General features: G+C 41.3%; 1 long non-coding RNA gene and 1 pseudogene across 2 annotated transcripts; both read right to left on the bottom strand.

The window, feature by feature from the left end:
- Nucleotides 1-26,611: 26,611 nt before the first annotated feature.
- LOC134299044 (U2 spliceosomal RNA) lies at nt 26,612-26,729 on the bottom strand (annotated as a pseudogene).
- Nucleotides 26,730-62,650: 35,921 nt separating this feature from the next.
- On the bottom strand, nt 62,651-136,400 carry LOC134298289 (uncharacterized). 2 transcript variants are annotated; one of them, XR_010005292.1, is made up of 3 exons: nt 136,075-136,400; nt 81,414-81,549; nt 62,651-62,980 (listed from the first exon to the last, which is right to left on the bottom strand). It is a non-coding gene; the product is annotated as an uncharacterized LOC134298289 (long non-coding RNA). The 2 variants fall into 2 exon arrangements; XR_010005294.1 differs by lacking the exon at nt 62,651-62,980 and adding an exon at nt 73,095-73,204.
- Between the last annotated feature and the right edge of the window lie 7,779 nt (nt 136,401-144,179).

The following is a 144,179-nucleotide window of genomic DNA, read 5'->3' as shown; positions in this document are numbered from 1 at the left end:
TCTACACTTGTTTTTATTAACTTTATATACTCTTACAATAAAGATATTAGATAGATTCTGGCCTCTGTGAATGGTTATTGGTGCTCTGCAGCCTGGGTCTTGACAGTATGTTTCATTCTGCCTGAAATTTGACAGACTTACTCCCTTGGACTGGAATGGCTGGAAAAGACTAGATTTAGAGTCAGAAGCAGGAGAATGAGTCTAAATTAGAAATTGCTCATAGGGTAAAGAATTAGAGAAACCACTATTGGGCAGTGGATTATAACACCCACATTTATTAATCCCTCCCAGTTAAACAGTAATTTAAGGCTGCTGAAATGGAAATTATGTTCATTTTTGAATTGTGTAGAGATATCTTTAATTGATAAACATGAATTATTCTTCTCTATATTGGTAATATCACTCAAAGCAAATAAACATGAATTATTCTTCTCTATATTGGCAATACCACTCAAAGCTTCTTTGCATTAGTAGTCTCGACACAGCAGTCTCCCTACCTGAGCTAGCAGAGGTGGTCTCCAGCGTGGTGTTGGGCTCCCAGCGCCTTTTGGTATTGGGTGACTTCAACATCCATGCTGAGGCCACCTTGACAGGTGCAGCTCAGGAATTCATGGCCGCCATGATGACCATGGGGCTGTCCCAAGTAATATCGGGTCCCACCCATCAAGCTGGTCATACACTCGACCTGGTTTTTGTTGTGGGCAACGGTTTGGTCAGAGTGGAAGAGCAAACTATTCTTCCATTGTCATGGTCTGACCATTATCTGATCAAGTTAGGCCCCATGTAAGCCGCCCCGAGTCCCTTCGGGGAGATGGGGCGGGGTATAAAAATAAAGTTGTTGTTGTTGTTATTATTATTATTATTATTATTATTATTATTATTATTATTATTGTAATACAACTCAAAGCACATCTCCACAGATGATTGAGATGAATTGCCCAGTTAAATACCTTCTTTCATATGAAGATATCATTTAGTTCTGCAGTCTGTTGTTCTGTTTGGACACATTGTTTTTTGAATTGATTTCTATCACCATGTAGATTAGATTAGGAGGGTGCCATTACAGTAGGGTGGTGGCATTAGTTTAAGAACAGATGTGCCTTCAGTTTCAGGACAGTGACTCTACTTTCAATCTTAGGGTAATCTTATTGAATATCTCCTTCAAATATGAGAAGATATTCTGTGTTTCATGGGATTACTATAATAACCTCATCACATTGAGAGGGGAGCAGGGAGGGTATAAAAAGAAGGGCTGAAATGCTATGGCAAGAGAGATGGTGCGTGTGGGGGGTGGGGTGGGGGGGGGAGAGAAGGAATCTGTGTTGTTAATTGCAGCTATAAGATGTTTCATGTTTATGTCTATGTTTGATGTTTTTATAGTTTAATGGTTTGAATCTACAGTTGTGTGTTATTAATTTAAATGTGATATATTTTTATACATATGTGAGGCATTGAATTTTACCATTTATTATGTTGTAAACCGCTTTGAGTTCCCCCAGAGGTGAGAAAAGCAGTATAGAAATACAGTTTAATAATAATAATAATAATAATAATAATAATAATAATAATAATAATAATGATGATGATGATGACCGTCCCTTTAAGATGATAGCCCCCTTTCAAGTTCTGCCTCCCCATCACACTCAACACACACACACACACACACACACACACACGGAAACTTAAAAGCTGGCAATACATTCATAAAGTCAGTATTATATTTTTTTAATAACCAGGCATTTTAGTCTGAAAACCTCTGAAGAGGTAGAAAAAACATGCAGAGAACTAGAGCTCCAGTGGTGCCACCAAAATGAGGAACCCCAAGCAATGACAGTACATTGGCTTTTATATTTTGCTGTGCTTTGACACCCTTTTGGTAGAGTCTTAGGTGTCACTCAATCAGGCAATTTCACATTATGGTTCATGACCGCACCCTGAGACCTCCCTCTGTCCAGTTCTTATCAACACCACATACATAGCAAGTGCTGACGTCAATAGGCAGGGTAGGGTCTAGCAAACCTCCAGCTTATCAAGGCCATTTGTGTCCAGCAGACTGGGTTATGGGATACACAAATGGGCACTACAAAAACAAATGCATCACTAACTAGAATAGGCATGACCTTTTTCAGAGGTTGGAGACTTCCTTGGTCTCCCTTATGAACACCTGAAAAAAAGGCTTCTTCTGTAACTAAAACATCCAGGAGTTTGATGCAAAGACATGGGGAAAATGCTCTCATGTATCCTAGACAGCATGGGGGCACTTATACAAAAGATTACACATATCATTAAGATACTGGAGTGCTGCGGAGCTTCTAGTCACCATAAAAACATTCATGGGAATGTATTTTCATCACACCTTCATAGAAAACCAACAGAAGCGTAATAATACAAAAAGTACCCTGGGTTTACATCTTTGTGTTTGACATTGTGTGTATGTGTGTGTGTGTGTGTGTGTGTGTGTGTTGCATATGGCTTGATTCTTGTCATTCTTTGCTTGTTTCGGGATTTTTTAAATGAAAATGCACACCATTGAAACAAACTCAAAGAAAATTTCAGATACTCTATTATATGACAAGCAAAAATGTGTTGTCCTGTGTCAGGTCAAGACTGGCTAGGAACAAATTCATTCAGATGAGGTAGTGCTCCCTAGTGAGAACCATAAATTGTTAGCAGATGCATCAAGATAGGTAACTGTGAACTTCTACCCTTGAGAAGTAGCAGACAGTGTCACGGGTAGAATAAAGTTGTTGGTGGCCTAATATGTTTCAAGCCATTTGTCACCTACAGCATTGCATTCTTTAAGGATATCTAACAAAAAAAAAGGAAAGAAAAAACCCACGCCATACCCCTCTCTCAAGTGAATTTATTGACTAAAACCAGTTCCACAGAACCAATTAGTATCTTACACAGGCTGCCCTGCAAGGCTTATGAGGCCATCCATCACCTGTCCATTTAACTATTTAGCATTTGTTCCAGCAATTTGTCACACTGTCAGAATGCGAGCATTTCAGAAGAGGAGTTTTGGGTTGAAAGAAATCTAACCTAGATACTGCAGATATTTATCCTTTAATAAGACTTACCCAAGATCTATGTTTCTATTCTATTTAACCTCTTGAGCACTTAGCAGGAGATGGGGGAGGGCCAAAAGGAGGGGGAGAGGCATACAAGGCTTTGTATTTCAGAGAGGTCCACATTTAAAGCGATCAGCTTTTGTATGAGGATTTAAGAAACCAAACAAAGAGAAAAGTGAGGGTTATTTCAGGCTTCATTCATAGATTGAATGTCGCAGTGAAACATCTTACTATTGTACAGGTTACAGATTTTTAAAATTAATCTCTCAAAAGATGTGTTATTAATTTTTATTACTGTCCAGATATTTACGTAGGTTGAACATTTCAATGAAGCTAGAAATCAAAGAATATGGCTTTCTACTGGCTGGAATGCTGCCTACACAAACTGCTTCTTCTTCAGGCCTTCTCTGTCCCATTTCTATCTTTACTTGTATGTCGGAGAGGGAAAAATCAGCAAAAACAATTGCATGCATTTTACAGAAAATAATGTATTTAAATTTAGTACAATTCAGTATGTCTTTTAATGTCTGAAAGGACAAAAATATATTCTTCCACATATTGTGACCCTCCTCCTCCCTCCTTCTTTTCCACACTTTTATTTATACCCCCCTCCCCAAAAATGGGATTCAAGGTGACTTACAATATAAGATGAATACAATATAGTTAAAAGCATAAAACATACTTTGCAGAATTCAAAAACGCACAAAATTCAAAAGATAATTGCAGTCTCATCCTTATGTCTCTTTGGAAAGTTCAAAGAATGTCTTTTCACTTCAAGTGCGGACATGAATTCAGTGACCTTAATATAAATGTCTGAAAGTGTAGTCCTACTAACCTTATTTACTTACTTATTTAAATATTTCAGCAACAAGATTTTAGAAGAGGCCAGTTACCTTTGAAATAGATCTCAGGAGTATATTTACTCTGTTTCTCACCCTACCCCATTCCCAAAACCCTATTGAATTACAAGAGGGAAGAGGAGAAGGAAGATGAGAAATTGTTGCTGCTATTGGCTTTGAAATGTATTAAATGTAAATGCATTATATACTACAAAATGCTTATACGAGACTACATTTGCAATCCTTGTGCTGATTGTTTCTGCCTTATCAACAGATAAATGCAGTAATGGGATACTCTAGGAACTCATATGATGATTCCTCTTCACTTTTTCCACGCAGCCTGTCAGCTCCCACCCCACAATGTACATCTACTTCTGGCAGGGCTCCATGGCAAGAGTGAAGAAAAACCAGCATACGCCACCACTGCAACAACACGGGAGGCTTCCCATGTTGCATTGCCAACAATGGGGGGAAGCTGAGCAGCGGACACATCCTTCTCTTGGATGGGGTAAGGGGGAAGCTGAGCAATGTGTGGCATGGCAAATCCTTTACTTAACATGATAATGTCTTTAATCTCCCACAACATTGATTTCCACCTGCATACCTTTCCGAGCCATATGAATTCATATTTGGAGGGATTTTTTGGCCAGGCCATTTATTCTCATACAGTCCAAGACTGCACACACCACAACTACCACGAAAAGGGCCCTTATCCATATTTACACCAATATGCTAACCCCTATTTTACACCAATATGCTAAAATCACACTACCAGTTTGCAACACATGCATTCTATTAATGCTTTCCAGAGTACCATTCTATCAATAATATTAAGTCTGCTTCTATGCTTAATTTAGCTCAGAAATGAGAATCAGTTTCAAGATCAGCCAGTAAGTATTATGGCCAATCTGTCAACTTCAAGCCCAACACTGGGACTTTGCACTACACTGATTTTGATAGTTGATTCTTAGAATATTTTGAAATTTTGAAGCTATATGATGAGCACTGAGTCAAACTTTCAATTTATAGTTTTTCCAATGGACTAGAGCAGGCCTGCACAACCTGTGCTCCTCCAGGTGTTTTGGACTTCAGTTTCCAGAATTCCTAACCATTGGATGAGCTGGCTACAGCTTCTGAAAATTGGAGTCCCAAACACCTGGAGGGCTATGAATTGTGCAGGCCTGGATTAGAGCAAAACTGTTGGGGAAAACAACAGCAGAACAGGAAAGATTATTGATGGAGGCTGCTTTTTCCATAAACAATGCTGGGGGGCAGGTAGGACTGTTCCAGAAGAGACAAAGAAGATGTGCAAAGCTTGGGGAAAATGGGGAAATCCGTTTTTGAGTTGAAAGTATAATGGCTGAAATGCTAAAAAGATTTTTTTGCTTTCTTTTATATCTATTGCAATTGTACAATATATACTGTTTTATGTGATTCTAATGTGCACCTTTTTTGGCTAAATGGCCCTGCCATTAGATTCATGTAACATTCCTTGGGTGCCAGTAAAGCAGCTGTCAAAGAGAAGCAACCAATGAAGCGTGAAGATGATCACAGAGAAGGAATTGTGGAAGGGAGAGAGAAAGAAGGAAAGGGGCTCTGCATGTGTGAAGCCGATGCTGGTCCCACTGAAAGGGAGGCTCTGGCAAGCCAGGGTGAAGGAGGCCACCTTCACCGCCTCCTCCTCCTCCATTTTGGGGCCTGTGGCTTGTGAGGCAGAGGCCCTGGCAAGCCTAGGAGGAAGATGTGAAGGCAGCCATGGTGCCTTCACTAGTCATTTGCTGCAGCCCCCAGGAGGAGACCACTCCTCTGCTACCATTACAGCCACCTTTGCCTCTTCGTCCTTGGCTCCTGGAGCCACTCATTGCCTCACCCGCTTCCTGGCCACTTTACCTTCTCGCCCTTGCTCCTCACCTGCCGTTTTGCCGGCTCACCATTGCCGGCCGCTTTGCTGGCTCAGCCTCATCCTTTGGAAGGATAGGATAGACTGCATTTGTATCATATGGATTATACAAAAGAGCCTTTCCCATTGGTAAAATCCTTGAATTAACTGTGAATATACCCAAAAATATATAAGCCAGTATTTTTCACCAACGACTTAGTTAAATGCATTTAACTAAGCAAACTTTCCTGGCCCACCCCCACCACCTAATTAGATGTCATTCATCCATACTCTGGTCACTGGAAAAAAATGATCTTTTTCTCTTCTGTGATGGATGTTTATGCAACTAGTGCCCAATAGAGTGGTTGGAATATGCTCATGGTAATAATGTCTTAATCAGGACTATATGTAGCAGTTGTGAATTTGGAACAGTTACAGATAAATAAATTTAGACAACTGTCCTATATTCGCTATCACTACTTAATTAATATTGTCTACCTTCCATTAGGTTTGAGGGGCAACTGGATTTTGAGACATTACTTGGTTAAGTAAACTAAGAACCTAGCTAAGTAACTAGTACATAACTTTGCTTAGTATACTTAAGGAGCTGATGAAGAATATTGACCAATAACTTCTACAAATACCTGTTGTTGGGTAGGCAAATGTGCAGGGGGGAAAGAATTTTTACACACTGTAATTGCCTATCTAACCATGCCACTGCATTGTGATACACCTGAAGTGACAGGACACTCTTTGGGCTGCTATAGTGGTTGGTTTTAACTGATTTTTAATTCCCCCCTTGTGTTTTTGAGAGGTTTGGGTAGGTTGCACGGAGAAAACTGTTGTGGTTTAGGTATATTTTGACTGGTTTGAGGAACAAAATATTATCCCCAAATCTGCCCCTCAAATTAATTTGAGGAAAAGTAGAGATTTGGGAGCGGCCATAGGCTGCACGTTGCCCACCCTAGCTATAGATTTTGTGAACAAGTGACACAGAAGTATTTGGTGGATTTGTTATCATGAGGACAGTGAATTGTTCTGAAATTTTACCTGCTATTTCCACAGTGGCTCCAAGTAGTATTTCAGCCATCTAAAGCCCTGGGCCCTATTTCTAACAGAGATTTGCCAGGAGAGTGCTCCCATTCAAATTGAAACTTCTTTAGGAATGTTAACAGTAAAAGCAAGAGTGGATATACTGTACCTATGGTAACAGTTCCAACAGCCAGTCCTAAAAAGGGTGTTTGTCCCAGGATTCATCTTCTCTTCTTGCCTTTATGCTGCCAATCCCTTGTCGACACACTATTCTGTAAACTGAATAAGTGGGGATATTTCTCCGTATTTCCAATATGATTGTGAGTGTATGTAAGAACAGGAAGATACATCAGATTGTATCTGAATCCAGCAGTAAAACCTCATTGGTTTTGTGGCCCAAACCTTAGGCAACAAGGAAATTTCCAACCTGGCTTTCTTAGGACCTATGTAACACAATTTGCTGTTGCCCTTCAACTACTACCTACAGAAACTTTTCTAATTGCACTCTGTTACAAAGCCTTAAAATCTTCAAATGTATGTATTTACAACAGAAGAAGAATGTTTGTCAGGTGTATAAACTTTAAATGGGTTTACTTTTTCTTCCCTTTATTGTATAATGGCTGAAATATGCTGGTCCTAAATTTCCATTTTAGTATCCTGTTGGTTCAAAACCCCATCCCTTTCCCAATCCTGATTTAGATTTCTTATAAAGTGGCTTCAACAGAGATGCCTGGGAATCAAATGCCATCTCTGCATCTGAATGCTGTTAAGTAGCTCCCATGGCATTTCAAGCAGACTTTCAGTGTGTGCCTGTCACTAAGCTCACTCCCAGAGATAAAACAGAAAATGTGAACTCCTGCGGGAGGGAGTGTCGAGTAAAAAAACAAAACCCTTTTTTGAAGCCTTTCAGAATGTTACATCTCAGTCAATCATCAGGCCTTCAAATCTGGGGGCACATCTCAACTGATATACCAAAGGTTTGCAGTATAGTGTATTCGGTAGAGATGACTGAGTATTTAAAACATGCAAGGGGAAACATATAGCACTTCTTATCATATTTGGTCTTGCTGTTGGTTTTTAAATCTTCCTAGTTTTATTCTCATATGCCACAATGATGTTTTTTGTAGTTTGCAGAAATCACATTCTGCAAATCTCAAAGTTCAAAACTGATATTAGTTATTACTTCAATCATTCAAATAATTAATTTGAAAGTGTTATACTCTTTGCATGATAATTTCCTGGATGGCTGAAAGTATAAATAAATAGTCTTTTTTCAGTCATCTAGTAGGACAAGGTTGGGTAACATATTTTGTTGAATTTTGATTAGAATTTAGAAAAATTGCATGAACATTGAAAAAAGAGAGAGATTGGGGAAAAGATAGTGATTTGTAAAAATGTAAATGCAGGTACATGATAATGTGAGGGGTAACAATATCATGTATTTCTATTTTTGCTAAATATATTAATTCATACACAGAGGCACATCTTTAGACATAATGGCTGGCATTCTGAATTCTCCCAGAAACCCTTTCCTTTATCAAAGTAGCCTCAGTTACAGCAAGTCATACTGTTCTTTATTATTGCTTCTTGAGAAGTTGCTTGGCATATAAAGAAGCAAGAATTGCAATTTCAGGTCAAGCACTCTAATGAAAAATCTATTTAAAGTACTCTTTCTCCTTAGAAAGCTACCACCAAGTAGATTTAGGGCCTGTCTACAACTGAAACTTTGGAAAATGGACATACATGTGCACAAAACACAACTGAACTGCCCAATTCAAAAGTGTCAAATGAACATCACACATGCCCGACAGGCATCGAAGTGCCCAAGGTACATCTTTGCAATTTACTAACAGGATTTCATTGTGTTTCCAGAACATAGCTGCAAATTTGTAAATTTAACAAAACATAGTGTGAAGTAGGATATTGATGAATATTTATGTACAGAGATATTTAGAAAATGTTCAGAAACACTCAGGACTTCATTTATTTATTTATTTTTCAAACTTATATGCCGCCACTCCCCTAGGGCTCGGGGCGGCTTACAAGAACCGGCTAAAATCAACAGTTTAAAAACATCTTAAAAACATCTTTTAAAAAACATCTTAAAAACATCCTAAAAGCATCTTTTAAAACTTCATCACATGGAGGTCCCTAATGCGGGCGATAGTGGGGGTATTCACCGGGCAACATGTCAAATCCATGCTGCAGCAAAGGCAACCATTACCCCTGCAATTGCCTGCATTGTCACTTTCCCCATCCCACGAAGGAAAGCGTTGCCACTCATCTTCCCTGTGCACTGTCCCTCCACACTATCTATGTAATGAGTGTACTTCCAGGATGGAACCAAGATGGAGCCCTACTGGAAGTAGTTCTGCATCATGTGATGGGCTCCGGCGGGCTCCATTCCTGAAACATCCTAGGATGGAGCTGGAGTCCAATGTGATGAGGTCCTTAGAAAAAGTTGAATCCATTTAGATCGAGCTACAGTAGCACTCAATATAGATTGTGATGAGATGTGTTTCTGCTATTTGTTGTGTGCTTGCCAAGTCATTTTGACTCATGGCAAACCTACCAAAGAGTTTTCTTGCCTGAATTTGTTTAGAAGGAGATCGTCTTCCTTGCCACACTGCACAGTCATAGCAGATTGATAGCATAATAATTGCCAAGCTTTCATCCAATACACAAGGAATTTTCCAATCAGCTGGCTTGAACTACAACATTTTAGGAGTCCCTATACTAAAGCTATGGTTGTTAAACTGAGATGAAGTGCTATAAATGTGCAATCTACATATGCCTTGGGTGATGTTTGTGCCTTCTTCACCTGTGATTTAAGTGGTCAATATTGATAAACAATAAGGAATATCTATATATATATAATAAAAGTGAATGTTTGTATGCGAGTATGTATCAGCGTTTTGATTGGCCTGGCGGAATATGTATCAGCGTTTTGATTGGCCGGCCGGAATATTGGCCAGCTTTCTGATTGGCCTCCACTTTCACAGGCCACTGGGACTGCTGAGGCAAAAACTACTACCAACTGGCTTCGTTCGGCCTACTTATCTCCTCAGAACGAAGCTAGCTTTGGTACTGTTAACAGCTTTTGGCCCACTCACACATTCACAGCATTCTGAATCCAACTAATGATGGAAAATAATTATGTTTTAATGCTTCCTTTGTTTATGAAAACTTCTACCTCCTCACCTCACCCCCCCCCCCCTTCAGCGCTTCTACTGACAGGCCAAGGCCTTTGCAGGCTGCTAGGCCCTGCTAGGCCGCAAAGGAGGGGGCCATCTTCCCCCCTCAATACTGTTCCAAAGACAGGTTTCCCTGGCTCATTGGGACACAGTACTATTCACAGCCGACTAAAGAGAAAATAATGACTTTCTTTTTATTCTTTCCTTTTAAGGATTGTTTACCCCCCCCCCCCCCCCAGTTTTTACTGAGGCAAAACACTACCACAGAGCAGGCTTGGGCCTACTAACTCTAACAGGCCAGACACATACAGTTCCCATGACCTACTATACACCCGGGCACTGTTTGGAGTGGGATGGGCCATGGATGATGGACTTGCATATGGGAGTTGTAGTTCACCTGCCCCCACTGAACCCTGCTATGTCTTATTTATACTACTATTGCTTGACATTACTTTTATGTTTTATTTATATGGTGGATGTTAGCACGTGGCTTAATGACCTTGCAAGCCAAATATCAGAATTACCTAAATAAATAAATAAATAAATGTCTCAATGGTATGTATGGTTGGAATGACCTTCGGTCGGGAGGGCTTGAATGGTCTCTTCCTTTGTGGCAGATGGGGCTGGACTGGATGACCTTCAGAGACCCCTTTCAAATCTAGGACTCTATCTATCTCCCAATCGTATTTGTGACTGGATGGCCATCTGTCAGGAGGGCTTGGATGGTGTCTTCCTCTATGGCAGAAGGGGGTTCAACTAGGTGGGCACCCCTTCTAACTCTAGGATTGTATGGAAGCCTTTAAACCAGGCACAGGCCAACTTGGGCCCTCCAGGTGTTTTGGACTCCAACTCCCACAATTCCAGAGAGCCTACCCTATGATGCGCTTTATGTCCTCGTGCCGTTTGCGGGATGATGGACCATGGGTGATGGGATATGTAGTACTTTCAATCGCTACGATTCCCACAGACCACTGCGATGCCCACCAGTGACGGAACTGGACCAAACTTGGCACACAGATGGGACATGCAGTACCTTCACTCGCTTCTTGAGACCACAGCAACTGCTACATATGACAGAACTGAACCAAATCTGGTATATATATCCCAAATGACACACTTTATATGTTGCAGCAGTTTGGGGGAGGATGGACCAAGGACGATGGGATTTGCAGTACCTTCATCCAATTCACCTCCCACAGGCCACTGTGATTCCCATGAATGACAAAACTGTACCAAACTTGATACAAAGGTGCAATGTGGCCCCCTTTACGTCCTGATCTGGTTTGGTGCAGGATGGACCTTGGATGATGGGATTTGCAGTACCCTTATCCGATTCACCTCCCACGGACCACTGTGATACCCATGAAAGACGAAACTGTACCTTACTTGGCAACAGGTGCAATGTCACACAATTTATGTCCTGGTGTGGTTTGCAGGAGAATGCACCAAGGATGATGGGATTTCCAGTACCTTCATCCAATTCAACACCCACAGCCACTGTGATGCCCGTGAATGATGAAACTGTACCAAACTTGACATATAGGTGCAACGTGGCCCACTTTACATCCTCCTATCATTTGAGGGAGCAACAGACCATGGATGATAGGATTGACAGTACCTTTACTCACTTCCCCAGACCACTGCGACCCTCACCAATGTCTGATCAAGACCAAACTTGACACATCAAGTCCCCATGACCTGCTTTACATCCTGGAGCTGTTTGGAGGGGGATCGACCATGGACTTGCATATGGGAGTTGTAGTTCACCCGTACCAACTAAAGCCAACTGACACTGGATCGAGACTAAACTTGGAACAAAGGCAAACAATTCAGTTCTCAAATAACCCGGGCACCGCCGGGTCCCCAAGCTAGTATTTTTATAAATTTTGTTTTCATTGGCAATAATCAATATTTAATCTTTTTTTCTATTCATTGTGAGGAAGCTCTTGAAAACAGTGTAGATTTTGAGGTTTGCTTTTTTGTAATTTCAGATTTATTCCAAAATAAATCTCAAGTTGTGTTTTTACACTGAACACAACAGTTTCCCTTCAGAAATGTTGTTTTCTTGCACAAACTTGTGTTTGATGCAGAAAATAACATTTCTGTGAAGAAAATCCTGTTTTCTGTACAATCCCCACGTATCAATGTACATTTTCACATAGAAAGCACATATAGATTCTTGTCCATGAATGATTCTCCTTTTCAAAGTTTCCCTACAATCAGGATATCCCAATTTGTGCCTGATCTGAATACTTACATATATTGATTGACATGAATGTGAATATTCTTTCCATTCCTAATGAACAACTTCCTATTCTCTTTATCTTTAAATCAAAGTCTAAAAAGAGTACTATGAAATGGAATCCTTGAAAAATACAACACATTGCTACCTTAGTCCCAGATCCAGGAAAGTTTATGTTCTGAATTTCATTTATCCTCAAAGAAGTCTGCTGTATCAGTAGCATCACTCAATGGTTTTATTGCTCCAGTGTCTTATGTTTAACAAGAAAAAATGCATGTATATTTGAGCATATAAATGTAAGATCCACATTTCTGAATTGTAAGGACTCTCGTGTATTTGCTTGCATCTACACACAAAATGTCCCTCTGGTGTATAGCTCACCAGGGAGCTCTCTGCTCTTAGTGATTTTTACATTTTTTTCTCACTCCCCCTGAGATCTATATAATGCCTAAAAGCATCACAGCTGTTAGGGAACTAGCATCTAGCATAGTGTGCCTTTCAGTAAAATGATGCACAAATCACATCTGTCCATAATATTAATATTATTCATGAAACAAGAACATTCTGACTAGAAGTTCAGTAGGGCACAAAAACAACTTTTTAAAAATACTGTATGTACAACAAAATACGAAAACCTGCAAATGTTGGCTTTAATTCTGGGGTTTAGTGCCAACTTTAGCAGTCTTGTTTGAATGGTGAATCAACACATGGTATTAATTCAATTGATTCACTCTGATTGGAATTACCAATAGGCTTCATTATGTTATACTGCAACTTGGTACTAAGTATTTATCATCTAATTCTAGTCTTTATGCATTATATTTTTAAGGTAGGATTCGACACAAAAGTTGAATACAAGGCTATGAAATGCTGCTTTGTCTTGTTATCGTACCATCTCCAACTGGCTAACAATAGAATGGTATATTTTGATTCTATTTTCCAAAATTTAAGACAATTAAGCCTCTATGTTGAAAGATGAAAAACAAAGAAGCATAGAGGGTAAGTGATGGGAACCTCATGGGAATATGAGCTATTGACGAGTAGCAGAGGATGGGTTAATCACAGATACGAGGCAGGCTAGCATCATATGATAGAGACTTTCACCAACAGTCATAAGCCAGCTTCAATGCTGGTTTGTGTGTCTAATTCAATAAAGTCCACCATGGCTGTCAAAGTGGAATAATGGGGTATAATTGTGTAGTGTGAAGGGCCTTAGTAAAATCCATAGGGGGTTAAATCTAGACCCTGGATTGCAGTGATTGTACACCTCTCCTCTAGATACTCTTTGACAGACAAATGCTTTCATTTTATTTTCTGTGCTGCTTCCAGTTCACTTACTCAATGCCTGTCTTATGTTATAAGTCCCTTACAAGCAGCTTTAATTTTTGAAATATTCATAGCCCTTGTCTAAACAATATTAATAATGTATATATCCATCAAGTATACAATTATTAACTCACAACCTTCCATGACACTTGCATTGTGATTTGAATGCAAATGCTTTAATATTACTCTTGTGTGGTGAGTTTTCCAAAGGAACACAATAAAGGCAGGGCTGCTACCAAAATTTTAATAAATGAGAAATCTGAGACACTTCTGACAGTTCCTACTGAGCAAAACATTTATTTGGGGGAACTTAAAAGGGTCTCATCAAGACTGGCATGTAATTATTATAATGAAGGTTGAGATAGTATATACTTGTATCCAGAACCAAGTGATTTTGCTGCCCAGCTTGTATTGTTTTTTTTCCCCCAGAGCTTGTACAGCATTCTTATTAAAATGGACTGGCCTAACCATTAGTGAAAGAAATGTTTATGAATTTAGGAGGGATCTGCAAACAACTGTGTCCTTCTCTAGCCAATCCCACTAATGCACCATCTCCAATCCATAGTGGTGCACCATTGAGTCTTTGCTTCACTAAGCACTCCGCAGTCCTAAGGATCACAGGAAAAGGTAGGTTTTGCTGGGTATCCAAATCTTGACTTGCCCTACTTCTGCTACTGAAAGTTGACTTGTGATACAATAAATGGATAACATGTTTAGTAGACATCGTTTTCCATATAGAAAGCAGTCATTTCTCAAAATGTGCCTATGCCTTTGGTTTGGGGTACTTTTAGACTGAACCCCACAAGTAGTTAAGGAAACAATCTGATTTATTAAGACCACATGCCAGATATAGCATTGCAATGAATTCAAATATAAGAACAGTTGTTCTACCTATTATAAATGTGCTGAAGTCTGCTATAGTCAGTAGCAGCTGACTAATATAAGCAAGTAATATCTCCAGCAGACCGCAAGAATAGTAGAAATCTGGAATCAGTGTTCTTCCTGCTTGTCAGGGAATTGGACACCATGGACTTTACTGAGCTTTCTCAGCTAACTGTAAATGAAGACCCCTTTTAGAGGAACAGACAGATTTGCCTCATTTTCATTATAATATAATCAGGGGCATATCAAAAGTGAAAGGGCTAAAAACATCAGCATGGAGTTCACAAATGATTATAGGATGCAGACTGCCTACCCACCAGAGTAGATCATGATTTGATCCAGAAAGGCACCCTCAGGTTCATTTAGTTATATTGGAAGTGAAAAGAGATACACACATTTGCATTTGTAAACGTAGAAAAGAATAATGGGCATAATTTTCAAAGGAAATAGTAACGACTCCACTAGACCAATATCAGCTCACCTCTGTCCTATACATATATGACACATACAAAGCATCACACATACACATACATGCATTTTTCCTATGTCTTTGTCTGAAACGTGAAGTGATATTGAATATATGAATAAGAGTAATGAAATAATACAAAAAGGGACTATTTCAGAGCTCCTAATGACAATGTGTTTAGCAAAAGACTTCAACTGTATTCTGCTTCATTTTTTTGTTAGAAAGCCTGGAAAGCCTGGAAGGGATTATTGTCTGGGAACAGGATTGTTCCCATTCATGCTACAAGGACAAAATTGATATCGTTCTGTCATCCTGTGGAGACATGGATGGATGGTCTCATAAACATAGTGCCAGAGGCTATGTAGCTATTTTCATCCTTCCCCTTTTTCATCTCTTTGTCTACCTCCGAAACACTCTTTTTACATTTGGACTATCTCTGTGACTTTCTTATGACATCAGAGATGGCCCAAAAGTTTGTTTGTTTTTGAAATCCGCCATCATGACTTGCAGCTCCACTCTTTAAAAACCTACATTCCAGGCTTAAAACTGACATCAACTTGTTTTGCTTGTACTTGTATCGATCATTTTTGAAAGCAGTAATTTTAGAAACTGCAAATGCACAAACATAAGGCAACATCTATCCCAGAAATTGACAGGAGAACCTTTTCCTTCACAGCGTTTGCCTTTTAGCAGATAATAATAAGCTTCTAGTCCTCCTCATTTTAGAATTAAGCCAAAGTAGTATATATGTACTATTGCCATCACATCCTGCTTGGGATGTTCTTTAAAACATATGGTATGTCACTGTAGAAATAAGATGCTGGACTAGACTGGTCTGATCTGGCAGTTCTCTTATGCTCATTTTCTATTTAATCTGCTTTCTATAGGAATAGAAAAATCAGGTGCTGTAGACTACATTTCAGAGGAAGGAACTAGAAAAACTACCTCTGAGCAGTCCTTGACTAAGAAAACCTACCAAAATTATGGCAATAAACAAACAAACAAACAGGGAAACAGTAGGAAAAAAATCATTTTCATGTTTCAACTTAGTTACATAGGTAAAGGTAAAGGTTTTCCCTGACGTTAAGTCCAGTCATGTCTGACTCTGGGGATCTCCATTTCTAAGCCGAAGAGCCGGCATTGTCCGTAAACACCTCCAAGGTTATGTGGCTGGCATGGAGTGCCGTTACCTTCCTGCCAGAGCGGTACCTATTGATCTACTCACATTTGCATGTTTTCAAACTGCTAGGTTGGCAGGAGCTGAGGCTAACAGCGGGCACTCATTCCACTCCCGGGATTTGAACCTGAGACCTTTTGGTCCACAAGTTCAGCAGCTCAGTGCTTTAACACACTTCGCCACCGGGGCTTTCAAGTATTAGTTACGTACTTGAGCTATAATTTTGTACCGTGTTTCCCCGAAAATAAGACCTCCCCAAAGAATAAGACCTAGCAGGGGTTTGGGGGGATTGCCAATTATAAGGCCTCCCCTGAAAGTAAGACCTAGCAACTAAGGCTGCAGCAGAGTTCCATTGGGAAGCATGGCTGCAGGGCTAAAGCAGCACTCATTCATACACACCGGAGGGAGGCTTGCTTTCTGTGCCTCCCTCCCTGGCTGGCCTTGCCTTGCCTGTCCCCCAGCCGCGGCTTGAAAAACCTTCCGTGGCTGCTGCTGCGCTGCCGTTTCTTCCTTCAGAGACAAAGCCATGCTGGCTATGCTGCCTTCTTCCCAGAGGCTTCTGATTGGCTCCTGGAGCCCGGGCAAGGGAGGGTGGGAGGGAAGGAAGAGGGCTTTCCACTCGTCCCCAAGGCTTCTGTTTCTTAAAGGTACAGGACGCATAGGGATTCTCCTCTCATCCTTATTCCTATCGTATGCCATGAAACTGATTATTTTATACTATTATTCTATTACCATATTATTATCATCATATTCTGTTACTATTATTATATCCCATTATTATATTATCCTATTAATATATTTTAAATCATTATATTATATTTTTCTATTGTTATTATTATATCATTATATTATTATTCTATTATTATTCTATTATATTTTCATATTATTATATTATTATTCTGTTATTATTAAATTCCATTTTATATTACCCTATTAATATATTTTATATCATTATATTCTATACTATTATTCTATTATATTATCATATTATTATTTTATTATTATTAGCATATTCTGTTATTATTATTATATTCCATTTTATATTATCCTATTAATATATTTTATATCATTCTATTCCATTCTATTATTCTATTCTATTATCCTATTATTATTACATTATTATGCTATTCTGTTATTATATCCCATTATTATATTATCCTATTAATACCATATTATTATCATATTCTGTTATTATTATATCCTATATTATATTATCTCATTAATATATTGTATATCATTATATTATTATTATCATATTATCATATTATTATTATAGTATATTATATTATTCATCATTCATGACTACATTGAAACTAGAATAGAGAGAAATCAGCGTGGAAACCTTGTGAAACCTAAATTGCAAGAGGTACCATAGATTGTTGTACATGTAAATAATGGTAGTAACAAGAAATTCTTGATAGGATTCATAGGTTGTCTGGTTATGCTGGTTTGTGATAACAACTACTTTACAGTATATAATAAATGTTCGTTTTGTTGTTCAACAATAAATGTGAGCTCTTCTTCATGGAAAAATAAGACATCCCCTGAAAATAAGACCTAGTGCATCTTTGGGAGCAAAAATTGATATAAGACCCTGTCTTATTTTCGGGGAAACAGGGTATACATTTACTTGGCTGTAAAAAGTCATGCATATAGTGTTTGCATTTTCTAATATTATTTTTACTCATGTACCTCATTTTTGCAATCAATTTCCCTTACACAATGCATTTTTGTAGGCCATTTCCAGGAATGTTTTGGTTTCACTTTTGCCCAAAGTATAAAATAGGAATGGATTTTTGAATGGAGATGGAAATCACAAAGATATAAGCATTTAGATTTCATGTTGTGAGTTCACTTCAGTTGGAAAATTATTTTGGAAGTTCTTAATAAAAATGTTGACATAAATATTCAGATTAAACAAATGCCTCCCCCTCTCCTTTTTCGAATAGACAAGCACAGCACCATGGTATTGTTAATAGCTAGAAAACAACCATGTGTATCTCACATAATTTGAATTTTTGTGTTACTAGATGTTGCCTTGGAAAACTCATCCCCCTCCCTCAAAATATGCATGCTAATCCACAAATAATGGAAACATTTGAGATGATATATCTCTGTTTCCCTTGTCCTCCTTTTATCTTCTTCATCCCTACCTACTCTCTTTTATTTGTTCAGAGCACATTTGTGGGCTCAAACAGGGAATCTGCATATATGTTTTCACAATTTTTTCTCTTAATCTTGCCATGTTTCTCCATCATTTCTTCCCCCCTTCCCTTCTCTTTTCTATTTCAGTTTCTTCTTCCCTTCTTTCTATCCCTCCTTTTCTTACTTTCTGCCTCTTAGTTTTCCTTCCTTGATTATTCCTTTTCTCTCTTCTTTATTGTTCTTTATTCTTATTCTCAGTCTCTCTACATCTATATCTTCTGCCTCCCTCCTCTCTCTCTCTGATTTCTCTTTCTTTTTCTTCTGTCTGGGGAGAAGGCACCAAGAAAGAAAAAAACACAAGGATGCTATAAAAGTCAGCAACCTGTTACACTCCAAGAGTTTATTATTGTCTCTATAAGGTAAAGGTAAAGGTTTTTCCCTGACATTACGTCTAATCGTGTCTGTCTCTGGAGGTTGGTGCTCATCTCCATTTCTAAGCCAAAGAGCTGGTGTTGTCTGTAAACACCTCCAAGGTCATGTGGCCAGCATGACTGCATGGAACGCTGTTACCTTTCTGCCGGAGTGGTATCTATTGATCTACTCACATTGACATGTTTTCAAACTGCTAGGTTGGCAGAAGCTGGGGCTAATAGCGGGAGCTCACTTCGCTCCTCGGATTTGAACCGTCAACCTTTCAGTCAGCAAGTTCAGCAGCTCAGCAGTTTAACCCACTGCGTCACCAGTCTTTACAGGACTTTAAAAATACATCCATTTCTTTTTGCTGTAGAACATTTATATCCGAACTCTTCAGCAAGGCATAAATACGTTTGATTGACTTTGCAACACATGTGGACAAAGACTGGATATGTTTACAGTTGGGCATGCACATCAGGAGTATTCTGCTATTAGAAAATTCTCTTTCTATTCCTTTTCATTTATTTATTATTCTATTGTGTATGTCATCCATTAATAATGTTATTAAATTTCCCTCAAGGCAGACAACAGAAGAAGCAGAATATGGCGAAGAAATAAAATTACCAAATGAGAAGTGTTCTCCACCCACTCTTCTTTCTTTCTTTCTTTCTTTCTTTCTTTCTTTCTTTCTTTCTTTCTTTCTTTCTTTCTTTTGCATGGGCTGTAATTAAGTTCAGCAAAAAGCTGGTGAGCCCTGCAAATCTAAGGACGTAGCTTATTCAGGTGGCATGCTGAAAGCTCTTATGGTTCTTGTTTAAGAGGCTTTGATTTAATGATTTTCTTTTAGAAGCTGCTGGCTAAAGGCGCTCTCCTCAAAGTGACTGATTTAGTGGTAGCCTCAAAATATTCCCCTTTGGGTCTCACTCAAAGCTCATGATTAATTGATATAAGTATCAGGCATAAATGGTCTCAGAGGGCTGTGGAGGTATATGTGGTGTGTGTTTTAAACTTTCTTATTTTACTATTAACCTCATCTTACAGTTGTTATGCAGATATTTCATATTTATTAAAAATGCAAACATTCCATTTACAAGCTAGGACCAGTGCCTCTTATTGGCTTCCATGCTAGTGGAGTGGTGAAACTATAAAGAAATGTTCCAATGTGCTGAATTCTATACTTCAAAGAGAGAGCTCATCTAAAGTTCATACTAAATTCTAAAGTGGGTCCATTGCCCTACTGATATGAAAGCCACCACTAGTAGGGTCTGAAAACTTCACATTTCTATCCCAGTGTACCTGGACCAGTGCCTTCTTTCTGAAATGACATGATTTGAAGAAATGTTCTATTAATGGGAAAACTCTGATTCATATCCTGCCATGTTAGAACTAAAGAGTTAGAGTATACAAGGATATAACAAGTGCTGTTCTGAATGAAGCATGGAGCAATCTAACAGCATCATCCATTTCTAGCTGAATTTCCTTGGAAGATATTTTACTGAGTTAAACTGAACAAAAAAATTGAGATTCTCTGAGTACCCTTCAGGGGAGATAAAGCGGGGTATAAATAAATACAATAGTAATAATAACAATTAAATACTTTTTTCTTTTACTCTCTTCTTTCTACAAGAACTGGCCACATTCCAGGGTTTTATCAGGATATTTTTCACTCTTTTTAAACTGTTAAACAAAACAGTGCTAAGTCCAGGAGACAAAATCAAAAGTGTCTGCCAAACAGCAAGCACAAATGCTGTCCCTATCAACCAGGGCCAGCCCTAGGTAATTTTCAAGTGTACTTGAACAGAATTTTGGCGCCCCCCCAACCAATCACTGGATAAGCGAAAATGTTGGATAATAAGGAGGGATTAAGGAAAAGGCTATTAAACATCCCATTATATTATGATTTTACAAATTAAGCACCAAAACATCATGTTTTACAACAAACTAGCTGTGCCCGACCATGCATTGCTGTGGCGTATGTAGAGGGTGGATGGCCATCTGTCAAGAGTGCTTGGATTGTGTCCTGCATGGTAGAAGGGTTGGACTGGATGGCCCTAGTGGTCTCTCCAAACTCTTGGATTGTATGGTTGTATTATGATTATTATTGTTTTTATTATCGGTATGATTATTATCATTATTATGTAGAGGTTGGATGGCCATGTGTTAGGAGTGTTTGGATTGGTAGAAGGAAGTTAAACTGGATGATCCTTAGGGGTCTCTCCTAACTTTAGGATTCCATGATATTGTTATTATTATTATGGTTATTGTTATTATTTACAGGCTGGATGTCCAGATTGTGTCCTCTATTGCAGAAATTGTTTGGGCTAGATGGGGTTTAGGGGTCTGTCCTAACTGTCTGTTGGGTTTATTGTTATTATTGTGGAGGTATTCTATGGGCATCTACAAGGAGTGTTTGGATTGTGTCCTCCATGGGAGAAATGGGTTGGACTGGATGGTCTTTAGAGGTCTGTTGTAACTGTTTGATTCTGTGATGCGATGATATTATTATTGTTATCATTATTATTATGGAGAGGCTGGATGGACATCTGTCAAGAGTGTTTGGATTGTGTCCTCTTGTATGGTTGAAGGAAGTTGAACTGGATGTTTCTGAGGGGTGTCTCCAAACCTTAGGATGTTATGATATTACAGAGGTTGGATGGCCATCTGTGAGGATTGTTTGGATTGTGTCCTGTTTTATGGTAGAAGGAAGTTGAAGTGGTTGTTGCTGAGGGGTCTCTGTGAACCCTCAGATTTTATGCTATTACAGCGGTTGGATGGCCATCTGTCTGGACTGTTTGAATTGTGTCCTGTTTTATGATAGGAAGAACTTAAGCGGGAAAAGAAGTGGGTGGGTGTTCTGGCGGTAGCAACACAGTGTTTTAAAATCTCTGGCATTCCCCTTTGGGAGCGAGCTCTGCTGCCGCAGTAAGGCCATCTTTCCTCCCTCCCCCCTCCCCCCTCCAGGGTCAATAGGTGTCCGAAGTCAAGGAGAGAGAAAAGTGGCAGTTTCACCATCCTCCTTCCTTCCTTCCTGATACCTCCTCAGACGGGAAACCCACCTAGCTCTTGGCCGTTTGTGTGAAGAGAAGGAGAGAAGAAACCGCCGCTTTTGTCCTCCTCCTTCCCTCCTTGTCGGTAGCTCTGCAGGTGAGGAAGGCACCTCACTCATGCCCATTTGCCGGATCTGTAGGATAGTGAAAACCACCGATTTCACCATTCTCTTTCCCTGCCACTTAGGAGCATGCAGGGAAGTGAGATGGTGAGAGGCGGTGTGCCAGGGCTGGTCGCCAAGATGGCGGCGGTCACAATAGCCAGCGAGTGAGGGAAGGAGCGTGGAGGAGGGGGGTGGGGTGGGTGAGTTTCGCTTGCTGGGAAGATGCACATGGTTTTTGTGGTTTTTTGGGTTTGTGTTGGCCACGGATGTTGATGTGAATTGCGGCTTAGTCATTTAAACCCAGCTGCAAGGGCGTTGTGTTATGTTGTTATGTTTCGTGGTTCTGGGTGTTGTAGTTTCTTTGTTTAGATTAAAGTAAAAACGGACAGGCCATTTTTATATAGAGAGAGATCAATAGAAAAAGCAGTTCAATGCATGGTAATGTTATGTAGGAATTTCTATACAGTAGAGTCTTATTTATCCAACATTCATTTATCCAACATTCTGGGTTATCCAACACATTTTTGTAGTTGATGTTTTCAATACATCGTGATATTTTGGTGCTAAATTCATAAATACAGTAATTACTATGTAGCATTACTGCATACTGATCTACTTTTATAACATGATGTTTTCGTGCTTAATTTGTAAAATCATAACCTAATTTGATGTTTAATAGGCTCCTTAATCTCTCCTTATTATCCAACATATTTGCTTATTCAACGTCCTGCCGGCCCATTTATGTTGGATAAGTGAGACTCTACTGTATTTGCGAATTTAGCACCAAACATTGAACTGGGATGTAGGGCAGTGTGGACTCAGATAACCCAGTTCAAAGCAGATATTGTGGGTTATTCTGCCTTGATATTCTGGGTTATATCGTAGCGTGGAAGAGTCCTGAGAGTCCTTAGGAATCCATATGAATTAAAAGGCCACCGAAAGGGAATCTGGCCCCTGGTATTAAAAAAAAATCCTCTAAAATCAGGACAGTAAATAAAGGACAACACTCTGAAAACAGGGGAAACAGACAGGAAACAATCAGGGCCAGCTAACACCTCCCAACCAAGGATGCCCCTAGGGAGGAAGCAGCCAGGCTTTGAATCTGCAAGGCCATTAAATAATAATAAAATAATAATAAAACTTTATTTATACCACGCCACCATCTCCCCAACGGGGACTTGGGGCGGCTAACATGGGGCCATGCCCAGAGCAATACAATATAACAAAATATAAAACAACATAACATAGCACCATTAAAAATATAATAAATGCATCAACATCAAAAAATAAAAAAAACAGTAAAACAAGGGCAGGCCACGTGAACACAAAGATAAAACCTGGGGTGAGAGGGACATAGGGGTACTCCACTGCGGGCAGGGACATATGGAAGTGGGGTAATCTAGAGGATAGATGTTCGGGGTGGGAGTAACACAGAAATAACAGAAGTTACTCACCAAAGGCACAGTGGAAGAGCCATGTTTTCAAGTCTTTCCTAAAAGCTAACAGCGTGGGAGCTTGCCTAATTTCAGTAGGTAGTGAGTTCCACAATAGGGAGGCCACAGCAGAAAAGGCCCTCTCCCTTGTACTCACAAGGCGGGCCTGGGATAAAGACAGTGGTGCTAAAAGGGCCTCCCCGGATGATCGTAAAGATCGGGCAGGTTTATGAAAGGAAATACGGTCATGGAGGTAGGTGGGTCCCAAACCATTTAGGGCTTTATAGATGATAGTCTGCACCTTGAATTGGGACCGGAAAATGAACGGCAGCCAGTGGAGCTCCATAAACAGGGGAGTGGATCTCTCCCTGTAACTCGCCCCCGTTATTAATCTGGCTGCCGAGCGTTGGACCAATTGTAATTTCCGGGCCGTCTTCAAGGGAAGCCCCACGTAGAGCGCATTACAGTAGTCCAGTCTAGAGGTAACTAAGGCATGGACCACCGTGATCAAATCAGACTTCACGAGGTATGGTCGCAGTTGGCGCACAAGTTTGAGTTGTGCGAAGGCCCTCCCGGCCACCGCCGACACCTGTGCTTCAAGCGTCAACGCTGAATCCAGGAGGACCCCCAAACTGCGGACCTGTGGTTTCAGGGGGAGTGCAACCCCGTCCAGCACAGGTTGCCACCCAATACCCCGATCCGACGCACGATTGACCAGGAGGGCCTCTGTCTTGTCAGGATTGATCCTCAGCTTGTTCCTCCTCATCCAGTCCACCACAGCGGCCAGGCACTGGTTCAGCACCCGAGGGGCTTCCTTGGAGTCAGGTGGAAAGGAATAGTGGATTTGCGTGTCATCTGCGTAGAGATGGCAACGCCCTCCAAAACTCCGGATGACCTCTCCCAGCGGTTTCATGTAGATGTTAAATAGCATGGGGGATAAAATAGACCCCTGCGGAACCCCACAGGTCAATGGCCAGGGGTCCGAGCAGGTGTCCCTCAGCTTCACCATCTGGGAACGACCCTCCAGGAAGGACTGGAGCCACAGCAGAACCGTGCCACCAAGCCACATCCCGGAGAGCCTCCCCAGAAGGATACCATGGTCGATGGTATCGAAAGCCGCTGAGATATCCAGGAGAACCAGCAGGGTCACACTCCCCCTGTCCAGCTCCCTGCGGAGGTCATCCACCAAGGCGACCAAAGCCGTCTCAGTACTGTGCCCAGGCCTGAAGCCAGACTGCGAGCGGTCCAGAAAATCAGTGTCATTGAGGAACCCCTGGAGCTGCGTGGCAACCACCCGCTCCAGAACCTTGCCCAAAAATGGGAGGTTGGAGATTGGTCTGTAATTGTCACAAACCGATGGGTCTAGCGAGGTCTTTTTTAGTAACCGTTTTACCACCGCTTGCTTAAAACAGGATGGAAATGACCCTTGACCCAAGGAGGCATTTATTATAGCCACAAACCACTCCAACAACCCATCTTTGGCCAGTTTAACCAGCCAAGTGGGACAAGGATCCAGAGCACAAGCGGTCGCCCTCACAGACCCAAGAATCCCCTCCACGTCATCAGGAAGAACAAGCCGGAAAGAATCCCATAAGATCGAACCGACAGGTGCCTCGGTTACCTCCGCTGAAACCACAGTCAAGCTGGAGTCCAACTCATGACGTATCTGAGCAACTTTGCCTGCGAAGTGGTGTGCGAAATCGCTACACCGAGTCGCCAAGTCATCGGGAAGCTCCTGGGCCTCAGGAGGCCGCAGGAGCTCCCCAACAACTCGGAACAACTCCGATGGCCTATTGGCTGCAGACGCTATGCGGGCAGTCGTGAAAGCTTTCCTGGCTGCTCGCAGAGCCACGGAGTAAGCCTTAATAGCGGCTTTAGCCCGTGCTTGGTCGGACACATCCTGAGATTTTCTCCAGATGCACTCTAGTCCCCTCCTCGTACGCTTCATCACGGCCAGCTCCTCAGTGAACCAAGGGGTTGACGTGACTCTACACAGCGAGAGGGGACGTTCGGGAGCAATCGTGTCAAGTGCCCTAGCCAGCTCACTATTATAGCGATCAGCCAGGACATCGACAGGATCGCCAGTCTCCAGAACAGGAAGATCCCCAAGAGACCTCAGGAGTCCATCTGGATCCATCAGCCTCCTGGGGCGGACCATCTTAATGGGTCCACCACCCCTGCGGAGGTTAGAAGACACGGCGAAACTTAAACAGATCAGATGATGGTCAGACCATGACAATGGAAGGATGTTTTGTTCTTCCACTCTGACTGTCCCACCGTCCACAATGAAGACAAGGTCCAACGTGTGTCCCGCCTGATGTGTGGGCCTAGATATAACTTGAGTCAGCCCCATGGTCGTCATGGCAACCATGAAATCCTGAGCTGCACCTGTTAATGTGGTCTCGGCATGGATGTTAAAGTCTCCCAAAACTATGAGTTGTTGGGAGACCAAGGCCGCATTAGAGACCACTTCTGCTAGCTCAGACAGGGAGACTGCTGGGTCGCGGGGTGGACGGTACACCAACAGAATCCCCAAGCTGTCTCGGGCTCCCACCTTCAGCAGGACACATTCAAACCTCATAGATTGTGGAACGGTGCATCTGATCAGGGCGATGGACTGCCGGAAGATCACCGCAACTCCTCCTCCCTGCCCCTCAACCCTGGCCTGCTGATGGACCCCGAAACCCGGTGGACACAGCTGGGTGAGATTCACCCCACCCGGTTCATCCAACCATGTCTCGGTAATACATGCCAGATCCGCCCCCTCATCCAGGATCAAATCCTGGATGATAGCTGTCTTACCATTGACGGATCTGGCATTCAGAAGCAGGACCTTAAGGTTGAGGGGTCTGTCCTGAAGACTACTACACCTATTCCTCTCCAGGGTCGCAATAACTCATAAATGCTAATCAAGCTGGCTAATTGCAACATTCACACTAGCCTCAAAGAGACAAGAGCTCTTTCTCCCACCCTGGACTTTCCTCAGATATATAAACCACACTTACCTAGCTTCCAACAGACCTCACAACCTCTGAGGATGCCTGCCATAGGTGTGGGTTTACTGTCAGGAGAGAAAGCTTCTGGAACATGGCCAGGCAGCCTGGAGACTTGGCCTCGAGGACGAAGGCCAGGCTGCGGAGTTAGATAGGACTCGGGGAGGCTTACAACAAAATTAAATCATAACACATACATAAGCAAAAGCAAAAAGACAGGACATAATATATAACCAACAATCATAAGCAGGTTAAATTAACATAACAGTATCACAATAATAAAATGTTTAAAATTTGTACTGGGTTCAAAAACATATTGTACTCCAGAGGCAAAACCAGTTAAAAACCAATAGATATTTGACTGAGCTAAAAGACCACTATCAAAACTCATTTAATATATTGTTCTCCAATAGAGAACATATCAGATATTAAACTGATAAGAATAGATACTACATTTGATCTTGGCCAACAGGCTGAGAAGCGATTGGTACACAGAGACAGTTGAGAAAAACAATTCAGAATTGGTCACAAATGGAAGTCAATTGTATAGAAGATGCAATCTGCACAAATCCATTTCTGATTTCCTTTAATCCAATATATCAAATCAATGTTGGCCTCAGTTTTCAGTGTTCATCTCTTTTTAACTCCTTCGTTTCCCTACAGTGGGGAATTTGGTTGAGTAAGGGAAGCAAATGTAGTAGCAAGAAACACAACAATATGGGCACAATAGGAATAAGACCCCAGGAGTCTCATTCTCTAAATGATTGGCATGCACAGCACAAAATGCAAGTAATCGCCAGTATTAGTAGGTGACTCATCAGGTAACAAAGCACTTTCCCAACTTTTTTCTTAATTTTGCTACAATTATCGATGTGGAAAGCCTAAGCTTTCAGTATTCACAAGGTTAACAAATCAAGCTTCCGAATAAATATATGGCGTATGCTTTTTGAAGCAGATTCCCCATATGAGCAAAATCAAGAAACAAATGGAATATTTTGGCATTGCCTGTCAATAATATCAGATTAAAGGGACTGCATTTGGAACAGCATGAAAGCTTTCCTAACAGTGAAATTAGATAAATCCACTAGTTAGGATTCAAACTCATGTTTGTATTTAAACTTAGCATACCTTGCAAGGTGACGTGAGTTACCAAATAAGCTTAGGTCAACCTGAATGAGAAAGTACTGAATTTTATTTTTAAAGATATATTTACACCGACTGTATTTTTGTCAGGAAAAAATTACAATAAAAATCATTCTGCACACAGATTAATTTGGAACATTTAAAAAAACATTTAAAAAAATTAAATGAAGAAATATCTTCTTTAGATAAATGGTTGTCCATGGAGACAAATGTTTGGCTGCCTCATCTTTGATAGCCTTTTTTTTAAAAAAAAATTGATAGCTGTGAGAATTTAATTGAAACACGTTTATGTGAGGATAATCAATCAATTAATCATTTGGTTTTTTTTATCCTGCCTTCTTTAGTGAGATTCAGACTGAAGACTCTTCAACTTGATCTTAATATATATATATTATTATTTGATGAAGTTCCAAAAATTGATCTTGACATTTTGAAGGCATTTCAAACTTTTTTAAAATCTAGAGCCTCCAAATCTAGATTTAGAAAAACTGAATTGAGCCAAATTTTCTCAGAACAATTTATCAATTTAATTAAAAAAAACAGACTCCATATGGGAATACCAGTTATCAAAACTGATGAATAATAACTCAAGATAAGGTTCCAGCACTGGACTACAACTCTGGAGACCAGTGTTCAAATTCCCACTCAGCCATAAAACTCACTGGGCAATCTTGGGCAAGTCATATCATCTCAGCCTCAGAGGAAGACAATGACAAACCTCTTTTGAACAAATCTAGCCAGGAAAATCTTTTGATAGGTTTGCCTTAGGATAATCATAGGTAGGTATAGGTAACACTTGAAGGCATACAACAAGAGCAAATGGTAAGTTTTAATTTTTGTAATGTGTTGTATCTACATCATTTATAGAGTCCTGATTGACATTTCAAAATGACAGAAAACCTATAGTAAAAAGTACTTATTGATCAAGACAAATCTTACTGTACAACTCTGAAGTTATTTCATCTTTTTCAACTTGACCTACCAAGAAAGGAAGACACATTAATATTTAGACAATGATAACAGATTCTAATAAGACCCAGTTTTAAGGTAACCAGCACAATAAATGAAGACATTTTGAGAATGCTTCCCACTACAAATAAAATAAATGTTCAGAGAGGTATTGTCACTATACTTTAGATAGAAGAAATGCTCAAGTGAATTTGAAAGTATGACCTCAGGGAAAGAATATCTGAAAATCTTTTAAAGGGAATTCAAAGGCATTCATCATTTCATTACAATGAATCCCAAATCACAGGGCTAGTAAAAAACAGTTTGTTGTTTAAAGTGACATACAAGAGAGCAACCCCATTCTAGTTTACATATAGACGGTAACTGGACTGCTGCTGCTCAGTCGTTTAGTCGATTCCGACTCTTCATGACCTAATGGACCAGTCCACGCCAGAGCTCCCTGTCGGCTGTCGCTGCCCCCAATTCCTTCAAGGTCAAGCTAGTCACTTCAAGGATACCGTCCATCCATCTCGCCCTTGGTCGGCCTCTCTTCCTTTTTCCTTCCACTTTCCCCAGCATCATTATCTTTTCCAAGCTTTCCTGTCTTCTCATGATGTGGCAAAAATACTTCAACTTTGCCTCCAATATCCTTCCCTCCAGTGAGCAGCTGGGCATTATTTCCTGGAGGATGGACTGGTTGGATCTTCTTGTGGTCCAAGGCACTCTCAGGATTTTCCTCCAGCACCAGAGTTCAAAAGCATCTATCTTCCTTCGCTCAGCCTTCCTTATGGTCCAGCTTTCGCATCCATAGGTTACTACAGGGAATACCATTGCTTTCACTATGCGGACCTTCGTGGCCAGTGTGATGTCTCTGCTTTTCACTATTTTGTCAAGGTTGGCCATTACTCTCCTTCCAAGAAGTAGACATCTTCTGATTTCCTGGCTGCAGTCTGCACTAACATGGTGGATAAAGTATATACTAACATTAAACAGGGCTACAGGTTCATAAAATTACCACACTTGGGACAGTAGATCATGTGTCATTGTTCTTAGCACCAGCATATATTTCTCTCAGGAAACAGGCTTAGCCTAAAACAAAGACTATAAAATCCTGACCTAAAAATAGTTCCCAACAACTTCAGGATTGCTTTGAGAGGACAAACTGAGACATTTTTATCATCTAGACCTGGAAGAACATAATGTCATTATTCTCAGCTACATCAAATACTCCACAGATAATATCACTGTGGACAAACACATCTGGATTTAACCTAACAAGAATCCCTGGATGACCAAGGAAATTCAGTGACTTTTTTGTGACAGAAACAATGCTTTCAGGAATGGCGATGAGGTGAAATACAGTGCTCAGAGAGCAAGTCTCAAAAAAGGCATCTGGCAAGCCAAGATAGAGTAGAAGAAGAATGTCGAGAATCATTTCCACAGTAACAACATGAGGTAGGTGTGGTGGAGATTTAACAAATTACTAACTGTAAACCAAACATTGCCATTCCTGCTGAGGGGGACACCTCATTGGTAAAAGAGTTGAATCACTTTTTTACCCGCTTTGAAGTAAGTCTGCCAGAGGTAGCTGTAATTCAGCCACGGGGCAGCAGCAACTCCAACCTCACCATGGAAGGCGTGTTTTGAGGGCTGGCGTGTTTTGGTAAGGCGTCTTTTGAGGGCTGTACATGAGGTAAGGCATGTTTTGAGGGCTGTGAATCCTAAGAAGGCCACTGGACCGGATGGCATTTCTGGTCAGGTGCTTAAAGATTGTGCTGACCAATTGGCTGGTGTTTTTACTGTCCCAGTCTATTACTCCATCTTGTTTGAAAGCCTCCATCATTGTTCCAGTACCAAAGAAGTTCCCTACCAGAAATTTTCCGGACTACAGACCAGTGGCACTAGCTTCCATCATCATGAAGTGCCTTGAAAAACTGGTCTGTGGGCATATCATTTCTTGCCTTCCACATGCACTGAATAAACATTAGTTTTCATATAAGCCAACAAATCAACAAAGGATGCTATAGCCATCACACTCTACACTGCTCTGACCAACCTAGAGCAATGGGAAAACTATGTGAGGATTTTTTTGCATACCTTAATTCCACATTCAACACAATCCTTCCACATAGGCAGGTGTTTAAACTCATGGATCTTGGATTGTCATATTCAATCTGTTCCTGGATTATGGACTTTTTGTCTGGACATTCCCAGAGGGCTAGATTAGGTCACCATACCTCATCATGTGTTACTCTCAACACCAGAATGCCACAGTGTTGTGTGTTGAGTCTTCTGCTTTCCACTTTGTACACATATGCTTTTTACTTTGTACCCCCATCCACCATAGCAATATCATGATTACCAAATTTGCAGATGATACAACCATGGTGGAGCTTATCTCTGAAGGCGATGAGTCTGCCTATCTGGATGATGCGTATCGGCTGCTCTCATGGTGCAGGGAAACAATCTGGTTCTGAACATCAACAATACCATGGAGTTCATAGTGGATTATAGGAAGAACAGACCAGAAATTCAGCCCTTGATCATGAATGGAGATCAAGTGGAGCAGGTGGCCAGTTTTAAGTTCCTAGGTTCCCTAGTTCCCCAGGGAGATTAGGCAAGCCCCCACCCTGGTAGCATTTAGGAAGAACTTAAAAACCTGGCTCTTCGAGTATGCTTTTGGAGAATGAATTTCTCATCCCCATGACAGATTCCGTACCAGTGACAATTTCCTTATCTGTTGCACTTTACTTTGCTCTATCAGCTGGATATAGCCACAAGGTCAACCCCATCCCAAGTTGCTCTCTCAATGACTGTAGCACTTTAACCAATTACCTTATCCGTTGTGTTTACAAAACTCACTCGGTGCACTTTGCCCAGTTCACTTTTATGACTTTTTCCCCTGGTGTCTAAACCATGTTTTACTATGGTCACCATTTTAATTTTATTATGTTAATTGTGTAAAATTTTATATTTGCATTGTATTTCTTTTTTGATGTGTTTTATTCTGTTTATTGTAATTACCCCGGCTTGGCCCCATGTAAGCCACCCCGAGTCCCTTCTGGGAGATGGTGGCAGGGTACAAAAATAAAGTTGTTGTTGTTGTTGTTGTTGTTGTTGTTGTTGTTGTTGTTGTTGTTATAGGTGTCACTGTGAAGGAGGATATGATCTGGGGCATCCATACAGCAGCATTGGTTAAGAGGGCCCAGTAGAGACTGTACTATCTGAGACTCCTAAGGAACCACCAACTGAATGAAAGACTGCTGGTGACTTTCTATCGCTGTGCTATAGAGAATGTCCTAACCTATTGAATATGTGCATGGTTTGGTATCTGTACTATGGCAGATAGGAAGGCACTCCAAAGGGTCACCACCTCTGCACAGCGCATCATTGGTCTCCCTCTACCCTCTGTGGAAGAACATTGTAATCCCTGCTGCCTTAAGAAAGCTCAGAGCATTCTTGGGGATCCATCTCACCTGGCATTTTTTAAAATTTATTTTAATGTTTACCATCTGGCAGACAGTACAAGGTGAGAAAGACAAGGACAACAGACTGAAGGGTAGTTTTTATCCTAGAGCTGTGGCTATGTTATACTCTGTAGTTTTACATTGATGTGGCATTGGGGGCTGTGTTGTGGTCATGGGATGGATTTGTTGTCTTTTGGTGTGTGTAGGGGGGGGCATGTAATTTCATTGTGAAATAGCACAATGACAAATAAAGCTCTTCTATTCTTTCTATTCTATTATGTTCTATTCTTACTCGTCTCTTTCATAACACATGAACTGTGTCAATAGGGTGAGAATTGGGGTTGACAAATCATCCAAATATTATTAGAATTTGATACAGCTTTTATTTCCCAACTCTTGTAGGAAGTGTGGCTGTTACTTTAGTGCTGTCTAACGATATGTTTTTAGAATTAGATCTCAGGCTATGGACAGTTCATGGCCAAGAACTAGCAAAACTATAACTCCACAGACCACTATCACCCCAATTACCTGATAATCATAGATTTATCTAAGCACATATAGTATTGAAAATTATTATTGAATGTGAAAATGTGGTAGATGAGATATTTCCCATGAAGAGCAGATTGAGGAAGCTTCTTAAACAGTGAGACCTTTAAGGTGATGGATTTTATTTGCTAACACAGTCTTTCCCCTTTGAGGGCCCGCATGACAAGGCATCGCAGGAGACATTATTGCTTGAAAATAGCTTAATGTAATAATATTGGCAGAGCTCCTGTTTTAAATTCAATTTTCTCTCATCAGAGCCATGCAATATAATTGTATGTGGCATGTGAATGTGCATTCTCAGCTGTAGACAATGCAGCCAGAAACTTGTCTAGCTCACTTAATTGTCTCTGTAGATGGGTGGGAATTTTGTGGGGTCCTCACAGAAATAAACACTAAATGCTTTTGCCATTGTGAGCAAATGGAATACTGCTTTCTGTTGTGAAATCATCTTCTTGGATTTTACCACACTCACAATGCTCCTGGGTATGCTGAAAATGTGGATGAGTTAAACTGAAGCTTGGAAATTCTTCATTCATATCCCCACAGATGGACAATCATAGGAAAGAATTGGAAATGACACAAAAAACTCAAAAATGCAATAATGCCTTCTGCGCACACGCGAAGCAGCCCCCCAAACATAAATGTCACTCCAAGGCTGACGCAACACTGCCTGGACCCCAAGGGAGCTATTAAAACCGTTACTGTCCTGGTCTTGAGCGTGGATTATGAGAGGCCACAACGTCCCAGGCGCCTTACCCCTCAAGAAAAAGCATCCACTGAGAGAGAAGACAGTACATGGCAGGTGGGCACGGCATGGCCATCCTTCCTCCTGTCCGTCCTTCCCTCTGTGGCCTCCATGACTCTCTGGCGAGGGGGGGGGGGCGGAGACAAAAGCCCTTTCTTCCCCTTCTCTTCCTCTCCGCCCTCAGAGCCCAACAGGCAAAATGAGGCTTGCACAGGCTTCCAAATCAGGGCAGGCAAGGAGAGACCCTGCCTTCAAAAATGCCCACCAAAACCCCTCACACAAACTTCGGCCCTCAAGGAGTTTCGGAGTTCAACTCCCACAATTCCAAACTGCCTACCAGCTGCTCTCTCTGCCTCAAAACCCAGTGAGAACAAGAAGGCTTGAACAGACTCCCAAATGAGGGCAGGCAAAGAGAGACCCTGCCTTCAAAAATGCCCACCAAAATCCCTCACACAAACTTCAGCCCTCAAGGAGTTTTGGACTTCAACTCCCACAATCACAAACTGCCTACCAACTATTAGGAATTGTGGGAATTGAAGTCCCAAACACCTAGTGCACCCAACAAGATGAGGGAAACCCCTACCATGTCACAAATAACATTATAATATATATCAGGCATGGGCAGACTTAGGCCCACTTTGTGTTTTGGACTTCAACTCCCACAATTCCTAACAGCCAGAATGGTAGGAGATGAGGTTCAAAATACCTAGAGGGCCCAAGTTAACCCATGCCTGGTAATTACAGATAAAATATACACAAATATATCCAAAAAAACATGGGCTGCAAAAGACTAACCAACATGAATAGCAATAACTAGCCTTGCATCATCAAACCCTACCAATTCCTCTGTTCAATGAGGGCAACAGTGTGAATGCCACTACATACGGGCACTTCCAGAAATATTCGCTCATGACATTCCACCCACATCTACGGCAGAAAATCCCCAAGCTCTGAAGCCATGAGGCTACTCTGTCCCATACAACCAAGCCTAGAAAGGATGCCCAATGTAGACAGCGGCCAGGCTTTTAAGCTGCAAGACTATTCAGTGCAGTTCAAGCTGGCAAAACAAGGAAGTAGGCAGGCTTCAAAGCGGTTCTTTGATTGAGGGTGCTACTCCAGCTACTCCAGAAAACAGCCAGGCTTTGAGGCTGCAAGGCTATTCACTGCTATTCCACCTGGCTAACAAATGATTCCCATAAGCCACAGCAACTCGTGGCTGGGCAAAGCTAGTAGGTGGCTGTGTTGTGTGATTTCAGTTCTGTGGGTTCAGGGCCCAGAGTGTCAGGCTCCCAAATGATGGAATGAGGCACAGACAGGTTAAAGGAAAAATCAGACATTTTTCGGCCTTGGCCAAAGAGGAGGTCAGTGGAGTTTGTACTCCAATGGCTGGCATACCCCAATGCAAAAAGTACAGAAATATTTATAGCACTTTGGCAACCCTTCAAAACAAAGGCATGTTGCTGTGCTAGCTCCTGATTGGTCCAAAATGTGTCTAGCTAGGATCTGCTTTCTGGTTGGTCTAAGACATCTCTGTTGGCCCCAGTCATGGCAGGAAATTTAATCAACTATCACTGGATTATTTTGAAGATGCCTCTCCTCCCAGGGGAGTTGTGGGAGTTGAAAGAGTCAGCCCTCTCTGGACTGGAAGGTAAAGAGAGAGGAAGGCTGGAAGATCTACAAATAGCACATCCAGTCAGAGCTGTATGAGCTGTATTCAAGTTCAGTCAGAGTTAAATATTGAGACCATCTTAGAGACAGTTGAACACCACACAAGAAAGAGATAATAAGAAGAAATAGATTCAAGAGCATCAGTTCAGCCAGAACTTTGTCTATCTCTCAGACTTTACCTCTCCTCATAAAGACTTTGTAGTGAGACTCAGGAGGAGAGAAAGTCTAAAATTCTTTTCAGTCAATAAATTATTGTTTGATTAAACTATATAATCTCTTATCTGTTTCCTGCATAGCCAGTTCACCTTCCAAGTAGTTAAGATAGTGTGGAAACACAACACTGGTGTTGGAGTTCAGTGTACTTTGTTTTGAGGGAACAGGTTCTGTTTGTCCCTTTGCCTTGGTATCAAGATATCTTGTTTCACCCAGTGAATCTTGTTTCACTGCAAACAGAGAGCAATTCTACACTGACAAAATAATGTTGTTCAAAGCCGACTCATGGCTGTGGTGGCCACAAAATGCATGGTGTAGCTCTCCTCTAAGTGTATACCATGAATTTTTAAAAAATCTCATGAAAGTCAAAGTTTAGCCAAAAAATGTGCTGCAGCAGATACCAATGTATCCCAGATCCAGGGCGAAAACAATTCTGCAAAATATGGAGTGTATAGCAAATCCCTACCTCTGCTGAAGTACTGCAAAGAATCCAGAAGGATATGGCTGAGAGAAGGAGGCTAATCGACTTCTTGAGAGGGGTAGGTAATTAATAGGCTTGATCGATCCATGAAAAATTTGATTCTAAACTCGTTTCAAAACTAGAGGGGGCATTTTTTCGTTTTTGTTGCTAATAACGAATTTGGCCCCCCAAATTTTTCGAAATTAACGAAAATTCGTTATTTTCGAAATTAATTCGTTAATGGCGGACGCACATGCGCGGTGGCCCAAAAACAGCCCGAAGGGGGGGGGACTTAGGGGGCTCTCCCGCCCTCATTTTTTGAGTGATCTTCTTCAAACTTGGTACAGTGGTAGAACACATTTAACACTGATAGCTCACCAAAATGTGGAACGTTTCCCTTATCCTCTGATTTTTGGCAAATTTTCATAGCTTTTACAATAAACCATTTTTTAATAATTGCAGAAATCTGTTCCTGGTTTGAAAGTCTTATTTCCTGTTAAATTGGGTTGTCTTTACTGTGAAAGTCATTGCTCTACTTCAGAAACTTTGTTTTTGTGGCTGAAACTTTGTTAAATTGGTGTAGTCCCCGGCTGAGACCCAAGCAGCCCCGCTTGTGTTTGAGAGCGGTGAAGGGACAAAGGCACCCCCTTCTTTCCCCAAAAGGAGTTGTATTTTGTACAGGGAAGTATGGGATATGCAACTCTTTCCCAAACTTGGCTTAGGATTATCAGAAAGCGTCCCCGGCTGAGACACAAGCAGCCCCGCTTGTGTTTGAGAGCGGTGAAGGGACAAAGGCACCCCCCTTCTTTCCCCAAAAGGAGTTGTATTTTGTACAGGGAAGTATGGGATATGCAACTCTTTCCCAAACTTGGCTTAGGATTATCAGGAAGCGTCCCTGGCTCGGATCCCTTGTTTCCAAAAACACTTTTGCGTGGAAAAAAGAAAGGAGAAAGCCCACCCCGCCCGCAAGAAGAAAAATGGCATAGCAGAAAAATTGCTGCGCCAGGAAAAAAACACCCACAGGACAGCCCTTTGCAAAAACAAAAGAAAAAGAAAGACCCAACTAACACACACCACCCAAACTCAGACAGCCACCCCACCTTTTCTCCCGGTCTTCACACAGCCATGCTGTGACGCAGCAATCTTTCCTGCCTGCCAGTGCCTGCACCAAAATCTCCCTTCCACCCTCTCCAAAATTCCCAGTGCGACTGAGCCACGAGGCGTGTGCACGCTCAGGACGTCCTACCAGCCCCTCCCCCTGGTTAAACGTGCTCTCTGATTGGCTACAAGGTGCAAACAACACGCTAGATTGCCCCAGTGGACTTAAACAAGTTTGGATGATTTGCCAAAGCATTTTTTAAAAGCGAAAAAAAAGGCGCCATAACGGAAAACGGCCAATCGCGGTTCGAAACCGCGATATCCAGGCGTGTGGACAACCAAGGTTCGATATTGCTTCAAAACAAACGAAAATAACGAATCAATAACGGTAAACGGGGAAAACGAATTATTTGAGCAAGCCTAGTAATTAATTACCTCTGCCATCAATGGACAGTTTCCCTTTTCCCCCCACCCCTTATGTCTTTGGTGCACTGATGCACATCTCTCCCAGAAACCCTGCATAATGGTTTGAGGCCATGTTCCATGTAATCGCCCACCTAGCCTCAAACCATTATTCCTACGATCCTGGTAATTTTAGTTGTATTGTAACTAACTACAACTATATTACACTAACTACTGTATTGTAAGCATTTTAGGAGCTGCCTTGGGTTCTACCCCAGGTAGTAAATAAATAAATAAAAAATAGCTAACAATTTGCTTGTTCATTTAATTTAAATATCAACTATTCATTTTTGAAATTCTCTCTACTTGGTTATTTAATTTTCTTTAAAAAAACATATTGGTAATTGAAGTTGATTTGATTCTCTGTATATGGCTAGAGATTTGGTCATACCTTTGTGCCAGAATGCTCGGTGGCAATATGACAATATTAAAGAATAAGAGGAAAGCTATGAGAAAAGTGAGAGTACTCTTTCATATAAACCCGATTTCATGATCATTGAGGACACAACCTGGGGTGGAAAATGTGGGATGATAGTCTATCCCCTTGGAATATATTGTATTTATTTATTACGGTTGATGACCAGCAACCCTTTTGGAATATAGACAATCTGCCCTGGTTTATGAAGTGGATGACACTGATATGTCATTTTGTCACCTCTTATCATTGGAAATGTTGTTGTTGTTGCATGCATTCAAGTCATTTCCAATTTATTTCAACCCTAAAACAAACCTACAACAAGGTTTCTGGTGCTGAGAATGTGTGACTCACTCAATGTCATCCAGGAGATTTCTATAGTCAAGCAAGGACTCAAATCCCGGTATCTAGAGTAGTAATTCAAAGCTAATTAATTACTACCATATTTTCTCTGCTGCCTCCTCTCACAGTCTTGTCTTTCAGAATATAACATTGTGACCGATCTGAGGCCATTATGAATAAATATGGAAGTTTCCAACCAATTAAAATGTCTTCAGTGTTCTAGGAGGAGAATGTTGGAATAAAATGAGGGAAGCAAAATATATTGAAATCCGTACTGTTTCAGAATTCAAACAAAACTCTGGAGGGAGAAACAAAAGCAATGGTGCAGTATTTCAAGAAGGACAAATATAATTTATTTCATATTGACTTAAACAAAGTGGAAAGCCCTCCTGCATATTTTTACATTGGAAAAAAGTTATATAAACTCAGGAGTATTTTACTCCTGTGGCAATGGCAGAATGAAAATGAGTCTGAGCATTGAGGAGATCTTTTTTAAAATGATTACAAAAAATGCTAAAACTACATAATCTGTCCCATGAAGCTGTGGCAAGAACAAAGAGTGGGAATAACTACCTCCACTTTGCAAAATTTCCTGTTCACCGTGGGATGAGTGCGAAAATGAACATCGTTTTTGATTCCCCTCAGCAAGAGAAAGGAGGTACTGGGGTAAGACAGGAACATGAAGAAATGGAGGAGAAACTGGATCTGCTGGGTGACTGATGTTGTGGGTGTTCATAGAGCTGGTATCTCCTCTTCATTCTGTTTGCTGTGTGTTTGTGTTCCACCTGGTCAGCTGTTCTGTTCTTTTGCCTAGACAAAATAGATACTCACAGCATGCAGGTAATAAAATGAGCTGGACTTGTGCACCATTCTACTTATCAATCCAGGCCCTCTTCCTCTCCCTGTGTTCCATGAATTCCATTTCCCCCTGGCAAAAGAGGGGATGTTAAATGATGTTTGGATATGTATGAGGCTGGCTCCTCTAAAAGTTTATCCTTTAAAAACCTATGAAATTGTAAAGAAAGTCTTTAAAAACTCATAATACTGCCTCCTTCAAGCCTTGGTGAACTAGGGAGGGTAGCAAATTCCTACTGAACTTTGAATTAATTATATTGAGGTCTTATTTTTCACACAAATTATTTCTGGTCTATGTCATAGCAGTATTTTTCCTTTCTCTTTGATTCCCCCCAAGTCCAAAAAAAATGTTAAATATCTCTGACCACCAATTTTTAAAGCAAATACATTAGGAACATATATCCCAAGGTTTCAATATAACCCTGCTGTCAACATGAGCATGGAGGAAGGCTGCCAGATTCTTAGATGAGATCCCCAAAGTCTGAACATTCTTGGCATCAGCTCAATTTTCAGAGTTCTATCTTCTGTTTATTTATTACACACTTCCTAATTAAATCAAACTTTAAAAAATCATGTCAGTCTCTGAAGACTTAAAATGTGATGTTAACTTTATCTAGTATTCAATTTCTCTGAGTTGATTTTTTTCCTAGCATTCATGTGTCTGTGTGCCTAAACTCAAACTACACATTATATACAGTTCTGTAATCTTTACCCTTGCATGTTTTTAGGCTTTAAAAAAAGGCTTAAGAAGCTGGGATTTTGACAAGAGTGGGCAAAAAGAAAAAAAAGAAAAGAAATGTCTGCATAATGCTCTCTCCTCCAGTCTTGATTTCAACTTGGAATAAAAATTGTACATAACTTCACCCTTGAGCAGAAGCTGATCAGCTGAAAGTGAAGGTGTAGAGGAGGTACATCCTGTGGCTGCCTCCACAATCCACCCAGGGGAGATATGCAGTGAGGAGGGCTTTTTGGTTTATAGTTAGTTTTCTTTGAGGCTTATTATGATGCCATTCTCTGCCTCCCCTCTCTCTATACACACACACACACACATATACATAAACACACACACACATACAAAGGACTAATCCTGAACTTAACTTGTTTATTAATAGTGGGAGTGATGTAACCCATCTTCAAGCACACTCATTGCTGAACATCTGCATTATGGCAAGTGTCTAAGGGAGCTGGGTATGTTTAGCCTGAAGAAGAGAAAGTTAAAAGAGGAAATTATAGCCATGTTTAAGTATTTGAAAGACGGAGCCAGCTTGTTCTCTACCATTCAAGAGACTAAGGTTTTTCTAAACTGTCAAGTTAATGATGTTTGACATGACTTTCAGTGCAATGCTCACTGCTATGGAATCCTGGGGTTTGTCATTTGATGAGGCACCAGAAGACTAATAATAACAATTATTATTTTATTATGAAACAGCAAACAAGATAGATATGCTGGATTTCGTATCACAAAATCACAAGTCGAACACTTCCCAAGTGTCTAGGATCGTGTGATGTATTTTCGGATGATGTGTGCAGATCCCAGTAGGGTGGCCTTTTGCAGTTGGCAGAACATGATTTTGTCAATATCTATTGTTTCCAAATGCCGGCTGAGATCTTTTGGCACGGCACCCAATGTGCCCATCACCACCGGGACCACCTGTACTGGTTTCTGCCAGAGTCTTTGAAGTTCAGTCTTGAGGTCCTGATAGCGGCTGAGTTTTTCCTGTTGTTTTTCATCAATGCGACTGTCACCTAGGATGGCAACATCAATGATCCAAACCTTTTTCTTTTACACAACTGTGATGTCTGGTGTGTTGTGTTCCAGAACTTTGTCAGTCTGGATTTGGAAGTCCCAAATATTTTTGCGTGCTCATTCTCCAATACTTTTGCAGGTTTGTGATCCCACCAGTTCTTTACTGCAGGGAGGTGGTACTTGAGGCATAAGTTCCAATGGATAATTTGGGCCACATAGTTGTGCCTCTGTTTGTAGTCTGTCTGTGCGATTTTCTTACAGCAGCTGAGGATATGATCGATGGTTTCATTGGTTTCCTTGCACAATCTGCATTTTGGGTCATCAGCTGATTTTTCGATCTTGGCCTTAATTGCATTTGTTCTGATGGCTTGCTCCTGGGCTGCAAGGATCAGGCCTTCTGTCTCCTTCTTCAGGGTCCCATTTGTGAGCCAGAGCCAGGTCTTCTCCTCATCAGCTTTTCCTTCAATTTTGTCAAGGAACTTTCCATGCAATGTTTTGTTGTGCCAGCTGTCAATTCTAGTTTGTAGTGCGGTTTTCTTGTACTGATTTTTTATCTGCTGTGCTTTGAGGAGTTTCTGATTTTTGACTTCAATCAAAGCAGGTTCTCCACTTTGCTTTACATATTCTGCCAGGGCATGTTCTTCTTCTTTGACTGCTTGTTTTACTTGTAAGAGTCCTCTGCCCCCGATCTTCTAGGCAGATATAACCAGTCAACATCACTGCGGGGGTGCAGTGAATGATGAATGATCATGAGTTTTCTTGTTTTTCTGTCCAAATTGTCCAGTTCCAACTGTGTCCAGTTTATGATGCCAGCAGTATATCTTATGACAGGTATGGCCCAGGTGTTTATGACCTTGATGGTGTTGCCTCCACTGAGCTTGCTTTTGAGAATTTTTCTGACCCTTTGTGTGTATTCTTTGCTGACCACAGTTTTCACATGTTCATTTAGTAATTCCAAATTCTGTGTTTGTCCTTTTCTCCAGAAACATCCCACACACATTAATCAAGGACAGTCTACTCAGTTGTATCTAAGAAGCTCTCATCTTCCTCAAAGTGTTCCTCATCATGTGTTACTAGGTAGAGATTTTTAAATCAATGATGTAACTCCAGATTCACAAAACGATGCTTGGTTCTCCTCCTCCTTCTAAGTGTGACATACCTCCAAGCATCAGTGTTCTACACATTTGAAGTGACCTACTCATAGCCATGTCTTGCATGTGAATCCGATTTGCTTTGTGCATCTAGAATGGCCTGCCAGGCTGTGTTTAAGAAGAACCTGAGTTCCCTAATGTCCTTAAGTGTAGCAAGTCAGGCATCCAGTTGCTGGATCTTCTCTTTCATCGAAGCAAACTGTTTGCACTTGCTGCAGATGTAGCTCTTGAGTGTTTTGGCAAGAAGATGAACATCCCACAGCTCCTTTAACACCTTCTCCCTGCTCCATATCCTGATGACTTGGGTAACAAAGCAGGACTTTTTACAGAACTCTGGTCCTTCCTCTTAAAATTCACTTACTGTATTTCCTTCTCTTTGTTTCTGAGAAATGTCTGTTGTTTACACTCACCCTCTGCTACTGGCTATGCCCACAGAAAGGTCAGGTGATCTAGCTGAAGCCCTGTCCCTCAAGCACACCGCCTCAAATTCAAGGCTTCAAACTCAATGCCTCAAGCAGAGGTATCAGCACACTAGACAGCAAAACAAAGCTTTAAACACACCACATTACAAACAAACACTCAGCCTTTAAACTACAAGAAACAGGCAAACACTTTTTAAAAGTGAAGTAAGAAAAGTACAGAAAAATGCATAATTTTACCTGCTGGCTACCCTCTGATTAGTTATCCTGTTTTGCACTTGTTATTGACTTTAATCTATCATAATTGTCTGGCAGGGCTTTCTTGGTAAAATTTATTTAGAGAAGATTGCCCAGTGACTTCCTCTTAGGCTGAGAAAGTCTGACTTTTCCAGCATCACTGAGTGGTTTTTTTATTGGCTGAAGGGGAATTTGATCCCTGATTTCCTGGAATCTTAGCTCCATTACTCATATCACTAGCTCTCATGTTTTGAACTACTATATCTGACATTTCTAGTTGGTTTTCACAGGCAGCCCCTTGTACACATAAATAACACTTGCCAGACTATCTCTGTAGTGTTAATCATCAGTCCTGTCAAGCAACAGTGATAGAAGACATTTCAGCACAATGAAGCCACTTGTACCTCCATTTAGACGGACCTAATCTTAAACCTAATCTTAAACAACCTTAAGATATGTATCTCATTTTCACAGACCTCTCAAACCCTTTTGAGTCTTTGTTAATCAGCTGTGTTGCATTTTACAATTTTTTATTGTTTCGTAATACATTTTAATTTGATAGCATAGTTTGCATTGGGCTATTTTTTAAATAACCTAGGAGCATTTTTGTGCTGACATGCAGTAAAGACATTAATAAAAATAAATGAATCAAATCAATAATTATCAACAGCATTCTTTTCCAGACATCGTGGGTAGAAATGGGTTTCTTGAAGCTTCCCTGATTTCTATCATTGGCAAAAGAAACACAGAAAAGGAGGAATGCTTAAAAGGATAAATTTGTCCTGGAAAAGATGAAGCATCTTCTCCCCTTTTTCCACTTAGTGGATAACTATTTCACTAATTAAGGCATTGTGTTAAACCATAGTGTGGTGTTAATCCAATCATCCAAAGTCATGTGTGTTTCCTTCATTGGAAGTCTTAATAAACATTGCATGGACAGCTTTTATGAATGGTGTGGTTGTATTCATGATCCTTTTCTGTCCTTGCTTGCTGTATGTGTATGTACATACTTAGGGGGAAAATATTGGGAAATATGACAGAATAAAATAATAGCTGCTTGTTACCTGCATCAGGTGCCCTGTCTCACTGGGCAAAGGAGGCCTATCTTGACCAAAATCCTACCTTTTTTGCTATTGCTTCTTAGGAAATGACAGTTTAAGGACTCATCTCAAGTGCCCATGTGTCTGTTCTGAATTAGGTGACCAGCCTTACAACATGATGGAATCAACTACCTAATTAAATAGCTCTGCCAGCTCCATTTACTACTCTCTTCTGCCTATTTTCATTCCATCATTGGCTGTGAGGCTGACTGCCGATGAAATATCACTACAATCATGCCTGCTCCCAACTGTCACATTGAGTGGAATTATTTAGGCTCACATCTCTGAACACCTGGCTCTAAATTTTGGAATATAATTAGCAGGTTATGTAACCTGCCATGTACTAGGCAATCTTTGGGCATCTCTGAGGAAAATCTTGGTGTTTCTGTACATGACAGAAAAGGACAAAAATAAAAATTGGTAGAAGATGCGAGAGTTCAGAGTTCTGACAAGATTTTTTAAAAATCCAACCCAGGAAAAAGCTAAGCTAAAAATAACATTTGTACATCTCTCTCTTTCTCTTGGTTTCTCTCTCTTTCTCTCTCTCTCTCTTTCTCTTTCTCTCTCTCTTTTTAATATTGCAAGCTACACACTAATACACCTTGACAAGATTATTGTTCTATGCAGTCCAATCCGCCCCGCCCCCCAACACACACACTCACATGGTGATTACATGAAAAGAAAGCTTGGGGAAAAACTGTATTAAAGGAGAATGTTTCACTTATTCCTTCAGTCACAAGAAAGCAGATTCTTTAAATGCAAGCCATTTCAAGTATGTGTGCGAGCTGAGCTGGAGAGAAATCCAGACAGTTTTAGAACAGTACACTTTTGTCTGTGCTCTTTTGTTGTTCTTGTCATTTTTAAATAAGAAAATTTAATAGTAACATTTCAGGGGGAAGTAAAAGGTTGAATTTGAGTATGATGGGAATATGATGATTCCCGAAGTGATGTTAAAATATTTGAGTTGCCATTTGATAAAAAAACACTACTGCTTTCTAACATGTTTTTCAAGCCTCTTTGCAGCCTACCACCTCCGTTCTCTTTAAAAATAGAAAGAAGCCCCCTGGAGAAATATGTGATATAGATTGAGCTAAGCATTGAGTTGGCACTATCATCTCCTTGGGTCATCACCTTTCATATAGTGATTGGCATATCTGATCTGACATTGTTCGACTTGCCTCTTGATTGGCTGGCTCTCTGCTTAAGACCTCCCCAAGGCAAAGCTTTGGATTCTGTGCTTTGTCCAACGGTTGCGCTTCTCGGGAGCAGCTAAGCATTTTCATGAGCAAAGGACAGGGAGGTGAGAGAAAACGTCAATCATTACCAGCCGTACTGCAGTCCCTGCTGCACTGACAAGGAAGAAGGAATCTCATTTAGGCGACTTCTGTGTAGACGTCATGATTTTCATTTCACTTGGTCTAAGAGAAAAAGAAACAGGGTGAAAAAAGTGGGGCATTGATAAATGTTAACACTATGGTAACTTTCCTCCTCTCTAATGAAAATGAAAGACTTTTCAATACAGTATTAAAGTAATTGAAATAAAGCATAGAAAGTTGAAATTACACTTCTTTCAGTGATTCAAAACATTGCCTAAATGACACCCTGTCTAAACAGAGAATGACATAAAAACTCCCTGTCTAAAACAAGAATAGAAAAGGAAGTCCCACTAACTTTTAAAAACAAAAGTATCTCATTTGTCTTCTGCAACATTATTAATGAAATTGTACACATATCATTGCCTTCCTCATCATTGAATTGAACATATTAACTTTCTCTACCTTTTTTCCTGTTCATTTTTTGTCATTTTGAGCTAGAAGCAAATAAATATATATGACCAAATTTTTGTCACAATTTAAAAACACATTTTAAAGAGAAAAAAATGCATGGCCTGACTCACCAGGCCAGGCCTGTTGCAGGGTGGGGCGCTCTCCACCTTGTCATGGCGCTGGCTGGGGGGCTTCTTCTTCCCAGAAGCCCCCTGGGTGGCGGGAAACTTTCCCACCGCCGGGACCTCGGGCCAATGGAGGGTGGGACCACCCCCGCCTCCCATTGGCCAGGCCCACACAGAGGCGGGCCCAGCACTCCAGCGGCAGGCTTCCAGGAGGCCCGAGCAGGCATTTGGCCTGCTTGTCTTCTTGCCATCCCGCCCACCCTACAGGCATGTTGTTGTGTTTCTGTTAATTGTTTTTCAGTGGTTTGTTCGTCACAACTCCTGTTTGGCGTTTAGCATGGGCCCCGGATCTGATATGCTTACTCTCCCCCTCATTGGAAGGAGGGGGGAGTATCCTTCCGTCACCTGGGGGCGCTCTGGTACCGATAACCTGGTTTGATTTCGGTCGCGCCAAGACTCAATTTTTTGTGATCGGGCAGCAGTGGGCTGACCGATCTGTGATCCAGGACCCATACAGGGCAGCCAACCCTCGTTTCTGTAAATAATAAAATGTTGTGGCCAGTTGCACCCAAAATGCTATGAGTTTGTGTGGTCCTTATATTCTCATACCCTGGTGGAGGCGTGTCGCCCATACTCAATCAAAAAAGAATAAAAAGACTTTAGAAAATGTTTAAAAGTCTGCCTGTTAGTCAAATGCACACAAGGGAAAAAAATTAAATCTTGTGGTTCTACACTAAACAAGGAGAGAAGGAAAATGCTGATGTAATTCTGAGAAGAACATCAAAATCAACAGCGGAAGCTTTTCATAAAGAAAGGCAATGATAAATCACATTCTGACTATTTGTTGTCTACAATACACAATTAAATTCACTGTGTCAGTAGACAACCTGAAGGTATACACATGCAGATGCACACACATGCAATAAGGAGACAGATTTTGCTGTGGTGGAGAAAGACTATACCACCACAGGATATTTGAAACTTTCATTTATATCTTTAAGAGTGCTTCTGAATGCAACAATTGACCACCATAGAAAATATGGGATCCACAGCTTCTATGATCAAGGGCAGAGGTATATTGCTCTCTGAGGATAGAGTCAAGATTGTAAGGCATCTCAGATACAATATCAAGTACTATGGATATGGATCCTACCAGATATTGAATAAAAACATGTAGTCAAAGCAAATGTTTTATACACCCCTCTGAGCTGTGAGGAGGCAGTTCTTCATTCTCTGACTTGTTCCCAACTCAGCTTCCATTTTCTATCAATAAACAGCAGTAGTATGTTCCCTCCCCAGAGAAATGATTCCTTCTTACAAAACCATCTATACCACATTTCCCAAGACTTAGATGGGGAAAAGGGCATAATTCCTCAGAAATCCATGTATTTTCAGGGATTGTGATTGTATTTCTGTGATGCTATATGCACACAAAAACCTCTGTTTACAAATACACAAGATTGTATATTTTAAAGCATACATCAACCAGTAAGGGAGAGGAGGCGGCAAAAATAATACAAAAAAATCATACCAGAGAGGACAATATATGCACAGCTATGCACAAATTTCCATGAAATTAAAAAAGTCTTGTAACCTGATATGAAACTGAGCAGAAAAAAGAATTCAAGTGGAATTCTGATCACATCCACAATTAGAATCTAGGTATGAGTGTTCCAGAGGTATCTGTTCTAGTTCTCTTCTAATGCCAAGTGCCAAACTGGTATATCACTGTTATGCTGCATATTTTAAAAGCATACCCACCCACCTTATATATTTTAGTCAGATCACCTTCAGAAATAGATCTGATTGGAGGAAAGATGGTTTCAGAAAGTAGGAAAGAGGTCTCATTTAAATAATATTTCAGAAGTATTTATGTATATGCCAATTTTGCAAATTTCTGTATATGCCAATTTTTCAGATAGTTTTTGGTTCTCATCCTGTTTGAAATAAAATAACCACACAACTGGTGTTGTAAGGCATTCATGAAACTTACTTTAATTAATATTTGGTAAGAAATTTACTCAAAGTCATGTTTTTGAAAGAAGCATATTTTTTCAGTTTCACACCTCCTGAACTAAATGTGGAATTTGTGCATTTGAAAACTACATACAAAAATTCACATGGCTTTTTTTTTCTTGTCCCCATGCATCTGAAATGCACAGTACTGTCTTGCAGGGAGGAAGTGGACAAAGGATCTTGTCACATGAGCAGGGCTAAAACAGGAAACAGCATGGAAAATCTGGGGCAATCGTAGGGCATCGTAGAGAGTCATCAGACTCTGTTACCTCTCATCAGTCCATAGTCTCCCTGTTGTATCTCAGCCTGCAGCTGAGTTCTCAGGTGAGCCTGAGGTTGGGCCTGTTCAGCCTGTGATTGTGCCTGCACCTGATCTGTCAGATGAATCTGGGTTGGGGCCTAGGATTCTCATTCAGTCAGAGTTGGATGAAGCTGCTATTCCTGGACAACCAGAGTTTGTTCTTAAGGAAGCATTTGTTCCTATTTTGTTTTTGTTTTTTACTTCAAAATAAGATATGTGCAGTGTGCATGGGAATTTATTCATAGATTTTAAAAAACTATAGTCCGGCCCTCCAACGGTCTGAGGGACCATGAACTGACCCCCTGTTTAAAAAGTTTGGGGACCTCTGTTCGAGAGTGTTGTTCCTGTACATGGACTCCTGTTTCATGCTGCATAGAATCCTGTTTCATGTTCATGTGGATTTTCATGCCAAGTTCATGTAGCCTTGTATCTTCAGATTTGTTCCTGTTCTTGCTCTTGGGGAATTTTGGAATATCCAGTCATTGTTCCTGAAAGTTTTGCAGTTTTGATCCCTTGTTCCAGTCAAAGATCCTGTTCTTTGTTCTAGTTTTGTTTCTGTTTCTTGGACTAATTTTGATACCTTGTTGAAGTTTATTCTTGTGTTTGATTTTCATGGACTCTTGCCTCAAGACTCTCAAGTATTTTGTAACTGGTGGACCAAAACCTTGTTTCATTGACTTTGAACTTTGATTTGCTATTGCTTACATATATTCTTCAATAAACAACTTGCTTTGCTTATAGTCTGGGGTTCCAGTGTGGTCTTGAGGTGTCTCTGTAGTCTAGGGGTGCAACACTCCCTTCCCACAATGATTCCCAGTCTGTCTCCAGTTCCTCTTTGGCTCCTCTGCCTTTTCGGTATGAGGAGTTAGGGGTACACCTGGCTCCTTTGAGTTCTGTTCCTCTGCACTACCATCACACTGCCAGAACACGGCCAGAATGGAACCCCACGGAACCCCACAGGAAGTAGCCCAGGGTCTTATAATGGGCTCTGAGGGACTTTATGCTGGTAGTGTGCTGGCAGCATAGAGAAGCGGGGAGAAGACACTTCTCAGCCTCAATGTAATGAGGTCCAAAGTCTGCAGAAAACAGACTTAAAAGAGCTTCCCATCTCTAAACATTTTATCTGTTCCTGCTGTAAAATTAGGACAGAATGCCAAAAATCAATTAATGGGATGAAATGAGAAAATAATTCTGAACAAACAAGTCTACAATTGGAGTTCTTTTGAAAGGAGAAGGCACTTTCTGCATCTCATGTAACTCACACCACTTTCAGTGAAAGCTCACAGATTGACAGGGGAAAATAGGTTGATTGGCATACATCACATTTCCACAAAAATATAGCTAGGATTAAAATATTCACAGTCCTACCTCTGACTGTACATTTTTACCAGCAACACACAATTTTCAAATTTCTTATCATCTGCATCATTTTATGGGACTAGATCTGAAATAAAATTCTGAATAACATTTTATAAGGACACAGGCAAATTGTTCTGTAACCTGCTGGTATTTTTTATAGTTTTCTTCTTTAAAATTATCCTAAAATGATGTCAAGTGGGTGGCAGTAAGAGAGAGAATGAGAGAGAATGGTGGAATATTGAAAGAAGGGAGGGAATCTGCTTGCTCCCAGTTAGGTTTACTAAATCAGTCATGAAGATGGGAAATGTAAAATGCATCAGCTTTCCTCTGTTCAGTCCCAGCTTGACAGTTCAATACCTCCTCATCACCTGAGAATGGCAGTGCTTAAGTTTCAAGTAAACTGTGTCTGTATGCAAACTGTCAAGGAGGGCCTGGCATATCATTAGGCTTGACCTCCATGGCTGCAGTGACAACAGGGAGCACTGCAGCTGACGGTCACTTGCATTAAAATTCACCCATACAGCTCCTCAGTTCAGCAGACTGTTATGTGAGCCCCACAAATAGTAGTCCTTTAATGAACTACCTAATTTGCTGATTTAATCAGAAAGCTTTGGAAATGGAAAATGTACACTGCCTGTTTAGAAAACCTTTGGTATCCCCAGTGCTCTGACGTGGCTTTGATGAACCCTACCAGACAATGGCAAGTTGGTAAAGAATGTAGATTGCAATCCAAAGAAGCAAGGGACTGAACCTTGCTTAATTTGGTGGAACTTAATTCTAAATAAGTAGTAAATAAACATTATGTGGGATTCCCCTGTTGAAATCAAGGCTGAATCAGAATATTTATTGAGAGGTCTACTTGGCAAAAATAGTGTAACAAAAGATACAGTAGGTTAGATTTCAGAAGACTTCATGAGTGGAGTGCCACAGGATTCTGTCCTGGGCCTGGTTCTGTTCAACATCTTTATTAACGACTTAGACGAAGGGTTAGAAGGCATGATCATCAAGTGTGCAGATGACACCAAACTGGGAGGGATAGCTAACACTCCAGAAGACAGGAGCAGAATTCAAAACGATCTTAACAGATTAGAGAGATGGGCCAAAACTAACAAAATGAAGTTCAACAGGGACAAATGCAAGATACTTCACTTTGGCAGAAAAAATGAAATGCAAAGATACGGAATGGGGGATGATGCCTGGCTCAACAGCAGTACGTGTGAAAAAGATCTTGGAGTCCTCGTGGACAACAAGTTAAAAATGATCAAGGGTCTGGAGAACAAACCCTATGAGGAGCGGCTTAAAGAGCTGGGTATGTTTAGCCTGCAGAAGAGAAGGCTGAGAGGAGACATGATAGCCATATACAAATATGTGAGGGGAAGTCATAGGGAGGAGGAAGCAAGCTTGTTTGCTGCTGCCCTGGAGACTAGGACGCGGAACAATGGCTTCAAACTACAGGAAAGGAGATTCCACCTGAACATCAGGAAGAACTTCCTCACTGTGAGAGCTGTTCGGCAGTGGAACTCTCTGCCCCGGACTGTGGTGGAGGCTCCTTCTTTGGAGGATTTTAAGCAGAGGTTGGATGGCCATCTGTCGGGGGTGCTTTGAATGAGATTTTCCTGCTTCTTGCAGGGAGTTGGACTGGATGGCCCTTGAGGTCTCTTCCAACTACGATTCTATGATTCTATGATTCTAGAAAGTGGCAAATAATATAATAATAATAATTTCCTTATTCTTCTATCCCGCCACCAAGAAAACCCTCTCCCTCATCCCCACCAACCATGCTTGTGATGGTGGCAGGACTGAGAGGAGGGAATGTCTGGTAGAACATAGAGCTCATGTCGGCTCATAGGGGAGATGCGATCACGAAGATAGGCAGGACCCGAACTGTTTATCACTTTGAATTGGGACTGGAAACTTATCGACAACCAAAAGAGCTGATGTAATAGGGGTATCATGTGCTCTTTATAGCTGGCTCCAGTTAGTAGCCTGGCTGTAGATCTTTAGACCGCTTGTAGTTTCCAGTTCGTCTTCAAGACAGCCCCACATAGAATGCATTACAGTAATCCAGTCTTGAGGTGCCCAAGTCCAGTTTCTCAAGGTATGATCTCAGCTGGAGCGCAAGCATTAATTGTGCAAAGGCCCTCCCGGCCACCACTGACACCTGAGATTTAAGTGTCAGCATTGAGTTCAGGAGGATCCTCAGACTGCGGACCTGTTTCCTCAAGCATAGGTTGCCACCCTATATCCCGATCAACCTCACGACTGACCAGGAGGACTTCTGACTTGTCTGGATTAAACTTCAGCTTGTTAGCAAACCACCTCTGAGCATTCCTTGCCTAAGAAAACTGTATGAAATCTCGGGTCACTATGAGTACACAAATACCCAGGCACATAAACATACAGACAAAAATCCTCAAAAATCCCCTTCACGTTTTAGTAGCTATTCCATTAAATTTTCAGCTTTGCTACTTTACATCTAAAGATTATGTAGTAGTAGTAGTTAGCATTTAGAATCCTATTAGTAATATACACTTCTATTTTTGTCATGGAGGATGAATTTAGTATTTCCATATTACCATGACCCCCTTCTCAAGCCAGCTTCTTCCCATGCCCATTCAGTGGTTGAAGGAGGATGGGAAAAGCTAGGGGACACTTGTAGGGGAAACATATACCCTTCCTGTTTGGATTTAAGACTAGAAACATTAGTGAATTCAAGACAGAAGCTGATTTAGTGACATACTAATCCAGATGTTCAGTATTTAAACTGACCAGTCCAGCACTGAAGCATGCATATAAACTCTAATTTCTAGCAGTTTTGTAACATCTACCCAGCACACAACAAAATATAACAAATCAAAGGAGAGCGCTGGATATAATTTGGCCAAACACAGAACAAAAGTCATTAAATCATAATGGAAAACTACTCAACAAGTAGAAAGACCCTTTCACTTACATTTCAGACTGTTATTGTTATTAAAGTTTAAACACCCCTTATCTGGAATTCCAAGAACCAAATCATTTCAAAACCCAAAAATGTCCACATGGGTGATTGAGATAGTAATCCCTTTACTTTTTTAAGGTTCAACATGCACACCTTTTGTTTCAAATGAACAATTATTAAAAACATTGCATGAAATTACTTTAATGTGTATAGACGGGGGTCTCATTTCCAAGATATCTTATGTATTCATTAGGCCTGTGCGATCAATGAAAAAAAAAATGTTACAATACTGACTACAAAATTAGGCTGGGAACTTTCCTAAAATATTTCCTAAATTGGACAGGTTACGTATCATAAATATAATGAGGTAACTACTTTTTTGTTAAGTAATTGTGCCAATGGGGAAATTTCAGGGGCTCCCTTCTCCCTTATTGTTATAGTTATTTGTATGAAACTTGCCACAAATTATAGAATACATTTACCGTTGGTAGCCTACCCCATTTCAGAATGTTTCATGCTTCCATGAATTTTGAAGGAATTTTCAGTTTTTACAAGCATTATTTTTTTTAAAAGCTATCACCTTGAATTTTCTATACAAAGACACAGGATAGCAGGTGATCATTCACCCCCCCCCCCCAAGTTTCTGAAAATTTTGCACATATACTGATTTTTGGGAATTTTAAAATGTTTTGACAAAAATATTTTTAAAACCAAAAGAGCTATTTCATTGAAAGTCTCTCTCTATATATGATACACAACACACTATTCCAAAACACTTCTGGTCCCAAACATTTCAGATAAAGGATATCCAACCTGTAGTAGAATTCACCAGGTACCTGATAGTAGGATCAAAATGTTCTGGAAATTCTTAGATTGCTTTTTTTCCTGAGATTGATAAGAGCTTAACCACTCTATAACTTTTATACCATCCCCCTCCCAAATCAAAATACTTGAGCATGGTTCTCCCTTACATTGGTTTATGATCATTCAACAATGGCAGGGTGTTCTTTTTGATCTTCCTGGAGACCCAGGAGGTCTGCATCATCTTCCTGCAGCTGGTTACTTGACAACTCCCTGTTCTCTACTGGTCACTGAATGGCTACTGGAAGTCCAAGTCAAGGTGAAGGCCACAAGGAGGGAGAGAACACTTAATTGTGCCACTTAGTTATGCCAGGCAAAGGTTTACAATCTGCCAGTGCAATGCAGGGTATCATCAATATTGGACAGTTTGCAATAGATAATCATCCTAATTTCTAAAGATCTAGCTCTGTTGTTGCTGTTGTTTCCAACTTACAGCAGCACTAAGGTGAACCTATTGCAGGTTTTTTTAGTACATTTTGTTCAGCAGGGTTCACTAAAGCTGACCCTAGTATGGCTTTCCTAAGATCATCAAATGGATTTGGGTGGCAGAATAGGAATTGTGTTGTCGAAGGCTTTCATGGCCGGGATCACAGGGTTGTTGTATGTCTTTCGGGCTGTGTGGCCATGTTCCAGAAGCATTCTCTCCTGACGTTTCGCCCACATCTATGGCAGGCATCCTCAGAGGTTGTGAGGTATGGAGAAAACTAAGCTTAGTTTTCTCCATACCTCACAACCTCTGAGGATGCCTGCCATAGATGTGGGCGAAACGTCAGGAGAGAATGCTTCTGGAACATGGCCACACAGCCCGAAAGACATACAACAACCCAGAATAGGAATTCTTCTTACCACTACATATTGCTGGCTCTTCTAACTCTTTCCCCTCAGTTCATAAGACAATGCCTACACAAAACCTTTATGCTGTGATGCTTTAAGCTGAAGCTTATGAAATTAGTATAGCAAAATTGCACACAATTGTTCTAATGTATTTAATATTCATAAGTTATAACTATAAACAGTATATACATACTTTCCCCTGAGAGCTGAGAAAAACAGCAACCTGCTCCACAAACATCTTTTCTGCCAAGTTGTATATTTTCTGGACAATTTCATTTATTCTCAGCGCAAGGTGAGTTTTCATTTAAAATAGGTTTTCATAATTTATGCCCAGTATTACTTTATTAAAGCAACCTTTTAACTGTATGCAACCAATCAAGCAGATAGTGGTTTTGATATCTATCTCTAAAACAAAATTATTACCACTGCTTGTTTTTCTATTATACTACATGTGTATTAAACTGACTACTAATAAGTATGGTTACACAGTATATCTTCAGTTTTATAATTAGACCTCCCTATATCAGAATGCTAGCCTAGTTTCATGTTATAGATTCCAAATGTTGAATATGGATTTCTTCCTGTGACCTAAAAAAGCAAGGAGACCAATCTTTTCATTCATTGAATATACACAATAGGAGTTCCTTCAAGGGGGCTTTCTCCAGTGTGGCTTCCATGTCAAAGGGGTGACAAATATGAACTTCAAAGGAGCTATCAAAGGTACTCCACCCTCCTTTCAAAACAGATTCAGCACTTCAGCTAACTCATTTGAAATTTGGACTAAAACCCAGGGTGAATTTCCCAACTGATTAAAACGAGAGTCACAAGACTTCTGCCTTCTGCATTCCTCCTTCCCTTTTCACACCATAGCTCCCTTTTTCCATCATTCTGGATCAGGTATTTACTCTTTTCCCATTGTACTGCTGAAACAGTTCTATCAGTAGTTGGATTTAAATAGATCCTATGGTATGTTGCAAATTCACTGCACAAAACCTAACACTAGGCATCCACCTACAAAACACAAAATTCCAGAGAATTGGAAGGGATGGTCCACTGCTTTCCTTAGTATTGTCATTTTGGAGAAGCCAAGAACCTAGTATTTTTACTATGCACTCATTATAGTACTATTGATTTAAGCCATTTTTGCTTCTTGATCAAAACAGACCAACCCGCTTTTTTTAGCTAAAGGAAGCCCCTCCATGGCCATTTAGGAGTGGAAAGCAGGGGACAACATAGACACATATGTTTGTGTCCCTACAGACAAACACAGAACAATGCACCCCCCAAAGATCTTGGTAGATGATCTGCAGCTTGTCTTGGAAACATAGTCAGATACTTCCTTCCTGCCTCCTACTTCTCATCAGTCACTACATGGCCATGGAAAGGGAATCTTCTAAAACTAAAGGGTGGTTTTGGGTGTCAATGTGTGGGAGAGAGAGATAGAGAGTCTGACCAGAGGAAGGACTCTGATAGGAGATATGAATCAAACCCAAAAGTATTTTTTTTTCCCTGAAGACCACCTACCTCCAAAAACGGATGTTTCCCACATTCACAGATAAGACATCAAACAGCAGTACATAACATCACAGCTATGATATGTACATCACTAAAAGATTTAGAATAGCCTGGCTAAATCTGTTCCAGATATGAAAGAAGCACCTTGGATAAAATTGAGCTTTGAGGAATATGTCTCAACTGGAATCAATCTATAGGGCAAAACAGACATATTCCCCTTCCATCTCTTTATGGTCTCTCATAGCTAAGTCTCCTACGTGTGGCTTATGTAAACATTATTTTTGTATGTCTATGATTGTATCTGTAGTTAGGGGTATTCCTTATTAAGCTGTTTAATATCAGGAAGCAAAGCTTTCACCTTCACTCCTTCTTGAGTCTTTTCCTTTCCCCTCATGATGATGATGATGATGATGATGATGATGATGATGATGATGATTTTATTTCTTACTCACCTCTCATCATGGTTTGAGGCTGGTTACAACATCACCAAAACACATAATCATCTAAAACATTCTATAAAATGCACGTATTACAACATATTTCTACAAAATACCTATTAAAATATACAACACATTTAAAATTCATGATAGGCCTGCCGGAAGGGACAGGTCTTCATATGGATTTTAAATTCTGACAACTCATTTAGCTATGGGAGCTCTTCCAGTAGACTGTTCCATAGTCTTGGGGCAGATGATGAAAAGGTCCTCTGGGTGAGGGTCGCCAGTCAGATTCTGGCAGGCTAGAGTAGCTGCCTCCCAGAAGACCTAAGTGTTCAGGCAGATTGTACGGGAGAAGACACCTTCACAAGCCTCTGGCTGTATTTGTTGGCCAGGCCTGTAGAACAGGGTAGACTCTGATTATTGTTTATGTGTTTTATTGTGCCATATATAATAAAGCAAATATGATACACTTTAATACAAATCTTCCTCACCTTGATGAAATGTCTTCAAAAGCAAAAGAGCCCCATCCTGGAGGTTAACCAGTCCAATCCCATTATGCCATGTAGAAACGCTACACTCCTCAAAGCACTCCTGGCAGGTCTTGGTTTGAGAAAGTGCAGTTTTGGATCTAAAACTTTTATCCCTAAATTTCATATCAGGTAACTCCCCCCCCCCCAAAAAAACCCCCAACAACAACAACAACAACAACAACAACAACAACAACGGAAGACTAGGAAACCTACCAGAGAATATTGAGTAAAAGAGAGTGGAGAAAATAAATTTATTTGGCACCCACACGAAAATTGTTTGGTTTAGCCCATTGTTACATTTTCATCACTGCTAATTTCTCAGTTGCTCATTTTTTATGATTTGTTAAAGCATACACATATTTGTAATAAATAAATTTAGTTCTATAACATTCTTCAATCATTTGTGTTTGAGATTTCAGCTTTCTGTGGTTGTTTGTTACATAGGTAATAAAACCTACCCTTATAACTAATTTAGTGAATTCTCTTTGTGGCTACTTTAAAATCTACATTTGCCTTTCTTTCCTGATATTCAAATACCAGCCTCCATTTTTTGGTGAACTCTTCATTGTTTCCTTCCTGAATACCATTAGATAGCTTGGCCAGAAAAAATGGTGCACATTTGTTGAACATGAAGAGAATGAAGTTGTTCCACTTTATGCACTAACACTCCAATTTCAGAACCTCTTACGAGCCCTCTATAATGAAGAAGCAACAGCAATGAAAGTTATTAATTGAATTAGTGCAACCCTAAAAAGATTTATATTCATTTACTCATTATAAAGCCATCCCTGTCAATTATGTCTTCTGTTTCATTCCAAGCACACTGGAATGTTCTTTATAATGTCACAATATAAGGAAGTACAGAACTGTGCAAGATGGTGATCACTGCCTAATGAAGCTGTCAGCTGTACAGAAAAGCATTTGGAAAAAGCTGTTTTCAGCTGTTTTAACCCAAAGTTTATTGTGGTGCTTTGACAGAAAGCACAGGAATTACGTAGATAATTCTATATGCATCCAAAGTTATGTCATAAGCATCTAGCTTATGTTGACTCAAAAATTGAGGTTTACATACATACGCTACACACATTTTTTGCCGATATCTCAGCACTGACACATCTAAACACACATAACCCATTTCCAGGGCTTTAAAAAGTTAGATTCTAGAGACTTTGACTCCCTAAATCTCTCTACGAATATGTCCATTAGTAATGGTGGCTAGGAGATTCTAGGAACTGAACCGCAGAGATGTAACTTTCCCACTCTCACTCTATTCTCTACTAGTAGTCCTTGAGAATGCTGCTCTTCTTCACTACTAATAGTAGATAGACATCTCTGAAGCAAAGAAATAGCCAAGGAAAATATTCACAATCCCGAAACAGCCTTAACTATCCATCTTGCCTCTCAGGAAAATTGTTGTGCGTCAATTGGCTTTGGGGGCTCTTCAGGGAAACTTGTACAACCCTGATTTAAATTATAACCATTTACATTAAATAACTGGAGAATGAGATGAAGTGTGGAACTACAGTCCAATGGTGGATTCTGACGTCAACAGCACTAGAATTCAACTAGGGAATGGAAATATTGATGTCTCCAACAATAAGGCAAAAAGTAGAATGAACTATGGAACTGATCTGCTCAAATGAGTTCAGACTATGAGCCAAAGTAGAACTCTGTCGAAAGTGGGGCTAGAGTTTATAGGCCAGGGAGTGGAACCATGTTGCACTCCAGATGTTTTGAACTGAAATTCTAACCAGTTTCATCATCTGCCATCCTTATTTATGATGAAAGATGGTAAAGAAAGATAGGGACAGCAACATCTGACAAACCACACATGCTCCATCCCTGATATAAACACACAAGAAGGCAAAGTTGAAGGAAAGTGCATTGAAGGAAAAAAGTTGGCTGACACAGAGATATTTTGAAAGCAAGGTTGTGGCACTGAAGATCTGAGACAAGGTAGACCAAAAATGTAAATTTCTTAAGCTGTGATGCACATACAGATAGATAAAGGTCTTACAACTCAATATGTATTTTGTTTATTCTTTTCCTTGACAGTATGATAGCTTTTTGTATTTTGAAATAAGTTTGTTGCATTTTGCTTGCATTGTTAGCCGAAAGTGGTGGTGTAGAATAGGAGGGAAGAAGGGGAAGAAAGACAGGGTGAGAGGTAGAAGTCCTCTTTCAGAACTGCTTTGTCTTCTAGACTGCAATTTTCCTACTATTTACTAACTCGGGAGTAACCTACTGAAATCAGTAGTTTCTATTTCACAAAAGACACGTAATAGCTATACTGCTGACTTTTACAGATGAATGAATTAAAGGTGAGAAGCCTTCTGCATATGTTCAGAAACAATTGGTCTTCAGAATATCTTTTGAAAACAAAATCCAGGGAAAAGATACTCTGAAGAGTATGTTGTTGCTGTTTTAATATCTTTTAATTATACCTTTAGTTGAATGATTAGTGTGTTGATAAAAGATGGTAAAATTATATTCATTAAGGATGAATATAATTTTGAGACTAATATTATCAGAAGTTCCTCAGCTGAACCTCACTTTTTCCACCTGCCTTGGCCCGCGCTCAGTTCTAGGAAAGTAACTGATGTGAACATGGTATTATTATTATTATTATTATTATTATTATTATTATTACCCTGCCTTCCTTCCTGATGGGACTCAAGGTGGTTAACAGTCACATGCTTTGATCAATTTAAATAAATCACATTAAACAAAAAACAAACAAAAAACAATTAAACAGCATTGTGTGTGTTCAGTTAGAAATACAGTTAAATTACAATAAATAAAATTAAAATGCATTTTAAAACACCCAATTCCTCCAAAAATCCCACCCACAAACCCCGCAGCAATGTATCCCTTATCCTTCTCCAAATGCCTACATGCAGAAAAAAGTCTTGGCCTGCCTGCAGAAGGCCAACAGGGATCCAAGCTGCTGATTTAGCTCCATTTTTGTAAGAAGGACAATCGTGTCTACCGCCCTGGTCATTTCCCCATTCCAGAACTCAAGCAGCAACAGGATTACCTGTCCAAGTAAAGGAAAATTCCCCAAGAGCCGTCAGGAATCCATCCAGATCCATAAGCCTCCTGGGGTGGACCACCTTAATGGATCCCCCACCCCTGCAGAGGTTCTGAGTCTCAACCAGTCTAAATCTGATGAGATAGCAATATGTCCATGACAATGGTGCCATAGAGAGCTCCTCTATTGCCATATCACCATCACCCCCACCCTCTCAAAATAAAAGGTCTAAAGTGTGTCCAGCAGCATGTGGGTCCAGATACCAATTGGCAAACATGAAGTCCGGAGCTTCTCCTGACAAGGCAGTCTCAGCATGGATGTTGAAGTCCCTCAGTACTATAAGTCACGGAGACTCAAACATCAACTCTGAGATCACCCTGTCTAGCTCAGGAATAAAAACTGTTTAGCAGTGGGGTGGGCGCTAATAATAATAATAATAATAATAAGTTTATTTGTATCCCGCCTCCATCTCCCCCGAAGGGGACTCGGGGCGGCTTGCAGCAAAATCAAAATACAAACAATGATAAAATATAAAACATCAGGACAAAAACAAAACCAATAAAAAATATACACAATGAGTTAAAAACACAACGCAGAATTAAACATCAGGTTAAAAACAATGAGGTTGCAATAGTGGATAAGCAAAGTGTACGGTGCACATTATGGGTAACAAATTCATAAATAGATAAAGTGCATTAGAATTATTTAAGGTCATATTTGGTACAGTAGGGAGGAGTCCTGAATAATATCAATCAATCAGGAATCGGGAAGAGCGACCAGTGCAAAAGGTCGAGGAGCATAATAATTGTGATGGAAAAAAGATGATCTTAACCAAAGGCCTGAGTGAAAAGCCAAGTTTTCAGACTCTTCCGAAATGCCATCAAGGTGGGGGCTTGCCTGATCTCCCTAGGCAGCTAATTCCATAACCGGGGGGCCACTACAGAGAAGGCCCTGTCCCTCGTCCCCACCAACCGCGCCTGCGATGCTGGGGGGAGCGAGAGGAGGGCCTCACCCGATGACCAAAGAGACCGTACAGGTTCGTAGGAGGAGAGATGATCCCGAAGGTAGATGGGTCCCAAACCGTTTTGAGCTTTATAGGTGATCACCAGCACTTTGAATTGGGTCCGGAAAATAAGCGGCAGCCAGTGGAGCTCCTTAAACAGGAGGGTTGACCGCTCTCTGTATTGGGCTCCCGTTAGAACCAAGGCTGCCAAGCGTTGAACTAATTGAAGTTTCCGGGCCGTCTTCAAAGGCAGCCCCACGTAGAGCGCATTGCAATAATCCAATCTAGAGGTAGCTAAGGTGTGAACCACCATGGCCAAGTCAGACTTCACGAGGTATGGTCGCAGCTGGCGCACAAGTTTTAGTTGTGCAAAGGCCCTCCCGGCCACCGCCGACACCTGAGCATCAAGTGTCAGCGATGAGTCTAGGAGGACCCCCAAGCTACGGACCTGCGCCTTCAGGGGGAGTGCGACCCTGTCAAGCACAGGTTGCCACCCAATACCCCGATCAGGCATGCGACTGACCTGGAGGACCTCTGTCTTGTCGGGATTAAGCTTCAGCTTATTCACCCTCATCCAGCCCATCACAGCTGCCAAGCACTGGTTCAGTATCTGGGGGGCTTCCTTGGAGTTTGGTGGAAAAGAGTAGTAGAGTTGGGTGTCATCTGCGTAGAGATGGCACCGCACTCCAAAACTCCGGATGACCTCACCCAGCGGTTTCATGTAGATGTTAAAAAGCATGGGGGACAGAATGGAACCTTGCGGGACCCCACAGGTCAATGGCCAGGGGTCCGAGCAGGTGTCCCCCAGCATCACCAACTGGGAACGGCCCTCCAGGAAGGCCTGGAGCCACTGCAGAGCAGTACCCCCAAGGCCCATCCCGGAAAGCCGTCCCAGAAGGATACCATGGTCGATGGTATCGAAAGCCGCTGAAGTGTCCAAGAGAACCAGCAGGGTCACACTCCCCCTGTCCAGCTCCCTGTCCAGCTAATCCCTATTCTGTCCTGGCTTCCCACATTTAGCTAAACATACTCAAATCCTGCAGACTGAAGGATTAGGCTCCAGATCAGGGGGATGTTTTCAGTCCTCACCTGCCACTGCACAGAGAATCCTGGTGGGCAGAGCTGAGTGATATTAACTCACCCAATCTCATTCAGCTATGTAATACATGCCAAATTGGCATGCTCATCTTGGATCAGGTCCTCAATGACAGCTGTTTTGTTATTTACTAACCTGGCATTAAACAGTAATATCTTCATCTTGGGGGGTTGTTACTAAGGCTACCCAGATTTTTTTGTGATGGGGGAAAGTTTTGGGGTTACCAGCACCCTGTTGTTAACTTTACCCACTGGGTGATACGACTGTCCCCATTTCCGTATCTCCTTCTGCCCTGTATAACTGGGATAGCTGTTCCCTAAGAACAATGCTCACTATGTCCTCCTCCCTTCCTTGGGGTAACAACCCGCCAGGGATGAACGCACTCCTCCACACTCTGGCTGCTGCTGTCTTCAGCTTGGATCTGAGAGTCGAGTTGTCTCTTTAGCAGATGTAGGCTTCAGGCTGAAGTTCTTATAGCCCAGAAGCCAGGCAAAGCAGAAATGCTTGATGTAAAGGTTTTAGTGTGGAAAAACCAACATACAAATAAATATATCTGAGAGTGATTTTTTAAGATGCCTGAATTCCAGTCTTTTTGGAAAAGTTTTACTTCTAGAACACCTATAATTTATGTAGCTCTTAAAGGCACAAAAACTCTCTGAGATTAAAAAGTCATGTGGTGCACAAAATGTTTTGGGTTGGCAGTTGTGTACTTCTACATTATATGCAAAGGATAAGAGAAAGTTCAACCTTCTGTTTACTATCATTAAAAAAACTTTGAAAGGAATTCTTCTAGTGGAAAATTAACAATATGCATGCATGCTAGGCAACCTTTCCATGACCCACTACATAACATACACAATGAGCAAATAATTGCATTATAAGAAAATATAGCAAAACTGAGAGAGAGGCTGACTACTGCTTCATGGGAAGGGAACAGTGGAGGTTTAGAAGATAGAAAGCCTGAAAATGTATGAATAAAGGAAAGACTAGCCACAAGAAAAAAGAGGGGAAAGAAAGAGCTTTGGATGAAGTGAAAGGGGGATTTCTAATCCAGTCAAAGTTGGAGTAAGAGAAAGAACAGTGGAAAGAGATTAAGACAGCAAACAGGTTTAAGAGTGTGCAGTTGTATACATCTTTAATTCTTGAAAAGAATAATTGCTCAAGGTTCATTATCAATAGATGTGTGTATTCATTTTTGGACTTTTGGATCTGAACACTAAAGTAGCTATCCAATGTATTAATGTAGTCTAGAGAAAGAGTTAAGCACTTTGAACAGCTCATTTGAACTAAAAATTGAACAGATTCACTGTCCCACTGCAATGGAAGTCACTAGCTGACACTAGTGACACCCTTGGTGGCCCTGAACTATTGCTTTCAAGGTGTATTCTTCTAAATTAGATGTCCTTTCTATCCAAGAATCATTTACTACACTGTTTGAATAATCATGACTAAACCTCAGTGCCATTTTATTTTATACATACTTGGCCTTTATACAAAAGAAACTTTGAACCATATCCAACATGAAGTAGAATTGATTGTCAAGTTACTCAATGGCTAATAAGTCATGGCTAATAGATATTCATTCATGCTGTCCTTTAGAAAAAACAAAGAGACATAAAGATTAGGGTTTATTGGACATTGCCTCCAGCTAGACAGCCTTAAGTCCCTTTCTGGATACTTGACTGTCAAAGCAATATGGCAACAATGCTTCTGCCAAAATTATTTTTAGGTTTGTCCAAAAGAAATAAAAGGAAAGCTTTATGTGCAAGAAGAAACACAGCGCCCATTTCTTTTGTTGCCATTGTAATATCTTTTCTTTCCTTTTAGCAACAGAAGGGTTGTCTGAGGTTCCTCTAAATATAAAAATTAAATCCTCGAGTGTCTGCAATAACAGGATAAAAGCTGCAGGAGAGAGAGAGAGAGAGACGGAAAAGTATGTTTTTTTAAAAAATAAATAAATAATAACGTCTTACAAAAGTGAAACATTGCAGCACTTGATATCTGAATATAAATCACATAGCCAGATTTTTTAATAATAACTTCCAGAATCCTATGGCAATCAGGGCAGTTTACTGGGACCCAAAATAATGCTAAGGTGTCCCTCTGTTAAGAAGAGTTGCAGACAGGCATTTCTTCCACTGGCTCCCAGTCTCACAATATAGCACTGGTGATTACCTTTTGGAAAACCCCAAATTTAGGCCTAATTAACCCAAAGAGCCCCAGTGGCGAAGTGTGTTAAAGCACTGAGCTGCTGAACTGGCAGACCAAAAGGTCCCAGGTTCAAACCCCGGGAGTGGTGTGAGCAGCCGCTGTTAGCTCCAGCTTCTGCCAATCTAGCAGTTCGAAAACATGCCAATGTGAGTAGATCAATAGGTACCGCTCCGGCGGGAAGGTAACAGTGCTCCAATACAGTCATGCTGGCCACATGACCTTTGAGGTGTATACGGACAATGCTGGCTCTTCGGCTTAGAAATGGAGATGAGCACCAACCCCCAGAGTCAGACATGACTGGACTTAACATCAGGGGAAACCTTTACCTTTACCTTAACCCAAGGAACCACCTTTTCCCACATAAGCGTCTCAATCTTTTACAGTCTGAATGGAAGACTCTTCGTGTACTGACTCCTCCTTCATAAGCCCCATATTTATTCCAATAAAATATGTGATTTGTGAATAATCGCAAATTATTTTTTAAAGTGAACTGAAAGAGAAGAGGATCATTTTTATGGTGGAAATAGCAACTCTACCCAACATAGTTAGACAGCTCCATTGTTAGGTTCAAAGCATCTATGTTTTGAAAGAAGATGAAATATTATAACCAGCTTAATGTATTATATTGCATTTTTATTCTCAAATATTCTTGAATTTGTGCTTTCTTCAAGTTGCAGAATATTTGAGAAAGTTTTGATACTAAATATCTTGATGGGGATAGTGGGTCTTGAGCTGCCTGGATATTATTTCCCAATACTTTATCCCCCAGCAAACATTTGAACTGTCAGTCTCACATCTCATAAAAATCTCTTTTTTGTAGCATTTACATATTTTCCTGATATATATTTTACCATGGTTTTTGTTGCAAGCCATCTTCCTGAGTTCTATGGTTAGAGTGGGAACATTGATTTACAATTGAGAAATAAGCCTCTTTGAAAGAAAAGATGCCTGGTATAGGAAACCGTTGTATTGCTTTGGGTAACATTTCTGAAAGATATATTAAAGTTTTGTTATAGTGCGGGACACTTAGTGATCTTAAAACTTTCAACACAGTTGTATGAAATGGATGCCAGGCCTATGCATGTCACAAATTCTCAATCTGTGAGGAAAGAACAACCTGGGAAGAAAGGACTCCTAGGTTCTGCTAAATGAAAAGATAATTATATGGTGGTTAAATGTAAAGTTAAATGTAGCAACTGAAATGTACATAATGAAGAACTATTATTGTTTTTATGCTTCATCTGCTTACAAAATTATCACTCAAGGCAGCTGCATGAAGGTGATAGTTATATCATCTGCACTCATGCCTGCACTAAAGTAACCCCAATAGAATTCAAGCACAGAGCAGCCCGTTATCAGTTTCTATGCTAAAAGACAGGTAATTGTTTTTGGTTATATGATACTTTATGAAATCTCAAGATAGGAAGGGAGGCAAAGCAGGTAAGGGGATATGGCCAGTGACAGCATTCCAGCCTTATTTCAGGTAGCCACATATAAAGATTGGGGAGTATTGTTTGTTCTGCATTATGAAAAGTGATTTTATCCATGTTGCCAGACACATCAAAACAATATTAAGTACCAGAAGCAAAACTAAAAGAGAAAGAATGCAGTTCCTACACAATTTTTTGTAAAAGTTATCTTATTATTCAAAACTAACAATATTCACTGGCAAAATGAAATGATCAGCTCAGATATATTTTCATCACTACACAAAAAGTCTTGGAAACATCCAGAGACTGCTTGAAAGTTTCTTCCAAAATACATTCAGAGTCGTTTTTTCCACCAGCCTCTGTGTTTATTATGACTTTCATTTCAGAGGAAGATCCATGCTTTTTTAAAGAAAAAAAAACATGCTGGGGGAGCTGGTGAGGCAGTCTTATCTGCTTTCCATTTTCCTCTGTTTTGCTGTTCATTAATACTCTGTAAGAGATTCTAGAGGCTATTGATGTTTACCTTGATGGTATAGGCAGTAGGGTTGTGCGCGGATTTCGTTTCCTCCATTTCCTCCATTTCCTTCCTTACCTTCAGCACTTTGGGAATCAATAATGGTAAGGACCCTCCCAGCTGAGGGACGGATGGGCACACAGCCCATCACACAACATCCCTTAACTTCTGGTAGGGGTCCCACCCCCAACTGGCATAGAAGAGTCCTTGGACACTTTCTTGTCAACACAGGAAGGCTCCCATGCTGTGCTGGCTCCAATGAAGCCAGTACACTTTTGCCCCAGTTGGGCAATGCTTCCCCATGTGATGGTCCACACTTGCTGACAAAATGTCACCGGGGTGGGGGAGGGAGAGAGAAGGATGTGATAAGGTCCTTAGAAAACATTTGGGGATAAACTATTTTGGAAAATAAATAACATTTAAAACAATTTCTGGAGCCCTTGTGGCCACAAAAGCAGTCCTGGAAATCATATGCAGTCTATAGACAGCATTTTCCTCGATTTATACTAAATATATTCTGCATCTGAGCTACAGAATCCCATCCTTTTACAAAAATATCATTGTAGAAATTGACCCATCTTTCCAGGGACATTCTAGGCCTAGCCTACTTATTCCAGTCCTATTTTTTATTGTAGGTCTCTCTCATCACTCCCTCTTTATTTGCACTCCATGACTTGGGTCATGTATTGTGTTCATTTTTCAGATGAGTAGCCATTTTAACTGAATTTAAGTTAAAATAATTCCAAACGTACCTACCTCTCTGGCATATCAGACAAAGACAATGCTCTTGGATGAGCTATATGATCCACATGCCTAAGTATCAAACTAAATAAATATGATTTAGCATTAGCACAGTCATCAAAAGACAAGTGTACTTTATTTAATTCTTGTTTCAAGTCCCATTAGTATAACATACTTGAATGGGGGGTCTTTATAATATTTCAGAATTAATTTGTAATTTGTAAATGTCACAATACTTCATTGCTGCAAACAAATAGTAAGAAATAAGTCTTATCAAACCTTAGGAGGGAGACTCTATTTCATTATTTTCATAAACAATTCCTTGCAGAAAAGGCTTACATCAAAACTGGAGGTGAGGCTGAAAAAGCAAAGTCAAAACTGAGGTAGATTACTTTCACAACCGCAGTATCATAACTTACCTTTTCCTTCTTTGGTTTTAATATCTCTCCAGGTAGAGGCAATATTCCTTGTGTCTGTTATTTCACAAAACCACCATCCACTCATTTGGAATTATGACATTGACCTTGATCCTATTGTGAGTCTATTGATTTAGTGAGTACACTCACTAAATCAATAGAATTCACATAAGTTTTGACTAAATATTTAGCAATTGATTTAGTGTTCTACTCTGGTTGGGATGAAGCATTGAACTTTTCTCTTTTATTCTACCCTTTGGAATAATGTTGTATAATGAGAAGAAGGTAAGGTAAAGCAAGTTAAGGGAAGGGAAGGGAAGGGAAGGGAAGGGAAGGGAGGAAGAGAAGGAAGGAAGGAGAAAGAATTGCAGCAAAATTGAAGGTAGTGTCTGGGCCCTTCCAGATAAGCCCTATATTCCAGGATCTGATCCCAGGTTTTCTGTTTATCCCAGATTATCTGGCAGTGAGGACTCATATAAACCAATTTCAAGCAGAAAACCTGGGATCAGATCCTGGGATCTATGGCCTGTCTAGAAGGGCCCTCTGTTCCAGGGAAAAAATGGTAGAGATCCAACATCATTGCCATAATTACAAATGTGTAACTAAGGGGTTGTTTACACTCGTCTTAAAACCCCAAGGTAAATCAGAAGTTGCTTCGGGAAAATCACATGATGCCCAGGGACCTCTGATTCTTAGTGCAAGGCAAACTGGAGTGAATTAGTATAAACTTAATCTTAATCTCCATATTAAGAGAATGCTCCAGGGTTTTGTTCTGAAGCAGCCCCGCATTTTGGCCAGAGTTTGGATGGCAGACTGCCTGAAGCCAAACAGTTGGCTGTACACATTGTCACTGCCACCATCCACTTTTCTCTCACTTCTTCAGGGGATAGATCAGGCCTGTTTTGCTCCTGTCACTGTGGTCAATGATTGCTGAGATCTGGGAGATCTCCTAACTATTGCCAAGCACTTTTGTTGACATTAGCAAAGGTGCCCATGCAAACAGGAAGAAGGAAGGGGCAGTCAATGTAATTGACGACCTTATCAGATGGGCAAAATTACCTGTGTTATGACACTTGGACTTCAGTTAAGGTACATAGCCCACCAGCTCCCATCATATGATATTAATCTACTTCCGGTGAGGCTCCGTGCCTCAACAGAAGTATAAGTGTGGTTAGAGGCCACTTCGGCAACACAGGAAGCTTCCCATGTTGCATAGGAAACAACGAGAGAAAACTGGCAGTGACACTTCCCCCCATGGGATAGAGTGAGGGGCAAGGCAGATAATTATGGGCATGGGGTGACAGGCTCCCCACACCCACACCAGGCTGCAAAGAATTTGTCATGATCCATGATGAATTCCCCCCAATGTAATGGGGTTCTGGGTCTCAAGAATTGTCAATGGGAAATGTGCAAAATGATCAAGCACTAAGAAATATCAAGGAAGCTATTGTCATTGGGCTTTACCAGGAATCTTAAAAGATTTCTGCTATATATTGACTGACTTAGGCATAAGCTGCACTGAACAGCTGGAGATCACATTGTGTCATAAGAGTCATCATATTTAAAAATATTTGAAGAATGGTTGAGGGAAGTAATTTTTCCTCCCCCTGCAAGTACTTGCAATAAACAAAATGAATCACTATCTGCCTGCCAATATTGAGTTCTCCATCTTAAAAAATAATCCTGGTTCATTGATGCCATTGTACAAACTGGTATTGAATTCATGGTTCAGAAAATCAATGATATGATATCTAAATTCAGACTGAGCAAACAAGCATAGGACCAGGTGATAACTTTCCAATTCGAGCATACTTGTTAGGGAGTGATTCTTCTTCAAATCAGAGACATTATTTTTCAATACACCTGTATAAAATCATGCTGCAAAACTATTTTTACTGATTCACTCTGCAGTGCCAACAGGGAGTAAAATAGTAGGATACGATGACAAGCATTTCCTTTTTTTGTTTCTTTGACTAACAGAGGTATCTAGCTTAGCAAAAATTAGTAACTCCTTACCATCTACTCACACCCAAACCATTTCTCTTTTCTTCTTTCTTTTTTCTCTACTGCTCACTCTTTTTTCTCACTGATCTTCCTTTCAATGCACCCTTATGTTCACTCACCTTTCATTTCCAATCACTATCCTGCCTTTTACCAGGTTCCAAGACTTTCATTCATTTCTTTTTCGTGGTTGTGAAAAGTTCAGGAACCCTGCATGGGGAAATGCCATGTGAAGATCTCTAGAGAAAGGGATATTCAAAGTCTAACAACAGCTTTATTGCTGTTGGTGAGAGAAAACTGAGTTATTTGCCATCTACTGACTGAAGATGATACTGCAGCCTAGATAAAGACTTCAATTAATTAGAATTCATATTAAAAACAATCACATGACAAACACCCCAAGGGCCTCTCAATATCCAAGACAAGTTTCATATGTCTATATTTCACAGTTCTGGAATTCTGGTGTTGATAGGCCAGTTTATACACAGAGCAGGAACACAGACATCTATTACTACAGATGTGGAAAAGAAATGTAATATGCCCCAACATTTCTCTGTTATATACACTTCAGATATTTTTACTGCAAAGAGTCTTTTAAAGATATTGACCTCAAGTGTAATGATATGTTAGCCTTGTCACTGTGGCAAATGCTATATCTAAAAGGAATGCTTTTATTTCATATTGCTTAACTGACACCATTCACATTCTTTCTGTAACAGGACCTAAATCGAGCAGTAAGACTGTGCTATAATACCCACAGAGTTAAGAGCCTGTTAGTGTTCTTATTTTCTATAATCTATACCACAGTAAAATGGTACCACAGTAAAAATATGTTTTAGACTCCAAATTCACAAATGCATTCCAGACAAATATGATCCCCACCCAACTCAGTTTTAAATATTTTAAACATACGTTCAAATATGCATGCCTATTCTTCTTCAATAAAATTAGATCTGAATTTATTCTAGAAAGGTATGTGAAAATGCCTTACAAAAAATCTCATTCTCAGTTAAACAGTTTGCCTTGACACACTGAGACAGTCTATTGGGTATTAACAAACTCTTTAACTTCCATAAAATTATTCACTTCTAACTTGAGATGTGTCATTTTCACCCAGTTCTTTGCCATTAGTGCAAAATGTGTCCATGAAGTTCTGTGTCTGCCCTTTGTGAAACAAAGCAGAGATTAACACAAGAAGGACCTGAATGTTTGATTGATCAAACATCTCTTAAAATTATGTTAAATTCATACAATAAGGTAGCAGCTGTTGGATGTTAGTTATGCAACCTCCATGATTTTGGCAATTTGAAATAAAAATGTTCTTGCAAATAGGATAGTTATCTCAAGACAAAAAGTATCCCATGGCCTCACAGAAGGAGAAAAAAAATAAAGTTTTCTTGTTCCTACATCAGAGAACAAGATAAGTAAGGATTTAAGGTGCTTCTTGACAGGGAAGTTAACCCAATGCTGATCTGCAGTGGGTTGCTTGGCACTTCCACAAGTAAACAACATTAAAACCGGTTTACTGTCACTTCTCACCATCCAAATCTTTCCCCCTAAATGTTCTTTTTGAAATGCCCAGTGGGCACCGAAATGAATGAAAACTTTCTTTAGTGCCTGGAATGGCAATATTAATTGGACTGGGGAGATGAGGGAGGGGGAGAGGAAGAATATAATCCAAATTCCCCAATGCAATGGATAGCTTCATTCCAGGCACCAAGGAGAGTCATACTCCATTTAGTACCTACTAGGTACTGCTAAGGTAAGGTTGAGGGAACAACCTTACCTTTCCCCAGGTTAGCTGAGCCCAGAGAAAACAGAATGGTATTTAATCAACTGTTCCAGCATGGTTGATTAGATGAGTTCAAAGTCTCTGGGTAATCTGGAGCTTTGGGGAAGCTCTGGATTATCTTGTGACTTCAGATTATGTGAGTGAAGGCTGTCTTGGCCCTCATTATTGCTGGAACACATCCATGAATTGTACGAACTACCACAGAACTGATCCAGCTCCTGACAAGATTAAATGGCATGTCAAGATGTGCCCTTAAATCCCTTATGCTGATTAAGGGAAATAAAGTATCTTGTCTGGCGCAGCTCAGGACTTCATGGGACTGTCCCAAGTGATATCTGGGCCCACCCATGTAGTTGGCCACACTTTGGACCTAATTTTCATTGCAGACGGGGGAAATGTCAGTGTGAAAGAGCAAAAAAAAAAGTATTCTATTGTCATGGACCAATCATCACCTGATCAGCTTTAGACTCACCGTAGCCTCTAACCTCCGCAGGGCTGGAGGACCCATTAAGTTGGTCCACCCCAGGAGACTGATGGATCCGGATGGATTCCTGACATCTCTTGGGGATTTTCCTGCCATGCTGGCTGATGATCCTGTTGATGCCCTGGTAGACCTCTATAATTTAGAGGTCTCTAGGGCAGTAGACACGATCGCCCCTGAGCATCCCCTCTTGTCGCAATAATCCAAACCAGCCCCCTGGTTTACCGGGGAGCTGGTAGTGATGAAGCATATGAGGTGGCGGCTAGAGAGCCGTTGGGGGAGGACTCAAAGAGCATCCGACCGAACACTGACTAGAAGCTCTCTTAAGGCCTACTCCGTGGCCATGCGTGCAGCCAGAAAGACTTTCCCAACTGCCCGCATCGCATCTGCAACTAATAGAGAGTTGTTTCAGGTGGTCAGGGAACTCCTCCATCCCCTTGAGGGGGAGGGGCTCCCTGATCATCTGACAACCAGATGTGGTGAGTTCGCACATCATTTTGCAGACAAAGTCACTCGAATAACTCCAACTTAGATGCCTGCATTAGTGCAGAACCAAGTGATGTAACTGAGGCAACTGTCTGTCAGGTTTTGTTGGATTCGTTTTGACTTGTTTAGCCTGATGACATTGACAAGGTTCTTGGAGTGGTGAAGGTGACCTCTTGTGCCTTAGACCCTTGCCCATCTTGGCTTATTAAACTTGCCAGTGGGGGTTTGGCTGATTGGTTTACGGGAATCATCAACGCCTCTCTTCAACAAGGGCATATACCATCTTGCCTCAAAAAAGCAATTGTTAGGCCTATACTGAAGAAGGCAATGTTGGATTTGTCATTATTGAACAACTACTGACCTATCTCCAACCTCCCATTTTTGGGCAAGGTCCTGGAGAGGGCGGTGGCTTCTCAGCAACAGGAATTCTTGGATGAGACTGATTATCTAGATTCATCAGAGTCTGGTTTCAGGCTTGGACATGGGACTGAGACGGCTTTGGTCGCCTTGGTGGATGACCTCCACAGAGAGCTAGATAAGGGGTGTGCATCCCTACTGGTTCTCTTGGACCTCAGCGGCGTTCGATACCATTGACGATGGTATCCTTCTGGGGCGACTATCAGGAATGGGTCTTGGGGGCATTGCTTTGCAGTGGCTCCGCTCCTTCCTGAGGGATCGCACCCAGATGGTGAAGCTGGGGGATACCTGCTTGGACCCCTAGCCCTTGACCTGTGGGGTCTCACAAGGTTCTATTTTATCCCGCATGCTTTTTAACATCTACATGAAACCGCTGGACGAGGTCATCTGGGGTTTTGGAGTTCGGTGCCATCTCTAAGCAGATGACATTCAACTCTACTACTCTTTTCCACCGAATTCCAAGGAAGCTGCCCAGAACCTAAACCAGTGCCTGGCAGCAGTGACGGACTGGATGAGGGCTAACAAGTTGAAGCTTAATCCAGACAAAACAGAGGCCCTCCTGGTCAGTCGTGGGACTAATCAGGGTATTGGGTGGCAACCTGTGCTCAACGGGGTTGCACTCCCCCTAAGGGCACAGGTCTGCAGCTTGGGGGTCCTTCTGGACTCATCGCTGATGCTTCAAACTCAAGTGTTGGCGGTGGCCAGGAGGGCCTTTGCACTGTTAAAACTTCTGTGCCAGCTGCAACATGGATGTGACCAAGGCCACAGTGGTCCACACCTTGGTTAAATCCAGACAGGATTACTGCAATGTTCTCTACATGGGGCTGTCTGCAAAGATGGTCTGGCAATTTCAGCTGGTTCAAAGGTCAGCAGCCAGGTTTCTAACCGGGGCTGGCTATAGGGAGCATACAACCCCCCTATTAAAGCAGCTCCACTGGCTTCCGATAAACTGTCGGGCACAATTCAAGGTGCAGGTATTGACCTATAAAGCCCTATATGACTCGGGACCTGCCTATCTCCATGATCGCATCTCACCCTATGAACCGGTGCGGGCCTTGAGATCTGCCGGGGAGGCCCTCCTCTCACTTCCACCACCATCCCAAGCATGATTGGTGGGGACGAGGGAGCGGGCCTTCTCAGTAGTGGCCCCCAGCTCTGGAATGCCTTCCCTAAGGAGATTAGGCAAGCCCCTACTCTGTCCACCTTCCATAAGGAACTGAAAACTGGTGGTTTCAGCAGGTTTTGAATAATCCATTCTGATTACTCTGCCGACCTATGGCCCTGAAATATGCTGTACAAGATCCATCTATCCCTGAATACGGTTTATGTTAACCTAGTTGATCAATGATCAATGATCCCAGTCCGCCCGACCGAAGGTTGTTGTGACTGTTGCTTATTGTTATTTTAGATGTAATTGGTTTTTATGCTGTTTATGTACTGTATGTTGTTTGTATTTATTGTTGGAAACTGCCCTAAGTCCATTCAGGGAGATAGAGCAGTATATAAATAAAGTTTTACTTACTTACTTACTAAGGGGGTGAGGCCCAATTCATGCCCAATTTCAATTCCATTTATTGGGTAGGGGGCAAGGTTTAACTGCCTTGATTTGACATTGCCCAGCACACCTTTTTGAATTTCTAAAAGAAAAACCAATGTATTATTATAAATCATAAATTAATTCATAGATTCTGTACAGAAATTGAAATAATTGTCTTAATAAAGTATGCAATTTTTAAAATTTATTTGATCCTGTGTAATATTCCTATATGATCACTAATCAAGAAATATTGGCTTTAAAAAAAGATACTGGAAATATGCAAATAGCTCCTTCCCCATTTTGAAAAGTGCAATGGCACTGGCTGCAGCCAGTACTAAAAATATGTTGCTAAAAAGGTCCAGGATTACAGGGTAAACCATTTTCATACTTTTTTTTAACCACCCCTACATAAAGACTGAATTATCAGCATTTGTTTAATAGGCTGTCACAAGGATTTGAAGGTCAGTGATCCATGAACTAAAACAGTCTTTAAGAAGTCCTTAATGTGTTACTTGAGGATGACTAGGACGAAACTGGAGGTCTGTTGAGCAGATAATTGCATATTAATATAACGGGCAACAATGGAAATTACAGTCTGTTATATCAACTTTCAGGAAAGCTCATGATGGATTTCCCCCCTTAACTCGGCAGAAGATATCGTGCATCCAGTGTTGTCTCTGGATTTAAAAGGCAGCAAAGCGATTGCTCGCATTGCAAGACATCCTTTAAATAATGATAACAGCAATGATTATGATGATAATAATGAAAACAAGAACAACAATAATACAACAGGACATTTGTGTAAAAAGGAAATTGTTAGCCAAAGTATACCCAATGTGGCCTGAGACTGTGCCTGCAGTATGTACTTGCGTATAGGTAAAATTTTCCCCCTGACATTAAGGCCAGTCATGTCAAATTCTTGGGGTTGGTGCTCATTTCTCTTTCTAAGCTGAAGGGCCAGCATTGTCCGTAGACACTTCCAAGGTGGCATGATTGCACAGAGCACCATTACCTTCCCACTGGAGTGGTACCTATTGATCTACTCACATTTGCATGTTTTCGAACTGCTAGGTTGGAAGAAGCTGGGGCTAACAGCGGGAGCTGACCCCACTCCCTGGATTTGAATCGCCAGCCTTTCAGTCAGCAAGTTCAGCAGCTCAATGGTTTAATCTGATGTGCCATCATAGACAATGTGTATGGAGTTCCTTGCAGTGGGTTTCTTGTGGCCTGTGAGCTTCACAACTCTCAACCTGATCTAACACCACTTGCCTTCTTATTCTGGGTCTTGTGGTGCACACTGGACATGCAAATGGCACTGGTCACTACTTGGAGCCTCTAATGTGGATAGCAATAAAGGGAAGTTAGAGACAGAGGAGGAGATGGAATCACACCCTCCATTTTCTTATTCTCTTATAGCTCAGGCTACTTTCTCTCCAGGCACTGAGCAGTGACCAGTGCCAATTTCATGCCCGGGGAGGTACCACAAACCCAGGATAACTAAGGAAGTTAATTGCCATCTCCTGTCCCTGGGTTTCCCGAGCCCGGGGAAAGTGTAAAACAGTATAAAACACTGTAGCCACTTCCTGAATAGGAAGCAGCACAACTGTTAATACTGACACAAAATGCAGACATTCTCTTGAGCAGTGGTTCTCAACCTGTTGTAAACTGGCTGGGATTTCTGGGAGTTGTAGGCCAAAGTACCTGGGGACCCACAGATTGAGAACCACTGCTACAGAGGGAAGCTTCTCACAACTTATTTTAACATGGAATAAGGCCATGTTATGGTGAATGGACCCCATGCATCATTTGATCATCACGGAGTCTGTTCACCCCGTGACTAATTTGGCTTATATAGATGGGCCCTCAGAAGAATTGCTGCCTATTACCCATCGTTCCCAGTAGACCTAGTGATTAAGCAGCTAATATAGGTTGAATTTGAGTTGTATATTACTATACTAGCAATAAGGAAATGTGTCTCCTCCCTCCCTGCCTGCCTCCCTCTCTCCCTTCCTTCCTTCCTTCCTTCCACTCATGAAGCCTGTCTGAAACCGTAAACAGGATAATAGCTTATTACGATCTGTGGATACAGTGTAGCTTTTTGTTTTGTTTTTGTTTTGTTTTTGCAGATTCTGCTCTTGAATTCAATTTATGTCAAAAACATGTTGTTCAATATCCCTCCCCCAAAAATATCTGTGATTCTCTCAGAAAGATGTTATTGCTCAGTTAGCAAATTCACACACTGTAAATGTGACCTATTGCATCCTTGGGGAAAGACCTGTTGTAGCAGGAGATAAGCATCTTTATACACATGTAATTCGAAGGCACTGAGGCAAAAACAGTCAAAATATTACAAAAGCTGACAAGGATCTTTGGTTCATTAGTTTCAGAACTGATGTGTTACGGATTGCTTTGCAATCTGCATTGTAGCTTAATTCAAGTTATGAGTTTATGTAAAACGCATGCCAAGCACTCTCATTAAATCTGGGGTCATCCCCTTTAAGTGCAGAATTCAAAATCACAGATATTTATCAGAGGACTACCACTCTTGTTCCATCCTGTTATTTTTATCAAGGTATAAAATGTGAGTGTAATTGAAAATCTTGGGCCACTTGAAGGACAAATCTGCTTTAGGTGACCAGTAAGGATAAGTTTTGTTCATTACTATATATTTGGGATGCACAAATAGTTAAATATTGCAGGAACAGAGTCATCTGCTGCTGTTAAAAAACAACAACCCTACAACCTTTCGTCTCAGCATTCATTCCCATGCTGTATTAAACCCATTCAAGCATGCATGATGTTTGCTGCTGTGTACACCTGACAGCATTACTCCCAAGAGATGAGAGTTTTAAGTGCATTGCCTGTTACCATCTCTTCAAGAATTCTTCAAGACACATGGCCTGATCACTCACCTTAGCAAGGTATTTTCTTTTCAAACAATGAACTAACATTAATCAAATTACTAAAGCAGGCAAAGTCATTGGGAACACACACTCTAAATAAACATATTTTAACAATGCATTGGTGGATTAGGAACTTCAGAATTTTAGGAACTCCTAAAATGTTCAAAATACATGTCTACTCCACACACATTTCCATTGCCCTCTATATGTACAGTGTGGATTTCTGAATGAAGGAAACTCTATCCATGAAGGCTTTGTTTACATAACTGGAATGCTGCAGACTGCAACTGAGGTTGCATGTTCTGTGGAGAATTCCAGAGTGAGTTCTGAAACAAAATGGCCCCAAATACTCTGCCACGTAATGAGGCATAGCCTGGGGTTTACAAATGATGCCCCAGGCCAATGTGTCTCAACCTGAAATACATCTGTTTATCCAGGATTATTCAACGTTTAAAAAAATACCTGTAAAGGTCCACATCTTCCAGGAAGATCCTGACCTTTGCAGGTATGGGGCCTGAAGGGACTACCTCCTGGGATTGCCATCTATGATCCCAAAAGGTGTCTCCACATCCATCTCACACTCCCTGGTATCAGTATGGAGGCCTTTTGGGGTGGGGGGCATAGGGCGGGCAGGAAAGGGAGGCTGGCCCTTCCCCTGCTTACCCATGACAATTGGGCAATAGCATATGTAGGTGTATAAACATCCCCCAGGGAGAAAGGTGGGATTTTCCTCCACAGACTGGCACAAAATGTAACAGGAACCAGCTGTTATTGTTGTATTTTGAGCTGTATAGAAGGGCCCAGTGTCTACATGTAGAGAATACAGAAAACAAACAAAGATGGGAAAGATCCACCATGCCCCCCTATCTCACGCAACCCTCCTAAAGAATGCCACAATATTGTTTTGTAACAACCAGGAACTTCTCAATTCTTTGATTGTCCTTTTTTGTCACCAAAAATGTTTAACACCTCCCAGGACACTTTAACCTTTTCAATAGATAGCAAGGAGTACTTGCATAGCTTGAAATTAAGCATACCACTATTCAAAATCAGAAGTGGACTTCTGACCCTATCTGGTCATGCTTTGAATCATTCCCCAGTTTTTTTTGTGTGTGTTTTTTTTTTGGCATTTTAACCCAAGCCACAGTGGGTTTTAGGGCAGAAAATTGCCACTCAGTCTCAAAACAGTTGTCCAGCTCTGACCAATAACCTATTTGAAGAAGATATCTAAATTACACCAGATGTTTTGTTGAAGTTCACTAGTTGCTAAATGTATGGTGATATTAATCTTTCATTGTGACTTTTTGTCACCTCACAACTGGAGGTATATTGTATCTAAAAATAAGTAAATTTTAGTAGGTACACTTCAAAAATATTCCTCTGGGCATAACTGTTCTTTTGCCTAATAAGAAAATGCACTAAATGTCTGTCTTGCTTACTCAGGAACTGTAAGATTTTGCCGGTGGTCCAATCTTTCTAATCACAATTTTTACTAAATAATTCTATAATTTTCAGCTATTAGGCAGCAATCCAGGCCACAATTATGAACATTTATGTATCACTGACATCAATGGGTTTTGGAGAGACAAAACTGTTGCCTGGATCTTAGCCATGTATTTTATTATGTGAAGCTCACTGTGTTAAATTACAATACCAATTAAAACATATTATACAACCTGCTTAGTGTAAGCATTTTAACAAATATAATTATACAGAAATACCTCATTTTTTAACCGCAGGGTGCTCCTAAAATATTTCACAAATAAACAGCAGCAAAATAAAGTTCAAAGAGAATGTTATTTTTGAAAGCTGAAACTTTTTATTATTGTTGCTATTTCGGTTCAAAGTTAATATAGACATTCAAGATTTCTATTATAGATATGAGCTTTGAAGTGCTGAATATTTTTCTTCCTATAAATACAATTAATATAGCTTAGTTTAAGGGAAACCGTTAGGTATGGTTAATCAGATATGAAACAATATGGATGGGACCAAAAGAGATACTTCAAGTGTACATAATGGGATTTTTGGCCTTTTTCCCACTGAACAAAACACCTATCAATCACCCAAGTGCAAAATATTTTTGAAAGTCCTTTCAATTTCAAAAGAAATTCAGGATGCAGAAAGGTAGGTGTTGGAAATTGTATTTGAAAATGCAAAATCAAAACTTAATTAAAATGGAAGGCTCAAGGGGTTTCTTATATTCCATCACTATGATAAAGGTGCCCCCAAAAAGGAGCATGTTGATTTTATTATTAGCCTATGAGAAGAATCCATAGCAGTTCAAGCCATCCTAGGAAATCCAGCAGACAGAAAATAATCTGATTCCCAACCAGGACCATGTCTGTATCAGCCATATAATGTGGATTGACCTCTCAGCTGCTGCATATAGTCTACAGGAGCTACGGCTGGATTCACAGTAGAAGCACTGCACCAAGCCATTAATCTATCTCAAGGGCATCAGGAAGCTCTAGAGTGATTCTGAAGCTTTGGAGGTATGGACAGTCAGATCAAGCCAAACCCAGTCCAGACCACAGCCCACACATCCAACGGTCCACCATTGCATTTTTAGCCCCAAGCAGCTCTCTCATATAAGCTTGCTAATGATGTTGCTTCTGGTTAGTTCACACCAGGGCACACAACATGGTGTCCAAGAATAGCAATATCACCAGCAAGCCTCTATGAGGGAGCTGCTTGTGGTCCAATGATGCAGCAGTATTGGCAGTGGCCCAATGCACATTTAGTCAAGCTGGCCATCTGGACACCAAAGGCCTCCAGAGACACTCCCAGGCTGCATCAAGGCAGCCTCAGAGCACTTTGCCCCAAATTATCTGAATAAGTGTAGACATGCCCAGATCAAGGTTTAAGGGAAAAAATCTTTTCTCATTCTTGGTCTTCAAGTCTTAAAATTTCATTACCATTGACTACAGGAGTGCTAAACCAGAAGAGTCACTTTCTCAAACTCTGGATGAAGTTTTGTGTAAAATGTAGAATAGTTGAGATTATATAAGGAGAGTAATGTAACTTTATAGACACTGACTTATACAACAGCAATGCTGTTTCATGAATGAATTTTAACATTGTGTAACTGGATGTACAACTATCTATGCATGCGCAATAGCACCACATATAAAATTCCTCTTCCATAATCTTGACCTGAATGCACTTATTCTGTATCAGAGGGAAAAAAATCCAACTGCTTGTTTAGGGAAAAACACCCTGGTGGACAGAGAGGAGGATCCAAAGACTACCTGGGAATGAAGGAGAAGGAGGTGGCCAGCTACTGTGTATCTCATCTGCTGTCTCTTCCTTCACTCTAGGATTCTTTTTCACCACAGCAGTCACCTCTATTCAGGATTGAGAGCCAGTAATGTCCAGCAGGTTCCCCGGGTAGATTTGGTTAGTTCCATGAATATTACGGCAGAGCTGTTTGTCAGTCCAACTACCCTAAAAGCATGTATTTAAACTATGTACAAAAAATCAATATTCCGTAGCAAGAAACACTCATGTCTCAATCATTGATGTTTTATACAAGCAAAATTTTCAATTTATTTGGAAACAATATTATATTTTTTTAGAATTAACTCTGAGTTTGCTATTTAAAAGGAGCGCAGATCTATGTTGGATAATGAAACACACTATCCTGTTAGTCATGCTGCTCTTCCAGACTGATCCCAAAATAAGGAACCTGTCATACTTTTACCAGAGACATCCAAATGATGCCTCCGGTAAAAGCAAAGTAATTTGGGACAAAATAGGTAAACCCTGCTTTGTCCCAAATTATTTTGATACCCCATTAGACCAGGGTCTTCCTGAAAGGCCTGGGTCTAGTGGGGATATAGGGCCAGTGAGACTGCTTCCGAAGTCCTAAGGTCAGTCCCCACAACCCACCATGATTCTTTGAGCTTCCAAAAGCCCAAAGAACTGAGGAGGGCAGTTAGGTTTAACTATTATCACCTTTAGTTCATATTAGCTTTAACATTATGTGAGAGAAACACACTATGTTAGAATAGGTGTTCCCATTGACTTTGGGTAATGCAAATGGAGGAGAATTTTATGTCAGCTTGTTTCTGAAGAATTTATCAAAATTTGTAATTTGTTCACATTTAGAACAGAAATAACTTGAGGTTTTAAAAAAAACCCTCCATAGTGATAGAGCTTCTTATTCCTAATTTGGATGACTGTGCACATGAACATTCATCTTAGTTTTGCATACTCACTTTCCATTAACGCTCGTAAATATGCCTCAGTAGATGTATGGTAAGTACGTGCATTGTATAGAGAACATTTTGTCCCATTTTGTTTCTCAGGCCAGGAGATGGAGCTTTAGGAGTCCTTAAAGGACTCCTAGAGAGGTGATCCCTCATCTCTCTCTAGTCACATATCCCTTGTGAACTATTGGCAGCAAACCAGTCTCACCTCCCACCTGTATTTACTGACTTCAACATTTGCAGGTAAAGATGAAGCACTGAAATATTTTCACTTTGACTGAGTGACTTTTTCCCTTCTCAACTCTTCTTTGCTTTTTATACCATGCTAACCCTTTGGTACCAATTTCAGCCCTTGCTCTCTCTGGGCTGGGGAGCTTAACAAGAAGAAGATGAAACTGTTAACAATTACATCTCCTTCGAGCAGTGATACAGTTACTGCTGGAATGATCAGCAAGGGAACATATAAATGCTGGTTGATGGGGTTTCCTTATTGATCACTCGAAAAACACACAAACAAAGCTTGAACTCTGAAAATCAATTCACAGGTGCAGATGCAATCTTTGAATTCAGCTTGTAGATATTACTCAGTTTGTATAGAGTACTGTCTTCTTCCAAGGGTATCCAATTCAACAAACAAATACACCCACTACACCCCATACCTCTGCTTAACAGGTCTAACTAATGAAATCACGTAAATTCAGAAACCATATCTGGCATTCATTCTGTGGTGGGCTAAACCCTTGTACTGGCTGAACTGCCGACCTGAAGACTTGAAGGTCAGCAGCTTGAATCCTTGAGACAGCATGAGCTCCCGTCTGTCAGCCCCAGCTTCCCATGAAAGGACATGAGAGAAGCCTCCCACAGGATGGCAACACTTCTGGGCATCCCCTGGGCAACAGCCAATTCTCTTACACCAGAAACTACTTGCAGTATATTTTCAATTCGTTTCTGACACAATACAAAAATTCTATACAGGAGTAGAACATGCTGAGAGTGCATCTTCTGTCACCAGCACTCCTTTTTCTTCTCCTAATGTTGTCAGGGAAGGTCTAGGAAAGAACTGTAACAAGGTTCAAATGATTCACTTAATCAAACTTTGTGATCAACCACTTCATCCCACTGAACAGGTCAAGTGTTTGGGAAAGTAGGTTTACCATTCAGCTTTGTTTTGAAATTAAATGGATGATTTTCTTACCTTTGTCACATACTTTTCAATCCATCCATTTTACTCAGGAATCCTCCATTGTTTTGCCATCACACAGTTGAGATTTGTCACCACATATTGCCCTTCTCCCATTTTCTTTGTAGAAAAAAAAACCTGAAGAAAATTGCTGACAATAAAAGATAGCTGGTATTATGGAAAGTTAAGTACCATTACAATTATTTAAAACCCATCAGTCCATAGCATTGATCCATGACAGCTGAAAAGGAGTCAAATTTGACAGTGTAGATGCACTTCTATACTTACCTGACCTTGTTCCCCAAATTAAATTAACAGCCAAGAGCTATACCTAGCAGCAGAAATTGGTTGTGCTAGTGATCCTGTTTGTTAGTCAATCATTTATAAGAAAGGACTAGAGCCAATATGAATCAGTACCAGAACCACTAGCAGAACAGATCTCTTTCGCCCAATGCAGTTCCTGGCAGTTAAAGTGGATGTGAAGAAGGAAGAGATGGGCCTAAAGCTTTGAAATATTTTCAATAGTTTTATTAAAGTTCAGTGTACTCCCAGTTGCCCTTCTCAGGAAAGAGGGGTCTGCCTAGGAGATAAACCCACCCCGACCACCCAATCACTTCCAGTCTAGTGGAAGCTGTTCCGAGAAACTCTGTCCTCACTCAGTGTTTATGTTTATAAATGCTTCCATGGTCACTTGCTCATCTGACATTTCATTTAATAAGATACATACTTGAAAAAAAGTAAAGAACATAATAAAATGGATAGTTGCTTATCTTATCTCTAATAAAGATAAGATAATAATAATAAACAGCATTTTATCTCTAATTAAAGCTTCACCTAAAAAGCTCAGACCATGACTAAAGATCTATATTGATAGTTCTACTCTCAGCAGAGATACCCATGTGATCTCTCTCCTGTCATGTGGGCACCTCAGTTGATGTCAGAATGGGGCAAACATGATAGCCAGAAGCTTGCATAGATGGATCATGAAATCCAGCCCCTTTGCTTGCAGTGATAAGCACAGGGAAAGTGTGATGGTGTCAATGTTCCATCTGGACAATATGAATCAGATCTGTGTCCATTGTCCAGACTGCCCTGAAGCCTGTGATACTCCAGAGTTTCCAGCAGATTCCCGAGTATCCCATTTTGGCCAAAGCAGAGCAAGGCCATTTTAACTATGAAAAAATATAATACTCACCAGAAGTAGGCTGACATTGTGATAAAAGTTGAATCAGGTTTTCTTGTCCAAGTACACCTGCCCTATTACTCCCATCAGTCCTAGCCAGTATAACATATGGTTTGGGATTATGGATGTTGCTTTTGTATAATGTCTGATAAGCCATTCTCCATCCATGATGTGAAAGAGTACCATCCATCCACATGAATTAGATTTGTATTTATTTGAAAACATTAGCCAGTACTTTTTGAGTATGCTTGCATGTAGTTTGGATGTTTAACTTGCTTCTCACCTCTAGGTGACTATCATTTTAGGGTTATACATTTCCTTAATTTTCTTTATTTACTATGTTGCTACCCTTAATCCACATTCGATATGTGTCAAAGACAGAACGCCACAAGATCAAAGATAACAGAGTTTATTGGATAACAGAACTCAAAATGCCCGTAAAATACAAGGGCCAGGCAGTATTAGCCTTTAAAAGCAAAAAGGGGCAAGGAAAAACGTTCAAAAGATAAACCGGATTAAACCGGAGTTTAATCCGGGTAAAAACAAAACAGCTTGCTTCAGCCTGGGGATAAACAAAACAGAAGCCGGGGAACAAAGTGTTCAAAAGAATGCAATTAATTGGCAGCAGATTCCTCTCTGCTGCCAGCACTGTGCTTTGAGTAACTTGAGTCACTCCTCCACACAGCAGGCAAGATTTCCAATACACACAGATCAGCCGAGGATTGAAGCAGTAGAGTAGACCCAGTTCCTTTCCGTAGTTCAAGCCAGAAGCAGACGTTTGTAGTTTCACCAAGTCCGAGTAGGGGGAAGTCAAGCCGTGGTCAGTTCAGTCCGAAATCCAAAGCAGGAGATGGCGTCCGTCAAGAAGACGACGGAAGGTCAAAGCTAATGAGATTAAGCACAAGTTTGCACAAACAAAAGCCCACACAATTCCTCCTGCCGTCTGACCCCAAATTCCAAAACAACTTACGTATCAGCACACGAAAACACACCAGTCTTCAGGAAAGCGTCCCACACAGATCCCAAGCGTTCGTCCAGATTACCTTGCCCAACGCAATTTGCAATTGCTCCCAAGCCTCATTTTATGCCAGTTACAAATCCTCATCACTATCAGCTGCCCTCCTTAACCCGGGCGTTTCCTCATCACTTTCCTCATCAGAGCTGGAACACCTCTGACTACGCCCCACAGCATCCCCAGCTGTGGATCCCGTCCCATCCCTCCAGCTTGTCCATGGGTCTAATCCTGAAGGTCCCAATTCATCTTCCATCCCATCATTGCCAGTGGCACCCAATTCCTCCCTCACCCGAGTCCAATCCATCTCATCCTCCTCCGAGCTAACCAGCCCCTCCTCCATTCTCTCCGTAAACCCCTCAAAAGACTCTTCGTCAGATGGTGCTGCAAAGATATCTCGCAGTCTCTTTCTTTCTCGCTCCTCGAGAGTATCTGACTCTCGAGGAGTCTTACGCCCACGTCTGCCAGTAACAGAGCCATGAGGCTCAATCATAACACTATCCCCTCTCACAAAGGCCTCCTCCCCCGAAGGCGGAGAGGTGGCAGTGATACCCTCCGCTATAGCACCACGACGACTGGAGGTATCTAATTTTAACAGTGAACGATGGAAAACTGGATGGACCTTTAAACTAGACGGTAAACGCAAACGAAACGCAACGGAAGAAATCTTTTTAACGATAGGAAAGGGACCCAAATACCGAGGTGCAAACTTTCCCCCAGCCTGTTTAATATGTTTGGAAGACAACCACACCAAATCCCCTTCTTCCAACTCCTCCCCTGCCTGCCTGCGGCGATCGGCCTGAGTCTTTTGCGTTGCCTTAGCTTCCAACAGTAAGCGACGGGCAACATCATGCAACGCAGCCATTTCCGAAGAGCAGTACACAGGGTCAGAAGAGACCACATTGGTCGACGGCGCCACACCTCCCCGTGGGTGAAAACCATACGTTAGTTCAAATGGCGTATGCTGACTAGACGTGTGCACCGCATTGTTGTAAGCGAACTCCGCCACCGGTAGCCACTTCACCCAAGCAGTGGGTTGATCTAAACAAAAACAACGTAAATATTGCTCTAAGAGCCCATTAACCCGTTCCGACTGACCATCCGTTTGCGGATGAAACGCAGAAGAAACGTTTAACTTAGTACCTAAGCACTCATGGAAGTGTTTCCAAAAGCGTGACACAAATTGCGGAGCCCTATCCGAAATAATCACCTCGGGAGCTCCGTGCAAACGATAGATGTGCTTAGTAAACAGTAAGGCCAACGTAGGGGCCGCCGGAATGGTTGAACAAGGAATAAAATGAGCCAGTTTGCTAAATAAATCCACCACCACCCAAATACAAGTATAACCCCCAGACTTAGGCAAATCCGAAATAAAATCCATGGAAATGATTTGCCATGGCCTCTCAGGAACAGGTAGAGACGACAACAAACCTCTAGGGCGCCCAACAGGCGTCTTACTCTGCTGGCAAACAGCGCAGCTGTCACAAAAGCGCAGAATGTCTTGCCGCATCTTTGGCCACCAGTAGCTCCTGGTGATAAGCTGCACGGTCTTGAACCTGCCAAAGTGCCCAGCCATGGGTTCGTCATGGTGGGCTCTAATCACCTCCAACCTGAGGGCCCCCACTGGTACATAGACCTGCCCCCTGCGTACCAATACTCCGTCTTGATCTTGTAGATGAGGCAGTATTGTACGGTTACCTGCTGATAACAGCATAAGTTGCTCCTGAGTCCACACATCGTCCCTCTGAGCCTCAAGGATCTGGTCATGTAACCCGAGCTCATTATCTACAACACATAGAGAGGCAGTAGGCAAGATGGTCTGACATACTACCTGCTCATTGGTCTTAAACTCTGGCTTGCGGGACAAGGCGTCGGCCCGCAAGTTTGCCTTCCCCTCCACGAACTGCACTTTGAAGTTAAACCTGGAGAAAAACAAAGCCCATCGGATTTGACGCTGGTTTAACTTTTTTGCTGTTTGCAAGTGCTCCAAATTCTTGTGATCAGACCTGACCACGATTTGGTGCCGCGCCCCTTCTAGCCAGTGCCGCCACACCTCAAACGCCACCTTAATCGCCAACAACTCCTTCTCCCATATGGTATAGTTCTGCTCGAATGGTGTTAGTTGCCGCGAGTAAAATCCACAGGGACACAAGGTCCCTGAGGAATCTTTCTGAGACAATACAGCCCCCAACGCGTAGCTAGAAGCGTCCGCTTCTACCACGAACGGTTTGTCAACATCAGGATGTGTTAGTATGTTGTCTGATTGAAAGCTAGACTTTAGTTGTAAAAACGCGTCGTGAGCTTCCCGCCCCCACACAAATGGCTGTTTCTTACGCAGGAGCTGCGTCAAAGGCACCGTGAGCTTTGCAAAATTCGGAATAAACTCCCGGTAGTAATTAGCGAATCCTAAGAACCTTTGCACATCCTTCTTAGTCTTAAGCTCCTGCCATGAGTTGACGGCGTCAACCTTATGTGGGTCCATTTTAAGTTCCCTACCTGACACTACATGACCTAGGAACTCCACTTCAGGCACATGAAAGACGCACTTGGAAGCCTTGGCGAAGAGCCCATTAGCCCGCAGACGGTGCAGAACCTGCTTGACATGTTGACGATGTTCTTTCTCGTCCTTAGAAAAAAAATCAAGATATCATCCAAATAAATCACTAAAAATTGGTCAATTAGGTCCCTAAACACATCGTTCATGAACCTCTGGAAGACCGCAGGCGCATTGCAAAGTCCGAAAGGCATGACTCGGAACTCGTGGCATCCGAAGCACGTGTTAAATGCCGTCTTCCATTCATCACCTTCCCGTATTCGGATTAAGTTATACGCCCCCCGCAGGTCAAGCTTGGTAAAGACCTTAGCCCCTTGCACCCTTGATAACAGTTCCGAGATTAAAGGCAGCGGGTACCTATCCCGAATGGTGTATTTGTTTAGGATCCGATAGTCGCAGACCAACCTAAGTTCCCCAGTCTTTTTGGCTACAAAGAATACCGGTGCCGCAGTTGGAGAGCTAGATGGGCGAATAAACCCCTTGGCTAAATTTTCATCTAGGAACTCTCGCAAAGCTTGCCTTTCCGGTACAGTCAAGGCATACAGCCTTCCTGCTGGCAATTTCGCACCTTCCGCTAGCTTAATGGCGCAATCATACGGCCTGTGCGGCGGTAACTTGTCCGCTTCTTTTTTACAAAATACATCAGAGAACTTCCCATACTCAGCAGGCACTCCCTCCATATCAGATTGAGAAACGTTCAGAGTGCAACAATCCTGCCTCTTTAAGGTCAACTTACGCGTCACCCAATCTACTTGTGGATTTACTACAGCTAGCCAATCCATCCCCAGGATCACATCGTATCTGGGCAAGCTTGTAATATCCCACACAAACGTTCCCGTTACTCCCTGCACCTCCCACATTACTGCTGAGGTCTCATGGTTAACCACCCCAGTCTCCAGCAGTCTCCCATCCGCTCCTTCCACCCACACGTCGCATGCCTTGCGCACTCTAGGAATGCCATGCTTCCTAGCAAACTCAATATCCACGTAAGAGACCGTAGCCCCTGAGTCCAGCAGTGCCAAAGTAGAAACAAGTTCCTTTCCCCCAACAGATAATGTAATGGGTACGAAAACATGCTTCCTCCCCTCAGTTGACTGCTTTAGTAGCCCTAATGCGTTGGACTCACGTCGCACTAGGGCTGGCCTTTTCCCGAAAGCTGGGAAGGTTTCACATTACAGTTTTTAGCAAAATGCCCAGCATTCCCACAGTACAAACACAACCCCAGCTGCCTCCTGCGGTTCTTTTCTTCTGTAGACAGCTTTTTAAAGACCCCAAGCTCCATAGGCTCTTCCCCCATCACCACAGGTGCCCTGGTTACATGCATAGGTGGCGCACACATTGCTTTCGAGTGTTTACGGGACTCGAACCTGGCGTCCAAACGCAGCACCTTAGCTACTAAGGCATCCCAATTCTCAGCCGGCTCCAAGCGTGCTAATTCATCCTGGAGATAATCACTTAACCCAGCAGTAAACAAAAGCATGAATGCATTTTCCCCCCAGTCCAGCTGGTGGCGATACAAATTAAACTTATTTAAGTAATCCAAAACAGTCCCCTTTCCCTGTTTCAACCGATACAGAGCCCACCCAGCATTCTCCGTGCGGAGAGGGTCCCCAAAAGTGTCAGTTAGTAACTTCTTGAAATTATTCAAATTGTCCTTGACTGGGTCATTTCCCAAAATTAAATTAGTGGCCCATTGTCCTGCAGGACCAGTCAACAAACTCAAAATAAATGCCACCTTGCTAGTGTCTGTAGGGTAAGCATGAGCACTGAGCTGGGAAAAATAAAGCTCAACTTGTGCCAAAAAAGTTGGCAACTTGCACCTGGTTCCGTCAAAGCGTTCAGGAGTCAAAACATGTCCTTTAACAGCATTAGCTGTTTGACTGACAGTAAAGGCCGTTTGTAATTGATCGAACTTAGCCCTTAACTCATCCATCGTCTTCCTGACGGGATTTATTACTGCAATAAACCTTTTTTATGGCGTTGGGCAATCTGTCAAAGACAGAACGCCACAAGATCAAAGATAACAGAGTTTATTGGATAACAGAACTCAAAATGCCCGTAAAATACAAGGGCCAGGCAGTATTAGCCTTTAAAAGCAAAAAGGGGCAAGGAAAAACGTTCAAAAGATAAACCGGATTAAACCGGAGTTTAATCCGGGTAAAAACAAAACAGCTTGCTTCAGCCTGGGGATAAACAAAACAGAAGCCGGGGAACAAAGTGTTCAAAAGAATGCAATTAATTGGCAGCAGATTCCTCTCTGCTGCCAGCACTGTGCTTTGAGTAACTTGAGTCACTCCTCCACACAGCAGGCAAGATTTCCAATACACACAGATCAGCCGAGGATTGAAGCAGTAGAGTAGACCCAGTTCCTTTCCGTAGTTCAAGCCAGAAGCAGACGTTTGTAGTTTCACCAAGTCCGAGTAGGGGGAAGTCAAGCCGTGGTCAGTTCAGTCCGAAATCCAAAGCAGGAGATGGCGTCCGTCAAGAAGACGACGGAAGGTCAAAGCTAATGAGATTAAGCACAAGTTTGCACAAACAAAAGCCCACACAATTCCTCCCGCCGTCTGACCCCAAATTCCAAAACAACTTACGTATCAGCACACGAAAACACACCAGTCTTCAGGAAAGCGTCCCACACAGATCCCAAGCGTTCGTCCAGATTACCTTGCCCAACGCAATTTGCAATTGCTCCCAAGCCTCATTTTATGCCAGTTACAAATCCTCATCACTATCAGCTGCCCTCCTTAACCCGGGCGTTTCCTCATCACTTTCCTCATCAGAGCTGGAACACCTCTGACTACGCCCCACAGCATCCCCAGCTGTGGATCCCATCCCATCCCTCCAGCTTGTCCATGGGTCTAATCCTGAAGGTCCCCATTCATCTTCCATCCCATCATTGCCAGTGGCACCCAATTCCTCCCTCACCCGAGTCCAATCCATCTCATCCTCCTCCGAGCTAACCAGCCCCTCCTCCATTCTCTCCGTAAACCCCTCAAAAGACTCTTCGTCAGATGGTGCTGCAAAGATATCTCGCAGTCTCTTTCTTTCTCGCTCCTCGAGAGTATCTGACTCTCGAGGAGTCTTACGCCCACGTCTGCCAGTAACAGAGCCATGAGGCTCAATCATAACAATATGCCAGTGCTTCTTAACCCGGGGTCTCTAGATGTTTTTGGCTTTCAGCTCCCAGAAATCCTAACAGTTGATAAACCTGCTGGGATTTCTGGGAGTTGTAGGCTGTAACAGATCTTGCCTACATCCCAAAGTTGGTACATGGTCCACCTTGCAGGACTGGTGTACAGCCAATTTGTAGGCAGGATGGATGAGCAGCCATTTTGTAGGCCCCACTGACAGTAACTCAGTAGAGCCAGGGGGAGGAGCTATCAAGTAGCCTTTAGCATAGATGCTGCCTGATTGGCTAAATGCGAATGAGAAGTTGCTTAGCAACTGAAGGTGGGCAGAGCCAAAGTGACAGTTGGGCGAAACTGGCTGAACATTTTTTTTCAGTTAGTCAGGTTTTTGGAATCCAGTGAGTTGGAGTTTGGTTTTGGAGCTCAGTTTTAGGAGTTGGTTTTGGAGAAGGGAATTGTGTGTTAAAAAGCAGCTTCTTTGAGTTAATATAGTTAGACCTTTTAAGAAGGGAAAGGCTAAAGACCATATGGTAATTGCCTAAGGAATTACTGTTTAAATCCAAGGAGAATTGGATTTAAAAGTAAATGGTCCTGTTTATGTTTCCTTGGAAAAGGAATAGAGCTACACAGAAACCAGTTTATAATTAACATCTTCTGAAGAGAAAAACCATAAGCCTTTATTGTAACCACTTAGCATCTGCTCTGTAGAAAATTATTTATTTATTTATTTATTTATTTATTTGCAGTATTTATATTCCACCCTTCTCACACCGAAGGGGACTCAGGGTAGATCACAATGTACACATGCATGACAAACATTCAATGCCATTAGGCATACGACACACACAGACAAAGATATTACTGAAACCATTACAATTATTTACCTCACAAGTTACAAATAAACAAACAGTTATAATTTCTCCTCACTCAAAGTGTCACCTCTCTCTCTCTCAAAGTCCCAATATAATAGGAAAAGAAACTCTTGAATACATAAATGGTGGGAACAGAAACAGTAATCCCTACAATTTTGACCAGTTGAAGAAAATCCTCCCTATTGCATATTGCAACCTCCATATAGGCCAAAAACATCTGGGGACCACAGATTGAGTATCACTGTGATATGCCATCATATTTCAAATACTACAGCAGAATGTAAGTGCATTCATTTTAGTGATACATTAACCTATCTTCTAAATGACCTAGAAATGAACTAGCACTTCTACAAATAATAAATTTTTGGATAAATATGCAAGCCAAGATTGTATTTTTTTTAATTCTCTGGTATAATGATGTCTTGGTGGGACCGTTGTTGTTGTTGTTGTTGTTGTTGTTGTTGTTGTTGTTGTTACTATCATCATCAACATCATTATTAATATTATTATATTTATTTATACCCTGCTTTATTTTTCCCAACAAAGACTCAAAGAGGCTTAACATAAAAGCATTAACATATAGTGGCCTTAATTGCTCAGATCACTAGGGGAGAAAATATTATTTTCTACAACGTTGTGAGATGATACAATCCACATCACTCGAAAAATAACTTTCTGTTAAAATTCAATATAACAATTCCAATAAAAAGGTCACATAAAATGTCCTATGTCCAAAGAAGCATTTGTGTTTGTGGAATCTATTATGTTCCATGAAAACACTGAGAGCCAAAAACTGTTATAATAGAATAAAAGGAAAATAAATCCCAAAATAAAATATCTGTTCCATTTTGGGGTATTCCCTGACACATTATCCTCCATTGCAAGAAATTTCAATTTTTCTCAGCTGTTGTGGTTTTTGGGCTTTTGTTGGCCCTGTGATTGTGCATGTAGTGTAATTGTGTTATATCTTACTGGAGGCAGGGGTGATGGGTTGTGTTGCCAATTTTGGAGTTTGGGGAGTTTTGGGTTTTGTTGTTTTGTGCGTCGCCGTGACGCCAAAAGCCTTTTATATATAGAGATAGAAAAAAGTGAACGAAACGTAAAAGAAAGGGAAACTGACAGATTTTCCCGTGCAGAGCAAATCTTGCTCATCTCTTTTTATTACTAAGAATAGTTGTACCAACTGAGTTTAGCCAATGAAATTGGTTGAAAATTTTGGGTGCTTCATTTCTTATAAGCCCTTAATTAACTTGGCCAAAGTAAAATGACTTTTTATGTAGGAGAAAATGACAATAATATGTTACCTGGGACATCAAGCTTAATTACTGTTAAACCACTTGCCTTGGAAATTGACACAGTTCCAGCTTTGGCCCCAGTTGCATTGACCATTTAATGCAATTTGGAGTAGGCTTGATCGATCCACGAAAAATTTGATTCTAAACTCGTTTCAAAACTAAAGGGGGGCAGCTTTTCGTTTCTGATGGTATTTCCGAATTTGGCCCCCCAAAAATTTCGAAATTAACAAAAATTCGTTATTTTCTAAATTAATTCGTTAATGGCGGACGCGCATGCGCAATTCCCAAAAACAGCACAGAGGGAGAGGACTTTACAGGACTCTCCCACCCTCATTTTTTGAGTGATCTTCTTCAAACTTGGTACAGTGGTAGAACACATTTAACACTGATAGCTCACCAAAATTTGGAACGTTTCCCTTATCCTCTGATTTTTGGCGAATTTTCATAGCTTTTATAATAAACCATTTTTTAATAATTGCAGAAATCTGTTCCTGCTTTGAAAGTCTTATTTCCTGTTAAATTGGGTTGTCTTTACTGTGAAAGTCATTGTTCTACTTCAGAAACTTTGTTTTTGTGGCTGAAACTTTGTTAAATTGGTGTGTGTGTGATATATACTGTGTGTGTATATAGTCCCTGCATAATGTGTGTGTGTGTGTGTATAGGTAAAGGTAAAGGTATCCCTTGACGTTAAGTTCAGTCATGTCTGACTCTGGGGGTTGGTGCTCATCTCCATTTCTAAGCCCAAGAGCCAGTGTTGTCCATAGACACCTCCAAGGTCATGTGGCCGGCATGACTACATGGAGTGCCATTACCTTCCTGCCAGAGCGGTGCCTATTGATCTACTCACATTGGCATGTTTTCAAGCTGCTAGGTTGGCAGAAGCTGGAGCTAACAGCGGGCACTCACTCTGCTCCCGGGATTTGAACCTGGGACCTTTCGGTCTGCAAGTTCAGCAGCTCAGTGCTTTAACACACTTCGCCATCGGGGCTCATGTATATATAATATACATACACATACACACAATGTGGAGAATATGTGGAAAGGTAGATAGATAGATAAGTTGGGAGCCACAGCGAAGGCACCTTCCTGGGAGCAAGGTCTAATAATAATAATAATAATAATAATAATAATAATAATAATAATAAATCCCTTACAATATCCAAGATGGGTACCATTATTGGCAGAGAAAGCCAAGCTGTAGGAGTTGAAATCCAATCATTTATCCTCCCTATAGAATCAATTTTATATGCATTTTTAGCTACAGAAAAGCTAAAATCAGGACAGTAAAAGAACAACACCCAGAAAATGGGAATTCCAGACAGGAAACAATCAGGGCCAGCTAATACCTCCCAACAAAGGATTCCCCCAGGTAGGAAGCAGCCAGGCTTTGAAGCTGCAAGGCTATTCAATGCTAATCAAGGTGACCAATTGCAACATTCACACTTGCCTCCCACAGACAAGAGTTCTTTCTCCCACCCTGGACCTTCCACAGATATATAAACCCCACTTGCCTAGCTTCGCACAGACATCAAAACCTCACCGCCGGGCCCCTCTCTGTCTCTCTCGGTCTCGGCTCCATCCGCCGCCTTCCCGCCTCAGAGAGACACCAGGCCTGAGCTGAGGCGAGGCGGCGGCGGCGGCCATTTCCCCCCTCTGTCTTCCTCCTCCTCCTCCTCGGCCTCCTTCCCCCTCGCCCCCTCCCATTGGCTGAGCCCGTGACGCCCCTTTTGCTGAGGGGCAAAAGGAAAGGGCCTGAATGGTTTGGGTGATTTGCAAAAGCTTTTTTTTCCTAACGAAGAAAACGACGACATAACGAAAAACGGCCTCTCGCGATTCGAAACCGCGATATCAGACGTGTGGACAACCAATGCTTCAAAATTGCTTCAAAACAAACGAAAATAACGAATTAATAACGGTTAACGGGGAAAACGAATTATTTGAGCAAGCCTAATTTGGAGCTAGCTTCAAACTGTGGTCGTCAGAAAACATTTCCACAAAAACACATTAAAAACCCTTAATGTACATTGGTACTCTGTGGTTTGTGCAATCACCATCCAGGCTTCAAAATTGGTTCCAGGATTTCCTATGTAATTCTCTGCACAGCGAAACCACTTTCTTCATTACCGGTTTAAAATTACATTATATGTAGATGGGGCCTAAGTCATCCAGGTGAATTGGCCCTAACTATTGAATGAAAAGCAAGCATCACCACAAGTGATATAAGGATAGCATCATGATAGCATGAAGCCTACAGAGAATGCCAGCTCATTCGTATAAGCAAAACGTACATGAACATAAACATATAAATAGTTGTTTTCTCAAGTACATCTCCATTGTGTATTACTACAAAATATATACCAAGTTGTTGCATAACGCAACTATTAGATAAAAGATTAATTTAGATTAGATAGGTAGACAGAAGCAAAAATTGAGAAACAATATAACTGCTTTAAGTTAAGTAGTTGTGCCTTCAGTTACTACTGGGAATTCTGAACCTATAATAATGTCCACTAAAATGCAATTAGAAATTGATTTGCTAAATAATGTATGTTATCTACATGGTGAAACAAAACAAAGTCAATGCATTTGCACTATACATGAAGGAAGAGGAAGAGATCAACCAGATTTTTTTGTATCAATAATGGGGAAAACAGAGACAACATTGTAGGCAGGGTGATCCTTTAAGGACAGCAAAGATCTTGTGGGCCACATGCAGCACCCTTGCCCAGTCTGGTGCCTTTGCCTGTTCCCCCTCCCTTCACTGGAAATGCTGTGATACTTGCAAAAAGTGGGGGCTAGTTGTTTAATACAACAATGTGAGCTTTTAAAAGTGTGTATTTTTTAAAAAGAATCTGACGTGCTCCATTAGAAGTTTTCTATAAGGATGCTCCAAAATGGGGTGCTCATTCCCTCATGCCTTGCTTAAAGGAAAAAATTGATAGAGACCAAATTGTTTCTTTACTAGCTCAGTGATAGCAGAAAATCAGAATAACAGATTCCAGTGATTTGAGATCGGGGAAGTACAAAGCCACACACCCCCTCGATAAAAACTTCTGCCTACTCCTACTTTAAGAAAACTTCAAATAATAGGTGTATAGATATGATTGCTTATATGCCCTCCTACTATTAGATGTTGGTCATAGTGTCACTTACTTTGATTGTCTATCATATTAAATTGTTGAAAGTATAGGCATATGTGTGGACATTCATTGGGTTTGTGCATTTTGGCTGAATCTCAAGCTGTTTCTGCTTTCCGGATTCTGGGGTTTCCACAGATCCATTTTTGTTCCCCTCTCGAAAACGGGTGGGTGTCCAAATAGCTGTTTTTTGTCCACAGTCAGAAAATGTGGTTCGATTTGGCCCATTGGTGGCAATGGGTAGGGGGCTTCATGGGTTCCCTTTCCTGTCATTTTTAGGGCTATCAGGGTGAAAATTGTCACACTTGTAGGAAACCACTGCTGGTCCATCAGCTTTCATAACTCTTGAGTCATCCCCTGATTTTTAGAGTTTTTTTCTTTTTAAAAATAAAATTTTTAAAAATTCTGGAAAAGGTATCCCCCTCTTCTCCAGGAGCAACAGCAGAACATCATTCCTGCCTACCAAATATCAAAGATGCACTTCCACGTCACACAGTGCACTATTATACTTTCTTTACCAATAAAAAAAAAGACAACAACTTCTTTGAAAGCTTTTGCAATTTGCATTTCTTCTTCTCACAACATACTGGAAGAGACCAGCAATACACCATCAACAAACAAGCAAGCAGCATGTCACTTTATTAGAAAAACACTCCTGTATGATCCAGAAATTATTAGGTATTGGTGGTAAGTTTAGGTAGGTAGGTAGGTAGGTAGGTAGGTAGTTTTTCTGAGAATGAGAATTTGCTGTTTGCTGGAATTTCTATAATTATTAATAACAATAATATTTTAATAGTGCTGCTTTGATGAAAGAGAGGAGAGAGGAGAGATAAGAGAAAAAGCCAAAGGCATTAGTAGAGACTAAAGGGTGACTCAAAGCTCAGAGCCACCCTAAAAGAAAACAACACACACAAACACCACACAAGGAGCTGCAACCAGTGATTCGGCAATGTCAAAAAAACATGGTGGTGGAGCCCTTCCCTTGGAAGAGGAATGGTTTTGATTTCCAAGGTGAAATCGGCCCCTTTGTCATTTTGGTCAACTCTGTCAAATACTACATAAACAAAAGCAGGCAGGCATGTCAGGATACTCACTGCTCTTTAATTTTGCTGTTTTCACAAACAGATTCAAGGGCACATTTATCAGTTCTTTCTCCCCCTCCTCTACAATTCCCTTTTTAATATCTCCCCAGTTCCATCCTTTCCACACACCTCCCTTACAATTATCCAGTTGATTGTGATCAAGATCTCTCAAACCTCTGCTCACATATTCACAGATTGGAGGAGGGCAAATGTGGTCCTTATCTTCAATAAGGGAAAAAAGGCCAACCCAAACAATTACTGTGCGGTCAGCCTTACGTTGAAACCAGGCAAGATTCTGGAAAAGATAATTAAGGAAGTGGTCTGCAAACATTTAGAAAGCGGTCATTGCTAATAGTCAACACGGATTAATCAAAAACAAGTCATGCCAGACTAATCTGATCTCTTTTGTCAATAGAATTATTACAAATTTGGTAGATACGTGGAATACCATGCATGTAGCGTATCTGGATTTCAGTAAGGCCTTCAACAAGATCCCCCATGACCTTCTGGCAAACAAACAAGTAAAATTTGGGCTAGGCAAAACAATGGTTAGGTGGATCTGTAATTGGCTAAGTGAATGAACCCAAAGGGTGCTCGCGAATGCTTCCTCTTCATCCTGGAAAGAAGTGACAAGTGGAGTGCCGCAGGGTTCTGCCTTAGCCTGGTTCTGTTTAACATCGTTATTAATGACTTAGATGAAGGGTTAGAAGGCATGATCATCAAGTTTGCAGACGACATCAAATTGGGAGGGATAGCCAATGCTCCAGAAGACAGAAGCAGAATTCATAACGATCTTAACAGATTGGAGAGATGAGCTGAAACTAACAAAATGAAGTTCAAGAGGGAAAAATGCAAGATATTCCACTTAGGCAGAAAAAATGAATTGCAAAGATACAGAATGGGGGATGCCTGGCTCAACAGCAGTACATGTAAAAAATATATTGGAGTCCTCGTGAACAACAAGTTAAACATGAGCCAACAATGTCATGTGATGGCAAAAAGAGCCAATGGATTTTGGCCTGCATAAATATGAGTATAGTGTCTAGATCCAAGGGAGTCATGCTCCTCCTCTATTCTGCCTTGGTCAGATCACGTGGTATACTGTGTCCAATTCTGGGCACCGCAGTTGAAGGGAGATATTGACAAGCTGGAAAGTGTCCAAAGGGGGGCGACTGAAATGATTAAAGGTTTGGAGAACAAACCCTATGAGGAGTGGCTTAAAGAGCTGGGCATGTTTAACTTGCAGAAGAGAAGGCTGAGAGGAGACATGAAGTATAAATATGTGAGGGGAAGTCGTAGGGAGGAGGGAGCAACCTTGTTTTCTGCTGCCCTGGAGACTAGGACACGGAACAACAGCTTCAAACTACAGGAAAGGAGATTTCACCGGAACATTCTTTGAAGGCATTTAAACAGAGGCTGGATGGTCATCTGTCGGGGCTGCTTTGAATGTGATTTTCCTGTTTCTTGGGAGGGAGTTGGACTGGATTGCCCATGAGGTCTCTTCCAGCTCTATGATTCTATTCTTCCTTTGGTGAATGTTTTCTTTTCCCTAAGGACAGTCCCTCCTTACTGCTCCCACTCTTACATAACTCCTTATAAATTTAGGTAGATAAAATGCCACTTTCTGGTGCATTAATTCTAGAAGGGTTTAAATTCTGCCAATTAAGACTATGGATGTGACAAACATACTGTTGTAAGCATCTGTACCTTCTAGAACAGGGAAAAGGAAAATATAGAAATGGAGGCATTCCTTCAAGGCTGTTTTATGATCCTTGACTCTTCTAGGCTTTGTTGGTCAAGAAACAGTGATTTGTGTTGGAAATAAAAGAAATTACTCCCTAAAGCTACACGGCTTCCTATCTCTGCTGCAGATCCTTTTCCAGGGAATATGTGTTGACCAAACCTTCTTGTTAAGTATATCCAGAGATACTTTGTCTCTATATAATGTGTGAAATCACTCTCAAAGTAAAGGAACTCAAAGGTGCATAAAATAACATTGTGATTTCCAGTACCCACTTAAGAGGCAAGCCATTTGTTGACTTTGCATGTTATGTAATAAGGTGGATCCCATTTGCATAACATGATTTGCATTCTGTGGAATATCACCCAGAATTTCTTTCCCATACTCCTACCTAGACAACGTAGAATTTTTTATGTTCCCAGCTAAATGCATCAAGCTGTTCATATATTATCTCAGGCTCAGCTTAACACAACCTGGCTGCTGAATTGCTTATAGACTAGTGCTGCATAGGTAAACTTCAGATACATTGAATCTGTAAAGTATCGCTCTAATATACTGGGAAAGGAAGAAAATACTTTACTGTAAGGGTTTAATGCACCCACTTTCATAATAGTCACATCATAACATGCACAAATATAATGTTATGTCACCAAAAATATAGACTACCTTCCTGTACTTCCTACAGTTACATTGCTTTATGTAAGCCATTTTTCCAGTTGCATTACTTGATGCACTCTATTTTTTCTAGTGTGTTTCAGTAATAAGCTTATATGACTTAAATATATAGAGCTACCAAGCAAAGATAGTTTAATATCCTGATCAGTTAACTTGTTGAAGTAAAATACAGTGTATATAAAGCCTAAGTACAGATTCAATACAGTATGTATACTTTTTCAGGGATGGCATTTAACAACGGTTGTGTTGTCCTTCCCCAGTGATTTAGACTGCATTGGACTATATCTCACAAAAATGTCATTATTTGCTGGCAACACATTTTTAAGACTGAGCTGAAACATTTTTCAGTTACACCCTCTGAATAGGAACCCCTGATTTGGTAATCTTTCAAAAGGACACACAAATAAGAATGGGAATGTTTCTGTTCTGTCAAAGTGGTAACTGCAAGAACATCATTCATTTGAAGAAAATTCAGTGCACATTTGCAGGCACATGTGAGGTAGAATCCCATAGGTAGCTCGTGTTGACTTCGTTACTCCTGAGGAAATACATTGAACACCATTGCAGAAGTTATTTTTTGCCTCCTTGTTCAATGTCCTTGCCACTGCCTTCACAAGAGCAATTGGAAAATTCTAGGTGCATCTCCATGGTTTATTGGGACTATGACTGGCCAACTGGTGTCCCGGGGACAGAGCTTCACCTCACAGCCTCTCCTGGGGAGAAAAGGTCATCACAATCCACCACCATTGTAGCCAATATAATTATTACATCTCAATCACATCCAATCTCTCATCATATCTCATCGTCTCACTCGTTCAGTTGTTTTCGACTTTTCGTGACCTCATGGACCAGTCCATGCCAGAGCTCCCTGTCGGCCGTCACCGCCCCCAGTTCCTTTAAGGTTGAGCCAGTCACTTCAAGGATACCGTCCATCCATCTCACCCTTGGTCGTCCTCTCTTCCTTTTTCCTTCCATTTTCCCCAGCATCATGATCTTCTCCAAGCTTTCCTGTCTTCTCATGATGTGACCAAAATACTTCAACTTTGCCTCTAATATCCTTCCCTCCAGTGAGCAGTCGGGCATTATTTCCTGGAGGATGGACTGGTTGGATCTTCTTGCGGTCCAAGGCACTCTCAGGATTTTCCTCCAGCACCAGAGTTCAAAAGTGTCTATCTTCCTTCGCTCAGCCTTCCTTATGGTCCAGCTCTCGCATCCATAGGTTACTATGGGGAATACCATTGCTTTGACTATGCAGACCTTCGTTGCCAGTGTGATGTCTCTGCTTTTGAGTATTTTATCGAGGTTGGCCATTGCTCTCCTCCCAAGAATTAAACGTCTTCTGATTTCCTGGCTGCAGTCTGCATCTGCAGTGATCTTCGCACCTAGAAATATAAAGTCTGTCACTACCTCCACGTTTTCTCCCTCTATTTGCCAGTTGTCAATCAGTCTGGTTGCCATGATTTTGGTTTTCTTGACGTTTAACTGCAACCCAGCTTTTGCACTTTCTTCTTTCACCTTGGTGATCAGGCTCCTCAGCTCTTCCTCACTTTCAGCCATCAGGGTGGTATCATCTGCATACCTAAGGTTGTTAATGTTTCTTCCAGCAATTTTAACTCCAGCCTTGGATTCGTCAAGACCCACACGTCACATGATGTGTTCTGCGTACAAGTTGAATAGGTAGGGCAATAATACACAGCCCTGCCGAACTCCTTTCCCAATCTTGAACCAGTATGTTGTTCCGTGGTCTGTTCTTACTGTGGCCACTTAGTCTTTAGTCTGGTTCTAATTCATTCACCACACCATCAAAGCTATCTTCTATATTTTTATCCCTTCTATACAGATCTTCTGTATATTCTCGCCACCTTTTCTTGATTTCTTCAGCTTCTGTTAGGTCTTTGCCATCTTTGTTTTTGATCATGCCAATTTTTGCCTGAAATTTGCCTCCGATGTTTCCGATTTTCTGGAAGATATCTACCCATATTATAATAACAGCTATTTATAAACAATATGATCAGTACTTGTTTTTATTGTGAAATTTACATCCTCATTTTACAAGGATAGTGTTGCCTCACCAAACGATTCCATAGCATTGAGTCATGGGAGTTAAAGTGGTGTCAAACTGCATCAATTCTATAGTATAGATCAGGGGTGTCAAAATCACTTTCATTGAGGGCCTCAGCAGCCTTATTGTCATTAATTGGTTATTAACAGAAGATGGGGTTTATTTGCCTCTTATGTTTAACATGGATTTTTCCAGCACAAAATTTTATACTCGTGATGTTATGATGTTATAATTTTGACATTTTTATGGCTGTTTTTGTTCTTGTATTACAATTAGTTGATCTGTGTTGTTTTCATTTTTATTATTACTATGTATATCGTGTTTTTATTTTAAGCTACCCCAGGTCCCTTTTGGGGGAGGAAGCAGAATACAAATAAATATTATTATTGTTATTGTTGTTGTTGCTGCTATTATTATATTATTATTATTGTTGTTGTTGTTGTTGTTGTTGTTGTTACCTTCAAAGGGCTGTTGAATCCACTGACAGAGAATCAGAGGCTATAGAGGGCCAATTATGTGTGTGTGTGTGTGTGTGTGTGTGTGTGTGTGTATTACATAGTGGTTGATAATCTTTATTATTTTCCCAATTTGGTTTTCCATGTTATTGAACAACAATTCCCATCACTTTTGATTACTTGCCATGAAGACTGGATTTAATGGAAATTACAACCCAACAGAACTTGTGGCTCTGATGTTGGGGAAAGGTTAAAGGACATTTTAATATCAGACATAATACCCCTAAGCCTTGTATCTAAATTCAAATCTCACGGTCCTGACTAAACAGAACAAACTGAAGCCTTCCAGATGTTACTGTGCACAATTCCCATTAGATCTAGCCATTATGACTAATGATGAGGAATACAGGAATTGCAGGACAGCATCTGTGATGACTCATGGGCCTTGTAGTCCTGTTCCTAGTACTATTGTGGCAGACGAAGAGGAAAACATGGGATTTTTGCCGGTTCAGCCAGAGCCGGAGCCTCCTCACCTGCAGGATGTTGATGTTTGCCCACAAGAATTCAGCCAAACAGGCCTTGGGCAGAACTCCCCCCCGTTTTCCCGGAGGGAAAATTACTCTAAAGATAGAGGAGCCAGAGAGGCTAATCGCAGAAGCATGAGAATCGCTGCCAAACAAATGGCTGATTAGGTCTGCTTCCCTTGGGAAATTCTAAGGAGTCATGCATCTGGACAGAGTTGGGTTTCGCTTCTCGTTCTCTAGGGAAAGAGTTCTGTTGGCGGGAAAACGAGACCCAATATAGGTGCTTAGCGCCAGGGATACTTTGCGGAGTCAATTGTTCAGCTTGAGGAGAGAGATCGTGTGTGGACTTCGTAATCCCAGTTCCTTGCTTCCCGGATCAAGTTTCCAGCCTTGTCTTGTCTCACGGACTCACCACGGACTCTGTTCATGTTTCATGTTTGCCTCATCTTCTAGTCACGGATCTAGCCAAGAATCAAGTTTATTTTCCAGCCTTGTTGTCAAGCTACATTGGACTTTAAAGACTCTGTTATTTCCCCACACTATTGCTTGGCAAGGTGTGTGTTTCGGTCAAGTGGATTAAAACTTTGAACTCTAATATCTTATATTGGACAATACATTTCTGGACTATATTTGACCTCATCTGAAAGGTCTGCTTCTGAACTATATTCTTCACTTGTTTTTATTGTTTTTATATATTTCTTTAATAAAGATATTAGATAGAGACTGGCCTCTGTGTAAGGTTATTGGTGCTCTGAAGCCTGGGTCCTGACAGCATCTGGAGGGCCATATAAAATGATATGGCAGCTGGATTTGGCCTGCAGGCCTTGAGTTTGACACATGTGATATAGATGTACCTAAAATGTCATTACAATTTCAGTAATTCCTTGGACACAGAAAAAAAAATGCTATAAGGTGGCCAGAGCAGCTCATGATGGAGGCCATGGCACCACCAGCAATATAGCTCATATTATTTTATTTTAGACAATTTTACACTCCTTTTGTCGAACAAAGAATTTTCCTAATGTAGCTTAATTTTAAAACAAGGATGCAGAAAGTATAACTAACTTCTCTTATTGTGTCTTGGGATTTTGAAGTGTACCTCTGAGCTGAATGGAAAACAAATGGCTAATTAGATTCCAACTCCCTAATTTGCTAATATTAATGTTTCTTTTTCTAATTACTTTAATAAGTAAAATATAATTAACATGCCAGTTTGATTGCAATGTAAGCAGAAGCCATCGGGGGCTCATTGACACTGTGTCCTAACATTGTGGTGTTCTTCAAGCATCTCTGCGGGTGAAAGCATGAACTAGACTGACAGATGATTTATGACAAATGAGATCCTTCGTACAACAAATAATTTATGTCCTGCAAATGAAAAAGTGTTGCAAGGAATCGGAAAATGACTCAACGAAAAAGGACATTCTTATAATGCTAATGAAATTGTCACCCACAGCAAACTATTACACTTTATGGCTGTATACTGTACATCAAACCATTCCTGTTACAAAGGAATCCATAATGGTGATTCCAATAACTACTGTCCAGAAATCAAAAACAAGACATTTAAAATGAAGTGTTAATTGATGACAAATTCACATTATTTCAGATTGTACAATGTATTAGTATGGTACAAAGCTACATAAAGGGTGTATATTTCAGTCCCAGCCCAAATTCAGAGGACTTCATCACATGTGTCTTCAACAGCATCACGGAATGCTTTCACCCCAGTTGATCCATGAACCCCCATCATCCATCACACGACATACACTCACTTCCAGAAGGGCTCCGTGGATCAACTAGGACAAAAGTGTCTGTTGGAAACAATGGAGCCAGTGTGGGAGGAAGCCTTATAGTGACACTTCCCCATGTGTGATGAAGAACCATTGCTGTGGGTGAGGCGGGACACCAGGATTGGCCCACTGCTCTGGTGGTTCGCCACAGAGACTGGCAAATCACCTCACGCAACCTCATCAATGTGATGTGGTCCAGAGTCACTTTCAGGAGATAATGATTCTATATCTTTCTACACAAGAGTAAAACAGCTCTGAGTCAGCATATCATCTTTGATTAACATATAAACCTGATTTATATTACAGAAACCTAGCTGAATAAAGCTGAAGAGGGGGTTGCTCTCTTTCATCTGTGTCCACCAGAGTTTTCTGTGCAGAAGCCTATCCCGATGAAGCATCCTTCACCAGGTACCCTGTTTCTCTCTCTGCTGAGTTTAAGTGTGACTATTAGACTGAGAGTAGGGACCAAATAGGGATTCTGTTGGTGTATCAGGTGCCTTGTTGCTCAATCCGCACACCCCTACACACACACACCCCGTCCTAAGGCAAATCTATTGTGGTATTATCTTGTTAAGATGTTAAGATCTGTTCATAAAGAGTTTGCCATTGTTGTCCTTGAAGACTACGAGAATGTGATTCGCTCAAGATCATCAAATGGGTTTCTATGGCTGAGCAGGAATTTGATCCATAGTTTCCAGAGTTCTAGTATAATCACTAAAGCACTCTGGCTGGCTATAGATATCTATCTACACATTAGAACTTCTGTTTGTGAATTTTTTCTTTCCTGTATATGGTATGGGGGACACAAAATTATAAGAATTTAACTAGTCATACAAAAACCCCTCTACAAATACAAGTTCATTTCCATGTGATGCTTTTATCTGGCAAGACAGATGCACTGGCAGCACAACTTTTTAGGGGGGAAAAGCATCTAAAATATGCATCCCACAACATCTGGCTAGATTTCACTCAACTGCATATTTGAGCATCCTCTCTAAATATGGGTAGAGTTGCCCTTGTACTGACCTTTTAAGAAAAGAAACAGAAAAGCCATATGCAGACAAAATACTTTGACAGAACAGTAGCCACATGTTCAAGGGAATTACAGCAACATGGTTGCATTTTGTGTGCATTGTGAACAATCTGCATGCTTTCCTAGATTGTAAACTGTATAGGGGGGGGAGCCAAAAATCACAATTAATTTATTTTCTTGACTGTTCAAACTTGCATAGTTGCATAGACAATGCCATAAACTATTCAGTTCTCATAAATTCTCTCTCAAAATTTCATTTGCTACTCCTCTCTATTACATAAAACAAGCTTCAGGGCCCTTCCACACAGTCATATAACCTAGAATATCAAGGTAAAAAATCCCACAATATCTGCTTTGAACTGGGTTATCTGAGTCCACACTGCCATATATTCCAGTTCAAAGCAGAAAATGTGGGATTTTATTCAGCTGTCTGGAAGGGGCCCTAGAAAGGGAAGATACTGGCCATTGCTAGTAGGGAAGCTATACTCCCAATCCAATCATCTTCTGTACTTGGATTGAAGGAAGCTATCATCAGTCAGAAAAATGGGACAGTATGCTAGAACATATGATATTATGACAAAAATGCAAGGGATTCAAACTCAGCATTATACCTACATAACCATTTTTGCTGCATTCTGTTACAATGATATTTATTTCTTCACCAACATGAAGGTTTTCATCTATGATGAGAATGTGTCCACTTTGATTGGCTGAGACATCTGGGATGCCAAAAATGTGAAGTTAACAACACCTGCCAAAGTTGGGCATCAATTCCCGTGGGCAACCGACAGGAAGAATTAAATTGACTGCCACACTTTGTCAGCCTCCTCTACAGTTAGCATAGACTTCAGTTCTAAGGATAAAAAGCCCTTGAGAATGAATGGAAATCCTACAGCTTATCTTTAAATCATTTTGCTATAAACTAACAGAGGAAAAAACAGTACCTGTTTTACTGCAATATAAACAGGTGCCCATCAGCTGCTCTTATAAAACCAGATTTTACACAGTACGTATTGGGAATACTTCTGAATAGATCTAGATGCCCAGATTTGCATAACGATGCCCCTGTTGGTACAAAATCCAAGCCAGCAAATGCCAGAGCTTCAGCTTAAACCATTTAGAAAAGCACTCAAGCTTGAGATTTTTTGTATGTTTTCAAGCAATGGCTGACAGAAATACATTTTAAAGTGGATACAGTAACTGTGTAGAGCACAGGAGGAGGAAAGCAGAGAAAGCAAGCCAAATGAACAATTAGGAAATATACCGTATATAGGTAGTAGATTATTTATTTCTGCATGCCAGGGAGCTGGACTGGATGGCCCTTGTGGTCTCTTCCAACTCTATAATTCTATTTTATTCTGAAATCTGGGGGACAGGTCAGGAAATCAAATTTTGAATCTTCAGAATGGATAGCATATGTTTTACCACTGAGCTATCTTTAGACACTATCTTTAGAGGCCCCTTAGGAAAAATGGGTGGAAGCTCATTCTTGCAGATTCTGTAGGCTTCATGAACCTTAAAGGTTATAACAGTGGTTGGTTTTTAAAAATATGAAGTTTCAATCTTATGACTTAAGCTTGCCTTCTTTGTTTCTCCTGGCCTCCTGTATTGTATCAATACATAAAATAATATATCCTTGGCAAAGAACATAGGCATCCTGACCTATATTAGCACAGAGCAGGTTTGAATATTCTGCTACCTTCCAGATCTTTTTGGATTGTAACTTCTACCAGACCTAGCCAATAGAGGCAATCATCAAGCATAGTAATTGAAGAGAAGACTGAGGAGTGATACCAATGCATTCTTTATAGTGATAGTGAATATCTTCATAATACATGGAGACTTCCAGCAAGTAGCTGGCATTTTTAGTTCTTAACCCAATTTTACTGGGTTAAGGAAAATCAAGAGATAGACCAGAGTTATCAGGAAACTTCAGAGTATTCTATGGATTTGTGGTCATCTAGACAGCTGGATCAAGTATTTTTGCTTGATCCCTTATCCACACATACACACATCACTGCAATCACTATTTCCCTGTGCTGGGCAGTGCAGAGAAGGGAATCTCTACTACTCTCACTCCTCAATGGCCACAGAACTTTTGCCATCATGGTCAAATCTGTTGATGACACAATGGGATGCCTGCACACACAATCAGTAAGAAAGAAAGGTTCCCTCTACCTCCTCTTTGCTGATCATGGGGATGGTACATTGTGACCTCAGCAGATGTGACCACAAGGAGCTTTCACACGGAATTCTATGGCCAATGAAGTGCTGCTGTGGCAACACTGAGGCAAAGTGGTCTTGGTCTGAATTTAGACACCAAAATGGCACTGCAGAAGTTTCAGAGGATGCATGTAGCCACTATCGTGGTTGATTTGGGGCCATTGTTCTCTTGACTAACGTTGATAGGAGCTACAATCCAACTATATCTGGACTGTAGCACAATACCGAAGCCAGCACTGTACTTATCTATGTCATGATGGCTTTATCCCTTGGCTCAGAATAAGTAGGTGATGAGGACGAGGCCCAGGTCCAATGTCTTAAAGTTATATAAGGATAGATTTTGATTGAACATTTAAGGAGCTTTCTGAGTGTAATAACAGTTCAGCAATGAAACCAATTTTATAGAGAGGTAGGAGATTCTGTCTGAAGGACTTCAAAAAGAGACAGGACAACTACCTGCTAGGGGCAGTCTAGCTGAATGTTCTGCATTTACTAGCACATCAGACTCAATGGCCTACAGACTCTTATCATTCCGTAATCCTGTGCTCAGAGTTGTAATTCAACAACATGACCCAGCAGGAGTGGGAGTCTCGAAAAATAATTTGCAATAATTACAATAACAAATGATACCATGAAAAAAGGGAAATATCTGAAAAAAAAGCCAGTGAGGAAGTAAAACAGAAAAATAGTATGTAAAAAAGAATGGAAGGAAGCGTGATTCATCAAGAAAGACAGCAGATGTGTAGCCCAAGCATCCAGGAATAGTATACAGAGAAACTAAATCCCAGAATGAGCTGAAACTGGCTAGACAAGCAAGGTGTATTAGAAGTGTTTTTTTCTCCAAACACACTTGAGGCAAAAGAGTGACCAAGGAGACAGAGTAGCCACTGTTCAATAAGAGTGGTAAAATTCTAATAAACCACAATGAAAAGACAGAACTACTCAATACTCATTTTACTTCAGTTTTCTCTCTCCCCCCCTCCCCCCACCAAAAAAGAGAGAACTGTGCTTTCATGAAGAAGCAGAGGCCTTGGCAAGAGTTTGAGATTTCAAATCAAGATTTATAGGGAGTTAGTCAAGAATCACCTATCTAACCTAAATGAGTTCAAATCTGCAGATGAACTACATCTCCTGAGTACTGAAGGAACTTGCAGATGTACTCTCTGAACTACTTGACATCATTTTTTTAGAAATCTTGGCAAACAGTTGAAGTGTCAAAAGGATTGGAGAAGGTCAAATATTCTTCCTCTCTTCAAAAAGAAGATCCAGGAAACTGCAGATCAGTCAGTCTGACCTCAATACCTGGAGAAATATTAGAATAGATTACATAGGAGTGTGTCTGCAAGTATTTTGATCACAATGCATAGATCAGCAGAAGCCAGCATGGATCTATCAAAAACAAATCCAGTCAAATCAGTTTTATAAATATCAGATTACTAATGTAGTAGATGGGAATGCTATAGATGTCAGTCATCTGGATTTATGCAAACTATTTCATAAGGTTTGCCATAATATTTTGATTAGCAAACTGCTTAAATACAAAATAGATTTGAACACTAGTCATAATTAGTTAGACAACCTTGCTCAAAGAATAATAATCAATCGCTATTCTTCAGACTGAAAAGAGATTTCAATTGGAGTGCCTCAGGTTTCTATCCTACGACGATTGCTCATCAACATAGCAGAGAGATGAGAATCCTCATTGACCTAACATATGACACAAAATTGGGATGGGTGGCTCACACATTGCCATGTTTGTTTTCTTGCCTGAGGTTCTGTAAGATTGTTCTTGAAGCAAATGTACACTGGTTGTCCTGTTGAAAGACATGGTGTCACAGTTTGAGGGCCATGGATCTACATTTCAATTTGTCAAGGAAAAATAAAGGTTTTTGAAATAGTGGAGGAGACTCTCTTCAAATATATTTCTAGTGATGTTCTATGGAAGGGACAACTGCCCAAAACAGGTGAGTGATACTTAGAAGAACATGGCACAAAGAAGCAGAACTATCAAGAACCAAGTTGAAAGTTTGGAACTACACAATTTATTCTAAGGTAATTAATCAGTGATGATAAAAGAACACGGACAACAGTCTCACTATGCAGAAGGCATGTAGGTTACCTTGGAAGATAATGGACTGAAATGCTCCTATCAATTCTGAAATAAAAAAGTGGTGATAATACGTGATTTCTTGCTAAATGAACAGAAAGAGTGGTGTGCAAGCGTGATAACGTACACTGTTGGTACTGTGCCTTCAGTATCCCAACCTTTGAAAAAATCCATGCACCATGAACTGTACTTTGAGCAATTTGATCTTATGATGTCACCTTGGATTTCCCTGAGCTTTTCTTACATCGGCTTTCTTGAAATCCAGAGTGCATGACTGACTAAGTTTAGCTTCCCCTTTCCATTGTAACAAAAAAGAAAGGGGAAGGCCAAGGAGACATGAACATTCCCATCCAAATCTCCTACTATTTCACTCCACTGACCACTTCATTTCAGTTAGGATCAAATTCAACATAGTTCATTCTCATACTTACTAGCTTTAATGCAATGAATTTTTCTACAAGATAAGTAGGACATGTACTGGACTTTACAATCTTGGCAGAATGCAACCTACAACAAATATCACCTTGATTGAATTCTACCATTAATATTAGTTCATTCAGTTTTGACTGTTTAGTCATTCACTTTGGGAAATCACCCAGATATTAAGTCTGGCTGGGAGAATTATAGTAGACACCCATCGTGAGATCACTGTTGTTTGTATCCCCTTAATTTTTTATGCAGAAGCTCTTAACCTATTTTCAATGCTCTGAGACTGGCTCTACAGAATTGATTTTGTTTGTCACCCCTTTAACTGTCATGGCTCAATGTCATGGAATCCTGGGATGTGTGATTTTGCGAGACTGCAGAACTCTTTGGCAGAGAAAGTTAAAGACCTTTTAAAACTACAACTTCCATGATTCCATAGTATTTGGTGTTAAACCAAATTAATCCTAAAGTGTAGATGAACACTAGATCATGGTTCTCTTCACAAGTGTATTTCTAGTTGTCCTTTCTGTTTAGCCTGTTAGTTTAGAATATGTTATACTCTTTATTAGCCAGTCATGATATTCATCCCATCAGAATTCAAAAGTGACTATTAATGACTATTTCATTTTTCATTCATCTTATTATTTCCCATATTCTGTGCATTACTGTAGAGATATCTAAGACAAGAGGTTATTCTTTGCATCTTATTATTTGTTGTTTGGCTGCCCCACCTACTGTTAAGCTCTTGTGTTGTTGGATCAACTTCAAGTGCTGGGGACAATGGTCTTAATGATACAGGGGAAGTGTCCCCCTGCTTGCTGGAATACCATCTCCATTTCCCCTGAAGCTCAGCATCATGCTATAAATGTGTACCCCTCAAAAAAGGCTAGGTGAACTATAGGACCAGTTAAACTACATCAAAGAGTATTGAAGGAACTAGCAGAAGTCATTTCAGAAGAACTGGCAATAATGTTTGAGAATTCTTGGAGATCAAGAGAAGTCCCAGCAGACTGGAGGAGGGCAAATGTTGTCCCTATCTTAAAGAAAGAAAAAAAGAGGACCCAAACAATTACCATCCAGTCAGCCTGACATCAATACCAGGAAAAATTCTGGAGCAGATCATTAAGGAGGCAATTAGAAAGGAATATTGTGATTACTAAAAATTAACATGGATTTCTCAAAAACAAGCCATGCCAGACTAATCTTATCTCTTTTTTCTATAGAGTTCCAAGATTGGTAGATGCAGGGAATGCTGTAAATTTAGCATTTTTGGATTTCAGTAAGGACTCCGACAACGTCCCCTGTGAACTTCTTGCAAGCAAACTAGTCCAATGTGGGCTAGGCAATATTGCTTTTAGGTGGATCTGTAATTGGTTAAGTGACCGAACTCAAAGGGTGCTCACCAATGGTTCCTCTTCACCCTAAAAAGAAGTGTCTAGTGGAGTGCTGCAGGGTTTGGTCCTGGGCCCAGTACTGTTCAACATCTTTATTAATGACTTGGATAAAGGTTTAGAGTATGTGCTTATCAAGTTTGCAGATGACATCAAATTGGGATGGATAGCTATGCTAATACTCAAGATCAGAATTCAAAATGACCTTAACAGATTAGAGCAGGGGTCCCCAAACTTTTTAAACAGGGGGCCAGTTCACGGACCCTCAGACCATTGGAGGGCCGGACTATAGTTAAAAAAAACTATGAACGCTGCACATATCTTATTTTGGAGTAAAAAAACAAACAAAATGGGAACAAATACAGACTCAATGTTCATAATCATAATCATAATAAAAATAATAAAGAGGGTTGGAAGAGACCCCTTGGGCCATTTAGTCCAATCCCCTTCTGCCTTTGTGCACCAAAGGCACAAGCAAAGCACCCCTGACAGATAGCCACCCAGCCTCAATATTGTTAATAAATAATAATAATAATAATAATAATAATAATAATAATAATAATAATACATCACACAGTCCTAGACACTTGGGAAGTGTTCGACTTGTGATTTTGTGATATGAAATCCAGCATATCTATCTTGTTTGCTGTGTCATAATACAATAATAATAATAATAATAATAATAATAATAATAATAATAATAATAATATACATCACACAGTCCTAAACGTTTGGGAAGTGTTTGACTTGTGACTTTGTGATATGAAATCCAGCATATATATCTAATTTGCTGTGTCATACAATGTTGTTGTGTCAATAATAATAATAATAATAATAATAATAATAATAATAATAATAAAGAGGGTTGGAAGAGACCCCTTGGCCTATTTAGTCCAGCTCTCTTCTGCCTTTGTGCATCAAAAGCACTAGCAAAGCACCCCTTAATAATTAATTATTAATTAAATAATTAAAATACCATTATAAACAAGCAAAGCTTTGGAATAAGTGCACTGGGCGAGGGAGAAGGCAGGAAAGATGATCACCTTTCCCTCCTCCCTTGTGCCACATGCGCCTTCCTCAGTGGAGGAGGAGGGAGCCGCCGCAGCGGGGGGCCAGATAAATTGCTTCAATGGGCCACATGTGGGCCCCGGGCCGTAGTTTGGGGACCCCTAGATTAGAGAGCTGGTCCAAAGCTAACAAAATGAATTTCAATAAGGACAAATGTAAGATACTACATTTAGGCAGGAAAAAAATTAAATGTAAAGATACAGAATGGGCAATGCCTGGCTTGACAACAGTGTGGTGCAGCAGTATAGTATCTAGATCAAGGAAAGTCATGGTGCCTTTGTATTCTGCTTTGGTTAGACCTCACCTGGAATAATTTGTTCAGTTCTGGGCGTCACAGTTCAAAAGAGATATTGACAAGCTGGAAGGTGTCTTGAAGAGGCCAACTAAAATAATCAAAGGTATGGAGACCATGCCCTATGAGGAATGTCTTAAAGAACTGGGTATGTTTACCTGCAGAAGAGAAGGTTGAGAGGAGACATGATAGCCATGTTTAGATATGTGAAAAGGTGTCATAAGGAAGATGGAAAAGACTTGTTTTCTGCTGCTCTTGAAACTAGAACTAGGAGCAATGGGTTTGAATTACAGGAAATGAGAGTTCACCGGAACATTAGAAAGAACTTCCTGACCGTATGAGCTGTTTAACAATGGCTCGGAGTGTAGTGGAAGCTCCTTTTAAACAGAGGCTGGATGGCCATCTGTCAGTAATACTTTGATTATGCTTTTCCTGCATGGCAGGGGGTTGGACTAGATGACCCATGTGGTCTCTTCCAACTCTATTATTATATGATTATATGATTCTAAGCAGGAGTGGAATCATCTTACAAATTAAAATACATTCAACATAGTCAAAAATCCAAAGAATCAACATCAGCATATAATATAATTAAACCTCAAGTCATTTGTATGGGCTACAGTGCTTCCAGATTTCTTTAACCTTGCTTTCTCAGATCCAGAAAGGGTGAAATGCTTGTCCTGGAAGTCCCCAGATTGGTAATTTAATTTTAAATAGATTGCAGTAAGCCCTGCACTGATATTAAACCAGAAATTGACTTCAAACGATTTCTGGTTTTGTTTTTCATTTTAAGGCATTTTGGCTGTTACAAGAATATCCCCTCCCACTGGGGCCAAAAATTGTCCACAGAACGAATTGCAGTTGTCCACCACTGACAGAATCCACCTCCTGGCAAACTGACATATACATACAAGATTGTAGCAGTTTACAATGGAAAAATTCATTGCTTCTGTACCAACAGGATAGTTTCCACAAGATTGTCTATTTGAAACCTCTATCCCTAACCTCTCCTGCTTCTTCTATCAAGAATTTCCAAGTGTTGATGGGGGAAACCACAGGGAGTTTAAATCACAATAAGGAAACAAAGTAGAAGTATTTAAAAGAGCAAGATTTCCTGTTGTGTGTCCATATGCATGTTTAAATCTATCCATCTGTTTGTAATGTGCAAATGGTTTCCACATATTTCTTTCAAATGATTTATATGGTAGCTTTCACTGTCCTTGGTTATTTTGTTTTCCTTCCCCTGCCATCTTCAAGCATGATTGGTTGAAGGCCAGACTATTTCCACTCCCAAAAGCTAGATTTCATTCCCGAAGGAGTTAAATAATATATTTCTGAAACATTCCAAGGGCAAAATTGAAGTCTTCAATATATGTCTCTGATTTTTTGACTGCATTGCTTATTTGTTTACTCTGATAGGAATAAGCTTCCATCTATTCCCAAACAAATGGGGAGGCAGGGAAAGAGAAAAAGGAGAAGAAAGATTCAGAACCCTCAGAGGGATGAACACAGTTTTCATTGGCATTTGAATGAAATATTAAAGTTAAAGTAGATTTAACGGAACATGCTGTAAAGATTGTCAGTGCTCAGAGGACCAAAGTGGGGAAAAGGACAATGAAATGGTGGGGGGAGAGGAAAGGCAGATCTTTGGGGCCAAAGTATATGACTACTTGAGTTACAGATTGGCTGCATATGGAAGATGGCAAGCCAGAAATGTGGAAGAAAATTATATTGGCATTGTTTTGTTGTCTAAGGAATGCTACAAGCCCATTCGTATTGTTGCACTGCCAGCAGCGAGGTCCTGTCAGGGTAAGATTTTACTTAATCAACAGGCATTGATTTTTGTTTCCCCTGTCTGAAGCCAAAGTGTGTAGAGGGGAAGTTTCCTTTGTCATACTCACATTCAGGGATATTTAAAATGGTAATGCTAAATGAGACTAGACTGATTCAACCATTTTAAAAACATGGGAAAGGAGAATAACGGTATATTTTGAGTTTTCATATTTGAATATCAGTTGGGACCTTTTCTCTTTTTTTCTTTTATTGTGGAATATATATACAGTAGAGTTCCGGTTATCCGACTTCCGTTTATCCGACACACCGTATTATCCAACGTACTGTGGGGGGGCGGGGGCGTGGCAAGGAGGGAAGGGACTTTTGCACCCCATGCATGGAGGAGGGTGCAGAGGGGAAGGCCAAACTTGAGAGGCGCCATTTGAGAAACCTTTGATACTGAGGCTGCAGGAAGGTGCCTGGAGGGAGGCAGGCTCAGAAGGAAGCTTTAATGGAAAATTTCTCCCCCCCCCCCGGTGCCTTCCTTGTTTACCTTAGAGGAGCTCGAAAGCTCCCACCAGCTGTTCCTAGGGGCGGGCAGTGAGGCGGGCTCTGTGTGGAAAAGGGCCTGGAGCCGCCATGCACATGGCTGCCTCTGACACGGTGTCTGTCTCCCCCTCTGCCTCCTCCTCCTCCTTCACATCTTCCTGGGGAGGAAGAGGGAGAGAAAAGCCCTCTTCCCTCGACCTCTTCTCTCAAACTCCCTGCCGAGGGAGAGAAAAGCTCTTCTCTCGAGCTCCCTTCCTGCCAAGGGAGAGAAAAGTTCTCCTCCTCCTCCCCCTCTTCTCTTGAGCTCTTTTGAGCAGCCGAAGGGAGAGAGAGAGAGCTCAAGAGAAGAGGGGGGGAGGAGGAGCACTTTCGGATATTTACGAAAATTCATAATGTTTCTAAATGTTTCTAAAATGGCGGACGCACATGCGCAATCGCCAAAAAACCCCAGCACCCAGAGGGGACTTTTGCAGGACTCTCCCGCCCTCATTTCTTGAGCTATCCTTATCAAATTTGGTACACCGGGAGAACACATTCAACCCTTCTATCTCACCAAATTGCAGAACGTTTCCTGTATCCTCCGATTTTTGGCGAATTTTCATAGCTTTTATAATAAACTATTTTTTAACAATTGAAGAAACCTGTTCCTGGTTTGAAAGTCTTATTTCCTGTCTACATTACCCCATCTTCTCCTCGTAGAGGCCCTATCACCTCCTTGTTATTCCTTTTTCTACCAACGTAAGCAAGGAAGCCTTTTGTCTTGTTTTTAATGTCCTTGGCAAGCCTGAGCTCATTTTGCATTTTAGCCTTGCAAACCTTTACCCTACAAGAGTTGGTTATTAGTTTGAATTCTTCTTTGGTGATTTCTCCCCTTTTCCACGTCTTGTGCATGTCTCTTTTGAGCCTTAGCCCAGTTAAAAGTTCTTTTCATATCCACTCTGGTTTCTTTACACTTGTCTTATTTTTTGTTGTTGATGGCACTATTTGCCTTTGCGATTTGAGTATTTCACTTTTGAAAAACTCCCATCCATCCTTAACTCCCTTGACTTTTAGTACTGGCCTTCATGGAATGCCGCTCAGTATTTCCTTCATTTTTTGGAAGTCAGCTCTCCTAAAGTCCAGAATGCGGGTTTGACTTGTCTTAGTTTCGGCCTTCGTTTGTATGGCAAACTGCAGGAGCACATGGTCACCTGCCCTTAAGAATCTGTCCACTTTGATTGCATTGATCAGGTCCTCTGCATTTGTTAGGATGAGATCAAGAATAGCCGATGCCCTTGTTGCCTCTTCTGGACTGTAGAATTGTCTGGAAGGCAAGCGAGTAATTTGTTGGACTTTGTACTTTTGGCCAAGTTTGTTTTCCAGCAGATATCAGGATAGTTGAAATCACCCTACATCTCTGCTTTGTGCCTGTTTGGTCAATTGTTGACATAAGGCTTCATTGAGTTCTTCATCCTGGCTCAGAGATCTGCAGTAGACGCCCACAACAAGATCTTTTTGAGTCCCGGTTCCCTTGATTCTTATTCAGATGTTTTCAAGCTGGCTTCCCAGATTGCAGTCTTGCATCTCTTCTGCAACATAACTGTTTTTGACATATTGTATAAAGCTACTCCCCCTCCTCTCCCCTTTGTCCTATTTCTGTGAAAGAGGTTATAGCCCTCAATGGCTACATTCCAGTGATGGGAGTCATCCCACCAGGTTTCAGTGATGCCTATGACATCGTAAGTGTGTTGTTGTGCTAAAAGTGGGAGTTTGTCTTGTTTATTTTCCACATAGAATAGATTATTGCTATGTATTGTAGGTGATTACCAAACCAACCAAATAAAAACAAGTTGGAAACAATATAAAAGAGTAGATTGGGAAGACAAGTACATGATGTCGACCCTTTCACTACTACACAGCCAATTGTTCAAAGCCTGTCCTGAATACGTTTGCTTAGGCAAACACAAAGAAACATAATTGGAAGAGACCACAAGTGCCTCTGTTATTCTTGGGTGTGTGTTGTAGGTTTTTTTACGTCAGCTGTGAAGCTGGAGGGTGAAACTTTTATTCAAGAGATAGAGTGTAGAGACCAGAGGCCAGAGTGTATTTGGCAGACAGTATCAATCTGTTGATCACAGGTACATTTCTGCTTAAGGATGCACAAATATGCCAGTTTTATTTTGGTTCAGTTTCTCAGAATACCATTCTTGTCCTGTCTTAGTTAAATATCAGGTTACAGATCATTTATTTTCACACATGGAAATTTGTTGGTATTCTGGTACAATGCTTCCTCATGGATTAAAGTGAATTTGTGTCTTTTTATCAAATAGGCATATTTTAAGTCGTGGGCATTTTTTACTATTATAGACGGAAACATTACAACCCATTGCTGACATAGAGAGTTTGAAAAAAAAAGGGAAAATTTTCAGAGCATATCTAAATTGTTCACAAATGCTGAAAACTCTGATGAGTCATCAGGGAAGAAGAAATTGCGTTGAAAACAAAATATACCTTCTTTGCTGGGGTCTCATTGGATGTCTCCATCCAATATGACATTCTAGACATGCTCTGATGAACTCTTCTAATGGATACTTGGTTAACTGTGCATTTGTTACCCATATTTTCAAAACTACACTCTGTAAAATTAGTTTTTAATTCTTTCCTTATCTTTTAAAGGTGTAGAGGAATAAGTAAGTCAAGAAAAGCAAAGCCGAAAAAAGCTATATTGTAGGCACCATATCCTAATGAAATAAATGATTCTAATCTCAAGTGCCCTTTATTCCACCAGATGAAACACAGACCTTTTATAGAAGTGTTTCCTCATACTGACACCGAGAATTTACCCTAACAAATCTTATCTAGAGCACTGCGTAAAATTGTATGGGGAACTGCATTTTTAATCAAGCCTACAAATAAACTTATACTACTACTGTAGAAAAACACTTAACAGACGCTCGCCTGGATCTAACATAAAAACCAGTTTCCTAAAGAACACTTATAGATAGAGAAAGCAGCTCAATTATTTATTCATTTAAATATTTTGGCTTGAGATTTTAGAGTGGCAAATTGATTTTTAAAAAAAAGCAATGCAAGCAATCCAGGATTAAAATCAATGCATAATTTAAACAAAATTAAAACATATTAAACAGCAAATTAAAACAGCTTTGAAAAGACTAAAAGATTTTTGGAACAATAGCTGGAATTTGACTGGGCAGTTATGAATGCATAACCACCATAAGTACATACCAATGAAATAACTCCTGGCCTGACCACTCCCCAGTTCCTACTTAACAGATGGCAGTCACTGTTGCACCTCAGCAGGAGTTCACCTTGCCCTCAACACCAACCAGGAAACCAAAAGTAATAGTAAAACAGTTTATTGATAAGAACACACATAAAAGGGGGAAACCATCATAGAAAATAGGAAAGGCAAAATCCAAGAGATAATGGGGAAAAATAGTCATACAAGTAATAAGCCAGACTAAACTGGCAATAGGAAAACAATGCAAGGATAATAATCCAAACAATTCAAAACTGTTTCAGGGGACAAGGTACAGAAATCTCAAAATTCAACATGAGAGTAAATCCAGAGAAACAAGGACCAAAACATGAACATGAATCCAAAATCCAGACTATAAAAATTTCTTATTGTATGCATCCAAACTCCTCAGATCTTAAACTAGAACGTAAACTGGAAACAAGACTTGAGATCGTAAGAAGAAGAAGAAGAAGAAGAAGAAGAAGAAGAAGAAGAAGAAGAAGAAGAAGAAGAAGAAGAATTTATTTTTCTACCCTGCCACCATCTCCTCAGAGGGACTTGGGGTGGATAACATGGGGGCACAGCCCAAAACAGTTAAAACACATGGCAAACAGTTAAAACACATGGCAAAAATTAAGAACAAAGATACAACAGTCAAATAAAAAGATCGATTAAAAACATTGCATATAATAAGACATAAATAACCAAGCAAATGAAGTAACAATACAGACATTAACCACTATGAGTTAAAAGGGGGTCAGGCCTAAGAAAATACGTGATTTCAAGGCCTTTTAATAAAGTGCATGGACAGTGACAGAGCATCGGCTGGAATAATGAGGGATAGGGTAAATAGGAAGAAAAACAAAGTGCTAAAAGGCAAAGTATTAGAGATACATGTTAGAGATAAGGGTCTATCATGTCGGATGCTGTTCAAAAGCACACTGAATGAGCCATGTCTTCAGCTGCTTTATGAAGGCAGACAGGGTTGGGGCCAATCTAATCTCCCTAGGGAGGGAATTCCAAAGGCCCTCTCCCTCGTTCCAGCAAGCCGAGCCTACAATAGTGAAGGGAATGAGAGGAGGGCCTCCCCTGAGGATCTAAGAGATCGTGCAGACTCATAGGAGGAAAGGCGGTCACAAAGGTAGATGGGTCCCAAGCCTTTCAGGGCTTTGTAGGTGAGTACCTGCACCTTGAATTGGGACCAGAAAATGACCAGCAGCCAATGGAGCTCCTTGAACAGGGGGGTTGACCACTCCCTGTAAGTTGCTCCAGTTAGCAGCCTGGCTGCCGATCATTGGACTAGTTGTAGTTTCCGGGCCGTCTTCAAGGGCAGCCCCACGTAGAGTGCATTGCAATAATCCAACCTGGAGGTAACTAAGGCATGGACCACCATGGCCAAGTCAGACTTCACGAGGTACTGTCGCAGTTGGCGCACAAGTTTTAGTTGTGCAAAGGCCCTCCCGGCCACCGCTGACATCTGAGCATCAAGCATCAGCAATGAGTCCAGGAGGACCCCCAAACTGCGGACCTGCACCTTCAGGGGGAGTGCGACCCCGTCGAGCACAGGTGCCACCTTATTCCCCGATCGGTCGAGCGACTGATGTGTTCAGTGACATTGCCTGATCTGCCTTTAATGAAAACACCCTTTTCATTTTAGGACCACAAAACATGCAATCATGCCATTGGCATCTGCTTTGATGAACCAAGGTCTTTTCACTGATTCGGTTTAGCTTCCAGAGTTTTGTCCCCTCTTCCCTAGAATTGAGCTTCAAACTCCTACTATCAATAACATGTGTGTTCCCAGGGGAAACTTCCTTCTCACGAGAAGCTTCTCTTTGTTGCAGTTCCTTATCTTGCATTGCTAAGGAACGATTAGGGCAAAGGATCTCCTTATTATCTGGCTCAGAAGTGGCTTCTCTCTCTGGTCCCTTTCCACAGGCAAAATCCTGTTCTAAAATCCCCTCATTTCCCTCACTGGAAAACCCATCAGTCCTCACAACCATCCCCTCATTGTCAGCATCTAGTTGAACTACAACAGCCACTGCAATGAAGGGGATCTCCTCTCCAGTTGATCAGGAAAGACTGATTGAAGATCTCACCCATCTCCTATGATTGATCTCTTTATGCCAGAGATGGTTCACACAAATAGAGATGGGAACATAAATCAGTTATATTCCAATAAGCTGATGGGGAACAGACCTGTGGCTTACATATGATTCATAGTTAGGAACAGGGGTGAGATAAAAGGAAGTGATAGGAAATCTATTTCAGGGAAGGAAATTCACTCCCAAAAGAGTTATCTTGGAGAAAAGGTGTTTCCACTGAAGTTTTCTCACCGAACCTTGTTTCCATGACACCCCAACATTTTTAAAATCCAATTGTCACAGAGACAGAAAATGAGGTAAAATCTTCTGAACAGAGGCACATACATTAAAATAAACTTTACAGGGGTGTTAACCCTGCCTTATGCTATCCAAAACTCTCTCTCTTGCTCTCTCTCTCTCTCTCTGTGTGTGTGTGTGTGTGTGTGTGTGTGTGTGTGTGTGTGTGTGTGTGTATATATATATATATATATATATATATATATATATATATTCGTATACATATTGCTGGAGTTACACTTTAAAAATTGACTCAAGTATAATATTGGGGTAGAAAATTTCAAAATAAAAATAAAAGATACAGTAGAGTCTCACTTATCCAACACTCACTTATCCAACATTCTGGATTATCCAACGCATTTTTGTAGTCAATGTTTCCAATATATTGTGATATTTTGGTGCTAAATTCGTAAATACAGTAATTACGACATAACATGACTGCGTACTGAACTACTTTTTCTGCCAATTTTGTTGTATCACATGATGTTTTGGTGCTTAATTTGTAAAATCATAACCTAATTTGATGTGTAATAGGCTTTTCCTTAATCCCTCCTTATTATCCTACATATTTGCTTATCCAACATTCTGCCGGCCCGTTTATGTTGGATAAGTGAGATTCTACTGTACCAATAACATTATATTAATTGAGACATCGGTAGGTTAAATGTTTTTGAATATTTACAGAAAACTGTAATTTAAGGTAAGAATAAGACTTTAATAAGATATCTATTTAATAAGTGTAAACCAAACATCTGATAGGATCTCCTTTTCAGCAAACCTGCTCAAATCTCTGGCTATAAAGGTGGCTATATACTAGCTGTACCTGACCACATGTTGCTGTGGCCCAGTCTGGTTCAATGGGAAAGAAAGGTTAGAGAAAGAGTAGGTTTCAGATATATGTGATTTCACAATGCTTGTGGGTAGGCAATACTTGTGGCGGTTCCATTGTCTGTGCAGATATGGAGATTGTCTGGTTTGGCGACTCTGGAACACGGAACATATAACTGTCCGTGTTATAAGCAATCCATGTCCTGAGGTAAATAATGAAATTCTAAAGATTACCTCTGTGTGTAAACAGATAGATAGATGGACGATGGATATAGATATCTTTTTTTCTCTGATCTGCCCTTGGGGAGAATGACAGGGGGCGTGGCTTCCTCGTTGGCCATGCCCCCATGTTATTTTCCTGCTGGGAGAGGCAATAGCCCCCTTCCAGGGAGTGATCCCAGTGCTTCCTCCTTCCTATTGTTGAAAACCTGCCTACCAGTATTTAAAAAAACCTCTAAAATCAGTACAGTAAATAAAGAACACTACTCAGAAAACAGAGGAATTCCAGACATGAAACAATCAAGGCCTGCTGACACCGCTCAACAAAGGATTGTCCAGGCAGGAAGAAGCCAGGCTTTGAAGCTGCAAGGCTATTTAATACTAATCAAGCTGGCTAGTTGCAACATTCACACTTGGACCTTCCACAGCTATATAAAAAGAGGCCTCCCAAAGGATGGTAAAACATCCGGGCATCCCCTGGGCAACATCCTTCTCAAGTCGCTCCTGACAATAAAATATAATTATAATATAATAATGTAATGTGCTGCAGGATGTCCTGCAACAACAAAAAATTTGCAGCTTAATAAACCTTTTCCCCTGTTTTTATTATAGAACCCCAGGAAGTAATGACATTAATAAACCTAGAAGCAAAACTCATAGTGTTACATAGTATAATGTATTATAATATTACTAACTGTGCCCGGCCACGCGTTGCTGTGGTGAAGTATGGTGGTATGAGAAATAAAGTATTGAGGAATTGGTGGTAGTGAAGGTAAAGGGTAAAGGTTTTCTCCTGACATTAAGTCCAGTTGTGTCCGACTGCACACTGAAGTGGATTATATGGCAGTGTGGAGTCAAGATAATCCAGTGCCAAACAGATAATATAAGAATATAAATGGGTTATATAGCTGTGTGGAAGGGCCTTGAGTCTACACTGCCATATAATCAAGTGCAAATTAGATAATCTGTGGAAGAAGCCTAAGTGAGGCCTAAATCTGCCTGTCCCCTCGGCTGAGTTGGTTGCTAGGAGACCAAGTGGGCAGAGATTAGTCCTCTAACTGGCAGCAATTGGATAAAAACAATTATTCCTTTCCCTTTAATTAGGACTTTATTTTTCTTTTCTTTTTGTTGTATCAACCTGGAGGCGTGGATGATGGGTTGTGTTGTCAAATTTCGAGGTTAGGGGGCCTGTAGTTTTGTTGTTTTGTTGGTCACCGTGATGCCATCACTCTTTTATATATATAGATATTAATATATAATTATAATGTAATATAATTATAATATTATAATTATACTATTATACATTTAGAGTATGATATTATAATATAATAATATAATAACAATAATGATAAAATATAATGATAATGTAATACAATTATAATAATATAATAAGTAGTGATATCTCTCGCTCACCTCACTGGGGCCCACAAAAAGGATTTTCACTCTCAGTATCCCTCCTTGGCTTCGCGTAACTCACCAAGCCAAACTGAGTGGCTAGGAGACGGGCCTAGCCATCCCTTGCAGCCCCACCCAGGCCGGTTGCTAAAGGAGGAGACTGCTTGGCCATTGCTAGCACTGTTGCTAAGGGGAGGAGCCATCTTCTTCGATGGTTGCTAAGGGAGGAGCCTGATTGGCTGCTGCTAAGGGGCATGGTTTTACCTGTCTCCGAGTGACAGGTTTGTGATAGTAGGTATATGAATACCTTAACCCACTAATCTGTTCTAATGCTACATAGTGTCCAAATTTTGTAGCAATCGTTAAAGCTATATAGATATAGATAATCTTTACCATGGGCCCCTGGTGGCACAGGATGTTAAAGTGCTGAGCTGCTGAACTTGCGGACCAAAAGGTCCCAGGTTCAAATCCCGGGAGTAGGGTGAGCTACTGCTGTTAGCCCCAGCTCCTGCCAACCTAGCAGTTCGAAAACATGCAAATGTGAGTAGATCAATAGGTACCGCTCTGGCGGGAAGGTAACGGCGCTCCATACAGTCATGCTGGCCACATGACCTTGGAAGTGTCTACGGACAACGCCGGCTCTTCGGCTTAGAAATGGAGATGAGCACCAACCCCCAGAGTTGGTCACGACTGGACTTAATGTCAGGGGAAACCTTTACCTTTAATCTTTACCATATTCCCATGACCGTTCTATGATTATTGTCATAAAGAATCATAGAATAATAGAGTTGGAAGAGACCTCATGGGCCATCCAGTCCAATCCCCTGCCAAGAAGCAAAAATCGAATTCAAAGCACCCCCGACAGATGGCCATCCAGCCTCTGTATAAAGGCCTCCAAAGAAGGAGCCTCCACCACAGTCCGGGGAATTTGCTTTATATTTATTTGCTTTATAATGATTTGCTTTATATTTTCATATGAAATTCCTTGGGACATAACTGTCGCTTTAGAACTATTGTTATAATACTTTGCTTTACATTTCTGTATTCTGAAGTGCCTATGGCTCATACATAAAAAGTGGGATGTAAATGTTTCTGGTGATTAACTAATTCATAATAATTTAGTAACTTTTTTGTTAATGTTACCATATTGTTTCAACCAGTAGCTTAATGAAAGCATCTCTTGTGCTAAATCCAATTTTAGACTGAAAAAACATTGACTTGTGCGTCCTGGCTGTGCTTCACATGGAAGTGTAGGAGGCTGGAGACCTGGCCCCATATGCCTAGCTGGAAGGAATAGCATGTTCCCCTGGCGAATGACCAGAAGCAGGATAAAGTTGAATTGAATGCCAAAAAACCACCAAAATCAAAACAAAAAATGCTCTGCTGAAATTCAGTAGAAACAGAAAGCTAAATGCCCTTGAAAGGGCTTCAGAAAACTCAGGTAATCTAGAATGTGGCTGTGCTATTTTTGTTTAATACAAAATTATTTAAACCAATATTAGAAAGGTTCAAATGATTATCCTCCAGTTTCCAGGCTATTCAGACTGCAAGAAAGGTACTCATGGGCATTTCATCAGCTATTTTATTTTTCCTTTTTTGCTGGTGCCATCAGTATCTCTGCCAGCAACAGGTGCTTTTGATCACTGGCCTGTAAATGGTAGCATTTCTCCCTAAGAGAAATATACAAAATATGCTACTTTTAGAGAAGCGTGGATTATTTTATAGTTGCATTATTTTATTTTAACCACACTGTGAGCTTATTTGTGGAATTCAGTAGAAAACTAGTCTATCAATAAACAAATGATATTTCTTTAGGCTCTCATAAATTCTTTCAGCTCTGTTGTGTTTATGTAGGAATGTTAGTTTAGCTCATTGGTTCATATTGACCAGTACCAACCTACTACACTGGCAGGGAGCAATTTCCCAGAAGACCTTCTCAGTCCAATTTGACAATGCTAGCTATTTAACTCATGAGTGCCATCACTTGCATTTCCAAGTATTTTGCTTTTATGACTGGAGAAAGTTTTTAGCAATGAAACCAATTACCTAGAAAAGTGGCAGGGTCTCTTTCTCTAACCATCTTCAGAAGCTAGATAGCTACCAGATAGGGATGCTGTTACTGGATTTTCCGCACTGAGCAGGATTTCACCTCAATGGGCAGGGTTTAGGAGTGGTGAATCAATCCCACATATCATCTCCAACTCATTATGAATTGGGCTCCTTGGTATATAGAAGATGCCAGGTACTTGAAATTGTAAGGTAGTGAACTGGAGTACAAATGGTAGAAACCACAACTTATAGACAACAAGACATGATATACAGAATACTTTTGTTCCTATAAAATGGCAATATATGCAGCAAAGAAAGCCATCTTCCTTCAATGTATTGCATTTGTCAGGACCCAGGCTGCAGAGCACCAATAACCATGCGCAGAGACCAGAATCTATCTAATATCTTTATTAAAGGAATATATAAAGTCAGTAAAAACAAGTGTAGAATATAGTTCAGGAGTAGACCTTTCAGGAAAGGTCAAATATAGTCCAGGAAAACAATGTCCAATATGTGATATTAAAGTCCAAAGTTATAATCCACTTCACCGAAACACACACTATTTGGCAAGCAATAGTGTGGGGAACTGTCCATAGTCTTTGAGGCTTAAGGTAAATCCGAAGGAAACTGGAAAACAAGGCTTGAATCTGAGAAGCAAGGTCCGTGGTTTAAAACGCAAGGCAAGGCAAGACTTGAGACTTGGCAAGATCAAACTTGAAGCAAGGCAAACATGAATCAAGAACTGAGTCCATAGAAGTCCATGGTACAAGGCTGGGCTGGAAACTTGATCCGGGATCTGGGAACTGGAGTACGAAGTCTACACACGATCTCACTCCTCAAGCCGACGAATTGACTCCGCAAGGATTTCTGTGCGGGCAAACACCTATATAGGATCTTGTTTTCCCGCCAAGGAACACTTTCTCTGGGGAACAAGAACCGAAACCTATACTGTGTCCAGATGCATGACTCCTTAAAGTTTCCCAAGGGAAACAGACTTAATCAGCTAATTGTCTGGCAGCTATCCTGGCGCTCTGGCGAGTCGCCTCTCGAGCGCCCCTATCTTGATTATAATAATCCCGGCGAGAAAATGGGGGAGATTTCTGCTCAAGGCTTGTTTGGCTGACTTCTTGTGGGCAAACATCTTGCAGGTGCAAGGGCTCCAAATCTGGCAGAAACGGTGGGAAACCCAAGTTTTCTTCTTCATCTGCCTCAATAGTACTAGGAACGGGACTACATGGCCCATGAGTCATCACAATTTTACCCTGTAAGGTAAGACATAAAATTTATTATTTGTTATTATCTGCAGATTTGTATCCAGCTGAAGTATTTAAAGTGGTGACAGGTCTAGCTTAGGCATCCTCCCAAATCTAATCCTAGTGCCTTTGACAATTTGCTGTGATGTTATATGATCATTTCACAGATAAAATCTCTTGGATGCAACTCAACTTAGGTGCCATCAGTATAGCAAAAGTTGGCAATGAATGTCCAGGGTTACATGCAATCAGTTTCAGTTTGTGAGAACAGCTGATGTGGACATGTTGCTAGATTGCACACGGAGAGAAACTTGTAATCTCAATTCCTATGCTTCTGAACTGGCCACCCAGGGATTAAATCTTAATTACACTATATTATTAATTCACTTCTCCAGGAGGGAAAGTCTCCATCCATTTTTAAAGAAGTGGTGTGACTACTTCTTAAAAAACCCTCTCTGGACCTTAACAATTGCAGACTTTTATCAAATCTTCCCTCCCTGGGCCTAGTGATAGAGATGGCAGGTGATACTGAAGGCGGCGGCGGTGGAAGCGAGAATCCAAAATGTCCTGAACCTCGAATTCCTCCTCCCCATCCACCAAAACAGGAGTGGGGGCCGGCCGGTCTGCATCAGGGCGCACACCATCCGCCGGAAGGAGCAGGGAGCGATGAAACACTGGATGAATGCGCATAGAGCGCGGAAGTTGGAGTTTGAAAGTCACGGGGTTAAGTTGCGCCACCACTGGATAGGGACCAATGAAACAGGCATCTAGCTTCCGGCAGGGACGGTGGGAGGGCAAAAAGCGAGTGGACAGAAGAACCCGATCTCCTACCTTGATTTCGGGGCCCGGCTGGCGATGACTGTCAGCGTGGCGTTTATAGTCCTCCTTGGCTTGGTCCAGTTGCTGGAGCAATAGTTGTTGCACCGCTGTGAGTTCTTGCAGCCAGTCCTCCGCTGCGGGGACTTCTGAGGTTTCAATGACAGGAGGAAAGAAACGTGGATGGAAGCCGTAGTTTGCAAAGAACGGGGTTTCCTTAGTTGAAGCCTGGACACCATTGTTGTAGGCAAACTCTGACAGAGGTAACAGGGAAGCCCAATTGTCCTGCTGGTAGTTTACATAACAGCGAAGGTATTGCTCCAAAGTGGCATTGGTGCGCTCAGTTTGCCCATCAGTTTGGGGATGGTGAGCTGAAGATAAACGAGAGTCTATGCCCAATAGTTTTTGTAGTGCCTTCCAGAAACGACAGGTGAATTGAGATCCACGGTCTGTGACTAAACTCTTGGGCAATCCATGTAGTCTGAAAACATGCTGAAGGAATAAATCTGCAGTCTCTTTGGCCGTGGGGAGGCCATCGCAGGGAATGAAATGGGCCAATTTGGTAAAAAGGTCCACCACCACTAGGATCGTGGTGAATCCAAGGGAAGGTGGTAGGTCAGTGATAAAATCCGCAGAAATTATTTCCCATGGACGAGATGGAGTAGGAAGGGGATGCAGTAGCCCTGAGGGCTTCTCCCTTCTTGTCTTGGAACGCTGGCATACCGGGCAGGTATTGACATATTTTTCTATATCCTTGCGGATCTTGGGCCACCAAAAATCTCGTAGGATCAAATGCATGGTTTTAAATAGTCCAAAATGCCCTGCTGGCTTGCAGTCATGACACAGACGAAGTGCCTTTTCTCTGCCTGGTCCTGGAGGGATGTAGACGTGATTTCTGTAGCAAAGTAACCCATCCTTAAGTGAGAAAGGAAAACGTAGTCCTTGGCGAATTTGGTCCTGAGCCCAGGCATCCGCCTGTTGACTGGCTCTGATTTCTTGAGCACAAAGGGGTCCTAGAGTAGAGGGAGTTGGTTCAACTGCAGTGGACTTGGTGTTTCCCACTGTGAGCGTGCCAAAGTTCTCGGGCTGCAGCAATTGGGATTCGAAAGTCTCTTTGCGCCCTGCAGCATACTCCGGTTTCCGTGATAGAGCATCTGCTTGCTTGGTCTGAGCTGGGGTTACATAATGGATCTGGAAGTCAAAGTGCTCAAAAAATAAAGCCCAGCGCTGCTGCCTCTGATTTAACTTGCGGGCAGTTCTTAGATGTTCCAAATTACGATGGTCAGTATGGACCTCAATGGGAAATTTGGCCCCTTCTAACCAATGTCTCCAATTTTCAAAGGCTGCCTTTATGGCCAAAAGTTCCTTCTCCCAAATAGTGTAATTTCTCTCTGGGGCTGTTAGTTGACGGGAGTAGAAGGCACAAGGATGAAGATGTTCTCCCACTGGTTGCATGAGTACAGCCCCAATTGCCACATCGGAGGCGTCAGCCTGCACAACAAAAGGGGTTTTAGGATCAGGGTGCTGTAGAATTGGCTGGGACGTGAATAACTTCTTTAGTTGCTGGAACCCTTTCTCTGCTTGCTCCGTCCAGCGGAAAGGCTGTTTTCCACGGATGCAGCTGGTGATTGGGTCAGACCAGCGGGCAAAGTCTGGAATGAACTTGCGGTAGTAGTTCGCGAACCCCAAGAAGCGCTGCACCTCTTTCTTGTTGGTTGGCGCTCACCATTCCAATACTGCTGAAACCTTTGCCGGGTCCATGGAGAGCCCTAGTGGCGAGACACGGTAACCCAGGAAATCTACCTCTTGTAGATCAAAAGCGCATTTTTCCAACTTGGCATATAGTCCATGATCCCGCAATCATTGTAACACCATTCTGACGTGTTTCTCATGTTCTGATTGTGATCTTGTGAACACCAAAAAATCGTCCAGGTATATGATCAAGAACCGATCTAGATAATCCTGAAAAATATCATTGACAAAGTGCTGGAACGTTGCGGGAGCTCCACATAACCCGTAATTCATGACTAGGGACTCGAATAATCCGAATTTAATCTGGAAGGCGGTTTTCCACTCGTCCCCCTCTCTGATGCGAACTAGATTGTAAGCCCCCCGAAGATCCAGCTTGGTGTAAACCTTGGCCCCTCGAAGCCGGTCTAATAGTTCCGAGATCAAAGGCAGGGGGTAGCGGTTCCGTTTAGTGATATTGTTCAATGCTCTATAGTCCACAACCAAGCGTAGGTCCCCTGACTTCTTTTTCACAAACATCACTGGGGAAGCGGCTGGGGATTGAGAGGGTCTGATGAACCCCTTGCGGAGGTTTGACTCTATGAACTCCCTGAGAGCTTCTTGCTCTGGTTCAGTCAGGGAGTAGAGGTGTCCTCGCGGGATCGGGGCCCCCTCCACCAAGTCAATGGCACAATCATAGGGCCTATGCGGGGGTAGTTTCTCGGCTTCCTTTTCATTGAAAACATCCCAAAAGTCTGAGTATTTCTTGGGCAAGGTGGTGATGGGTTCAGCGTCTGTGGCATGGCAGACCTTGGCTACAAGACAATGGTTTTGGCAATATTTAGAAGCAAACTGCAGTTCTCTGTTGGTCCAAGAGATGCTGGGGTCGTGGAGTGTCAGCCATGGAATTCCCAAAATCACAGGGAAGTGAGGAACCTCGGTAACAAAAAAGGAAATCTCTTCCATGTGTTCCCTTATCCACATTCTGGTGGGTTCAGACCATTGGCTTACTGGACCTGTCTTTAGGGGGCGGCCATCTATGGCTTGCACCACCCAGGCGTTCTTGAAATCGTGATATTGTAATCCCAGAGAGTCGGCATACTCTCTATCGATGAAATTGTTTGTTGCTCCTGAGTCTATCATGGCATGGATCATGACGGGTCCTTTTTTCGCTGACCACAAGGTGACCACTAGGAGAAATAGGACCCCGTTTGGCGGCTCTTGAGTGGGGTTTCTGACCGGGTTGGCGAGCCTCTCTACGCCCGGTCGCTGGCTTCCCCCGCCAGCTTTGTGCCAGACGCCTCGGCCGCCTCCGTCTCCACGGAGGACGCCGCCGCCAAACGAGTGGCGGGCTTTCTTTTGGCTGGACACTCTCTGGCAAGGTGGCCCCCGTTTCCGCAGTACCAACAGAGGTTTAAACGTTGGCGGCGGGCCGTCTCGGCAACATCTAATCTGGGACGCACATTGCCCAACTGCATCGGCACCTCCTCGTTTTCTCTGGGGTATGGGGCTGGTGGCGGGGGTCTCCACATTGGACGTGGCTGGATGCCGGCAGGAGCGGGAGGTTTTGCTCCTGCTCTTCCACTCTGGCCTCGGAGCCACTGTTTTCTGTTGGCAAGCATGACTTCGGCTCGCAAACATTGGTCAATAAGTCTTTCAAGAGAGTTTGGAGGATCCACCTTGGAGATTTCTTCCAACATCTCGATGTTGAGACCCTCCCGAAACTGTCCTCTGAGGGCTACGTCATTCCAACCAGTATTTTGGGCCAGCACTCGGAACTCGGCTATGTACTGGGACAAGGGCCTGTCCCCTTGGAAAAGGCGCCGGAGTTTGTGGCCGGCCGCCTCTAAATTGTCCTCGATCCCCCAAGTCGCCTTAAAGTGATTCAGGAAGTTTTGCGCGGAACTTAGGTGTGGGGAGGCTTCATCAAACAGCGCCGTCGCCCAATTGGCCGCTGGCCCGTCTAGGAGACTGTAAATCCACGCCACCTTGATGTCTTCTTGGGGAAACTCGGCATTACGGGCTTCTAGGTATGCCTGGCATTGGCGACGGAAAACATGAACCTTGGAAGCTTCTCCAGAAAACTTGGTTGGTAGTGCCAGGGCAGGGAGACGGGTTCTGCGTTCCTTCAAGCCCCGTATTTCTCCCTCCTGCGTATGGAGCATATCACGGATTCTGTCCACTTCATCTTTGGAGATGGTATAGCTGAGTGGTTGGGCTTCCGCCCCGGTTCCAGTAGACATTCTGGCCTAGGTTAATTGGTGCTTAAGGTGGCGGAGTCAAACTGTCAGGACCCAGGCTGCAGAGCACCAATAACCATGCGCAGAGACCAGAATCTATCTAATATCTTTATTAAAGGAATATATAAAGTCAATAAAAACAAGTGTAGAATATAGTTCAGGAGTAGACCTTTCAGGAAAGGTCAAATATAGTCCAGGAAAACAATGTCCAATATGTGATATTAAAGTCCAAAGTTATAATCCACTTCACCGAAACACACACTATTTGGCAAGCAATAGTGTGGGGAACTGTCCATAGTCTTTGAGGCTTAAGGTAAATCCGAAGGAAACTGGAAAACAAGGCTTGAATCTGAGAAGCAAGGTCCGTGGTTTAAAACGCAAGGCAAGGCAAGACTTGAGACTTGGCAAGATCAAACTTGAAGCAAGGCAAACATGAATCAAGAACTGAGTCCATAGAAGTCCATGGTACAAGGCTGGGCTGGAAACTTGATCCGGGATCTGGGAACTGGAGTACGAAGTCTACACACGATCTCACTCCTCAAGCCGACGAATTGACTCCGCAAGGATTTCTGTGCGGGCAAACACCTATATAGGATCTTGTTTTCCCGCCAAGGAACACTTTCTCTGGGGAACAAGAACCGAAACCTATACTGTGTCCAGATGCATGACTCCTTAAAGTTTCCCAAGGGAAACAGACTTAATCAGCTAATTGTCTGGCAGCTATCCTGGCGCTCCAGCGAGTCACCTCTCGAGCGCCCCTATCTTGATTATAATAATCCCGGCGAGAAAATGGGGGAGATTTCTGCTCAAGGCTTGTTTGGCTGACTTCTTGTGGGCAAACATCTTGCAGGTGCAAGGGCTCCAAATCTGGCAGAAATGGTGGGAAACCCAAGTTTTCCTCTTCATCTGCCTCAATAGTACTAGGAACGGGACTACATGGCCCATGAGTCATCACAATTTTACCCTGTAAGGTAAGACATAAAATTTATTATTTGTTATTATCTGCAGATTTGTATCCAGCTGAAGTATTTAAAGTGGTGACAGGTCTAGCTTAGGCATCCTCCCAAATCTAATCCTAGTGCCTTTGACAATTTGCTGTGATGTTATATGATCATTTCACAGATAAAATCTCTTGGATGCAACTCAACTTAGGTGCCATCAGTATAGCAAAAGTTGGCAATGAATGTCCAGGGTTACATGCAATCAGTTTCAGTTTGTGAGAACAGCTGATGTGGACATGTTGCTAGATTGCACACGGAGAGAAACTTGTAATCTCAATTCCTATGCTTCTGAACTGGCCACCCAGGGATTAAATCTTAATTACACTATATTATTAATTCACTTCTCCAGGAGGGAAAGTCTCCATCCATTTTTAAAGAAGTGGTGTGACTACTTCTTAAAAAACCCTCTCTGGACCTTAACAATTGCAGACTTTTATCAAATCTTCCCTCCCTGGGCCTAGTGATAGAGATGGCAGGTGCCTTCCAACTCAAGTCTTAGATGATATTCAATGTTTAGACTCATTATAAACCAGCTTCAGAGCAAAATATAGAATTGAGACTACTATGGTCATATTAGTGGGTGATCTTTGACTGATCACTGACAGGGGAAGTGTGTCCCTGCTGGTACTTTGGGACCTTTCAACTGAATGTAAAAACATCAACCATGGTATCCTTCTGGAACACCTGAGGGTTTTAGGAATTGAAGGTCCAGTTTTATCATTTAGGCAAGTCCCAGATGTTGACATTTGGGGCCGGGCTGTGGCGCAAGCTGTTGAGCAACCAGCTGCAGCCAGCTGCAATGAATCACTCTGACTAGGAGGTCATGAGTTCGAGGCCAGCTCAGAGCCCCGTGTTTGTCTTGTCTTAGTTCTATGTTAAGGCATTGAATGTTTGCCTTATATGTGTAATGTGATCCGCCCTGAGTCCCCTTCGGGGTGAGAAGGGCGGAATATAAATACTGCAAATAAATAAATAAATAGTTACCACTCAAAATGAGACAGTTATGTGGCAAACCACAGGTTACCATACTATTTCCAAAGCAAGAAGAAACCACTAAGAGTGATAATCCAATGGGTGTAACAGGGTATTTCGGTATGTTGATGACACTAAAGTATATTTCTCTATGCCTTCAGTAACTGCATCAGCTAAGGATAGTCAGCTTGGTGGTGCTCCTGTATCCATCCCTTCAAATGATAGCCAAGTTAAATGTGACCGTCAGGAGTTCTTATTATTGCTACTCTTAATAAGTTATGGACATTGAAAAACCAATGTGTTCTTCCAGCAGTCACCAGCCAATCCCTCTGAAATGCCAGAAATACAGCTTAATGGTGTAATGTTAGAAAATGTTGACAATTTCTGCTACCTTGGCAGTCACCTCTCCATACAAGTCAACATTGACACTGAAATACAATACCATCTGAGCAATATAAGTACAGTAGGCTTCCAAATGAGCAGAGAGTGTTTGAGAATCGGGACATCTGTAGGGATACCAAGGTGCTTGTTTATAAAGCTACTAGCTGTGCCCGGCCACACGTTGCTGTGGCATAGTGGTATAGGTTAAAAATTGTTGTGAAATTTTTATTTGACGTTATTTGTATTTTTAATTAATTTATTATAACTTATCTTTTTTATTTATTATATTTTATTATTTTCTTGTATTATTTTTAGTTATTTTTTGTTATTATAGTATTTTATTGTATTAATTTTAGAGATTTTAATTATTTTAGTGGTTTTTATTATTTTTATTGTATTATTTGTATTTATTTTATTTTTTATTCTTTTATTATTATTTGTGTTTTTATTTTATTATTTGTATGTATTATATTTTATTATTTTATTATATTATTTTTATTTATGTTTTTAATTGTATTATTTCATTTTGTTTTTTATGTATTTTTTGTATTTATTTTATTATTTTTGTTTCTCTTTGTATTGGGTTGCTCTGAGTTCTGTGGTCTGCCTGGTCAAGTTCCAAATGTATTCTCTCCTGATGTTTCGCCTGTGTGTATGGCAGGCATCCTCAGAGGTTGTGAAATGTGTTGTAATGAAAGGAAGTGGGGTTTATATATCTGTGGAATGACCAGGGTGGAAGAAAGAACTGTTGTTTGGTTTAGGCAAGTGTGAATGTTGGAATTGGCACTGAATAGCCTTGTAGCTTCAAAGCCTGAATGGTTCCTGCCTGCCTGGAATGAACAAAATGTGGCTCCCAGTATTTAAAAAATCTGTGAAATCAGGACAGTTAACTAAAGAACAGCACTGAGCAATCAGGGAATTCCAGACATGATGTACTGAGGGCCAGCTAACATCTCCCAAGAAAGGACTCCCCCTCCGAAGCAGGAAGTAGGCAGGCCTTGAAGGTGCAAGGGCATTCAATGGTAATCAAGGTGGCCAAGTGGAACATTCACAGTTGCCTGAGACAGATAAGAGTTGTCCCATCCTGGATATCATTGGTGAGATAGAAATAAATATCCCACTTGTCTATTTTCAAACAGATCTCATAATCTCTGAGGATGCCTGGCATAGACATGTATGGCAGTTTGGCAGCAGATAGGGTCGTGAGGGAATGGGATGTTTAATCGGCTTTTCCTGAATCCCTTCTTATTATCCAACATATTCGGTTAACCAACGTTCTGCCAGGGTGTTTATGTTGGATAAGTGAGACTCTACTGTAAATTTATAATCTTACATTATCTGCTTAGAACTGGATTATATGAGGCCCCTTGTACACAGCTGTATAAAATGCACACTGGAGAGGATTATATGGCTGTGTGGACTCAAGATAATCCAGATCCAAGCAGATAATATAAGATTATAAATGGGTAATATAGCTGTGTGGAAGGGCCTTGAGTCTACACTGCCATATAATCCAGTACAAATCTGATAATCTGTATTTGATAGGCAGTGGGGAAGAGGCCTAGGTGAGGCCTAACTCTGCCTGTCCTCTGGGCTGAGTAGGTTGCTAGGAGACCAGGTGGGCGGAGCTTAGCCTTCTAACTGGCAGCAACTGGATAAAAACAATTATTCCTCTCCCTCTAATTAGGACTTTATTTTTCTTTTTGTTGTCAGAACCTAGGGGCACGGATGGTGGGTTGTGTTGCCAAATTTCTAGGTTCTGGGGCTTGTACTTTTGTTGTTGTAGCGGGAGGAACGGACACATTACTCCTTTATATATATAGATAGATCAATCAACAGAAAAAGCAGTTCAATACATGGTAATGTTATGTAGGAATTACTATATTTGCAAATTTAGCACCAAACATTGAACTGGGATATAGGGCAGTGTGGACTCAGATAACCTAGTTCAAAGCAGATATTGTGGGTTATTCTGCCTTGATATTCTGGGTGATATGGCTGTGTGGAAGAGTACTGAGGGTCCTTCCACAAAGCTATATAACCCAGAATATCAAGGCAGATAATCCACATTATCTGCTTTGAATTGGATTATATAGAAGTGTGGACTCAGATAACCCAGATCAAGGCAAATATTGTGGGCTATTCTGCTTTGATATTCTGGGTTATATGGCTGTGTGGCCCTGAGGGTCCTTAGGAATCCATAGGAATTAAAAGGCCACCGAAAGGGAATCTGGTCCCCGGTATTAAAAAAAAAACTCTAAAATCAGGACAGTAAATAAAAAACAACACTCTGAAAACAGGGGAAATCCAGACAGGAAACAACCAGGGCCAGCTAACACCTCCCAACCAAGGATGCCCCCAGGGAGGAAGCTGCCAATTGCAACATTCACACTAGCCTCAAACAGACAAGAGCTCTTTCTCCCACCCTGGACTTTCCATAGATATATAAATCCCACTTACCTAGCTTCCAACAGACTTCACACCCTCTGAGGTCAGGAGAAAAAGCTTCTGGAACATGGCCAGGCAGCCTAGAGACCTGCCCTTGAGGGCGAAGGCCAGGCCAGGCTGCAGAGGCAGGCCATGGGCCATACATCCCGGAAAACTTACAGCAACCCAATGATCCTGGTCTGACACCAGTTTAACTGCCATGGCCCAATGCTCAATTGAATCCTGGGAGTTGTAATTTGCTGAGACATCAGCATTCTTTGGCAGAGATGATGAGATCTTGCAAAGCTACAGCTCCATGATTCCATAGCATTGAGTCGTTAAAGTGGTATCAAACTATTAATCCTACAGTACAGATGCATCCACAGACTAGGGATCATTTTGTGAAGGCGATGATGGCATGATTCACAACAACGTAAGGTAAAGTGTATATTGGGGTGTATATTGGACTGCAACTCCCATCATCCAAAATAGACAGTGGTGATGGATGATGGGATGCACAGTTCAGGAAACATCTGGAAGGCCCCAAGTTCTCTCCATCCTTGACTCTGTAATAAAGTAAAGGTGTGGATAGGTTTCATGTTCTAGGCTATGGAATCATAGGATTCATAGTTCGGTGAGGCACCAGTCTAGAGAAGGCTAAAGGACCTTGTAAAACTACAACTCCCAGGAACACAAAGCATTGAGCCATGGCAGTTAAAGCTGTGTTGGGCTGCATTATATATACAGTGTAGAGGCCTGGGCAAACTCCCACAATTCCCTACCGGCTGTTGGGAATTGTGGGAGTTACAGTCCAAAACACCTTGAGGGCTAGAGATGCCACCTTCCCTTTCCTGTGACAGCACACAAAAGGCACTGCAGACTGATTCAGGCAGAGAAGTCAGCCATAGCAGAGCACCTCATGAACCAACCTGGACACAGTATATTATTTGAGAAGACAGAAATGCTGGACCACTCTTAACCACCATGTCAGACTACATAGAGGAGCCACTGAAATCCACAAGCACGTGGACAATTTCAACACAAAGGAGGAAAGCATGAAAATGAACACCATCTGGCTACCAATTTTTTTTAAAAAAAACCCTCAAAAATCAGAACAGTAAATAAGGAACAACACTCTGAAAACAGAGGAATTACAGACATCAGTCAATCAGGGGCAGCGTACACCTCCAAACAAAGCATTCCCCCAGGCAGGAAGAAGCCAGGACATGAAGTTTGCAAGGCTATTAATGCTAATCAAGGTGATTAACAACATTCACACCTGCCTCCAACAGACAAGAATTCTTTCTCCCACTCTGGTAATTCCACAGATGTTTAATATAAACCTTCTTTGCTTAGTTTTTTTTCCAGTATACCTCACAACCTCTGAAGATGCCTGCCGTAGATGTGGGTGAAACGTCAGGAGATAATATTTCTGGATTCTGGTCCTGCAGGCTGGGAAACACACAGCAACCCTCAATCAGAGAAGAGTCAGTAAGAATATAACACAGAGTCAGGTTGTCCTAAAGGTGGCTTGGATGTTTGCTTCTAGTTGCTCTGCAAGGCTAGGGCTGGCTGCTTTGAACCACAGTCGCAGATGCAACAGTGTTTGAGTAGCACATCTCACAGGTGTGGGTAGGTGGCCTGTGATTGTGTCTGAGGGTGTGTTCTTGGGAGTCTGGCTGAAATGGAGGGGAATTCAGCTGTGTCTCCTGGCAAAGGGCCAGAGAAGGGCTCTATGCAAGTCTTCTGCTCCTTCGGGGAGGCAGGCTCTGCAGGGTGGGCAGCGGAGTATCGAATGGATGAGAAGCTGAAGCTCAGTAGTAGTACAGTAGAGACTCACTTATCCAACACTCGCTTATCCAACGTTCTGGATTATCCAACACATTTTTGTAGTCAATGTTTTCAATACATCGTGATATTTTGGTGCTAAATTCATAAATACAGTAATTACTACATAGAATTACTGTGTATTGAACTACTTTTTCTGTCAAATTTGTTGTAAAACATGATGTTTTGGTGTTTAATTTGTCAAATCATAACATAATTTGATGTTAAATAGGCTTTTCCTTAATCCCTCCTTATTATCCAACATATTCGCTTATCCAACATTCTGCCGGCCCATTTATGTTGGATAAATGATAACTCTACTGTAAATGCTAATCAAGCTGGCCAATTGCAACATTCACACTAGCCTCAAACAGACAAGAGCTCTTTCTCCCACCCTGGGCTTTCCACAGATATATAAACCCCACTTACCTAGCTTCCAACAGACCTTCCAACCTCTGAGGATGCGTGCCATAGGTGTGGGTTTACCATCAGGAGAGAAAACTTCTGGAACATGGCCAAGCAGCCTGGAGTCTTGGCCTCGAGGGCGAAGGCCAGGCCGTGGCCACAGAGGCAGGCCAGGCTGCGGAGGCAGGAAGGCCATACCTGGGCTTAGGTGCCTCGTCGCCTCCTTGGCGCCCCCTAGAGGATGGTGCCTTCAGAAACTGCTTACTTCGCCTAATGGTTGAACCGCCCTTGGTGTTAGTCTGAAGTTCCTTTAACTGGTCAAGAGTAGGATTTTTAGCATCTGTCTTTTTCTGTTGAAAAACAGCTAGTATTGAACACAGTCTGCTCTGTTGTGTTTCGGCAGTTATATTTCTGTTCACTTAATAAAGAATAATCAGCTTGTCCTTAACCTAACTTATTTTCCTTTTTGGAGTAGCTTTAAGTTAATTGTCCATTTTAATACTTTTAACCCAAAAAGTCCTGCAGAGGGTTAACACCTGGGAGAAGTTTTTTTTCCCCAAACCAGTGAACCCAGTCATTGCTCTTACTGGGAGCAGTTCAGAATTTAGAATTATTATCTAAAGCTCTAAATAGTTTAGATCCAGCAGATTAAAAGGGCCACTTCTTCCCAAATCAGTTAGTCCTCACCCTAATATCTAAAGGTGAGACTCTTCTTTGCATCCCATCATGAATATATACTAGGGCGGTCAGACGGCATGAGTGGGTCTTTTATGTGCCATGACCTTGTTTAGGAATTCTTTCTCAAGAAATTTAATTTGGCATATTCTCTCTTCTTTTTAGTTTTTGCTGTAAAGAAAGTTTTGTTAACGTTGAGTATTTATCAATCTTGACACTTAAATCTGACTTTGATGTTCTCCGATTGCTGATCAATAATTGTGGGTTCTTTGAATGTCATTGCATAGTATTACTTTGGGAAGTGGAAAGCACACTATAGATTATTCTAATAAATATTCTTCTAGATGTATGTCATGGATTCCTTCCAAAGGCATCTGTTCAGTGTCACCAGTTTCCCTCTTCATTTGATCAGAAATGATTAAGAGAATGAAGATTGGAGAAGTGTCCATTTGCTGTTTTATCATTTATCCATAAGCTTTCACTCCCTCCATTTTGGCCAAGTGTGACATCTTGAATTTGATGGGAAATAAACATGTGCCCATAGCAGATTATTTTCTGAACTTTATGTGCCCAGGGAATAGTGAAATTACTGTGTTCAGCTTTTCAATGTTTAATGTTCATCTGTGAGAAATATTGCATTCAGTATCTTTGAATGTATATATGAGAGATGTCATAATTCCATAAAAGCTGGACATCCTTTATAGCTAAGGAAAATTGTAAGGAAAATACTACAAACAGAATATATGCTCATGACAGATCTGAAAAATCTGTCTTCAGTTTGCATGGACATGAAGAAGAATTTGGTGCTTTGAGGGTGATACTTTGCAATTAATAGGAGATAATTAAAACTGGTATCAATGGGGGAAAATTTTCATATGTTCATGGAGAATAACATATGCAGCCATTAAATAACAGACTAGTTTTTCAAAACCCGATCACACAGTAATACTGAATGCAGGGTCTCAAACACAGCAGCATCAAACACAAAGCATATATTAAACTATTAAATCACATAAAAATTCAAAATTTATAGTCTATATGAATGACATACACCCAATTATGTGTGTCCTAACACAGTAAATTTGGGTGCCCTCCAATCTGAAGGTGGTGCTGCTGAACGCCAGGTCTGTCAACGGTAAAGCTGCAATCATTCAGGACCTTATCCTGGATGAGCGTGCAGACCTGGCGTGCATAACGGAGACCTGGTTGGACAAGGCTGGGGGAGCTAATCTCACCCAGCTTTGTCCACCAGGGTATACCGTGCAGCATCAACCAAGATCTGGAGGGAGGGGAGGAGGGGTTGCAGTGGTCTATAAGGAATCCATCCCCCTGGCCAGGTGCCCCATCCCGCAGTCTACCTTGTTTGAATGTGCTCATCTGAGGATAGGGGGCTGGGACAGTTTAGGGATTCTGCTAGTGTACCGACCACCCCGCTGCACTACAGTCTCCCTGCCTGAGCTAGCGGGAGTGGTCTCTGTTGGGTTATCTAAGCAACCATGCATGCATTTTCAATGTGGGATGGTTTATGTAGTTAGTTTTGTTTGTTGCTTAGTAACCTGAGCCAAGCTGCATTCCAGAGTTGATGACACCATTTTAAGGGTTGCGCATGTGAAATGAAAAAGGGGGGTATTCTTTCTGGGAACACACAGGAAGTGATGTAAACCTTTAGAATTTGGGGCATAAAAAAGGGGAGACTCTCTTCCTGCTCTCTCTCTGCTCTTCCTGTTTTCTTGATCCAGCCATGCCATGCTGATGTTACTCTTTTTTAAGAGATATGTAGTATCCTAACTGTATTCTTTTGGAACTAAGATGTTTTTACCTGTATGACCATCATCATACAAGATTGTGAGTAAACATATCTTTACTATTTTACTTTTGCTGTCTCTGATGCTTATTTTATGCGCATGACTCTTTAAAGGGAAAGGGAGGCTGGCTATTTTGCTTTTTCTCACCTCTGCTCACATAAACCCCTAGTCTTCTGCGTTTTTGCTACTCTGCACTAATATCTAACCATATTGGTATCATAATCCTAACAGGTTATGAATATATTCCTAATAGTCTCAGGCCTGGCTTTGGAGTCCCAACGGCTCATTGTGCTGGGGGACTTCAATGTCCATGCCGAGACCACTCCTTCCGGTGCAGCTCAGGACTTCATGGCTGCCATGGCAACCATGGGGCTGTCCCAACTAGTATCTGGCCCTACCCACAGAGCAGGGCACATACTTGACATGGTTTTCTGCCAGGGATGGGAGGAAGGTGGCGGTGTGGAGGAGCTCACCTGATCAGGTTTAGACTTGCTGTGCCCCCCAACCTCCGCAGGGGTGGAGGACCTACTAAAATGGTCCACCCCAGGAAGCTTATGGATCCAGAAGGATTCCTGACGATTCTTGGGGAGTTTCCCGCCACCTCAGCTGGTGATTCTATTGATGTTCTGGTCACCCTCTGGAACAAGGAGGCAACTAGGGCAATAGACACGATCGCTCCGGAACGTCACCTCTCAAGTACCCGAGTAACCATCTTCTTGGTTCACCGAGGAGCTGGCAGTGATGAAGTGACAGAAGAGGGGATTAGAGGGTGTCTGGCATTCGAAGCCGAGTGAACCAAACCAAAAACGGCTATGTTCCTATCTTAGGGCATATGCCACGGCAATAGATGCTGCAAAGAATGTTTTCTTTGCAGCTAATATTGCGTCTGCAAAGAACCATCCAGTGGAGCTGTTCTGAGTTGTCAGAGGTTTGTTATATCCCATCCCCCAGGACGGGATCCCTGACAACTCGGCAGCCTGCTGTGAAGCATTTGCTCGGTTCTTTGTGGACAAAGTCGCTTTGATCCGTTCTGGCTTTGACACCATATTAACGGCAGTCTCCGAGGATGTAGCAAGAGCACCTGCTTGTCCCATTTTGATGGATTCTTTTCAATTGGTTCAGCCTGAGGATGTGGACAAGGTGCTTGGAGAGGTAAGGGCTACCACATGCATCCTAGACCCCTGCCCATCCTGGCTGGTGAGAGAAGCCAGAGGGGGATTGGCCGAGTGGCCCTTCGGGAAGGCATATTTCCAGCAAGCCTTAAATTGGCTGTAATCAAACCACTGTTGAAAAAGCCATCAATGGACCCCACTCAGTTGGATAGCTATCAGCCTATTTCCAATATCCCTTTTTTGGGCAAGGTCGTGGAACGTGTGGTGGCCGCACAACTCCAGGCATTCTTGGATGATACTGATTTTCTGGATCCAGCACAGTCTGGCTTCAGGCCGGGGCATGGTACCAAGACAGCCTTGGTCGCCTTAGTCGATGATCTTCGCCGGGAACTGGACAAGGGGAGTGTATCCCTGCTGGTTCTGCTGGACCTCTCAGCGGCCTTCGATACCGTCGATCACAGTATCCTTTTGGGGTGCCTTGCTGGAATGGGGCTCGGGGTTAATGTTCTGCAGTGGTTCCGGTCCTTCCTGGAGGGTCGTTCCCAGATGGTGTCTTTGGGGAACACCTGCTCAGCCCCACAACCATTGACTTGTGAGGTCCCGCAGGGTTCAGTACTGTCCCCCATGTTGTTTAACATCTACATGAAGCCGCTGGGGTGCGGTGTCATCTGTATGCAGATGATGTCCAGCTCTGTCACTCTTTCCCACCTATCACTAAGGAGGCTGTCCAGGTCCTGAACCGGTGTCTGGCCGCTGTGTCAGACTGGATGAGGGTGAACAAATTGAAACTGAATCCAGACAAGACACAGGTCCTCCTGGTCAGTCGTAGGGCCAAACAGAATACAGGGTTACAGCCTGTGTTGGACGGGGTCGCACTCCCCCTGAAGACGCAGGTTCGCAGTCTGGGTGTTCTCCTGGACTCATCTCTGAGACTGGAATCCCAGGGGAGAATTTGCACAATTAAGACTTGTGCGCCAGCTGCGCCTGTACCTTGGGCGGTCTGACTTGGCCATGGTGGTCCACGCTCTGATTACATCCCGTCTGGATTACCGCAATGCTCTCTACGTGAGGTTGCCTTTGAAGACGGCCCGGAAGCTCCAACTAGTACAAAGGGTGGCAGCCAAATTAATAACTGGGGCGGCATACAGGGAGCGCACTACCCCCCTGTTAAGCCTGCTGCACTAGCTGCCGATATGCTACCGAGCCCAATTCAAAGTGCTGGTTTTGACCTATAAAGCCCTAAATTGTTCTGGACCAATCTACTTGTCTGAACGTATCTCCTCCTATGAGCCAGGAAGATCCCTAAGGTCATCTGGTGAGGCCCTGCTCTTGGTCCTACCTGCCTCACAAGCACGGCTGGTGGAAACAAGGGACAAGGCTTTCTCGGTGATGGCTCCCCGGCTGTGGAACACCCTCCCCAAAGATATACGGCAAGCCCCAACCCCTTTGAGCTTTAGAAAAGCCCTAAAAACATGGCTATGTGCTCAGGCTTTTAACGAATAAATGACAAAGACGACCCAGACTGATGTATGGCTAAAGCACGAGATTATTGGATGAACGGATTTTAACCATATGTTTTTTATTTTATACTGTATTAATTGTTTGTAATAGATTTTATATGCTGTTTGATTTTAATTATGTGTCGGCATCAAATTGTTGCCAATTGTACACCACCCTGAGTCCCTTCGGGTGAGAAGGGCGGGATAGAAATATTGGAAATAAATAAATAAATAATGTACACCCAATAAAACATGCATGCAGGATAATACAAAAGCAAATCTAATGAAGAAAGACATTACAAGTCATACCAAAACATATAAGGATATACCAGAATCTAGGTAAACAAACACCACCAAGCAGATCATCCAATGTGTGGGAGAGATGATGAGTCTCGACCACCAGCCTTGCTCCTTGTAGGGTGGGGTGGCCAGCCAGCCACTCCGCCCAGACCCCGGCCGTCCAAACGGGAGGCTAAAACATGGATCTAGGCCAAAATGCAGAAAACTTCATTTTACATTCACTGGCTTTAAAACTGACTGGAATAGAAATTAAATTATGACGAAGTCTTCCTCCATATGCTGTGAAGGGTACTTTTCTTGTAAAGTTCTAGACAACATGGGAAAGGGCTCACAGCCTACACACCAGTATTTTATAGCTCCCGTTTATGCAGGTTTGCAGACAAAGCACACTGAACAACCCTCACTTGAGAATAATGCTGATGTTATCCAGATGTTACAACATATGATATCCAGCACATATTTACAAAATATACTTGGTTTTATAAAGCAGTAGTTGAGCAGTGTCTCCATGATGTTTATAGTTCAGGCTATACAGATAAGAACAAAACATCCAAGTTTCATCACAGTCTCTTTTGAAAATTACAATATCTGTTATTGTTAGTGCTATTTTCATATTTATAACACTACAGACATTTGAACACACATACAGTACATGCACTCATTGCTGCATGCTTGAAATTTCATGAATAGCATCTCCAAATTACTTGCTACTAATACTCTGAACTTGCCTTCTGTGACATGTATAGCTACATTGTTTATTTAAGGGACAACTGAATTGAATCTTGTGCAACTTCTTCTAGAAGTTATTAAGATATCTTCAGGGTTGTTCTCTATTACTACTTATATGAAGACCAATATCATCCTATTTTTTAAGTCCATGCAATATCAGAAATGAAGACTCCAGATAGTCAGATTAATATACAGAAGGAAAATATACATTCAATCTTGTTATGGTTACTACTGTCTTAGCATAGAAGCATTCACATGCATCCAAAGAGGCTTAGGCTCCTTAATTATGATCATTCCTTGTGAAAATGAAAAGTTTTGGAACTCCATACTTAAAGTTCTCGTGTAACTACAACCTGCAGCCTGTGGATATTATGAGTATTCATAATAAATGAAGAAATAAGTAAGAAGGTGTGATTTGTCCAAATGAAATCAATTTTAATCAGAATTTGGATAATACTTCCTTTTTTAAGTGTTCATTTTTAGTTCTTTTGCTACAGCTACAGATGCAATAAATTCCACTGAGTTTCAATGTATGAGCATACAAACACCAGTAGTGCAAATTTTGAAATAAACACAGGGATAAAATTGTATTGCTTTTAGTGTTCAGTATTTATAGCTGACAAAAGATTCCCATGTCGTACACTCAATACTTTGGTTCTTGGCTTTGTTTCAATTCTCTGTTTGTTTGTTGTTGCATATTTGGCTGCTGGCCACTACTGATTTAAATTAGCGGTTGCAAGAAGAGAAATAACAAATAATTTCCAATTCTGAATTGCCCTGCAGACATTTTTTTAGACTCCACTTAGTCCTCCATTAAAAATAACTTACCTGTCTCTGGTGTAGACCCCAGATGCTTGGTAGTCAAAACAGAAAAAAAAATGATAAATCATAGATCAAATAAGCGTGAAACCAAATCTCAACCAGAGTGGGTTAAAATAAATAAATTGTATTACCCACTCCTCAGTGGAATCGGAAATCAATGCTTAACCTTCATTTGCTTTCTTATTTTAGAACCTGGATTAGGATATGAAAAGCAATATATTCTTTGTGGAATTGTATGGATATTTGTTAAAATAATGTAGTTAGAAGTGGCACAAGAATAGTTTGTTAGCATTTTACCAAGCCA

This window comes from Anolis carolinensis, chromosome 4 (genome assembly GCF_035594765.1).
Source record: "Anolis carolinensis isolate JA03-04 chromosome 4, rAnoCar3.1.pri, whole genome shotgun sequence".
In the NCBI taxonomy this organism is placed as follows: domain Eukaryota; kingdom Metazoa; phylum Chordata; class Lepidosauria; order Squamata; family Dactyloidae; genus Anolis; species Anolis carolinensis.
This window is presented reverse-complemented; position numbering and strand designations above follow the sequence as displayed.